General features: G+C 35.8%; 2 protein-coding genes and 1 long non-coding RNA gene across 4 annotated transcripts; 1 reads left to right on the top strand and 2 right to left on the bottom strand.

The window, feature by feature from the left end:
• Positions 1–707: 707 nt before the first annotated feature.
• LOC149065810 (NSFL1 cofactor p47-like) lies at positions 708–67,080 on the bottom strand. Its single transcript, XM_089254111.1, has 11 exons — positions 66,807–67,080; positions 60,105–60,187; positions 57,879–57,920; positions 50,886–50,933; positions 49,620–49,697; positions 43,803–43,877; positions 40,421–40,723; positions 33,057–33,176; positions 16,192–16,338; positions 14,589–14,648; positions 708–3,719 (listed from the first exon to the last, which is right to left on the bottom strand). Exons 1-11 carry the CDS (start codon positions 66,963–66,965, stop codon positions 3,578–3,580), a joined length of 1,257 nt encoding a protein of 418 aa, XP_089110237.1. The 5' UTR covers positions 66,966–67,080; the 3' UTR covers positions 708–3,577.
• A 3,466-nt stretch (positions 67,081–70,546) lies between these two features.
• LOC149065811 (uncharacterized) lies at positions 70,547–112,496 on the top strand. Of its 2 annotated transcripts, XR_016195629.1 has the most exons (6): positions 70,547–70,714; positions 75,573–75,627; positions 95,263–95,317; positions 96,871–96,938; positions 97,892–97,968; positions 109,141–109,153. XR_016195629.1 is itself a non-coding variant. In XM_089253926.1 (5 exons), exons 1-5 carry the CDS (start codon positions 97,692–97,694, stop codon positions 112,417–112,419), a joined length of 567 nt encoding a protein of 188 aa, XP_089110052.1. In that variant the 5' UTR covers positions 97,631–97,691; the 3' UTR covers positions 112,420–112,496. The 2 variants fall into 2 exon arrangements, 1 of the variants encoding a protein (XP_089110052.1); XM_089253926.1 differs by lacking the exons at positions 70,547–70,714; positions 75,573–75,627; positions 95,263–95,317; positions 96,871–96,938 and adding exons at positions 97,631–97,781; positions 110,440–110,499; positions 112,293–112,496 and having other exon boundaries at positions 109,141–109,353.
• Positions 112,497–124,292: 11,796 nt separating this feature from the next.
• LOC149065812 (uncharacterized) lies at positions 124,293–127,112 on the bottom strand. The gene is made up of 3 exons (XR_016195638.1): positions 127,026–127,112; positions 126,507–126,554; positions 124,293–124,344 (listed from the first exon to the last, which is right to left on the bottom strand). It is a non-coding gene; the product is annotated as an uncharacterized LOC149065812 (long non-coding RNA).
• Between the last annotated feature and the right edge of the window lie 17,067 nt (positions 127,113–144,179).

Below are 144,179 nucleotides of genomic sequence, written 5' to 3' on the forward strand. Positions count from 1 at the left end.
AAAATTTGTCATTTTGGCCCAATATTAATATTTTTTACGAACAGTCAGGGGTATACGCAGGATTGATTTTTGAAGGGCACACTGGATTCAGGGAGGGGGGGGGGGTCACAAGTAATCTCTTTCAAAGAATTTGGGTTTATAATCTTTAAAAAGCATGGTATTAAATCGACAAAAATTGGTTAAGGTGGGGGAGAGGGGTTGAATGATATTCTATGCCCCCCTCCCTGTATACGCCTCTGACTAGAGTTGATTCATCTTTCATTGCCCTTTTTTTCCCAAGTGGCACACCAGTGAAAATTTCTTATAAAATGGCCTGCATCAGAATGTAGCCAAGGGTTAGAAAATGTGGTAAGAATGAGAAATTTTAGCTTCTGTATACAACTTTAAATAACTAAGATACTTCATATGAAAAAACATATTCAGGCCACTCTTACGAGACTTAAAAAAACCACTTATACCATTTAAAGATATTCCATTAACATCAGAATGTACACCAAGAATATAAAATGTGGTAAAAATAAAAATTTTTGGCTAATAATGAACCAATATGATATTTTTCAAGGGAAAAATTATATTTAGGCCACTTTTATTTGATTTTTGAAAAAACCATTTGGTTAAAACAACCCAACCCTGATATATATTTTTTGAAATTTTACTCTGAAATACAATTTAGAGACACAAAGAAACCAACTAAGGCACTACACACATATTGAGCAGGAATGTTTTTAATGAATTTACCACAATAAAAAAGGGGGGGGGGGAAATTTAGATTAAACTAAGCAGATGGGGGAAAAAGTCAAAATTCAATTACATTAGAGTCTCAAAAGTTTGAGGGAATGACCGGTCACAAAAATATTGTGAGCATGGGTGGAAATACAACCCTCTCCCAGCGTCAATGGCAGAGTTGACTGATCTAACGTATATGTCTATATATCCATTGACATAATCATTGTGCCCACAGACTTTCAAGTCTGCCTGCATCTGATTCCGAAGGGCTGGAATTCTTGAAATTCTTTCTCAAAACCTCTTTCTGCCAAGAGCATATTTGCTTGTTTTTTTTCTGCGGAGAAGAGTGATTTCACCCTTACCCATAGAAAAAAATGTAAGCAGGTGGTTTCACTATGGAGGATACTCCACCGGAAAGGGTTAAAGGGGTCGTGATCACCAGGCTGAACTTTAATTAGAATGTCTCCAGCACAGTAATAAGCTGTGTATTTTCTCAATTTCTTTACTATACAATACTGCACATATTTACTGTCAAAATCAATAAAGGGAGACCTCTCCCCTTCCAAAGTATTTTTTTGAAACTGTTTTTGATAATATAATCAGAATTTTCAGTAATTGAAAGTGGTTTCAGTCCCATTCACCTCAGATTATCGAGACTCTACTGTATTACACAGATGGGGGAAAATTACACTATCACATCTTAGCTTGATTTCACTATACAAGACATCCCAACAAGTAAAAGTTGCTACTTTTATATAAATTTCTAACATTTATGCTATAAACATTCCAAACAGACAACTCAGAATGAATCAAACGTCTAAATATTCAATTTTATTTATATTCCTCAAAGATGAAGAAATTCTTAACTGAAATTATGGGTCTTAAAACCATATATAAAAATAACTCTCATTTTATACACAAAAAATTTACAATTTTATCACAGTTGGCATGTGTACTATTCTAAACTTGAAAACTTCATAGCAAATTCCAAATTTATTTATATATTTATCAATGATTTTTATCACAGGTTATATGTACTGTATACTAATGTGAAAATGCTTTATAGAACGTTTTGAATTGAATTAAATTTTCTCTTGAGGAGACATTAAAATTTTTAAAAAATTGAAAATGAAACTAAAATCAGTCATGTTGAAAATTTTCAGAAAAAATAAAATATGCTATATTTTTATTTTGTTGTCAACTAGCAAAATCTGTTCAAAATCAGATTTTTATTTGATACATTGGATCAAGATCCATGTATGAGAACTGATTTAACTGTAGTTCATTTATAAAGTTAACAGGCAAATACAAAGGGTGATTCAAAACTTGTGGGCAAAACTTCAAAGAGTGATAGAACATATCTAAACAAGCAATTTTTGTCATGTTGTAATGCAAGTAGTGAATTGTTAGACAGCGCTATCATGATCACCGAAAGCTGCGGTTTTGGCACTTACTGGATTGCAGAAGGGATGGATAATTCCACAAATCAGAGAAAAGCAGACATGCATTTCATGTATAGTGCTGTGGACGGGAATGTTCTTGAAATCCAAAGACTGTACTTGGAGTGTTTTCAAACAAGATAAGTGCTAGTTTGAGAACCATTTGGACGAGTGCCCCAGTGTCTTTGCGAAACAGGCTCCTCTGTCAGTGACATGCAAGGAGTGTGAGAACACCATAAGAAGCCTGTTTTGCACAGCCATTAGCGTGATTCTTTCAAGTTTATCAATTTGGCATGCTTCTTGCCAGAAAACACTCTCTGGACTATTAGAGCATTCCCACCATAACCCTTTCAGACCCTGCACACATAAATATAGGGGGTTGCATTTGCTTGCTTTATTCTTTTTTAACCACAGAGAATTCAGCTCTGACTTCTAGGAGTGTGTGTGTATTATTGTCGAAGTCAAGGCTGAACTCCCTGAGGTTAGAAAAGAATGGCTACAGTGAGAAAATTCCCCCCAAGGGTGTGAAAGGGATACATGAATTGTATATCTGATTTTCCCATCCCTTCTGTAACCCATGATAGAAATGTGCCAAACCCAGTACTTTATGGATTCAACAACAGAGCTGTCTGGGCGCTCATTGCTTGCGTATATAGTAACCATATATTTTGACAAAAATTAATTTTTCAGATGTCTTCTATCACTTTAAGTTTGCTTGAGTTATGAATCTCTCAATATTTAACATATTCTTCAATATTTTTCCATATGAGCAAGTGAATATTTTTAGCAGTTAAAAGAAGTTATGAGATGAAGAAAAATTTTGTCATTGACAATTTTAGACATCCGTTTTTAACTTGGAAAAACATTGATTGCATACAATTCTAATTAAATGTAATAAATTCAGAAAATTTTGTTTTGTTTACAGCTTTAGTAATTTAAATAGCTTTACTTTGGGATGACCAGTATTATTGAACCTCGTTTGTGGGGGAAGGAAAGAACAGATGATTATGTTACATGAAAATGTTGATAATTTTTTAATTAAAAATGCTGCATGTTCTTTCGTTTACATTTGGAAACTAGAAACCCTAATAAAGAATTTCCGACAGCTGCCAACAATGGAAAGTACATAACATTATAAAACTCAGATGATAACTCCACCATCAAATGAAAAACATGTATAAAAAACACTAATGAAAAGTACAAACAGTATGTTTACAACTAGAAAAACATTGCCAATGAATATATACTGGACTAGCTCATACTGTTTATATAACAAAAAAAACTGTTTCCACAGACACAACACTAAAACAAAACAAACATCTGATGGAATCACATCACCACATACATCAGCTTTGGCACAAATAGAATATAGACCATCTCTCCCCCCAAAAAAAAAAGAACAATGATACAAGTTACTTCAGTGACTTCCTCTTCATGATCAAAACTGATTGATTCAACTTCTCCTCTTCAATGGTGCTGCAGAGATTAACCAATGAACGAGGTGGAAATCCAGTCAAGAGATCAAATGGTATATGAGCATATTCTGGGTTCATCCTATCACAGGTTAAGCAAAATTTGAAAAACCACTTGAAAACTAAATCTAGAATAAGAGAACTATTATTTTACAAACATGCCAAAAATAATTTTTAAAATGTGCAATATACACATTGATTCATGAATAACTAAAAAAAAAATTTTTTTTTTGTTCGTTTTAATCCTCTACTAATAAGAATGAGCAGTCAATATACTGAAAAATTAAGCATGTTTATTTACTAGCGATAACTACACACTAACCTACCTAACCTAACTTGGCATTTAATATTGTATATCTGCCTAATTCACATGCCAAAGAGCAGATATACACAAACGAGCTGATATTTATCTGACTATTTTTGATTGCAATTAGCAACTTGAAGGTTGAATGGACCAAAGCCTACAGTTTACAGCCAAATTTGTTTAATAAGAGACATTTGAGTGTTTTAGCAAGTACAGTTGAACCTTGCTATGGCACCAACCCCGCTTTGGGCCACAAATTTTCAGTGAACAAATCTTCCATGTAGGGATTATAATGTAAAAACCTGTTTTTAGTGCCAACTAGTTAAAACATCAACTATTGTTTGGGTGTAGGCTATACAAAATCTATGAGTTATTTTCCAAGAATTTCACATTTCTTCTCCCATTATAATTTTGAAAAGAGTAGAGAATTTATTCTTTTCATCCCGCTGTTATTATCAGTCAACATAACAGTTTAGCGCAAATGACTTAAAGAATAAAGAATGGTTATAGTCAGGGGTCTTTTAAACACATTCTGGAAGCTAAATAACCACCCTATTTAAGGAAACAGATTTATTGATATAAGGGAAAATCTACACAAGCGTACTGCACCAATTTTTTCATGAGTATCATGGGACTCCGGGCAAAGTGGTTTTTCTGAGGCCCTACATGGCAAATTTTGAAATTTTCAACCAGATCTCATTTTTGTGAGGCCCCTCCTCTTCTCTTGAGGTGCCTGGATGGGCCCATGCGCAAAGACCGCACTGTTACCTCAAGATGCCACCAAGTTTTTCAATAGAGCATGTTTTTACTCGTTGGCACATTAATTTTGAGTGGTATGGGTTATCATTAAGAAATCGATCTTGAGAAAATTATTATGGCAAGTAAAAAAATTCAATAAGCATTACAAAATATTTTTCAAAAACCAATTATGGACTAAAAACAATGCCACTATTTTTTTTGCACTTATAAAATGTGTCACTGAATTTATGTAGAACTAAAATAATTTCAGATATATCCAGAGGCGCTGACATGAAGAAATCATTGAGATGGGCCGAAAGTTGTTGGTCATCCCGTATATACAGGACTTAGGCACGTGCACAGAAGAGGGTTCATTGCATTGTTTTTTTCCTAAATTATTGGGGGGGGGGGCGCTAAAATGGCCTCGGTCCCTAGGTTCCAGCACCTATGGATATATTATATATATCAATGTAAAAGTATATATATGTTTGTTTTTTATACACATCCACACTGTTGATCATATCACTCCAAATTTTTTTAGGATTCTTTGCTAATGATTGGAAAGATCTAAGCATACTCCCACCAAAAAAAAAAAAAATTAAATTTTTTTAATTGCAGAAATTTCTCAAAAAAGTCCCTTTTTTCTTACCCCATTTTCCATGTTTTGAATCAGATGCAACAATTTTTTCTTCACAAAAGACTCACATTTTAATGGGTCTTCCATTGCAATTTGAATTTTAAAAACAGTTGACAAATAACAGAGCCAAATAGATTTTTGTTCCACACCAAATCTTAATTTATGAGTACAAACGTTGCTTTGATCAATGTATTTTTTTTCTGTGTGTGTGCGTGCGCAAGTGATGCTCCGATCAGTGTATTTTTTTTAACAAATGTAATTGGATTTAGAAAATAATTAATAAAACATCAGTTTTTGAACTTGCATATTATTAAATCTTATTGTCTCAATTTTAACATTAATGAATCACTTTCTTTCAAGATGAGCCTGGAAAATACTGGTTAATTGAGATATACATACATAAATTTTTCATGGGGTGGGCAACATCGCCGGGTATCAGTTAGCATATATATGTGTGTGTTTTTAAGTTTTATATTAAGAAATATTCGTTAGAATTGTAAAGTAGAATTTTACAAATTTTCTCAACTTAAAATTGAATGTGTATAAAACGGGATCCAGAAATTTCACCTTCAACATTTTGCCTGCCCTGAAAAAATGAGTGACTATATGTGAGTGTGCACTTGACTGTATGAGTGTGATCCTATGAATGCTTAAGTGAGTGACCATCATTCACTCATACAGTTGCTCATATGGTCAGGCCAGGCAAAATATCACAGGGTAAATGTCCAACTCACACTTCTTCACTCATATAGTCACTTATTACGTCAGGGCAGGTGAAATGTCCAGTTCACTTGATCACTCATACGAGTGAGTATGGTCAATCATTCATATGGTCTGGGCAGGCAAAATGCCAGGGGGGGGGGGGGGGTTAATGTCCAACTAACTTGATTATTCATACAGTTACAGGTGAAATGTTAGGGGTGAATGTCCAACTCACTTGATCACTCATTGGGCTGCTCATGTGGTCTGGGCAGGTGAAATTGGGGGCCAAATGTGTCTGGGATGAAACGTACTGGGGCTTTATTAGAATCAAAATGGGACCAGACCCTATCAGGATAATTGAATATTTGAATAATTCATTGAAAAAGGTTATTTCTTCATAAAAAAACAAATTCTGCATTAGTATGTAATGTACAGTCGGCTCCCTGTATTTGTGGTTTCTATATATATATATATATATATATATATAGAAACCGCAAATTACATACTAATGCAGAATTTGTTTTTTATGAAGAAATAACCTTTTTCAATGAATTATTCAAATATATATGAGTTTTTTTTTCTTTATTGGAAATTTTTTTTTGACAACACTCAGCAATCGTTGTTAACATGTTTTGTTTACAAAATTTGAGTTATGTTTATTTAGGATGGCTCATTCTTCTACATGCTACTGATAATGCTTTAAAAAGGTAAATAAAAGTGAAACTTGACAAGAAAAATTGGATATATTGACTATGCTTGGCGAAGTCTATCTACTGTGGTCCGCCATTACGGAATAAACAAATCTACGATGATATATATCAGGAAAAAGGAATCTGAAATTCATTCAGCGGTAGCCGTAGCTGCACCCGTTGCAGTCAAAACTTTGCAGCGCCTATGGGATACATGTGCTTCACGTACAGAATTTTTTTTTTGGGGTACAAGACCGACACAAAAATGTATTCCAATTGATTGTAATATTATAACAGAAAAAGGGAAAAAAATTTTATTCTTCCATAAGGAAAGGGCTGGTGAAACATCTATTTCATCAGAATTTTATGCAAGTAAAGGTTGTTTCCCCCAAAGCAGAATGTTTTGTGGTGTTCTGCAACGAGCCCTCAGCTGACTTGAAATTTTCTGCGGTAAAAATTCGCATATACATAATAGCGTTTTTCTACACTTTTCTTAAAATTCTTCCAGATTGTTCTGTGACGTACGTCTCAGATTTCGGCATGTTCTGCTTTGGGGGTTGTTTCATAGGTTTAAGAAATGATACGGATTGCGCAATGTAAAAAGCACTGGCAATCAAGCCTCTGCCGATCAGGAGGCAGCTAGAAAATTTCCAAAGACTTAGTAGAAAATTATTGAAGAGAAGGGTTATGTACATCAGCAGGTGTTTAACGCTGACGAAACTACACTATTTTGGAAAAAAATGCTGTAAAGAAGTTAAGCATGAGAAAAAAAGCGAGCTCATGGTGACTCATCGTTTGTGTATCCACTCTATCACTATACTAGCAGAGTGTTTTTAATCAATCACAGAAAAGAAACATTGAAAATGTGGATTTTGTGGATTTTTCCCCTCCAAAATGATTTAGATAATTGAAATACTGTATTTTATTCATGAAGCAACATTGATGAGTTTGCACTAAACATGTGAATTTATGTAATGGAGCTTGTCTGAAAAGATATTCGCATAGCCCGACATACGTGCTAATGCAAGATTCCCCCCAAAAAACAGATTTACGAACATAAATAAATGTTTGCCATGCTACTGCTTTTACATTGTGTTGCACTAGCACATAAGGTGCGGGTACCAAGATTGAATCTTAATCATGACATTGCATGCTGTATCTTTCTTACAGATAAGATTTTCTTATCTTCAGTGACATTCCATTTTGTCTGAAACTGGACTAGCATAGCAAACATCAAAATTCATGAAAAGCTGTTCTGAGAAAAGTGAAGGAAGGAATAATGGAGAGGAAATTATGAAATTGCCTTCTCTATATACATTTTATTATTTGAAAAATATATATATACATATCACGATTACTACAGCTAGGAGTTTTGCTGACAAAAACTCTGGGACAGTGCCAAAAGTGGTAAAAATGGCAAAGAAAAGAAATTACATAATAAATATTAGGGGTCATTCCAGTATTACGTCAGCATCAAGGGGAGGGTGTTTTGGATTTGCTGACTTTTGATGACAAGGGGGAGGGGGGGTTTGAACGTTGTTTACGTCATCAACCACCCCCCTTTTTGAAGATATGAAATATTCTAAGCTGCTGATGAAATTTTGCTGACAGGGGGGTGGAAACAGTCAAAAAGGGCTAAATCTGCTTACGTAATACTTGAATGGTCCCTTATCTAAACCACCAATAATTACATTTATTGGTTAGCATCAAACATTTTTATTGGTTATATATAGTTTTCATAATTTCTTTTGATATCTTACTATAATATTGTTCATGTGGTCTCTTGCAAGTGCTGTTTTGAACAGGTAGTTTTCATCGTGAACATATAGCAGCGTTCCACAGTATTTTTAAAAAGCTTATTTTCTGGGACAGAAAAGAGAATTTCACATTCAAACAGAACATTTGAAAAAAAAATTCTATGGTGCAATCATATTCTCATTTGTCTTTTGTACATGTTCTATCCAAAGGTTGTTAAACTACTTTACACCTCTTAATCCAGCAGAGCTCATATGCCCTTCAAACAAAAAATAGAACAACACGATAGACATAAAACTAGAGTTTTTATAGGCAATGTCATTTTACACATTGCTAGAAAACTCCATATGTAACAATTATTGTGGAGTTTATGAAGATGCAATGAGAGCAATATAAGGTTCAAAGAGACATGTATTCCTAATAAAAATGGCATCTCTTACACAGAAAGTAGAGAACTTTTAATGTAACTTTCTTCCATGTGAATGAACACTATAGGAAGGTTACAAAATAGTTTTTTTTTAACTTTTGGACATCATGTTTTAATTCTAGGGGGGGGGTCTATTACGCTGATATCGTTAAGCCAGCGTTTAAAATGTGCTTGCGGTGCATTGTGCGATAGATTTACGTCACCATCGTTAAAGGTTGATTTTTCTCACAGCGTTACTAGTGATTTTAATTATCGTCATCGCCATGCAAAGCGGTAGATAACGCAAAAGGAAAGCACTCGTTAAGCTCGCGTTACAGAAATAAACATGGCCGCTCGCGCGTACATTTTTCGAGGAAGGCGAGAGCAACCGGAGACAAATTAGTAGAATTGGAAATTATTCATTCATTATTAATATAATGAAGTTCATTATAATGAATAATAATTCTTTGTATTACGTTACTTAATTAATTTAGTAACATGATTCAGAGACAGCATTATTGTTTAAAATGTTATCTAATTACATATACTGATTGGAAAAATTATTCATAGTAATAAATCGTTATAAATTATTATACTCGGTACTAAGATAAATCTCTACAGCGATATTTTTTTTTTCAAATCTTGCATGGAAATGCCTTTATTCTTAAGTTAAACTCATCCCAATATAAGAATATTATTTAACTGGTAAATCTCTCTATCTCACAATATGTTTTCAAGACATTTTGAAATTTGCTACAATATTTTTTTTATATCTTGTTCAAAATCGAAGTCAATATATTTTTAAACTCGTCCCCAGATTTTTTATTAAACTCGGCGGTGGAGAAATAGCACAAACGGATGCACTTTGGCTTATTTCTGCGATTTTGTCAGCCAGTTCCGCGAGTTTATCTAGTCCATCACTAGATATTGAGAGGACAGTTTGGATTTGAGTGGGAAAACGTTGCAGCCACAATGTCTTTAAGAAATCATCGTTTAGTCGAGATCCCGAGAGTTGGCGCATTTTCCGTAGCAGCTGTGATGGTTTATCATCTCAGAGTTTAATTTCTGTGAGCAACTTCTTGATTTTGGCAGATTCAGTTTCGGCAAACTTCTGTATCAGCCGGTCCGAAAGAGCCTGGAATTTCCCGGTCGCAGGAGGATTGACGACAATATCGGCAACCGCATGTAGTGTTTCTGAGTCGATATTAGCGACGAGAGTGGCAAATTTGGTATCATCACTTGTAATGCGGCTGAGGAGGAAAGCTTGCTCGCATTGCCTCACCCAGAGAGAAACGTTTGTCTTCCACAATGGGGGAAGGCGGAGAGCGACACTGCAAACTTGGGGAACGGTCTTGACCCCTTCTGCTGCCATCATCCTGTTGCTTGAGAGAGAAGAGAGCCAAGAGGTCAAGCGGAAGTGACCTTATGAGGGAGGATGCTCTGTGGTCCACCGTTGCTAGGAGAAAAATCCTCTGCTGCTGGCGTCTTTTGAAGAATATTCAGAAGGTATCACTATTTGCGTTTAAACGTCTGCGGTCACCAATGCTGAATCTAATGCTAAGTGGTGACGATAGCGCAATTGACTCCGTATGAATGAGACGTAGTTGTAGATACATTATCTTTAATTATGATGCTATATAGAAGATATTATTTACATGGTACATATATTAAGAGAGATAAAGACTACGTTGGTGCATCTCGTGTGTGAGCTGGAGCTGAACTGATGTTCTCACACACATGGCCCTTCGGACCCTCCGAAGGGGCATCCGGTCACGTGATCATCTCGTGTTTCAGTACAGAATGTACCGAGATTCTTTCACGTGACCAGAGCGTGCTTGTTAAGAGAGAGCCAATGTACAAAGTAATAATAATAATAATACATATAAGAATATATATTGAGGCTCTACAAATTCATTTGATAACATCGATATTTTGTAATACGTTATTTTATCACTGATAATGTTAAAATAATTGTATTGCTAGTTTCCGTGCAGTGCACAGAAGTGTTATGCAGTAAACACCCTTACACACACACACACACACACACACACACACACACAGTATACTCTACGCACTAAGTACACTATAAAAAATCAAACAACTTTATTAATCAACAAATAAATTTTTTCTAATCTTTGAGTGCATTTTCTGATCAGAGTATAAAAGAGACGTCAACAACAGTGTAAATTTGGTAGCATTTCATTAGAATATGTAAACCAATTGTCTAATTAATGATGTATATAAAAGGTTACTTGTTCTTGATTTTGGCTTAATATCAAGACGGTAGATAAATATGTAAAAACATGGGAATATATGATGGTGATATATTTTTGCTAGTCGTTTTGAAAATTCATATAACATCCTTTAACTTTAATAGACCATTTTGTATAATAATAATTTAGAAAATTTCCCCGTGCCAGTTTCACGTGCGTGCATACCTACCTCTTTCTCAAATATTTGATGAAAATAAAAAGAATCCGGATGAATTAAAAAAAAATGTAGCTTACGAAAATTAGGGACAATCAACACACAAACGTGCACGAAATAAATAAAAATACAATAATAACGCACGTGCTGCAGCACTCGTTGACAGTGATGATGATTATCAGCAGCGGAGAAAATTATCTGATTGGTCCATCCCTTTCAGACCACACACTACTCTTGGCCCAGAAAGTTTTTCATAAAATAGATAACGACATACCGCGGGTTGCTGAGAAAAATCACGTTTTTGACGCTGTTCGTTGAGATTTGCGTCATGGGGCTCGTTGAGAATTTGCGTTAAGGGCGTGATGTCCATAACGACCTTGTTGTGTAACAATGTAAGCGTAATAGACCCTCTGAACTTGAAACAGAGCTTATTTTATAAACAGGAATAGAAAGTCTATAGCGACATTTTCCCTGTGCTCTCGCTCCTGTGGCATTGTGAGTTCGTGTTTAACTGAATTTGCAGTTCTCTGCAATTTCATAATTTTTTAACACTAGAAAGACAGATCGCGAGAGTATACCTAGAAAGATGGGATGGGGGTCAAAATGACCCCCCATAGTTTTTTTTGCAATTTTCGGATACCTTAATGTTTCAAATCACAGTATATCATTAATACATAGTTACAACACAAAAAAGAAACGGTGAAACCACTGATCTGTTAATATATTTTGTTTTTATCTAGCACTCAAAGCATTCTGTACAAATCGCCTCTCTCGATGCACATTTGCCACACACTGGTTTTTTGCATCGAGTACAAGATTGAAGTCCTTGCAGTTCCTTTTACTTAGCATTTCCGTCGTTTTTTGTCTCCATCAATAGGTGTTTTGCATATCACATTTTGAATTGTAGTTTTCAAGTTGAAATACTCAGCACAGAGTTCTTCACATAACTGCAATATGTAAGTTATCAGAGTGATTTTTTTTCCTGTCACTTGTTTGTACGAAATCCAAGCATTTATCGCTGACATATCCAAAATGTTAGAAAACACATGAATTGGCCTGCAACGACTTCCAGTCTTGGTCGTGTATAATCACACCATTTGATCCACGATGTCGACTCCATATTTAGTTTAGTTATTATAGCCAACTCTTTCTGGGGTCTTTTTTTCGACAAGGTATCATTTTTCACGATTTTACATTTCTTATTCCTCAATGGTGATCTATTTTGTACCAACTGATGCACCATTGAAGAAATAATTTTATTTTGATTTAAATCATCATCAGAGCCGCTAGTTGCTTCTCCACAGTTCGACATAGGATAGATCTCATGCTCTTCTGCACTTTCATCATCACTGCTTCCAGAGTTTCTCTCATCTAATCTTTGCAACTCCTGGAGTATTTCTCCTTCAGTAATGTATACGTTTTCTCACCATTTTTAAACTGTTTGAAATGATCACGCGCACTCAAATTTTCTACATCCCAGGACAAACAGTTTATCGAATAATATGGAAAGAATGCTTGACAAAAACCAAAAATTACATACCTACTGATGGACACTTACAGATAAGAATGGGGGGAAAAGAAAGGTCAAACGGACGGTCAAATGAAAAAAACTTTCAGAAGGATTGTAACCTACTTAGAAATCAATTGTGACGATGACAGTAGTATTTACCGCATCATGTGCTAGGATATAAGGAAGGGTAACTATGACCCCCTTCCGTCTTTCTAGGTATTATCTGCTCGTATCTTCATTGTTAAAAAGATAACGAAAAAACTTTGGTATACAAGAACATGCTAATTCAGGAAAAGTCGAGAAATTTCAGGTGGTTCGGTTTATTCTTAGCAGAGATATGGAAACTTAAACAGCGTACAGGGTCAGACCCCCGCCCGTCTTTCTAGTGTTAATTCTCAAAAACATCCCATGCGTTATCTGCTTTTTTCACTTATATTATTGTGATGTACACTTCTTAGTTTAAGATTCAAAATGAACAGTTAAAAACTATTAGTGTGTGAGAAAATTGTGAGCAGTCTGTAATAGAGACCAATACTTTAAAAGGAAAAAAACACATGAAAACTTGATTGATCCTTGCTTACACAAATAAAAGTATGGCTGCAATTTTCAATACCCCCCACTTTTGATACATAACTCCAAACAGTTCTGTTTCTGTCGTACCTACATATTCATTATACCCATGATTTATCATTCATGTTAGAGCATAGAGAAAAGACGTACTGATTAAAGGTTTTAACCCTTCATCAGTTTTGCCGAGTTCCGACATGGGAAAACTTTTGTTTCTTTCCACGAGCGATTAATTTTTTTTATTATGTCAAAATATAATTATGTAGTAGAAATATTAATTAATAAATGGTGAATAGTGTGTCTAATATATATATAATCACTTTTTTTCTTTTTACAAAATAACCCTTCTCAACCTTTCTTTCTATTGATATAATGAACATTAAACCAGAAAATAATTTTCATTTTTTGGGGCATTTTCTGAAAATAAATGCCACAGGCAAGAGGGCAAACTGTTTGGCCACAATGCTTTTTATTTACGTAGCTAAAACTATTTTGCATGCTTGAGAGAAATACTAGCTTACCTTAAAAATAAAAATTGCTTTAGTAATCTTTGTCTGAACCTTTCCCCTTAAAATGTTACAGCTGCAAATTTTATATTCTGGCAATAAATACACAAACAAGGCCACAACAGGCAAAATGCCCAATGAGGTGGCTGAGAAAAAGATGCCATAACAAATATGGATGTCATATATTTCTAAAATAATGTAATTATAAAAACTATATATAGATAAAATATAATACAATGCCCACAAAAATATTATGGTTGTCTTATCTACGTATGAATAGTTTCTCGATTTACATCAACATGTTTATCGTATTTCTTTTTAAATGCGTCAATTGTGTTAGAATTTACTATTCCTGGGATAAGCTGTTTATTAACAAAACTATTTTGGGCAAATATGGTAATAACTATTTTGGCTGGGATGATTTCCTCCACCATGATAAAAACTTGTTAACCCTTTGCAACTATTCAACTTGAAAAATAGATAAATTAACAAAAAAGTTGCCTTAGCATGTGCTTTAATATGCTGAAACTTGCAACTCTTTCCAAGCTGAGTTATTCTTGTGAATTTCAACGATGCAAAATATATACACTTTTTTACTGTTCAAACATATTTTTCTCAAAATATCTAAAATTAAGTTGTAGTATTATCCAACAAAATTATTAATCTCTCTCTCATGCATTATCAAAGTAAACAACATTAGTAAAGGATACCGAATAATTTGATCCAAAATATCCTGAATCGTATGACTCAGGTTGAGAGTCATGCTCATCCTGTAATCAACAAAAACATTTAGAGTACTGTAAAAATATGAGAAGAAAAAACAATATAAATTTTATACAAATATTGGGTTTAGTCCTAAAATATTTTTTGATTAAGAGAAAATAAAAAATATGAATTATTTAGGGATCTGTCCAGACTTTTTTGTAGTAGGGTCCCGTTTTTGTGAGAATGATCATTAATTTTATAAAAAAAGAAAAAAATCTAATTTATCACAAAAGGCAATGCCAACCTATGGCTTCCTTAATTTGCATTTTATGAAGGGTCCAGAAAACAGATCCAAATTTTGACTGGACAAACCCCTGATTATTAGGTTTCTTATTTAATAGGATCCCATTTCAGAGGTCCGTGATTTAATTAGTTTCCCGAGAAAAATGCTGACTAAACTGCAACTGAAAAGGGTGGGGGAAAGAGTATTTTATAAAGAGACAGTTTTAACAATATAAATAAATACTTCCCAGAGACAATTCTTAAAAAAGGGTTGAAGTTATAACTAATTTGTAAAATTGGAAAGATTCAAAGATGAGCACAGTCAAATCAGCAAAGCAATAAGTGTCATTCCAGTGTCTCACCTGTTAATTACACATATTATCTGGCTTCACCAGGTGTAGTCAATGTAAGGCATCTGGATAAATGATGTCAATGTTTTACATTCAAAGCTACATATTTCAGAGGTTTACCTCTATACGAATATGATGATTATATGATCTTATTTTTAAGGGGCCAAAAACTTTCTTCTTGTTATATGATAAATTTTATAATCACATTTACTCCTCTCTACTGTTTATTAAGTGTTTTAAAAATACAAGGTGGTTATAGTTAAACTAACACTACTCAGACCTACGTAACGCACCTGTTCTGGTGGACATTTAATTGAAACTTGGTATATACGTTATATGGACTGTCGGGGAAAAGAAAACTGCAATTAAAAAAATAGTTCAATTTTCAATCACCAGGTGAAAAAGTGGCACTTAAAGAACAAGGAACAAATGCAAACAAAGCTTCATTTAACCCTAGAATGATAACTATACGTCTAAGAGATGCAGTTTCATATAGGTATTAAGCAGCATAATGTTTTTGTACAATTCTAGGGTAAATAACAGCATTTGTTCAATATGCATTCATATGTGTCAATCACATGCTCAAATGAGAATCTTGAGGAGTAACTCCTCAAAAGGTCCTAAAAGGTGTTCTGTCACAAACGTCACCTTACTGAGAACTTCTGCAGCAGCAAATCATTCCTGCCTTAAAGAATGTTAGAGACTACTCTCCTCATGCAAGAAGGTACAACACCCCATATTGGCTGACAAGTGAAGGAATTGTTTTGTGCAGACATCATTACATATCAGATATCATTAAGAAACTTTGTCGTCTATTATCAATAAGAAACTTTTGTGATTTGGCTTCTAACAATCTATGGAATTTTAAAAAAAGGTTTCCAATTATTTTAGGCTTTATCTATATCTACTGAAAATTATTAGAATTAAATCATACTTTAAATATTAATAAATTTTCTAAGAGAAAATATAATTTTACCTTGAGCCATCAGTCAACCTTATTTGAATGACAGTAGATGGTAAATTTTCATCAACAACAAGCTGTTCCTCTTCGCCAGACTTCTCTCTTTCATTAAGAGGATTTTCAACTTCACGATCTAACGTGCCACTAGGATTAGGTGTGGGACTGTACAAAAAAAAAATCATGAAGACAGAACGATTTTCTAAAATATTATGCAAGAAACACATTCACGATTAAGACAATAAAAAAGCTGTGTGTCACTTGGATCCCACTGTATGTGATCTTGAAATTTGATTATGGCAAGTGCAACAATATTAAAATTGCCATGTGAATCACAAATTCAAACTTTACAATAAAATTTTAAACAACTTTGGAGCATAAACAAGTTGTTAAAATGCTATCAAAATTATGATCAAGAAATCAACAAAAAAGGATTCTACCATTCAACATGGTAAAAAGAGCTAGATTACAGAACAAGGATTAGAGAGAGGATGGAGTAGAACGATGAATACTTTTGAAAAATTAGATTGATTTCCTTATAAATAAGCAGATAACATGAGTTACTTATTCCCAATCAACATAAATTGCTCAGGCAAAGCCAATGATTCTCAAAGTATGTGTTATGGCTCCCAGGGGTACTGCCAAACTTCGGCAGTGATATCGCAACAAGAGGAGGATATTTATGTGCACCGGCATACAGATCAGAAGAAATTAGAGTTTACTTTACTATTTGCACATGTATTACTGCTTTGAGAGCATCACTGATATATGACCAATAAAGCATGGGTCCACCAGTGAGTGAAGGCTGGAGAAAAGAACCAGTGGGAAAGTCAGGGTGAGGGAACTACAGGTAAATGATGGTAAAAGTAAATAGACTCAAGATTATATGAATATTAGGACAAAGTACAGAATTATGATAAATGAGGGATAAGATAAAAAACCTGTGGGTATACGATTATTGGGGCAAGAAATTCACTAGTATATGAATATCAGAGCATAGGAGCCTTGGGTAAATGATCACTATGATAGAGCAGTGAGTGAATGGTTTTCAGCATGACCCTCCCCATCCTGGGCAGGCCTCCCACTCCAGACTTTTCATGGGCCCTTCTATAGTGAATTTATATAGTATGAGAAAAATATAGTATTTGTGCCATAATAAACCAATTACAAAATAAAAATACTAATATGGCCAAAAATGTTGTGACACAAACCACTGAATCTTATCTGAAATCCCTAGTAGAAATTTAAGCACACTATGGTGGATTTTTCATCAATACTTGCTGAAATACTGAAGCAGAATAATACTAACGTGGTAAGTATAATAATAAAAGATCAAAAAGAAATTTCATGGGAAATTTCACCCCTCCATATGAAAGCATTTATACATAAAGACGTCAAATTTTGAATTTTCTGGGTAAGAAAAAGGAAAACATTCGTCTACTACATTCTATAGGCCTATGTATTGCACATTCAATGCATTGAAATATATATTCTCAAAGTAAAAAAAAATTATGAAACCATCCAGTTTTACAATGAAGTATAATGCTGATCAGATGGCTCAAAAGCATTCCGTGAGCACATCATTCATTTGCCCACGTGCGTTTTCCAAAACATTCAATATAGCCTCTCAAGATATACTTGGTCAATTTGTAGGAAAAAATAAAATAAAACTGGGAAAGTCAATTTCCTTCTTGTTGAAATTAGATAAAAAGATTTGAGATCTTTTTCAGGAATAAGAATTTTGCTAACTACAACAATAAACGCTACTGTGCCAGGAGAAAGTGATGTGAGGTCCTGCTATGCAATAACAAAACAAGTGATAAATTTTCAATGCATAAAAAAATCTATGTGGAAAAAAATATTTTTCCAATGTAATGAAGGTATTGAAAAATGAAAAGTATAGAAAGTGTAATATGCAAATACAATTGAAATAGTAACGTTTAGAACAATGTTTCCCAAACTTATTCAGCCCATCGCCCCCTTTTCAAAAACAAAATTTCTCATCGCCCCCCTGGAAGAGATGTTAAAAACCCACATATTAAAAAGTTGAAAGATGCAGTGGCGAATTTTCGATTGTTTTGCATAAACGTTTTCCTGAAACATTTCTAGTATAAAAAGGGTTAGAAATTCTAAAATAATTACAATTAAGAAAATTACAGTAAACTTCATTGCAAAACAAAAAAAATTAAATTTGTGAATTATAAAATTATAAACATATGCATATAACACAAAACATATGCATTTAGTTGCATTTATTGTGGTCAAAGTAATATTCACATCACACAAAAAATATCCATTAATGCGCAAAACTACAATTGTTACTTAGTTTTAATAAAATAATTTTATTAATAGATGTTTTCTAAGTGTGATGATTGTCGCTTGGTTTTACTAAGCAGTGTTCTCAAATCCTCACAATTGAATATCTGTAGGTGATTTCGATTTTTTTCGAAAGATTTGTGACTGCATTGAAACGTCTCGCACATGAAAAATGTTCAGCTACATTAGAACCTCTCAATAACGGACAGTCACGGTAGGGCCATCTTAAGAGCATCATGGACCCCCCCCCGTCAAGTGATTTTTCTGAGGCCCTACCTGGGAACTTCTCAAAAAATTCAACTACTTCTTGTTTTTCTGAGCCCCCTCTTTTCTTCAGGAGCCCATGCATTAAGACGGCACTGACTCACGGGACCGAAAATTTTCGCCGCTAACGAGGAGTGTCCGTTAATGGATAGTAAAATAACCAGTCTCAACGGGAGTCCGGAGTCCCGTTGACATAATTCAAAAAGTGTTTGATAACTGGAGGTGTCCGCTAAAAACAGGGAGTGTCCGTTACAGAAGATTCCTCTGTATATCCCCATAAATTCCAGGCACGGTATTTGCTTTTACAGAAAGAAAAATTAATAGCCATCTTAAAATTTGAACGTCACACCATCTTTTAATGTTATTTCTGCCAATTTTTCTTGTAAATGTGATAATTGATATTGTTGGAGATTGAAAAGAAAAGTATCGAAAATTGTTATTTTTTTTCATTCAGTACAGATTATTTATTTCATAGCAGATTGTAAGAATCTCTTGGGAATACACGATGATCAGAGAGGTTACATAAAAAAAAAATATTATTTTAATCTCCCTCTCCCCATTGTCAACTGCACCTTACACATTCCTGAAACAATTTAAACTACATTTAACATGTGTTACGTACTCCTATGAAATCGCGTATCCAGAAATTTTATTTTATACAAAATTATTCGCACCAACGCATGTTGGAGTTGAGTGTTCTACTTTGACATGGAACACAAAATAAGGTTTTGATGATAAGTTCCAGTGAATGCATAAAACTTCATTAATGATAAAATTCAGCCAATCCTTATTATTCAAGTTCGAACAAAGCCACTTGCAACATGGCTTAATTAGAAATTACATATTTATTTAATATGGAATTGATGCAAACTACTCGGCGGTTTCGATTTTATAGTGACTGTCTTAGAAATATGCGCACATGGCTATCCAATTAGAATTAGTGTTGTTGTAACGCACTAAATACGCAATCGAGTTCACACTCTCTGAAGCATGGGTAGGCAACCAAATTTACCTGGCAATCTACTGCTTTGACTTTTCCCCTTCGAAGTTTTAAAATTTGATCATTTTTGTCGCACCACGGTCATTTTCTGCACACGAGGGCTAATTAGACCGGGACCTATAATTTATCGCCGGTTCCGAACGGCAGGCTTATTTTTTATACTCATCGAGAGGTTGGTGCGCTAACCCCTCGATGGGGGACTCCCTGCGGTAGTAATTTTTTGCCGCGGTCAAGTTGCTGTTTTTTGTTGTCCCCCTGTGTCACGGAAGTTTTTCTGACAAGGACGAACCGGGTATCGAACTCGCAACACCTCTAAACATCCTTTTGGTACTTTAGGTGAGTATCTTATCGACCTGGGCTACCACGCCCGTTTCAAAATTTAATCGTTAAAATAAATTCATTTTTGAAATTACCGATCTTGGGAGCTCGTGAGACATTAGTTGATGTTTTTGGTTTGTTAACCAAGTAAATTCTGAAACGAACTCGAACGTGAGTATTTTTTGTTATATTACCTTATTTTTTCTGTCATGTTATTTCAGGTGTGAACGGTTCCTTAGGAGAAAATGAAGTTTCTCACCAAGGAAGATAATGAACAAATAATAAAAAAGAGGACATCTGATATTTTATTTAGATAATTTCCTATACAAAACATTTTCCCGGCATTGTATTCGCTGGGTAAACAAAATATTTGGACTCAAGTCACAGAGGCCCTAATTCCTGCCTTGCCCAGGACCTCTTCGTGTCTAAGTCGGACTCCGGCTAGCTGCCATTTATTTTTCAAATCGCTAGAGTTACTGCAATATTATATAGGTCCATATTTTAAGAAAATGTAATTTTACATTATTTCAAATGCAGGTCTTTCACTTCTTTCTTGATTAAAACTGACAAGCATCGGGGAACTACAATTGACTCTCTCTTTCTTTGGTTTCTTCTACATATAATTCTGAATGACAATCATTCTAAATATTTACCATTGATTTATGAATATATCTGAAAGCTCGTTAGATTGCACTGAATTTCAACCCTTTCAGCTCAAACATATTAAAAGGAAAAAAATTCGGATGCAACCACGCTAATTAAATGTAAAAATACAATAAAAAATACTTTCAGAGATATGATTGATAATATAATTATATATCCTTAAGTAAAACTATCAATATAGAGCGCAAAAAACCAACGATGTTCACTAAAAATACCCGGAAATTCATTGGTGTTTATTTCCGTGCATTTTTAACGAATATCGATGGTGTTTTGCGTTCTACATTGCTAAAAAGGTAATTTCACCATACTATTAATATACTATGATACTTAAGAATGAGTCGATTTCGAATTGAGTAAAATCACTCTTGAAAGGTCGTATGACAATGCATCGTTTTCTTTCAAGGAAAAACACTACGTAAGTCACCGTAAAAAAAAAAATTCAAGTCAAAAAAAATAATTTTTAATAAATTTTCTACTAAACCGACACCATTGCGAGAAGAAATTTCTATCATCCGATGCTGAAGGAGCGTGTATCCCTCCACCCCATATTCGAACGAGAAACGATGCTTGTTTGCGGAGATAGTACCAAAATTTCCCTTTTATCCTTATTGTCATAATCAGTGCGGTTACGGATAGCGCTCTTGATAAGCATTAATAGATAGTACAGGCATCGAAACCTAGGAGCTGAGGCCCTTTGCGCTCCCACCCCCAATAAAATTTTTAAGGGGTACTGAGCCGCTTCCCCCCCCCGCAATTAATTTCTAAAAATAAAATGCAATGCACGTTCTCTCTGTCCTGCGTACACGCTTGGCTCGTGTATACGGGACGACAAGCAACTTTATGCCTTTCTCCCTCTCAGTGGCGTTGGAGCCAGGGGTGCTGTGGGTGCTCGAACACCCACGGAAATTTGTAGAATGGGTCCGAGCACCCACAGAATTGATTCAAAAAGCGAAATTTCCTACATGAATCTCAAGGCGGGCACCCACAGGTTCGAAACACTTCCGACGCCCTGCCCCTCTCCAATATATTTTTTATGTCTGTGCCTCTGATAGATAGTACTGCCCAAGTGTTTTACATAAGTCATGAAAATCGGTCAATATAAGAGGATTTAGTAACATCAAAATTTTGATGAAAAAAAATACATTACTGAACTTACGGTGTGGATTCAACAAACATCTCTTCCGCATAACATTCATTTCTTTTCGGACACCATCAAAATTACATATAGAAACACAAACGCCCCCAAGAGGCAAATTGTCCAACGAGGTGGCTGAAGCTGATATGCATGTTTGAACCATGAAATGGAGGTCCATCCTTCAGTGCCGTCTTAACGCATGGGCCTACCCGGGCCTCACAAAAGTGAGATTTGGTTGAAATTTTCTATAATTTACGTGGTAGGGCCTCAGAAAAACTACTTGGCCCAGGGGGGGGGGGGGCATGGTGCTATTAAGACGGCCCTGCCATCCGTTGTGTAACAAATACTTTAGGTATGTGACTTTTTTGCACGAAAATTCAAGACTGCTCATCTGTAATTCATAATTTGGTACTTCCAACGTTATCTTTGGGTTTAAGTAATTCAGGAACTTAAACGAATACATTACAAAAATTTTCTATTACAGCAGTTCCTCAAAGTGAGCGTCAGGGTTCCTAGTGGTGTCGTGAGGAGCTGTTGACCATTGATGTTTGTGTCTGTTCCCAAACGGTTCTTTTATAAAAAAAAAAAAAAAACCAGAATGCAAAAAAGCCATAGCCGTAGGTGAATGAACAGGGATGCTAAAATCATGCCCCCACCTTGCCGCAGGGTCCCGAGGCTAGGCTCTTTGGTGGGCCACAATCTGTATTGAATTTATAAGGTGAAAAAAAAATAATAACGAGAATCGTCTCGGGGCCCTGAAACCAGAACACCGATACCAGCTCCACTTTTTTGGGGGACGATAGCTCCAATAATGAATAGTCATTAGCAAAACCAGTCATTCCCAGATGGTGTTGAAATCTGCGACAGAAGGCTTTATTGATCAATTACAGCAGATGAAACAAGTACAACTACTGAGTGCAAATATTAGTTTTTTTTTCGCCCATAGGCACAGATATTTACGAAGGCTTTCTTCGGAAAAGGATCCCAGTTTTCGAAAACTTATTTTTTCCTCTCGTCATCCCATCGCCCCCTTATGCTCATTCGTAGCCCCCCTAATCGTGTCTGTAGCTAGTATCGCCCCCTTGAATAGTCCCATCGCCCCCTGGGGGGTGATATTGCCCACTTTGGGAAACACTGGTTTAGAATGTAAATATTTTTTTCATCAGTTACACAATGAAAAATTTTTGGGTAGGTATTATTCTCTCCAAATCTGATTAAAATTTATTTTTCAATTGATTTGTGTTTATTGTCAAAATGGCCTTTAAAAAGAAACTTAACTTTAAAAATTCCTAAAATTTAAATTTACCATGTTTTAATTAACCAAGTTTGCCTGTATATACCTCTATTAGAATGAATCACATCTAAAATGGGCATATTATTTAACACACTTTTCCTAATTGAAAGTATGTATAAACAATGGTTCACCAGTTACTTGTGCTGAAACACGTTTTCACTGTGCATAGGTACTCAGACTTGAAAAATCTCTAGTTTATTACATAGAATATTGTGCACTAAAGAAAACATGTCATACAAATAAAAGGAAAAACTTAAGATTATTTTACAATGCATAGGGTGGATCATATGACCTGTTTTCCCAGGATGTTTCCACCATTCCAATTAAAAAAAAAGGCACTTTTTTGCTTTATTCTCAATGAAGCCTACTGAATCTTTCAAGAATTAAAATTATTTTTCACCAAATTACAAATGAAAATTATGACTAAGTATGAATATATTGTATCTCACATAATTTTTTATATTAAATGTTTTTTGTAGAATTTAAATGCAAATTCACCGATTTGTATGAGCACTTCATTTTCAGTGATTAGTGATATTTGGCAATAACTGTCAACTTTGCTCACTTTTGATATCATATTTGGGGACGATTGCAGATTACCTGCACTTGAAATCCTATAATTTTCTATATTTTTCCTGAGAAAATGTGGTCAGCCAGGGATGCAGGGACAAAGAGTATTTTCTTCAGGGATTTTTCATTCATGTGAAGCACAATTTGAGGATTTTAAGAGAAATTTCTATAAAGATACGAAAAAAGCAGAAGAATCTGGTTTCCGATTGAAAGATTTTAGTGATGCGGAAAAATCCTGTCTTCCCTGTAAATCATGCATTGCTGCCTACAACAGTATACACATTGTGTATGCAAGGCACATAAGATATCAGCATGCACCACATTTTGCACCAACAGAGAAAATCTGGGGGGGAAAAGGTCAATATCCTACGTATGCTTAGATACAATGTATTGAACTATGAAGCGGGGCACAGTAGCCCAGGTTGATAAGATACTCGCCTAAAGTACCAAAGGATGTTTAGAGGTGTCGCGCGTTCGATACCCGGTTCGTTCTAGTCAGAAAACTTTCCCAGCACAGGGATACAACAGAAACAGCAACATGACTGCAGAAAAAATTGCTAAGGCAGGGAGTCCCCCCATCGAGGGGTTAGCGCACCAACCTCTCGATGAGTATAAAAACAAGCCTGCCGTTCGGAATCGGCAATAAATTGTAGGTTCTGGTCTAATTAGCCCTCGTGTGCAGAAAATTACCATGGTGCAACAAAAATGATCAATGATATATGAAGCGTATGACAAATTTTATTTCATTATGTGGTGTTTTAATTTTAAAAAATTAAGTTGAATTGAGGTCTGACCAATTATTTTATGCATTTTTTATATTGGATGAAGCAGAATGAAAATGGCATATTTTATGCATATACATGTATATGTTGAATTAAGTATGTAGCAAATTATTGGTTTATATTGGTTATATTAAAAATCTTTGCGTACTCATATTACAAATATGGGTGGATGTAATTTGTTTCAATGAGAAACTCATTGTTTTTACTTGACTAAAGCTTCAACGCCAGGTAAAATTTTTGTTGATGTGATTCGTAAAATATCCTCCAAATGCTGATCAGTCAGACGTGTCCTAGTTTTTTTTCGTGTTCACCTATGCTGGTACTGCCAAATATAGAAGACATGAACAATGAGTGTTTGCATATTTCTGGATACTTTTCTTCATATTCATAGAATAAAGAATCAATTAATGAAAGAATTTCAATAACTTGAATTTCACTACACTGTCACACACAAATTCTCATTGTAGCTCTGGCAGAACATTTTTATAGAAATTTCATTCTAACGGAAGTCATAAAATCTGCTTCTGAATTCGGTTTTCGGATTTGTAATGCATTGTACATAATTGTCTGGTTTCCAAGACGTAGATTTATCATACTACTATATTAAAAAGTTTTGACTTATTTTATTGCGAAAGTATAAAGACAGTCAGAACCTGTTTATTTGGTGTTTCCTACTAAGTAAATACACCCTGTGCAATTATGAACTTTTGTCATTGGTCATATAAAGATGTAAATGGTAAATGCAGATTGCAAGCCTATTTTTGTCACACCCTCCAATACCTTCATCGCTGCTCTTCTTCGAACCTCAGAATTAAAAAAATTCTTTATCCGAGGAAAAATAAAAAGTCATATGGGGAAAGATTAGGCATTAAAGAATAAGCTGGTTGTGAAAATATCAAGATGTGATGTTTTGACTTGTAAAATCTGACGACACCAAGAGGGACCTATGAATCCTAAAACATCCACATGATTCAGTGAGACGCAAGTGACCAGATCTTTGGAAGGCCAAGTCATGGGTGCTCTATCACGACAATGTGCCAGTTCACAAGTCTTTCCTGGTGGCAGATTATCTGTCAAACATCCCATTCCAATACTTCTACAACCTACTTATTACCCCTGATCTTGCCTCATATGTTTTCTTTTCCCTTGAATAAAAGATTTACTTAAGGGGTAATGATTCTCAGGTTCTGAAGCAGTGTAGTGAGCACTGAAGGATGTGGCAAAAAAGCTTGCAATCTGCATTCACATCTTTGAATGAACAATGGTAAAATTGCATAATTGCACCGCGTAGTTACTTAGAAAACACCAAATAAACAGGTTCTATCTGTATTCATTGTTCCATAACACAAGTCTTTGAACTTTTTGAGCATAGTACACCACTCAATAACTATAGTAATTTTAAAAAGTACAGCTTTCCTGGTCAACCAGTGTACTTCTGTATAATAAATAATGTTGCTATGCTCAGTTTTTAAATCCTCTAAGAAGTTATGAAACTGTCTACGGTTAAGTCCTTCAGATCGAATGAAATTAACTGCTTTCACTGCAACAGACATCACATATTTAAAATTGGAGAAAAACTTCTTGCACAAGTTTTCTTGGTGTATGATGCAGTGAAAAGCCATTCAACATATTCGTATTTCCACATTTGTCAGTATCTGACTTCACCAATGTGATAACCTGTCTTCTGAGCAGTCATAGAGGAAGTATCATCTGTAGCATGGTTCGTACTCTTCCAACGAAAAAAAATTCAAGGACTATTCAAGCACTTTTCAAGGTAAAACTTAAAAATTCAAGGACCTTTTTTACAAACGCATATTTTTCACATAAATAGGCGTATATTTAATTTTGATTAAAACTTTCAGAGATTACATTTCTACCTACTTCATTTCACATCATCAGTAATGAATAAAGGAGGCTACATACACATATATATCATACAAAACATATGACACATAGAATAACACAGTTCGTGCCTGTCAGTTTCCTCATTGAAACGTAGTTTAGTCTCTAAATATTGCAATTAATTTTCTTTTAAAGACTAAAAAAAAAACTCTTCTAAAGATAATGAAAGACATAATTTAATCTTTTTCTAATTATGAATTTATTTATTTCATCAATGCTGAAAAAATGTCTTTCGTTAATGCTGAAAAAATGTCTTTCGTTAATGCTGAAATAATTTCTTTCATTAATTCTGGAATTTTTTCATCAATTCTGGAATTATTTCTTTCATCAATTCTGGAATTATTTCTTTCATTACTTTTGGAATAATTGCTTTCATCAATTCTGGATTTGTTTCTTTCCCTAATGCTGAAATTCTTTCATTAATACTAAATTCTTTCTTTCATTAATGCTGAATTCTTTTATTGATTCTAAAATTATTTCATCAATTATGGAGTTATTGCTTTATTAATTTTGGAATTCTCTTTTATCAATGCTGAAATCGTCTTTCATTAATTTTGGAATTATCTCTCATTAATTTTGAAATCATATCATCGATACTGAAATTATTTCTTTCATTTATTGTTTTAAACTCCTTTAAACAACTATGGATGCCATTAGAAAATAACGGAGATGTGCCGACATTCAACGTGTCACGTGATCTTCCAAGGAATGATGTAGACCACTGACGTCATACCAGCGCCGGTAACAGAGGGCGTGGGGGGGGGGCAACTGCCCCGGGTGGCAATTTTTAGGTGAACACCGTTATAAAATTATCGAATTCCGAATTGGTGGGGGCGGCAAGACAATACAAAAATCCTAGTTATGGCCCTGCGTCATACTCCCTTCAGTAATATAAGCTCAATTTATTTGAGCGCCGATTCACCCATTGGAGCACAGCTTGCATTTGGCGGCATTTTTGTCTGGCACACTCAGCAATCAATCTTGATAGAAGGGATTTTTTAGAAACAAGTAATTAAAAGTACACACACTTGCTACTCATTTTTTGTTTTCTTTCTTTAAAGAACCTTGTACAAGCGCATAGATACGGGGGGGGGGGGGCAGTGTGAAAGGTGAAGTTGACTGATCTAATGTATATATGCATATATGAATTGGCATCATCGTGCCCCCCCCAGACTTCCAAGTCAATCTCCGCCTATGGTTGTCAGTAATCAGAGGAAGCTTCGCTCACTTACGGACCGAAAGGCTGAAATTATTTCGGCAAAAATTATGAAACTTTTTTTTTCTAAGATATTGATTTCTCAAGTCCTCCAGAAAAAATACCTAGTACAGAAGTTTAATGACTTCCAACGACTCCAAATACGTCTACATATGATCACAGGATACATGCTACCATAAAGCCGGGTTTTCCTAGAAGTGGGTTATTGTAATAGATTCTAGAGCAGAAGGACTTCTACTCTAGGAGGAGGTATTGGTTGTTGGGAGCCAGAGCGTGCCGACTGAGCTGAAGAAAAAAAAAACAATGATCGGAAGTTCATTTTGAACTCTAGCTTTTATTCCATAAAAATTTGCAAGGAAAAAAAAACAAGATCATTTACACGATCATAAAAAAAATAAATAAATAAAACGGCCAACAAATAACAACCGGCAATCTCAGGGAGAAAAAAAAACAATCCCGACATACACACACGCGGAAAAAAACCAGCCTACAGTATAAAGTCTAGCTCCCGTGAGGGTGCGTCGCCGGCGATTTACATATTGTGTCGGGCCGAGCGGTTCCACGTGCACAGAGAATAAAAAGGGAAAAAACATTACAACATAGGTTTTTGGCGCCGCATGAACCGAACCGGATCATTTCGCGTCGACAGAAACATGTTACATAATCACACTATGCATTTCTGTATTCCTACCGTGGCGCATCAGCTCTCTCACGGACCCTCAATTCTTACACTTTCTACAAACACTATTTAATTATTTACAATCTCATTGGTTAATTTATTCATAACATATTACTTGCAAGAGGAGTAAATGCATGTGCTCCAAGTGTCAAATTTTTTGTTTAGGAGCAAGGTTTTACAAAACTTATCAAGCTTTCAAAAATGTTATTCTTCTAAAAATAATTACCACCACTAGGTTTTGGAAGGTAAGCTTCATTTTTTCCTATTCTAATTTCATATCTAAATTAGTTATTTTCAAGTAGGTGGCCAAACTAGTGTTCAAAATGTACTACAGGGTGGGCAAAAAGTCAGTAGAAACTTTAAAAATGAATAAAAACCGGAAAAATAACTGAAATGAAAAACGATTTGCAGGGTTAGCATCGCTGGGTCACAGGAATTTTTTTTAAGAAAGGAAAAAAAAAAAAGAGCTGATAGGTGGCACTGATGTACACAAGTCAAAGAAAAGATACGCAAATAATGAACAGAATGCCTCCAAATCGTTTATTACAGCAGTATGTGTTCCACATGACCACCACCACCACAGGGGATAACACATTGCAGGCAAGTCACAAATCCAGCAACAGCAGAGTGCAGCAGCTACACATACATGGTTTACAATGGTGAAATGGTTGTGGATTAAAAGCACAAGTTCTTATAACCGTCTCATTTGCATATTTCCACTGAAGTCGCCTGTACCAGCGCCACCTACTAGCTGTTTTTCAAGTTATTTTTTCCTGTCTTAAAAAAAATTCCAGTGACCCAGAAATGCTAACCCTGTAAACCGTTTTTATTTTGATTATTTTTCTGATTTTTATTCATTTTTGAAGTCTCTACAGACTTTTGCCCATCCTGTATATGTACCATTTTCAGCTATGCAAGTGACCAAAATTGGTATACTATATGTTCCACTTTTGGCCACATGCTTAATTATGGGTTTTTTATCAATTAAATTTATTTAAGAGCATCTGGATAATATCAAAGCAGCTAAGATATTTTGTAACAATTGCAGCCGAGGCCATTCAAAAAGGAATGACTGCACTAAAGGCTAATAAAGTTTTTAGAATGTCTCTTTTTACTTTGTGCCAGAAGATTTCAGGGCAGGCACCAATCTTCCCCTGGCCATGTTGCTCCTTGAGTTGTATTAGGACTTATAGTCATTAGTCATTAGAAAGATTTAGAAAATCAATCGGAAGCGTGGATTTTGGAAATTGCAAGAATGGGATTTCCTATCAACAAAGAACAACTTTTTGTTTGTCCAGAAAATTGTTGAGACCAGCAAAAGAAACTTCCTTCCAAGATGGAATGACCAGGCAGAAATTGGTATAATTTTTTTATGAAATGCATCCCAGAATCAGTTGTAAGAAAGTTGAGTACTAAAGCATGGGCAAATATTAGAGAGGACGAAATCAGAAATTGGTTTAATGAAGTGAAAGGGACCCTTGGTGAAGAAGCAAGTGTTTTAGAAAATCCCCACTATGTGTTACATTGATGAGACTTCATTTTTTTTAAATTTCCCAAAGACTTGTCCCAGCTCCAAAAAGGGGAAAAGAGGAAAAACACTTCAATTAGACAAACCTGACTCAGGTGACGAGTATTCTTTTATGTGCACAGACTGCACTAATTTCAAGGATGATTCTGATGAATTTAGCTATGAATTTGATTAATGTTGATATTTAATATCACTATGTATTTTATCAACAAATTAAATATTTTTTTCTCTTCATTCTAACTCAAATTTAAAGTTTAAAAAAATGAGTGCTTGATTTTCTGCTTAATACCCATTAAAATGTTTATTAAATATATTGGAGTGGCCAAAACTGGTGTAGAAATGGCCAAAAGTAGCACAAACTCAGATAAATTGATGAACTGAGAAATGATTTATAACTCATAATCTATAATATTATGCAACCAGATTTTATAATTAACAGGAAGCCAATTAAATTTACTATATAACAGTGTTGGTATGATTTAATAAGCTTCAACGAGTCTCTACTGCAAATTTTTAATTTTCTTCAAGTGTGACCAAAGTGGATTATTTATCCTAAAATCTCTCTTTACCTTAAAATCAGAACTTTATGGTGTACCTTCAAGTGCAACAACACTGGCCAACGTCTCTATAATTCCGAAGCTTTTGTGACTACCATGAATGAAAATGGCTGCTTGTGTGGTTTTTGTTACTACTAAATAAAACAAATTCCTTGCATTTGGATTTGAATGTCTTGAATATATCTGCTGCCAGATCCTCCACGCGTCTTGCTACTATCACACCAGATAAACTAATATTCGAAACAGCTTGAGTCTGTGATGGGCAAAGCCCATCTCAATTGCCCACTGAAGAGATTTGACTAATTATCCATCAACGAAGAGGTGATTTTCCACGTTTCACAATTTTTTCTATTATATATCTAACATGAACAGTTTTCAGATTTTTTATTTCTTCCGAAGAATAATAACTGTTGACAGTTTGGTTTGGATTTTAGTCTATTTTTTCAGTTCAAAAATGACCCTCATCCCGTTTTTTTCCCGTTTAACCACTGAAAATAATTATATACAGTATTAGACGTTTCATTTACGTTTTGGCCAACAGATGTCGTTAGTTGTCCACTAAATTGCGGCATTTGCAGGTATTACCGCTCAAACTTCACTTTTTGAGTGAAAAAAATTACGCAATTTTTGAAGCAATTTCGGTCCACAAATTGAGCAGTCAGAGGATTAATATTGTACTCTTTCATTAGCACTATGCTGTCATTGCAAATGAGGCGAATTGCTTTGTTCTTGTGTTAAATGAAAAAATAAAGAGATGACTACTCTTTTTGAAAAAATGTATTTTTTCTTCAACTTTCTTCTTTTTACCATCAAGGTGCGGTATCATGCACTTATTTAAACTAAAAGGCAACTGACAAAAGCCTTCGAAGACCAAAAACCCAAATAAATTATCTATACCAACTGTACAACCCTTCTTCCAATAAAGCATCCAAGAAATACAATGTCATGGAAATTCTGTTCATTTCTGCTTCCTCCCACTTAAGACTGGAGGATGGGATGTGCGCAAAGTTATTTATGGTGAAGATTTATTTGGTTTTATGACCAGAGAATAAATTTGAATTTGAAAAAAATGTGAACTTTTTTAAATGAAGTAAGCTTTCTTTCGATTTTCAGCAGGTGCAACCAATGGGTATAGGGAAAAGTGCTTCATTGAGAAATCAACTTCACAAACTATCTGGGCTTGTCGACGCTAAAACAAGAGGCTTTTAAGGAGGCGAGATATCTCATCATTGCTGCTTAAAGGGTTAAGAAGCTGAATATTGTACACTGATCAGCCTGTCCTTATTTATCAGTCTATATGAACCTGGGTGACTTTTTTTTTTTGCAGAAACCGTTGCTTTACCTAATTTTTGAATGAAATTATGTCAATCTATCGAAATGTTATGGTGGGCCACTGAAATATCAACAGTGGGGAATGGGCTGAAGACCCCTAATTTAGTCTATGCTCACGGGTATATTTCCTCCCCACAAACTTGAGAAAAGGGAAAAATTTTCAAACTTCTTTTCTCTGTTTTGAAATGAGACAAAATCACTTTCAAACACACTTGACTATTAATGAGCTGTCTTGCACGACGAGCAAAAACCATAGAATTTTTCCAACAGACTTTGATCTGATAAATAAGATATTTATTACAATACCAGTAACACATAATAAAGACTCGTAGATGAGCATTAGTCTACGTGAGACTTGGGGTATTCGCATTGTCTGTCGAGTGTTACACTAAAAAGCTGACAGTTAATTTATTCTCATTGTGGGCAAAGCTATCTCAACGAGTTCAGAGGCCAGGATCAAGCGTCTTTGGGGCTTCTTTTTATCATTATCATGAAAAAATATATTGTATGCATATGTATATCAACCCTTTTATTTACAAGCTATTGGGAGTATCTCTATTTGACAAATCTGCAATAAATATGGTAACCTTGTCCTAACCTAACCGCTTGTAAGAAAAAGGAAATGGGGAAAAAACAACAAATGGAAAGAAAACAGTATAATAAATAAGTAGATACGAGAGTAGGTATAAAGTAGAGATTTCTCTTTTCACCCACATTCTACCTGTACTCTTTTGCTCTTACATGCATATAGTAGAAGTATGCATCACACATGTAAGGAAAAAAATCACTAATAGGAGTATAGAAATAAAATGGAGTTAAAAAGAGACTTTGTTTCATATGGTTACAACAGAGCTTCACGAGAGGGGAAAGAAAATAGAGAGAACTTTTTATTTATTCCACTGGTGTTTGGATGTAATATTACATCCTTGATCGTAACGTGGTTAATGAGTAGTAGTTTAAGGACCTTTTTGTTAAGACAACACTGACCACAGGAGTGGCATTCATAACACAAGCCATGAAAGATTGCTCTTGTGGAGTGTTAATTCAAGCAAGGTTTTTGAAGTGAAGCCCCCCACTCTTCTTTATCATTCTAGAAATACTTGAGCCTACAATATAAAAAAATAAAAATAAATGAATCTGCACTTTTTTTAAAGGATCATGGTTGGCATGATAAAGACAGTTGTGGTAAAAATCATTTGAGTTTATACTATTTCCCATGAGGAAGTTTAATTTGACGTGTATTTTGGAGTAAGAGCACATTCACAGAACGTGTCATGCTTGCAAGCTGAAGTTCCACTGTACTGAGGAAAGATATGAGTAAACTCACCTTCCTAATCGGTATCCAACACCAGAAAAAGGGACCACTTGAGGAATTCCATAGTATTCTTCAGAATGGTCTTCAATTAGAACATCCATTTCAGTCATGTGTCCTGAGCCAGGAATTTGACTATGAAATACAAGAAAATTAGAAACACTATTTGAAATTTAAAAATTTTTTTTACTAAAGTTTATTTTTATATTTTATATCTACTCGGAAACTAACGACTTGGTTATTACTGAGCAATACTGAATGAGAAAAGCAAATGAAATTAAAATAGTAAACCTCAATAACTATAATAAGAAAATAAAGTACTTCATACATACACTATCAGTGACACACTGAACGTGTTGTGATGCCTGTATGAAACTTTTACCACGGAAAGCGCATATGCAAGTGTTCACAAAATCAAAAGGAAACAAATTATTTGGTGTTTTACAAAAAAAAGTAATGCGGCCAATGATCATTATAATGACCAGCACGACAGATCCAAATATTTTCCCAGATCCACCGTGTTATTTTTATTCAATACAATGATGGGTAAATATCATTAAAAAAATTAATATGGTAGATTGGTAAATATCATTCATTCTAAATTTCATTACAAAAACCAAACTCGGCTCCCCCTTGTTTTGCCAAGAAATAGACAAAATCTGTCACAGAGTTTGCTTGACTTTAATGTTTGGTGGGTATGAAACAGATATTTTAAAGATTAAAGGTCCTAGGGAAAACCAGGTGGTTAACTAGCACCATCATTGAAACAGCAAACCATAGCAAAGCACACTTACACGAGTCGACTGAATGGCATTGGTGTTTCCCCCACGCACTTTGCTTACCATTCTGTTTTGTCTTCTCACATGGCAGCTCACTCCTACGCATGCTTGATTTTATATATTTTTAAAAATTTCATTGTAAAATTTTACTTAATGTTTTGTAAAAATTCTTCCGATGCCTCTACTGTGATCAAGTTCTGCTACGTAACTACCTATTCTCTTCTTCTTCCGAACTGATTATGGATTGACTCAACCGTGTTCTCTGATGTTTCTTGCGGTGTCCATAGAAAGGAGATGTGGATCTGCATGTACTTTCTAGCTGATTAACATCATTGTGGTGCAGCGGAAAGGTGACTCCTGTGCGAAGACTTCCAGAAAAATATTCTAGTTGGACAGATGTCGATCGTGTGAGATCAACCCAATTTACTAATTGTGATAGACTTGATATTTTTAATGCTAAACTCTAAAACATTACTGTATTATGTTACTTGAAGAATCTAAATTGTTTTATTTGTAACTTAAAATTTAACATTAATAAATGTTTCAAGTATAAAATTGTGTTATTATTTATTGCCGTCTGCCAACGATCTAAGTTTCGGAAAACAAAAATAAACTGGGAATGCAATTGGTTTACGTTGCATAATATGATTGAAGAATATTCCAGAAGATGGAAAAATAAAAAATAAATGTAGGTTTTGGCTATATACAGTATTTTCATAACTACAATGTACATACAGTCCCAATGTACAGCAGAATATGCCGAAATCTGCACTGTACGTTGCAGAACAATCTGGAAGAATTTTAAGAAAAATGTAGAAAACTTGATTATGGGAATTTTTATTGCAGAACATTTCCAGTCAGCCAAGGGCTCATTGCAGGACAATGTAAAACATTCTGCTTTGGGGCATACAGTGTTACATATTTTTTTTTCAGCCAAATACATTTATTTCTATTGCAAAATTATAACAAAATGAATGAATTTTTTAAAGAATATATAATTTTCTGGAGAAGCTAAACTTTGATTTTTTTCAAAATGTTCAATAGCCTCATAGGCAGATACAAGGGTAGGGCAAAGGGAGCGATTCCCACTTCAGTGAAAAAATGTTTTATTGCCATAGGTGGGAGGGTCGAGTAGACATCCCCCTCCTGTTGACTATTCACACCCTCATTAATATCCCCCCCCCCTCATTCAAGGAGCCTGTATCCATGTATAACTTATACAGGGTGTCTACCAGGGCTGGACAAGTACCAGGTGACCATGGTGACTAAAAAATTGGTATTGGTGGCTTTCTTTAGCACTATAATCATTTTATGCATAGCCACCTAAATTGACATTTACTGTTTACAGCTGCTTTTGGACAGATTTTTAACCATAGTTGGCAGGTAGGTGCTCAAACCACTCAAAGGGAGACACGATTGCTGGCAGTTACCATGTGTTAGTGCGGTTGTCATGGCACTGTCTCTTTCAGAAGAAGTGGTACCTATAGTCAGAAAGATTCTGACAAGGACTGAGCCAGTTTGAACCCACAAAATCACTGTTATCTATGTTCCAAATCAGAAGCAAGAAAGCGGGGATGAGTATGTCCCCTCCAATTTTGTAGGTGGGATTCCTGCTAGCCACGTCCGTATCAGTATAGAAATGGGACAAATTCACAAGCTATTTGGCATCATTGGCAAGTTAACTTTGGTAGAATAAATAGAAGCCCTGACTGTGGCAGTTACTCATACTGGTTAGACCTTTTTTTCAGCCAAAAATCACTGTAAAATCACTGGGATTCAACTTAGGCTTTCTGGAAGGAATAGAAGCAATTACTATGTATAATCTTAGAACATTTATAACAAACCTCAAGTGACCATAAATTTAGTTCGCTACATGTGATATAATAAATGAACATCCTATGGGACGGGACCAAAAAAATTATGTTCACTATGGGAGGGTTAGGTTGTATTCCATACAACCATACAAAGTCTGTTGCTAGAGTGTTGCAAGATCTGGCAGGATGTGGGATATTTCTAATGCAGCACACAAATATACCGCAAACATGAAGTTTTGATTCTGAACTCAGAGGTCCTAATTTTTTTTACATACATGCACAAATCTGTTTTCTTTTTGCCAGAGATGACAATATGCCATATACAGCAATTCTGCATGGGCTGAACCTGCCTTTACACGTGCAGTATCAAGGGTAGCACAATATTTACAGTCTTGGTAAAAACATATTTTTCCCATGGCTTTTACCACCTTCAGGGAAACAAATTAGTTTCTGCCATTATTGAAAAAAAAATTATCTTTTTTTCTTTAAAATATGCATTATTGATACAATGTTGTGCGAATAAAGAACACTAAACTTATATTCTTACTAGCATGCATATTGAAGTACATGTGCATTTGATCCTGTTATAAATTTTCTTGCCATAAAACAGGGCTTAACAAATCCTAGGTGCCAGGTCACCATGATTACTAGAAAATCTGCACTGAAACCTAAAAATTTTCTTGATGCAATTATTGAATTGAAGCACTTATTTCAGAAACCCTATAACTGAAAAAAAATTCTAAATTGAGTTAATACTGGTTTCTTGTAATTGATTGGTAGAATTCTACATGATTTTGAGTTGGAAGACATCTCAAGTTAAATTACGAGAAGATTCCGACTATACAGAGTAATGAATATTATATATGTGATTATTTCATTTCTACAAAAATATCTGTAATCCAACAAAATAAAATTCAATGTTATTGAAAAGTCAACTTTGTTGATTTTTACCCCTAACTGAACATATTATCATAAAAATGGTAAAACCGTGTTGCAAATTCATTTTATTGCAGAAACCCTGTAGAGGTATTTTTTTTTTACCCTTCTCCCCTGAACCTTAATGAATATATCAAGTTTCCATTTTATGTAGAGAACCGTCCTTCATATTCAGGAATTATTTTGTAACAAAATATCTGCTTTTAGTCAAGTTAGTTTTTTTTATTATCTCAAAATGAGAAGATCTGCACTCATGGCGTTTCTGAAATAAGCAATTCAAGTCTATGAATGACACAAAATTTTTTTGATTTCACGAGTGTGCTTTTTAGCAAAGGAATATCCCTATACTATAAATACTAGTCGAAATATCTGTTTATAAATAGCAGAGGCAGATTTATGACTTTGTTGCTTGTTGGCTATTAGATTTTGCCGTCCTTTTCCTGTTTCAATTTGATGTTTTTGCCCACAAATTACTTAAATTCACTGCCCTGCACTACAGACCACTTAGGACCCTTCCTCCATAAATAACGCCTCGGATAGTTATTTAAAAAATAATTGTATGAGCTCTAAATGATAATAAAAAGTGGAAAAAGAACTGAAATATTGATATCATTTATCATGATTAAAAATTTTGTAAAAAAAAACCATTATTAATCAAGTGAAACCAGTATTAATCAATAAGTTTCTATAGTACAGAAATAATAGGCAATAGCGCCTGTATCTCCATACTAAAAGTAATATACAGTGAAACCTCAATATAGCAATAATCTGTGCACCAAGAAAAAACATCGTTGCGGAGGAATTTTTGATTATATATTGAGTATTGTAGCAAGGCTTCACTGCACAATAATCTTATGTAATGATCTCGTCTATATCAATATTTCTCTCTGGTCCTGATTCATAGTGATTATATAATCCATTTATAATGATAACTTTCTTATAACAATGTTTCTTTGGTCCCTTTGATTATCATTATATAGGCTCTTCACTGTAGTATGTTTAAGTCAGCGGTTCTCAACCGGTGCTCCTTGTGCACTCTCCAGGGGCTCCGCGGTCGCTCGAGGAAAATAATAAACAAACAGTAAAATTTAAAAAAATGATAAATATTTTTAAATAGTAAAAATAAATCAGTAACTTTGATCAGTAATTAAAAGATTTTCCCAAGGGGCTCTGCCATACAATTTTTTTACGAGTGCTCTGCGAGTGAAAAAGGTTGAGAACCACTGGTTTAAGTTATAAATTTTACAAAATGCAAGTTATTAGAATGTGCACATACAAAGAGGGGGAAAGAAAAAAAGGTTTTTACATCAACCTAATTTAAAATGTGCTGCTGATGAAGACCCAAACATTGGTCATGTTAAACAGTTTCCGCTTCTCCACAGTTTTTTTCTTTTTTAATTACGTCTCAAGTTTATCTGAATTTTTTAAAATAATTATTTAAACTATTAATCATTAGTTAACAAAAAATGTTACTCTGCATATTACTTATCAATTCTAAAAACCTAATTGTATGTACAAGGTTTTTACCATTTTTACCATGGTGTTTACCGGTAAATGCCTAGTTTTTACTATGTCCTGGTAAAAACCCAACCCTGTGCAGTATAGAGGGAACACACATTGATAAAATCATTTTCTTTTCACTATACACCAACTCCAATCATAATGCAACAATAGAGTATTCTACTACTGATAGAATTAGATAGGAAATCTATTTGGACAAAGTTATATTCTACTTCCATTCTCTTCTTGAGCACAGGAGAGACTTTCAGCGAGGGCATATTAAGGTATCATTTATCTGTGGTCATAGCCTCAGGGCCGATAGGAAAAGAACTTTTCTTTGTTAATTGCTGGGATTGAACCAGCGAACCTGATGCTAGCAACTAGGCTTCATGGTGATAAACAAGCACCTTCCCACTGGCACCTATTGGCAAGGTTCAGAAAAGTTTTTCTTAAAATCCCAAAGAGAAAAATATGATTTTTACATAATACTTGACACAGAGGGATAAGCTAAACATAAAGCCTTCACCAAAACTGGCAAAATTGTGAACTTTGTGCTGCTTTCAAGGTTACAAAGTTTCAATATGTCTGCCCAATATATATCTATTCTCTGAACTGATTTCAAATTTTCAAAAAATTCCAGGTTTTTTTAAAATCAAAAAATTGATATAAATTAATAAAAATTTAGAAAAAATTAATTATATTATAAAATTAATAATTTTAATTACAATATCAATGACATCATAATCGTAGATTTTTTTTTACACACATTTATGCTTTTCAAATACACCTGATGGAGAAGAAAAATGGAACACAATTAAGGAACGAAAGATTACCCTTTTCGGCAATTTCAATGCCCACAAGATTTAAGCCTTTACAGTTGTTTCCTTTGTGACACAATTAGTCAAAGATGTAGTTGGTTTCACTGCATCAAAATTCTTTACAGTTGGCTTGCACTCGCGTAAGCGCTAGAACCGAGAAGCTACGCAATCGTGGGTTGTTCCCTGAACTCTGATTTCACGTGCTTGGCATAGTTCTGGATAACTTATCTGCCCATGTTGCGAGTTTTACCGCAAAGCTGCCACCATGCTTTATACGGGTCATTTTTGACTGCCTCGATCCAATCAGCCTACTGACGATCCGCTCAGACAAGTTTTCTTACAATGTATTGTTTTCAAATAAAAATACCCACGTGGAAAATCAAAACATACCCGTGCGTCATCTGTCGTTCCTAACTGAAGTCAACTTACGAAATTATCGCAACTGTGCTTTGTACCCATGGCTTTCTACGATGCGTAGTTATGTTTCTGGAAGCACTAGAAAAAGTTACGATAAAGTCGTAGCAATACACTTTTCCAAGCGGACTTATGAAATCCTCATTCCTCCTTATCAGTATCTAACGTTTTTTGCGATATATTGCAATATTTTACGGATTATCAATATTTACGATGTTATCAGAATTCCTTTTTTCATCCAGACGGATTTTTTTTTTTCATTATTTTTGATTAATCTTTTTTCCCGATCAGACGACAATCGTGACGATTTTCCAGGTCGTTGTCTGAAATTTTGCCATTTTCCCTGACTTTTTTTAGAAAATTTTTTTTTTCCCTGACTTTTCCCGGTTTTCCCTGACCCGTATGAACCCTGTTCTTAGTTTTAATTATTGTAATTTTTAAAAAATAAAACATTGTGATATGCAAAAAAAGCAAGTTTTGCATCATGTTATATACCTATTGTGTTCAAAACATTATCCAAAAGCATTTATTTAAGTTTTTGACGTCAAAAACCCAACTCTGCTTAAAATCAAAATGTGTTCGATCAAAAATAATAAATTTTTTCCATAGGATGTAAAAGCAAGTGTAATACTAGAAAAATTTTCCCTTCTAATATTTTATTAATTGTCTATTCAAGTGATTAATAATTTATTAGTAAATTTTGTACTATTGCAGTGAATGTTTCCAATAAAACCGCCATCAAATGCTAAGGAATATCAATGTTTCAACAAATTTGGATACAGTGAACTCTTTATTGGGTCCGCAGATGGTTCCACTATAACAGGGTTTGACTGCATTCATCAAGGTCATGAGATAGAGTTATCATGGTAGGTAGAAGGAAGAAAAAAGAATGAAAGAAAAACGGCTCTTAGAAAGAATGCATCCTGTGGGATCATGAAAAATTTTTATGTGCCTTTCCAAAATTCCAGGTATTTGATGCACTGAGTATGTCAGTGACATTTCTGATAACAGAAGTAATATACAAAAAAACATTACCAATTTTATATAAATTTGCATGCTAGATGTTCTACCCACATTTCAAATTCAAAAATAAACATTAAAAATATACAAAATAGTACCCCATAGCTATGGCTGCAACAAATGCTGTCGTGTTATGATCCTCAAAGCTGTGGAATTGTCCATTGATAACTAAACCATTGTTGAAAACTTTGACCAGAGACGATGGACACCTATCTGATTCTGGGCTGGAACTCTTTTCAGATTCTTCCTTTTCAACATCCATTGATACATCAAGAAAATTCTCATCATCTGTATCTTCTATATCATTGCCAGAGCCATAGCCAAGAATATAACCTGGGCCTTGGAAAGGCACTGTGTTCGATGTTTTTTCTTTTTTACCCTGTACAACGATGGCTCCATGGCTAAATATAAGAAAAAATAAATCATCAAAAATTTCACTAGCTTCAAACATACTCGGTTACGAATAACCTAAATAAAACCAAGCCTGTAAAAACTGTTCAGAAAGACATTAATCTAAGTCAACTTCAACTGGTTTTGTTTCTTTAATTTTTGTAAATATCCTTTTTTGTTTGAATGAGAACAATTTGCTGTTTTGGAAGGCAACTTTTTAGTCAAACTCATTTCAATGCATGTTCCGTCCCACCATGTGTCATCAATGTTTCCTAGATTTTATAATATACAGTTTTCTAAAAAAAAAGTCTTATTTTTATCAATATTTGGAAAGTTCTGGAAGAATTCCCTCTAATTGAGAGCATACCATCATAGCTCCTGAGATTTTGCTAGATTGTTAATTTAAGGGGAAAAAAGACAAACTACATTGATCATCAGTAGGGCTCAGATTTTTTATACCCTAAAGATGAAACATCGTTGCTGATAGGTTAAAAAACCTGAATTTATCAATCAGCAACAACATTTCATCTTTAGGGGCATAAAAATGAGTCCTAATTATGAGTTTGACAGATTCTAATATTATAAATCATTTCACAATAGGACTAATCAAATCATGAATTTTTCAGACATGCAGCCAAAATATATCTTAATTTGGAATGCAATAATTTATTATTATTCATACTATTGTGAACAATTAAAATCTGAGTGTCCATTGAGAAAAGTTGTGTTCTTTGAAATTGGAGGTGTTATACTTTTGTACAGTTACTTTTCCTCGCAGAAAAATTAACAAGACACAGTGAAACCCAGATATAATGATACTCTGTGGACCAAGAAAAATATTGTTGTAGAGGGAATACCGTTATATTGAGAGGCAACAGTCATCATGTGCCACCAAATTTATAATGTTGACATTTTTTTCCTAACTTTGCATTGTCAGTACAGTAAGACCTCCCAAATCCAGATGGATCTGTGGACACACAAACATCAAACAACAGAAGATCCATATAATCCAGACTCTTTGGTCAAAAGAAATTTTCTCCTCACTCATGTACTAATGGTTTTATTCACTGAAATTTCGTTTCAGTCTTTTCTATTACATTGGGCATTTTCTTTTGTTTTAGTACCACTTATTGTTGATATCCACTGTTGTTTTCAGGATTCTGTGAAAGTGGAAGCAATGATGACACCTGCATGTCTTAATGAATGTGATCAGTCAGAAATGGCATCTTTGATCTAAAGAAATTTTTTCCTTCATTTCATTCCTCTGCATTGTAGTTAACCTTAGTGTTTTAGAACTCATCTAGTGAAAGATTATTTTCTGTGATTATCCAAGTGAATATCAAAACATGCCAAAATGTCAAGTGATGTGTCAGGTATTAGCTGCCAAAAGTAAACATAACACTTTTAGTATATATGAGAAAGGTGAAGCTTTAAAAAAGCTAGAATGCAGAACACTAATATGTGTTGTGTGAAGAATATGAAATAAGAAAATATACCATTAGCGATTTTCAGAAAAAAATGTTTTTCCCCAGGTTTTTTTTGGATCTGAGCAATGCCTATACAAAATATGTTCAGAGAATAAAGTGGGGGTGGGGGGGGGGGATTTTTTTGTAATGTTATGTAATTTAGAAATTGTGGTTAAAAATTAAATCAATTATTAATTATACACACATATACATATATATGCACAAGGTGCATAGGTAACAGGGCGCATGGCATTTTATTGGCGAACCATTGTTCCTAGAGGTATACTTCCAATTAAAAAAGTATCAAAATAACATGTAGTACTCACACGTTTCAAGGAGTTGTATAGTTATTAAAATAAAAAAAATACAACTTTTTATACAGTTCCCGTGTGCCCTAAAATCAAATTAGAAAGTTGTTGGCCTGTCTTTCCTGATGATAACAAAAAATAAATGCTATCTTTCCAAGTGCAATATGCGAGATAGTTATTTCAGATTCAAAAAACGAAGGAAAGTTGAGGAAAAAATCACATTAGATATGCAGGTAAAACAGTTTAATGTTTACCACCCACCATTTCTTTTTCAAACTATAGAGGAGACAATAAAAGTGATAATAATCAACAACATATTTCAATAAGGGAAGCACCTTTTTTGCATGAATTGCAACTGTGTAAAGGTGCATAGCAACTACATCTGTTGGTTTCTGCAGGAACTTACTTTGGAAACATGTAACAGAAGCTATACAGAACATTATTCAGTCATAAAACCGATCTTGCAGAAATGTAACAGACCATCATTCCGCTGAATGCTTCAATTAATAACCCATGAACTAAAAATGTAATGAAACTGAATAAAATCATGTACTGCTGAAAAACATGTGTCAGAAGAGCAATCTTAAAGAAACTGGTGCAATATATTATCCATTATCAATAAATCCAACACCATCCTTTATTCTATGAATGCCAGATGTTTTAAGCTTATTTCGACAGATAACAAATAAATTGAAAGGATAAATACTCAGCTCCTTTTGAAAAGAATGCAAATTGATAAAATATTGAGCATATTCTCATTGAATGCCACATAAACTTTGCAAATATTCAAACAATAATTGATGGTATTACCAGTTGGAACTATAACAGTTTTTTTAGACGCTCATTATAGTGACCTCCCATTCCGCGGAAAACAGACATTATATTGCGAGTTTGTTATATCGGAAGGAAAACATAACACAGTTCATTGTATGAAAATATTTGGGACTTTTCCTACCGCTAGTTGTAATGGAATGGTCACAATAATGGAGGGGTGTCAGTATAACAAGCGTCGTTCTGATTTGCAGAAAAAAAGGCTGTAGGTTATAGAGAGAATGTCATATTTTATTCAGTTGTAGTTTCTAGAACAGATGGGTCTTTGGTGAGAATTACTTCAGAGTACATAAGAAAATGTGATGATTCTAATTCTTAAAATTTTCAATTTTTTTTGTTACTAAATATTCTGAAGCCTTTTATTTAATTTCAGCCTGCTAATCAGTTACCAAATCCCTTAACTGGCCTGCATTTTTCAAAATGTTGCCTGACACCCATGCACTAGAGTAATCAACAGATGCAGCATTTTGAAGCAAAATATTTACCTCTTGGCTGACATCATCATCTCCTGAACGAGTTCTCGCAAACCCCTTGTAGAAGGGCCTATAACTTGCTGGCCACTAAATATAAAAACAATTTTTTAAATTAAAGAAAAAATAGAAATACATGTATAATATTTTGCCGTTTTTTTATGCATATTTATCAATTGAATTTTCAACCTTTTCACTGCTAATCTCAGTAGGTATACAAGGATCATATTGTTTAGGTGAAATGATTGCTCACTGCAGAAAGACAATTTCACACCAGTTTTTATCAGAGAAAGTAATAACATTTATTCAAAAATAAAGTAGACGAAATCTGAATACAATATGACTTATATTCCCCAGTGTAATTGAAACCAGTATTTTCCATACAGATAACAGAACCCTGGATAACAAAAATGGAAAAGACCACATTTTTTTTACTTGAATTGCTAGGCATTTAAAAAGCCCTGTACTAGAAGCCAACTTAAGAATTTTACTTCAAGAAGAAATTTAACCTTACACTGGGTGCCATACAAATCCTGACACGTTTGGGCACAACTCATCTGTGAGATTAGAAATTAAATATTTGTTTAGGCATGAAGGGAAAACTTATCGAACTGCATGCACTCTTTACTCAAACCTTTCAGTCTTGTAATTTTTCTCTTGAAAAAATTACAAGAGAAACAAACACAACACAAACATGTATTGATCACGTTTTTTTATGGATCAAAACAAAACTTTGCACAGGAATTTACAGTCTTCAAAACGAAGATTACTGATCACTATCTGGTATTAGGATTTATAGCATTTTTGCAAAAACAAATCAACAGTATTGGTGAAGAAAATAAAGATATAAAAATTATCAACTATAAAAAAATTCGAAACTTTTATCTCGACATTGAATCTTGAGAATATTGTAAAAGATAATTGTGACCAAAACATATATAAAAATTTAATGGATATTGTAACACTGAACTAAAACTTATGGACTGACACTGGGAAACAAAACCCAAAAACTTGATTAATGGCAACATATTAAAAAGAATAAATTATAAAGACAAAACTATAAAAAATCCTCTTATAATCTCATACAAATCAGAATACAAAGAATACAAATTTCAAAAAATAAATAAAAAAAATTTAACAGGAGTATATTAAAAATAACTTAAAAAAACTGGGAAAAATAAACGACTGCAATGGAAATACATTAATAAAAATATATTAAATAACAACATTGTACATCAGGCACTGCCAGAACCCTATGAACTTGGCTGATGACTTCATTAACAGGAATTTAGACACATGGAAAAAAAAAAAGTTTTTGCATGCACTGTATGGAACAAAATAATATATCAAACAGTTCGACCAACACTATGTATTGTGCTGAGATCGGTCGATCAAGAAAAATTGAAACAAGTAATAAGGGACCTAAAGGAAGCGGTTATGATGAATTAACCCCTAAAATGATGAAAATAATTTCAAAATACCGCCTAAATACAATAAAAAATTTAATTGATCATTCCATTTTGAATGGTCTTTTATCATGAATTAAAATACTCGCTCGTCCATCCTATATATAAAGCAGGAGATAGAAATGATTTGACTTGAATGAAATGATAGAAATGACTGACCGATAAGTACACTTCCAGTTTTTTCAAAAATAATTGAAAAATGTGTTAAAAATGACTTCTAAATTTTCCAAATAGACAAAATTTCTTCTCTTCTAATCAATATGGATTCTAAAAAAAAAACAAAATTAAAAAAACAAACAAACAAATGGCACTAAGTAACTATCTAAACAACGGGTTCAATAATAATAAATATTACATAACTGTTCCTAGACTTAAAAAGAGCATTTGACTTAGTTGATCTGGAAATATTAACAAGCAAGCTATTCTCAACAGGAGTCAGAGGAAACACGCTTAAATGGTTTGAGTCATACTATAATAAAATACAACAAGCAGTAGTGATTCAGAAATTATTCTTTTCGAGACGTGAAGAAAAGAGTACCTCAAGGATCTGTACTAGTCCCAATACTATTTTTAATACATAAATGATTTATGAAATCTGAAATTAAATGAAAAGTTGATAACCTTTGCTGATGACACAGTGCTTTACATAGAAGATACAAATACAATAGATTTAATTTAAGAAGTAGAAAAAAAAAGATCTAAAAAAAAAAACATATGGCTAATAAAACAAACTAAAACTTCACACAAAAAACAAGAAACATGAATCTCAATGGAAACATACATCTAAAAATACATAATCACTGTCAAGATAATGGTGCTTGCTACCGCCAAGAAATAGAAAAAGTTCATCAGTATAATTATCTGGGTATAATAATACAACATGACCTTAAATGGAACTCACACTGTGATATTTTAATAAAAAAAATCAGAAAATGTGCAATAATCATATAAAATGAAATCGAAAATTTTTGAAAGACTTATTTTATGCGTGGATTTATTCAATCATTAATTATGCAATTTGTGTCTGGGGTGGAGCATGACAATATCCAGAAATTAGATAGCATGTATAATAGAATAAGATCTCAAATAATAACAGACAGTACGAAAATACAGTGCCACATTATATTTTTGAGACAAAACTACTTATATAGAATGATAAAATATTCACAAATGAAAAATACTTAACAAAAAATCAAAACAGAACCAGAGGTAGATACAACAGAGTATACCAGGTAACAAAGTCTGATCTGATAAAACACTGTATAAAAAGAACTTTTCCTACATAGTCCCTAAAGTTTTAAACCTATTTTATATTGAAAATCAAATTGACAATAGAAAAAACATAAATCATATAGTATTTGTCTTTGTTAAAAATATTGATTATGAAATGATTTTAACAAATACCTAGTAATCAGATATAAAAATAGTTTTGCACTATTGTACAAAAAGGGGGAAAAAAATTGTAAAATCATAAAGGAATATATATGGTTTTTATACAAGGATGACGTCACTCTCCACTACCATACGAAGGTTTTAACAACTGGCTGTTGCGAAGATATATTTTGGAAAGATGGAAAATTCATCTGTACCCCTGCGGGGAATCGAACCCACGTCCTTTCACTTTCCGGGTGACACTCTAGACCACTAGACTACAGAGGCACTGAATCTCTCAATCTTTCCTTGGAGCTTGTGCACACTGAAAGGGACCGTACATGGATGGCCAGACCAGACTCAGGCCAAGCTCACAACTGCTGATGCAGCCACCAGATGGCGACTTATACAAGGATGACGTCACTCTCCGCTACCATACGAAGGTTTTAACAACTGGCCGTTGTGAGCTTGGCCTGAGTCTGGTCCGGCCGTCCATGTACGGTCCCTTTCAGTGTACACGAGCTCCAAGAAAAGATTGAGAGATTCGGTGCCTCTGTAGTCTAGTGCGTTCACCCGGAAAGTAAAAGGATGTGGGTTCGATTCCCCGCAGGGGCGCACACCCACACACACACAGTTGAATTTTCTCTTTCCAAAACATATCTTCGCAACAGCCAGTTGTTAAAACCTTCGTATATATGGTTTTGATTATAATATAAGTGGCATAAGTGTAGATAGGTACATGTATTGGTTTTGTAATGTACTAACTGATATACAATAAGTAATCCACTTATATAACCATGATTGACTCTCAAAATGAGTAACATTTTAACATATATCGTAATCATAAATGTATAAATAAAAATACAATATAACATGTCTAATCATTATAATATGCTGTTGTCTGAACCATGTGTTTATATAACTTCCTTTAGATCTGCTGGAAGGACTTTCTAAGTCCCTTGGGATCACAAAGTGTATGTATTTATGTATGTGTCTGAGTTTTTAGGATTTGTTTATTAAAAAAAAGGTCATATTTGCACTTTTAGTAACTTTTTTGAAGTGAAACTTCTTTAGACAGGGTAGTGAATTTTCAGGTTTATGTCAGAAAAAGTGAAACAGAACAGATATGATGTAACCTTTCCTTTCCCTCAATGACAAAAGTGAAATGGAGGAACAGAAATAATTTAAGCTTTCGCTTCCCTTAAAAATGGTTGCCTGAACCATTTTGTGGTTTGTGTCGGACAAAAAAGACAGTTTATCACCTTTCCCGGAGATGCCGCTGGAATCATAGAATGTCCTCTTTTAGAGAAGGTAGAAGTTTAGGGACACAGTTTGGTAAAAAAGGAAATTAGGTTAGGGTAGAAAGGGAAGGAGTGTGTGTTCCCACGCTTCGGTATCTTGCAACCAGTAAAAGATGGATACGAGTTGAGTGAGTTGAGGTGAATATGATCATGTCAAATCAAACAACCTAGAAAAGTTTCACTCAGATTTTTTTTTTTAATATTTCCTAGCAATTTCCAATAGCAAAACTTAAAAAAACAAAGTTGTCTCAATTTTTCTTTCAAAGACACGATCAAGAGCAATTCATCTCATGTTATTTAGGAAATAACAATCAATATCATTGAATTAGTAGCTGAAAGGGATACAAACTATTGCAGGTACATAAAAATAAATATTGAAATTTTTTGAAAACTCAGAAATAAAAAATACTTACGTAATCACGTGGCCCTCACAGAGACCAACAGTGCACTCAAGAAGAAACAATACTGTTGTGCGAGTGGTGGGGTGTCAGGGAGCTACTAGATGCCCCACCCCTTTCTTGGTAAATCCCACTATACTCTCAGTATACCAAAGAGATAATCACTCTTTGGCACAAAAACAAAATGGGTGCTTCATCTCACAGATTAGATACATTTGACGAAGGGTTAAAAAAAATTAAATGTTTCACAATATCGGACTAGAAAGAAAACCTAATACAGTGCAGCACAAAAGTTCAAGCACAATATTAGTTTTGAGTCTTAAGTGATTTAATGTGAATTGTACATGGTTCATACTATTTGAGAGTAAAAAAATTCAAGGACTTTTCCAGGCAAAATTTTAAAATTCAAGGATATTCATGTTGTGGTTGATGAAAATCAAGATTTTTTAAAAAAATTAATAAATTTATGTTCAACATTTACTCACTTTTAATTTTGAGTTGGAAATGTTAATTTACTAAAGATATATAACTTTTTAAAGCAATTATAATTTCTCATTTCAACTTGCAGACAATGTCAAGTTCTAAAGAGGTCTTTGCTTTTAAAAAACAAAGCCACTGTAGTTTAGAATGCAAGTAATCATATATATCTAAGGTGACTATATGACCTGTATTTCCTGGGACATTCCAATATTTTCATGTAATTTTAGTCATCCCAACTTTTCATGAAAATGTTCCATTATTCTCAACAAAGCCTATTGAAATTTTCATGCTTTACTCTGAAATCAAATATTAAAATCATTTTCCCAACCCTATGAGTCATTATGATAATTACGGGGGGGGGGGGGGGGGGGGCAAGTGCCACTCATCTATTTTGGAGCAGAAATTTCGAAAACGGAGCAGAACTAAAAACTAAATATATCTGCTATATAAGGAGTAATTTTTCTGTGAAATGCCAAAAGTTTTGCTAAAAATGGTTGGAATGAATAATTCCAAATAAATTTCCTTCACAAATTAAAGTCCATTTAAATTTTTTCTGAAGTATCTTATGTCACTACTAAAACATGCATTACTGAAATGACGAATAAAAATTATTACTTTTTTCAAATTAAACACCATGCATACTGAAAACTTAGGCTGCTCGAATACCAAAATCTTATTCATCCCGATATAGCAAAAAGAAGTGCATGCAGAATATAATAAGGGTTTCCATGAAAAAAGTTCTCACTTTAAATTCTCAGAGAATAACTCCATAATGAGACGCATGATTTAGTGCAATGATAACTATCACAAATGTACCTGTGCACAGATCCACCAGCATAGAAAGCTTGCCCTGTGTTATCCTCTTCCTCTGATAAAGTTGAAAAAGTAACAATTCTAAAAATAAAAAAAAATTTAATTATCACCTGACAAGTAACAAGCCCATGTGTCATTTGACAACTTAGGGTCATATATTAATTTTTGGCACATAAATCTAATGACTACTTTACCGCACACCAACTCCAGTCATATATCGCCATACAGCAATTTCTAACCTGTGGAGTTGGGTGGGAAATGAAGGAGCAATCTATCAGTCGTTGCCCCAGGCTCAGTAGATAAAGAACTTGTTTCTGATGTTCTTCCTCAGATTCCAACCTGTGGACCTTGATGGTAACCTTCATGGTGAAAGCATCTTACAATTGCATCACGTGGGTGCTTAAATCTAATGACTAGTGCTGTGACATTGAAATTTATAGAATTCCTAGAAATACTGAAAAGTGCAATTATTAAAAATCCTCATTAGCTATATTGTTGTAACACGGAAGTGTAGGTTGTGTATAATAACTATATTGTTTTGTATATTCAGAGCACAAAATCATAGTATTCCCTGTATTATCTGAAATGGAGGACATTTTTTTGAGGGCCATTTTTTTTTTTTAAATGTTGAAGATTGTCCATGCAAAGTGGAAAGAAATCAGTTTAAAAAAACCGCCAGAAGAATTCAATATGAATTCTTTGTATAGATTTGAATTAATAAAAAAATAATTCTTTTATAATCAACATTTCACTCTAGGCATAAGTGAAAAGTAAATATCATTTGACAGAACTATGCTTTGTTTGCAACTCCTTTATATAGTTGATAGTTTAATTTCAAGCATCTTTGTTTCCTGCACGGTTCACAAGTTTTTGCCATGGTGGAAAAAACGATCACACGAAAAAATTCACATTATTTTTCTTTGTTCCAGAAGAGACCAAACCCCCTGCCTCATGTCCACTGGATAACAAGAAGGCAGAGAGAAAGTTTGTTGCCATTACACAAGACTTTTGAACTGCTCTTAGTGAAATCATTGATTTAATTTTCTTTCATATTTCAAAACAAAAAAAGTGTTAAATTTGTTTTTTGAAAACCTAAACTGCATGGAAATCTTGCATAGTACCTAATTTTTGAAAGTAGAGAGAGAGATACAGATTCTACACACTGAAAAATATTGTTTTCAGATACCGGATGCTTTTTTGTAGTAAAATTATATAACTCTTGAAACTAAATCATTGCAAATTACCTAAAGCTACATTATGTTGACTTACCTGTTACTGCTTCCTTCATTCAACTCTTGCCTTTTTGCAGTCCCATTCCTAGAACGTACAAAATCTGATCATTTGACTGAAATCATTTATACATACAATTTACCTCTAAATAATTTTTATAGCATAAATAAAAAAATGGGAGGGGACAAATTGCAACCTCAAGCAATAATACCATTCTTTTCCTCCATTAGTTACTGAAGACTTTTAAATTTCATTCATCACTTTTTTTAATAAAATAATTGAAACTGAAGACTTTTAAATTTCATTCATCACTTTTTTTAATAAAACAATTGAAAAACTGCTCATAACCGAGAAAAAGAGATTGATACTAAACAAAGACAACCCCATGAAATAATAATAATCTTAAATAAATACAGCAGATCCTGCTTATGTTTACACTTATTTATTATTTCTTTTATTGATTATTTTTTCTTTCATTAATGCTGGAATTACCTTTCATTAATTACAGAATTATCTTTAACTAATGTTGGAATTACAACTTTCATTTATTTTGGAACTGAAATTCTCTTTCATTAAAACTAGAATTTTTCTTTCATTAATTCCAAAATTCTTTCATTAATGCTGTAATTATCATTCATTAAAACTAGAATTTTCCTTTCATTAATTCTGGAATTCTCTTTCGTCAATGCTAATTATCTCTTTCATTAATTCCGGAATTATCTTTTATTAATTTTGGAATTATCACTTTTATCAATGCCGAAATTATCTTTCATTAATGCTGAAATTATCTTTCATCAATGCTGTAATTATCACTTTCATTTATTTTGGAACTGAAATTATCTATTTCATTAATTCTAGAAATTTTCTTTCATTAATTTTGGAATTATCTCATTGATGCTGAAATTATTTCTTTCATATATTGTTTTAAACTCCTATTTATGCCATAAGAAAATAACAGGGATTGTGAGTGTTTTCACATGATCTTCCGATGAATGATGTTGCGGACGACGTTCTCAGCACTGCCAAGGCGAAGACCGCTGACGTCATACTCTCTCGAGCCAATACCTCCTAGATACTAGGATACTAAGCTATCTAGGAGGTATTGCTCAAGCTCAATGGTGCAAACATAATGCGTCTGCATTCCAGATTCCAAAAACCAGCGGCGTCTCCGATTGGTTAAAAACCCCATACTTTTTTTAGCTCGAAATTCGATTTTTTAATCAATCGGAGACGACGCGGGTTTTCGGAATCTGAAATACGGATGCACTATTTTTACACCCAAATGCAGGAAACCTTGGCAGAACCGGTTATCTTGATGAATTCTACAAAAAACCGGAACATACAGTTTTCTATAAGTTACAGTAGCAACACCGAGGTTGAAGTCACAGAATGATTCAAATGACGTTATCGAAAGCGAAAGTTGAAGAGGAAAATTTCAGACAACCCTGATTGGCGCAGAAGCGCCAAACCTTCTCGGAAAAATCAACATTATGGTGCAGTATGTAACAGGAAACTGCTAATGGTGCAGCTTGGCACAGCAATCCCATCCCTGTATTTATTTCTTTAGCTCAGAGTGGCCAACTCGTGACATATAAAATTCTCTCATTAAAAGTGTGTGGAGTGATGAATAATCACAACACGCCCACTGTCTGCAATTGTGAGCCAAGAAAAAAATTGAGTATTCTGCAGAAGGAATTATGGACAAAGTAAAAAAAAAAAAAAACACTCCCAGAAACTGTCTTACATATAATATTTGAAATGTTCTGTATTTCATGGCCATGAATGCTTAGATTTTATTTAATGCACGCTATCTTTTTACAAATTTCAAGACTACTAACTACGCTCTCGATTTAAAAAAACATTTAACTGAGAATGAAACAAATCACAAGAGCATTGAAAAATTAAAATCAATACTCTTATTCCAAATTGTGTGAAGAATGCCAAAAAAATTGAAAAGATTCATCACAAAAAATATGAATAAATGTTTTTTGGTACAATGTACAACAGCTACAAAAAAATTTTTCTCGTGGTGATCAAATTGACAATTGTACTATTGTATGTACAATAATTACCCACACATAATTTGTGGATTATACATTAAAAAAGACATCAAAATTTTTTAGTGTGGATCAGCTGCAGTTTTTTCCTGAGGTTGGAATAAGGACAAGCTAAATTCTAAACCAGCAAAAAAAAAATTCTTCAAAGATAACAGATGGCATATGCATACCAGCTATGATGGTGGTACATATTACTACTGGAATGTAGTGTTGGTAGAGCTAACATTACCAACTTTTTTTTCACTAATGTGCCACTTGTAATAGACTGGCCTGCTACATCACAGAACAATCAGTGCTACTGCAGAGCAATCTGCAAGCATTTTAATAAAATGTAGTAAAATGGGAATTTTTACTGCAGAACATTTCTAGTCAGCCGAGGATTCGTGTAACAATGCAAAACATTCTGCTTTCAGGCTGGCCTGATAGTTATAAAAATTACCAAAATGAAAGTATATCAGCTATACCCCAGAATTTCAACTTAAAGTTGTGACAAAAGCAGAAAAGAAAATCAAATATCAGGCTTTGGTAGAAAAATGAAACTCAACTTGAGACATCTGACAGAAAAAGTAGGCCCTCCTCACACGGGGAAACTAAAATTGAGCTCGAGTTGCCCGTTCTCTCTCACACGGCACTACTAAAAAAATATTCAAAGCCCGGGAAACCAAGTAAAAACAGTACAGTCTATAATTCTTATCTTCCGGTACTGTCTTGTTAACCAGGATAGGAAAAATCAAAATTTATCGAAATTTATTTATTTATATTTAAATAAAAATTGTTACAAAGAAATAAGTAAAATAGTTTCTATTATAAAAGTGAAATTACTACAGAATTTCAGCTAACAGGTAAATAATACACAATTTCATTATTTAAATTGATATCATTTTAAAATGACAATATACCGTATATACTCGTGTATAAGCCGACCCCCGCACTTCAGGACCACCAAAACTGCAATAAATTGAAAACCCGTGTATAAGCCGACCCCAAAAAATCCGTGCATTTTAGAGAAAAAAAATTCTTATATTTTCATGGAAAATGAATAGATTGCGGAAATTTACAATAGAAAATGATTCAAACTTTTTAATCTGTTTCTTCTGAGTCTCCAAACTCATCGTAATTCACCAGATCCCCACAGGGTGCAGCATTTTCATTTTTATCCTCATCTGGGCTGTCATTGCTATTGTCATTTTCAAACAGGATAACATCTTCAGTTCCGTCCATCGCATTGCTGATGCAACACTTGTTGAAGGATCAGCGGAAACAGAATTCCATGTCTCATGTACCCATTGGCACACTAGGCCAATGTCAGGTTTCTTCAAGGCATCACTGTTTGTAGTTTCTTGATCATCGGAACTCATCCATTCGATCCACAAATTCCTCAAATAGTCTTTGAGAGGCTTGTTAATGCTCACATCTAAAGGCTGTGTAAACGACGTTAGCCCACCTGAAATCAAAGCCAATGATGTTTTCGATTTCTTTGCCCTAGCTTTGACATTATCGGTTCTGTGGGGTTTGAACATATCCCATACCAATAATGCGGGGGTCGATATTTTCTCATCAAAAACTGACCCGAGTATAAGCCGACATCCCAACTTGAGGAACAAATTTTTCCACGAAAAAACTCGGCTTATACACGAGTATATACGGTATATAACATGGTAAAATTATATAATTTTTTAGTATAAAAAGCTATGGTTCCAAGAGGCAAAAAATAAACTGTAGGCAAAACTATAGACAAACATGAATTGTTGTTTATGTTTCAGGGAATGATTTTCCCCAAATACTCCCCCACACAGATGTGCATGTACGTGACCTAGATTAAAAATATTCCAAACAAGGGGTAAAATCAGGGACCCCCCCCCCCTATGGAACACGTGCTTGTTTAGGTACATGTGAAAGTAGACAGTATTTTGCAATTTTCTGGAGGTGTACAGGGTCATTGGCGTACGCAGGGGGGGGGGGGGGTTCTAAACACCCTTGAGCCAAGATTATAGTGTTAGTTTGCAGGAAAAAAAAGTAAACCCCGCTCAGAAGGAAAAAAAACTTAAAACCCCAGAAAATTCTGCGTACGCCTATGTCCAGCGCCTCCACCCCCAGCCATGTATTTTTTTCTGAGGCCAGGCCTGTCATTTGGGGGGGGGGGGGCAGGGGCCCTGGCTTTTGAAAATACACTAAAAATGGTACATATATATATATATACATACATTGAGTACATGTGCTTTGCCCCCCCACCGGTAAAAGTTGAAATGACGGCCCTGTCTGAGGCTCTACTTGGCAAATTCATTTGGTTACTCCTGAAATTTTTTACCAGATCTAATTTTCGTGGCGCCCCATGTTCTTTTGAAATTCCAGGGAGGGTGCCCGGGTGGGTCCATGTGTTTACCACAGACCCGTCATCTGGGGGAATCAGGCGTCAGAGCCAGGGATGCTTGAGCACCCACAGTAATTTGTGGCATGGATCCGAGCACACCAGAATTGATTCACAAATTAAACTTAGATATAAAACTAAAGACGATCACCCACAGTTTCGATAAAATTCCGACGCCCCTGATTTCATTATAATTTCAAAATATAAATTTAAATAAAGAAATCGTGTATTTACCTGTGAAATGAGATTGTCGAAATTTCATTATATCCTTTCAACTGATAATTTATATATATATACTCTGGATTGCTTTTCAATATGAGTCCAAACTCGCATGACGAAAATATGAAGGAATGCTAAAGGCAGTTTCTAGTTTCTTCAACAAAAGTTGGCGGCGACTAGTATGCCAGTCGCCAAGTGAGAGTCACGTTCAATATTTCGTCACCAAGACGCTAATTTCCTCTGAGGGTGTCTAGAGCGATATACGTACTGGTCTTCAGGAAACGGTTTCTCTTATCAGTCGCTGAACTTCAGTTTCCCCATTTGAGGAGGGCCGTAGAGTCAACTATCATCGAGTGGTTGCACAGTCAGTTTTGGAAGAACTCTGTGTCCAAAGGTTCATTTGATTTCAAGGATTTAAAAAAAAAAGTGAAATGAACCTTTATTTTATGTCTTGTGTACTCTCAAATCATATGGTTAGTACCAGTTAATTATGTTCATGAACTGAGCCATTCACTTTGCAATATTTCGTTCATAGATCTTGTAGTACTAAGGACTATAGAAGAACAATTTCTCAAAATAACAAAATTATCATCTGTGGACTATATGCTGTTGCATATTATGAGGCGGTTTTTTTATCAACCATCAAAATTGACATATGCTGATTATATGTCGCCACCGATTATATGCAAGAAATTACAGTAGTTCAAAATTAGTCACTTAGTCATTTTCATGCTTAAGAAAAAAAACAAGTCTGTTCATAGTTCAAGCCCCACATAACAACACACTGCTCCACCAATAGCTCTACTCAGGGGTGGGAAGAAATTAAGTCTATTTTATGAGCAATTTTTGAAGCAGCAAAATTCAAGTTTTGGGACATGTATAAATTGGAGCAGATAAATTGATATATAAAACAACGAATTAAAGCAACAATATATAGAACTGATAACAAAGACAGGGCTATAACTAGAGGGAGGCAAGGGGGCAACTGCCCCAGGTAGCAAAATTTAGAGGGGGCGGTACTTTTAGATGGGAACAAAGAACACCATTACAAAATTACAGAATTTTAAAGTTTTGGGAGTGGCAAAAACCCTAGTTACAGCCCTGACAAAGAAAACAAGCAAAATTCTAAACAATAATACAAATTTTTTATTTATTAATTTGTGTTCAGCAGGTGCTGCCATATTTATGTCAAATTTCCAAAGAGTGGATATGTAATTGAATGCATCTTTGTGTTGTAGACCCGCTGATCACCACTTTTGTTTCCCTCTACGAGATAGCCAACTTGAAGTTGGAAAACCACAGAAAGTCATATCAAACCATTTACATTTACCACTGTGTAGTGGTCCATACAACTTTTCGCAAAAGCGCATGTGCAATCAAGTCAAAGAAAATTTACGCCACAGATAAAGGCTTTGAATACAGCTAGGGAAACAAAAAAAAAACCAAGAAAAACATTTTCTTTGATAGCCTGTGGGTTACATCAATGAGGTGCAGTAACTCTTTGATACTTCCAAGTTTTTGGCTTTCCAAGCTCAAGAGATAGATAGTATGATGATGGTCGATGGTGTAAAGAGGGAGAAGAAATTTTAAAGAGTCATACAGAAAGGGGGGAAATGTTTTTTGGAAAGAAATGCATCCAATGCCATATGTGAACGCAATTTTTACATATTGTTTTCCCAGCAACAATTCTAGATATTTTACTTGTCAGGTCAGCAGCAACACTAATACATACAAGGCACGTGTAAAAGGTATTTCACAAGGTAAATATTAAAAAAATACAATCTTTAGAATAGCGCCATATGTGAGGATATTAAAATTCTGCGCTGAAATTCTGCAGTGATGATTCCAAAACAGTGGAATAATGTAGCAACCAAGATGAATTATTGTAATTATAAATCATTAAAATTTTCAAAACAGTTTAGCAACTGATTAAATTTTAATAATTGATAATTATTATCCTATGTGAAGGTTGATGATTAAGTTACAATTTGTAGTTATCTTACGGATCCAGGGCAGATTAATTGGATAATTCAAACATTTTTCCAGTGACTTTGGACTTAACCAAGTTAATTAACCAAGTTAAACGGTATATAATTTTACTGAAAAAAATCTAAGTAGGTTTCTGCTAAAATGCTAAATTATTTTGCTAGATCCTATATAGGTTGCACATTTGTGGACTAATAAATAATTAGTAAATACCCAAATTTAAGAAAAAACCCAGGAGGGTTTTTCTGGTTTGGACCTAGTTTGCCAACCCTACTCATTAGGAAAGGTCCATTAAAACAATAATTCCCTTAGTACTGTAAGTCCTCAATAAAAAACTTTTAATGCATATATTGTTATAATACATATAAACAAGAAAATTTACGGAAAAATAAGATTGCTCACATAGGAGGGCTTTCTGTGCGGTCCTTTCTTTTACTCCCCAGTCTGAAAAAAAGTAAATTAAGTGAAACATTATTTTGCAACAAGCATTAGAAAGAAAATCATCACTCCAGACATACATAAACAAACAAGTAAGAATTGACCATCATAGCAATCAAAATTGTATTGTTCAACATAAAAGATGGGCTTAAAAAATCCCAGGTGCTAATGCTATGGCGACTAATACATTAAAACTGGAACATATATATATATGTTACTGCCAAAGCCCGAAGTGCGGCAAATTCGCCAGGAGACCAAAGTTCAAAGATGATTCAGACTTTGGCTGGCCATTTCGCGAAGTGGCCGGAGATCCCCGGCCAAAGCTTGATGTGTTAATGTAAGACGGCCTGGTAGGAGCCAAATCCATTTTTTTTTAATCTCCAACGTGTGATACATGTCGAAAAAAAGTGAAATTTGAGAGAAAAAACTAAAAAAAATAATTATATAAACTTTTAGTTTTTTCTGCTAAATTTTTGAGAGAGAAAAATATTACAGCATCGTGACTGCGGTTTGAGTGGTTGCCATAACTAACGTGGACAAAATTATTACAGAAAAATATGCCAACTTGACGATGAATTAAAATCATGTCTTTTGTTATCAGACTGGTCAGGCATCACCGGCCATTTTGCGAACGGCCGGGTAAATACGTGACAAAATCTGCCAATTCGCAAAGTGGCTGGTCCTGTTGAGAATTGGCCTATTTCGGGCTTTGGCAGTACATATATATATACAGTCTAATCCCAATTTAACAAACTCAAATTCAACAGATTCCTTGATTTAACAAATTTTTTCTGAAACTATGGCAAAAATGGAGGTCAAATTCCTATTTAATGAATAAAAAACCTCGCTATAACAAATATTTTTTGAACTATTCAATTTTTTTCCCATATTTCTCGTCACTCAGAACTACAATCTAAAGGTTTGACTCCCTAGAAATTTACCTTTAGCTCTTCTTAAAAGACCAAAAAAAAGAAGAATAGGAATCTGTTCTTTTTTGAGTAAAGGAGACAGCCATTGAGAATACACGTGGGGAAGTTTCAGCAATTGATTTAACACTAGTACCATTAAACATTGTGCTGTTCAGATTTCAGTAAAAAAAAAAGTTACTCCAAGTTTGTGCTTTGTTGAGACATAGAATAATGGGCCACCTGAAGAGGAAATGTTTTTCGGCTAACAAAAAAAATGACCATTTTGACAGAATTTTATAATATTGAACATATCAACAAACGTCTATCAAGCAATTTTTTCATGCATCCTGACTTTATTCTTAAAAAAGTTTTTTTTTTCCTAATTGTCAGAAATAAGTTGCAACAGCAACCTCCAAAATAAATAGCTTTTAAAATTTTCCATCAATAGTGTGTTTATGCTCCTGATCAATGATCTTGATTTAATGATTTTCTTGATTTAACGAATAAAAATTTGTAGATTTCCTTTGATTCGTTAAATCAGGGTTCGACTGTAAATGTTTTTTGTTTGATTTGCGTGATTAGCAAATTTGAGTCAGAGGACAGCACAAAATTTTCCGAAGTTATAATATCCAATTCCTACATGGAAAAAGGTATAAAATATGCTCAAATCCCAGGAAATATAGCTAGTGACTAAACTTTTTTTTTATTTGTGTCAAGCCATGCATGAAAGCTTTGTAACAAAAAAATATGAAAGAATGAGATTCAAAACTTAGATGCCAATTAATGCTCACAAATGTTTAGTTAGTTGTAAGGAAAACAAACTTTGTAACATTCTGTGAAAGAATGGGATAGGTATAGGAACTACAACAGGGCTTGACAAATTCCAGGCGCCAGTTCATCATGCAACTAAGATATTGGGATTGGCACTTAAAATTTTCTATATGTACAAATACAACGCCACAAAAATTTTTTCGGAAGTTTGAACTTTGTGAAGTTTCATGGCAGAACAATGCAAAACATTCTGCTTTTGGGTCTAAGCTATTCTGGGGAGCCACAGATGAACCATCAGTTGGGAAAGAGAGCATAGCAGATGAAAAAAATTTGAGAACCACAGTAGTAGAATATATTGTATGAAGAAGAGTTTAATATTAGACTATATGCATAACATTCGATCAGTCGGCCCTACCATTTATACTGCCTCCCGTATCTGCCCGTACTCATATTTCACACACACACATTATAGGGCTTGTAACACATTCAAATAAAGTAAATTCATTTTTACCTTCTTGAAATAGCACTACTCCCCTCAGCAATTGGCACTTCATACAACTCCGGCTCTTCCCCATAATGATTTGTGATAGCCAACTGGAATGAAAATATCAGATTTCAGAGCATTTGACATTAAATTAGCTACAAAATCGATATGATTTAATGCCCTCATTTTCTTCAAATTCGCTCTACATTCTAATGCTGATATCCTAAGGTGATATAAAATTAAAAAATATTCGCAAAAAGTATTAATGAAAATACATAGGTCACACACATATTTGTTAGAGTTACCAGCACAATGATAACACTAGAAAAATTTCAAAAACACACCCAAGAGGATGAAAGGAGACATAGCATTGTTTTGGCGTAGTTCAGAGGATCTACTATATATCCAAAGGAAAATTCAGCAGCTTTTCCTTGAATTTTTTTGGCGACATCTGCGATTTAACTCACGTTACTTGGCAACAGGGTTGTTTGGTTTTAACCAAGTGGTATTTTTTTCAAAAAATCAAATAAAAATGGCCTAAACATAATTTCTTTTACTTGAAAAATATATTGGTTCATTATTAGCCAAAATTTTTCATTTTTACCACATTTTATATCCTTGGGGTACATTCTGATGGTTTATCTTTAAATGACATAAGATTTTATAAGTGGTTATTTTTCAAAAAGTCTCATAAAAAAAATGGTCTGAATATATATATTTTTTTATTTTTTTCATATGAAGTTTCTTAGTTATTTAAAGTTATATACAAAAGCGAAAATTTCTCATTTTTACAACATTTTCTAACCTTTTACTACATTTTGATGCTCTATATACATCTTTAGCAAATTCATGAATAAGGATTACATTACACATCTAAATGTAGTGGTGTATTATCTCACAGGTTTCTTTTTCTCTTCACAAAGCAGCAGCAACAGTAGTGACACCATCATGCTAGGGGCAGGTGGTCCTATAATCCAATCATGTGCGGAGATACGGGGGGGGGGGGACAATGCCCCCCCCCACCGTCAAGGGTGGAGTCGACTGATCTTATGTATGTATATATGAATTGACATCATCATCATCGTGCTCCCCCAGCAATAATGACGTTGCCCCCCCCGCAGGGTTTAAGCTGGATAAAAAATTCCTTTCGCAGAAAAGCGAAAATGGGGGGGGGGGAAAGCTTTACCTAAATGCTGCAAATGCCCAATGCTAATGTAATGTGATTGATGGTTGGACGTCTACTTGTTGCGTACTTCCTGTACGCATTTTTGCAAAAGTGGTTGTTACTTTTTTCGCATTCTACGATTTTCTTTCGCATTTTGCGAAAAATGCGACGGTAGCTTAAACCCGGCCCCCCCCCCCAGACTTCAGTCAATCTGCACCTATGAATCCAATAGACACCAGCTGTCCTTAAAGGACAAAGACTAGTGTACTAGTAGTTACATTACCTCAAATACATTTTCATTCCCATAAGAAGTAGCACATCTCCTAATGTATAGGGCACGGTAGCCCAGGTCGATAAGATGCTCGCCTAAAGTACCAAAGGATTTTTAGAGGTGTCGCGAGTTTGATACCCGGTTCGTCCTTGTCAGAAAACTTTCCTGACACGGGTACAACAAAAACAGCGACAAGACCACAGGGAAAAATTGCTACCGCAAGAAGTCCCCCATCGAGGGGCTAGCGCACCAACCCCCTCGACGAGCATAAAAAACAAGCCTGCCGTTCGGAATCGGCAATAAATTGTAGGTCCCGGTCTAATTAGCCCTCGTGTGCAGAAAATGACTGTGGTGCGACAAAAATGATCAATGATCCTACTGTATATCTCCCAGTCTTAATATATTCAATAGTTGTTTTTTTTATACATTCATGGTAAGCCCAGTTAATCAAGGTTTTTACTGTATAACAGGGTTTAAGCTGGATATAAAAATTCCTTTTGCAAAAAAGCGAAAATGGGGGGAAAAGCTTCAGCAAAATGCTGCAATGCTAATGTAATGATTGATGGTTGGACGTCTTGTTGCGTACCTCCTTTACGCATTTTTGCAAAAAGTGGCTACTACTTTTTTCGCATTCTATAATTTTCTTTCACATTTTGCAAAAATGCAACTGTAGCTTAAACCCTGCTGTATAATAATAACAGATTTATGAAAAATAATCAGCTATATACAGGGTGATTATAATTTGAAGTTTTGGTTCCAAAACTATTCAATAAGAACTACTGGTCAGAATGACTTGAAAATTTGCATAGATACTCCTGAAGCAATGGAAGTTTCTTTTGCAAAAGGAAAAAAAAAGTGCAAGTAGATGATGCTGTACTTGGCCAGCAGTATAATCTATATTGTGTGCAACCTATTCTAATAATATTCTAATAATTCTAATAATTATTCTAATAATATTTTGTGCAACCACATCATTCCGACACTTCCACAACATCAGTGTGTGGATAGAACTTCTATCAAGATGCACATTACAATACCAGCAAAGCATCTGCTGAAGACCCATTTTGACAGGATGCATCTTAACCCTTGCAACTTCTGGCTGTGGGGGGGGGGGGGGTACCTCAAAATGTCATAAACAGTGGTCGGATTGCAAACTTTGGTGAATTGCAATCTCCAGCACATCCCCTATATGTTAGAAGTTCCTCAGGAATATTAATGTGGGGGCGCATTTGATTTAATAAAGCTGAATTGCAAGCACATCCACATCATGACCATGGCATACTCTGATCTGTTGTTGAACAAGAATTTTTGTGCTTTCACCTGATAACCAGAACATGGTGGACAACATATTTAACATTTCTTGAGTAAGTTGTAGTTATTTGTTCAATTACTTTGTTTTTTGTGATGTTTCCATGAATTATGAAACCGTGCAATGCTATAATTAAGTTATCATTTTGCCATGGCTGGCTATCGTTTCCATCCTGCGAGCAAATTCCCCATATGCTGGATGATGTCATTAATTCTACATTCAAGTATATTTTCCCCTTTAGGGACCATTCAAGTATTACGTCATCATTGATGGGGGGGGGGGTGGGATAATGCTTACGTCATCAACCACCCTTTATGAAAATATGAGTTAGGATTCAGAGGGGCAGAGCTGATGACGAAATTTTGCTGACAAGGGGGGGAGGGGGTCAAAAATGGCTAAAAAATTTGCTTACGTAATACTTGAACGGTCCCTTCCCAAATAAAATTCTATTTGTTTCAGGAATATTCATGTCAATTTTCAAGTCATTCTGACAATCGTTCTGTTTTACAGTGTTTTGAAATCAGAACCTTAGTTATAATCACCCTGTATATCATAAACCATTGCTAATTAATCTGCACTATTTATGCTTCATTAAATACATTATATTCACCTAATTTTTATTATAGTTTTTGCAAAATAGCTTCCTAATTAAGCATACTGAAAGTAACTGGAGAAAACATCTTTATATATACGAATAATAATAGCATTAAAAGAATTTTCAAACACACAGTAATCCATTGAGTTAAGCAAAAAATAATTAAATTGCAAAAGTTGGTTTTTGTTAAAATGCAAGAAATATTTATTAATATGGGAATAGTGTTAATTACCATTAATAAACATTTTATTTTAATTAATGATTAGAAGTTTCAATGATTTTTCAGAAATTTTATTGCTTTTAATGTTAATACTATTTAACACAAAAAAACAGTTTAAACCAAAAGAGTTAAACACTTGTTATGTGATGACGTTGGTGTGTCTGTCTGTGTACGCACGCACACACACACGCCCTCACCTATTATTTTACAACTTCGGTGATAACACTTGCGAGTTAGCAACATTAGTGTATGAACACTCATTATTTGGCAAAATATAGTCCTATAGCTCACAAAATAAAATATCTCTGCAAGATTTGGCACAATGGTGATTAACAATAGAAACCACTGTTGTATCTGCTTAAAAATTAAATTTTAATCATTTTATAAATTTTCAATAATTTTAATTTCAATAAAAAAGCTATTAATATTTGTGAAGAATTTCTAGAAAAAGTTTATATTAGACTGCTGTATATTCTGTATTTGGCCAAATCACTATTCGTCCCATCTTTGGTAGTAATATGTTTTTGTATAGGGATCATTCCAAAAAAAGTGTATAAACCGTTTCTCCAAGACTATTTTTTTTCACAACATTTCAGAGCACTCTGGTAGTAACTTTTATTTTTTTCTAGTTCTTCATTTGATTCTGTCATATGGTACACTTCTTAATTTGTTTCAGATGGTATCTAATTTTTTTTTTTTAAATTATTCTTTGTAGCAAAACCTCAAAATCTGGCTGTCCCAGCTTGAGACACGTGTTACAGTCTTAGTGCTAACCTCTCTAGAATTTTTTTTTAAAAACTTTGAATCATGTTTTATATGTATGCCATAGATCAGTGTTTTTCAATCGCCCGGCCCTGACATCAGTCAAATCAGGTAGTGTGTGGTTTACAGTTTAATTTTTACCCATTCATTTCCCATTAGGGACCGTTCAAGTATTACGTCATCATCGATGGGGGGGGGGGGTTTCCGATTTGCTGACTTTTGATGACAAGGGGGGACAAGGGGGTTTGGATTTTGCTTACGTCATCAACCACCCTTTATGAAAATATGAAATATTTTTAACAGCATCTTACTCGGTGCGCCAAAAACGCGAAAAACCTTTCGATAGTTTGTAGGCACTTGAAGTGTCATCCCCCTATTAATAAGTGCCATACAGAAGCCACTTTGGTGATCTCTAAATTTTTCGCAGATCCAAGTGATCTGGAAATGTGTCTGGGCCGCTTAAGTGATCTAGAACTGTGCTACGCATCAATCAAGTGATCCATAATTATATGCCACGGATCACTTAAATAATCTGAGAATGTGCCGCTGGTAACATGAGTGATGTAGAACCGCAAGTGCTCTAAAACTACATCACATGTCACTCAAGGGATAAATGGGATAACTCAAGGGATTTCCAAGTTTTTATATTTAAAGCAATGATATATCTGTTTGAGCACTTTGATTCATAATTAACTTTACAAAAAAAATTATAGCAATATGTAACTACTCCATAATATAAAATCACTAACTCGAAAAGTGCAATGTTTTGTGGCCATTTCTATGAAATGGAAATTGGGGACGATTTTGTTACAGAAATTAGTACAGAAAACCAGTTGGGGCACTGGATTTCATTCATTGGATAAATGAATACAAATTAGAAGATGGGACTAATATTCTATTACTTCACCAAACACCAACTATGGCCATATCACAATTTACTGCCATTAATGAGATGGGTTGGAAATGAAGGTGCTGTCTATTAGTGGTCACCTCAAGTTTCTTAGGGAAAATATCTACATGCTCTCTCAGGTTTGAACCCAGGACCGTGACAGCAACCTTCATGGTGGTAGACAAGCATCTTACCACCACACCACTTGGGTAATGGGACTAACATTCAGCCCTTTTCCCAAATATTTGGTTCAGCCGAATAATGCTTAGGCAGAGCGTTAACTAGGATTTTTGCCACCAGGGGCAAACATTTTACTGCTCCCACAACTTAAAAATTTAATAATTTTGTCATAGTGTTGTTCTTTGTTCCCACCTAAAACTGCCGCCCCTAAATTTTGCGACCCAAGGCAGTTGTCTCAGTAAATTTCAAACTTGAAGTAGTAATAACTTGAGAATAATGGTTGACATTTTCTTAATTAGATAAATTGTAACAATTGTTTTTAAAAAAAATTGATTCTTTAAATACAGTGATACCTAACGAATGCCTCAGCTTACGAATTTTTTAGCTAACAACAATTTTTCATTGTTTTTCTGCCTCCTCTAACGAATACAGATTCGGCTACCAAACATTTTCTATGACATGAATGCACACATTATCATAAAATAGCTTTGTCATGAGCTGAACCAATCGGAATTACTGTCACTAGAGCCTGATTAACTCCTGTCCATCTAGGAATCTTTTTTCAGATGTACCTACATTTCTATTTCTGAAATTCTTTGAACCATTTCATATAAAATGAAAGATTCAGCCAAAATAGAAAATGTATTGAAAAAAAAAGGGAGTCTATGTTTTCAGTGCAAAATGTTTAGCACCAAGCTAAGCATTCCAGATTATCATGTCAATCTGCTGCATTTGGCGATTACTGAATGGGGACCGAACATTGCATTTCAACCAAGCCCTGCTCCTTGGGCAAAAAAAATTTGGTATAAGGATTTTTTGCGATTTGTTCAGCCCTGTATGACATTACTCGCCATCATAACAAATTTACTCTCGTTTAGATTTGGTCATCAGTCAATTCTTACACAACTTTTTCATACAAAAACATTTTTTCCTTGGAACAGCATTTTTTTTAATTTTGGAAATTCGATATTAGGCAGAAAAATTAATGGGATAACGGAAACTTTATCCATAGGCGGAGATAGACTTGAACATCTGGGGGGGGGGGCATGATGTCAATTCATATACATACACATATACATTGGATCAGACGACTCCACCTTTGACGCTGGGCGGGGGGGTATCCCCGTATCTCCGCCCACGCCTTTTCCATCGGTGATTCTCGGAGATATCGCTTACAAATCACGAGATGTCACAACAGGCGGTTGCGTTGCACAATACAAACCACTTGCGAAACAACATTTGAAAGTTATTTAAAATAAGCTATTTCCCAAAAATAATGAGGTTACGTGAAATGCTAACATATTTAATAGTATTACAGAGTATAAAAAACTGTATCACCTCATATTTCCACTCAGCAATTTCCAGCTTCAATCTTGCTTCATCCTCTGAAACTCCAGTAGCACTTTGGAAAATACTGACCAGCTTCTCTCGCTCATCAACGTTACCTTCACAAACTGGATCCTTTTCAGGAGAATCAATTTTGTTTTCTTCTTCCATTGTTTATCAATAACTGAAGAAATCGAGGAATTTAGCTGTAAGTGACAGGAAAAAATGTACAGCGGCGTCCGGGCAAAAAAAACGTGCTACAAACGAGATTTCTCCCTCCGCATTGGACACTATTATACAGTGATTTATGCTTCAAAGCCCATTTTCTATACTAGTGATGTTCTATCAATAGGATGACCATACGTCCCAGAAACATTCTCGTATCGTGAGCACTGAGCTGTAAGTAAACTAGAATGAAGATTTCCTATACAATATCACAGACGTGCGCGAACCGACGCGGAGGAATACAAAAGTGGGCGTGACGAAGCGAAATAGGCAAAACATTGCTTATTTCAGCATGTAAACAATAGGGAAAACTTCCATCTTCAGTATTTTTTTCGGTTGTTTTCATATTATTTCATTAGTATAGTTATCCATCTGCACGTACACAAATGGTGACATCGTGTTCTGCCTATAATTGCACCAACCGATGGGGAAAATTCAAGGAAGATGGAAATAAACTTCAGTTTCATAGGTGAGTGCACGTGGTTTTATGTTGAAAGTTGCATTGATTTTTATACTAAAATTGTAAAATTAAATTCATGTAGTTTCCCATTTCACATTTAATTTCTGTTTGATGAGCATTAATTCGAAATAACAAATTAATTTCACATGAATTTTAAACCTCATAAATATTTTTTTTTAAATCGTGTAGAAATTGCTTATTACTATTTGGGTTAGAATTTTTATGACAGAAAAACAGACGAGAAATATATATGCTTCATTAAAAATTGCATTCCATAATCCATTGTAAATTAAAGGAACGAAGGACCTAAACTTTTCTATTTCTGGTAAAAATAATGTGAGAATGAGGAATGGTAAAATGCAATTAATATTATTTACATAATCATTTTTTGCTTAAATATTAAAAGCGAAATGTGCAAAATCATAAATGTATCATAATCATCAAAGTGTTATAATTATGTTTATAATATATAATTACATTATCAATGTATTATAATTATCAAACAATTATCATTGTTAAACTACTATTACGAACAATGATTGATTGCTTCTATTGCTTTCTTGAAGCCTGGTTAATGAATATACTTTTTTTTAAAATAAAGGTCTCTTCGAAACCTAGAAGTTCTTAAACAATTCATGGAAGCTGTGAAAAGAAAGCCTTGGCATCCAACTAAAGCATCTGTTCTTTGTGCTGAGCATTTCCCAGCTGACATCTACAAGTCCTCAACGCTATTTGAAAGATGATGCTGTTCCGATTTTGCATTGTAAATTATTTCACACCAAACATATAAGTGCTTTTGTGAATTGTGATTTTAATATTCCAAATTATGCTCTGTGGACCTGTTTGTAAATTGTTTATTTAAAAACTTGTATGCGTACATTGTTGTATGTATAACGTTTGAAAAAAAATATTAAAAACTTTTTTTTCTATCTGATTTTCATTTCATTTCTTGCGTTGAAAGTTGTTTTTTCAGCAGTTAATTCGCGGAAATATTCACTGCTACGAATTTACGAAGTGGAAGGTTTCAATAAAATGCTAAACATAATGTTATAAATGTATGTTGTTTTTTTTTTATAAAAAAAAATAGTTCTTTGAAAAAAGGTATTTTTCTTGAACGAAAGTGAGTATTCATTTTTATAAAAAATTTTAAGATAAAAAATGCATAATTATTGGCCGAAAAGTGAAAAAAAAAAACCCGGAATTTACAGGTCTCGTATTTGGAATTGTCCCATTGCATTAACACGGTCAGGAAATGTTTTTCCTATCTCGCTCCAAAAGGGTGTGATGCGGTTGCATAGGCGACGGCTCGCGCAGTCCTCGCTCCACTTTCTTTATAGCTCAGTCGTCGTGAGTGACGAGCCGTTAATTCTCATAAGGCATAGTGATACGATTGGCTGGTGATGATGCAACGAAATTGAATGGGTTGCCGGCTTGGTGCTTAGCATTGGCGAAGAGTGAGAGATATTCTGTTTGGGCGACTATTGGTTGGCGCCAACATATTACCTGGCTACGTTTAACAATATATTTACTTAATTTTACATAGAACTCGCAACCACAGTTGGTATAGTGATTAATGTAGGAGGCACTAGCATCGAAGGTTGTGGGTTGGAATCCCATTCAGATTAAAAAAGTTGCTTTTTTTTCCCTCCCTTCCATCGTCATTTCTTGATCTCAAATTTTAACTGTCCTGGTTCTGATCTTTCTAGTAAAAATTGAAACTTCGGAACATTTCCAGCAGTGATATAGTATTGCCCTGGCCGGTTTTTGGAACATTCTGTTTGAACTTATCAGTTTTGCTATGTTTCTGGTCGTGGTGAAAATAGAGTTGATATATTCAGTCCGGAGGCAGGGACCCTCCTTTAACGGCCGGAGGAGCGAAGCGACATCCGAGCTCGCCCGAAGCTGGTGGCAGAGCCGTTTGCGGGCCGCAGGACCGCGCCGAAAGGAGTTCGCACTATAGGTGTATTTACTAATAAAGTAGTCCGAAACGTTAATGATGAAAAAGTATGATTTCTTGCCAAATATGATAAACTGATGTCATTTAATGCTTACGTCACTCCCTCATCAGCCAATCATATCACTGTGCCTTATGAGAATTGACGGCTCGTGTTTGATCAGCACCTCTTAGAGATAGAAGGCCTCTGTACTGTTTGATATAAACGTCATTCATCTACCTAGCAAGTTTGCCATATTTTTAAACACAGCATCCTATTTCGTTTCTTCTTATTTTGGCGTACAATCTTCCTGATTGGCTCAGAAATACCGCATAGTGATTGGATGTGGGGCATAGGAATCGCCAATTCTGAGCCCGATCATTTCTTTTCCTCACAGCGATGATACTGGCACGAGCAGAGAATTTTTTCTCCTGAATATTCTGAGGGAAAATAGACTACTTACTGACGTCACAAGTAGACTGCGGTGGCCTATCTCTCGGAGGTGCTGGTTTGAGTGAGCTGTGACTCTTTTCATGGTGATTCGGGGTCCACCGTAGTGCCACGAGATCATTGAAATTCGATAGGGGCCGTGAATGTGAAAAATTTGGGAAAAACTAAAATTTTCCCTTTTATACTGTATTAGTGAGGTGACCATATGTGCCGTATTTCATGGGACAGTCCTGGTTTTATCGACCGTTTTTATTTTTTATTGAAATTAAAGATTAAACTTACTTTTTCCAAATCTCATAAATTATATTTTTTATTACAAATATAAATATTGACCTCACATATTTATTATGGTGAACGTTTTGTTTCTTGGAATTCATTTTAATGCACTGAAATTTGCAGTTGTGCTTCATTTTCTACCATTAGCGATCTTTCCGGGATTTGAACAACATTTGCAACCTTTTTACTTTTGGTATCATTTTTGGCGATAATGGCAATAAACCTTAGAGGAGAAATATATTTATATTTCTTCTCGATGCAATAAACTGTATTTAGAGTCCCGTATTTCTCTCGAAGATATATGGTCAGTTTAGTATTAGCCTCTAATTAGGAAGGAAGAGGAAAGAATCCGTTTGGTGTCGCTAACTTCGACGACCTTGAAACTCGTGCACTTTTTCAACTTGCTGTGTATGTTGCCTAGCACGGCACGTGCTCCTGTTGAGCGGACGTTTGAACTTCAATAATCATCTTTGTTGTCATCATTCCTACAACCTGACCGAAACTACTGAGTTCTGGTCAAAAATGGATGGAATTGTTTTGTTTTTCCAAGAAAATAGTCTGGAATTTCAATGAAGGTAAGCCCGATTTCACAACTGGGTGCCAAATTCAAGGCCGACAACAATTTACCTTAGATATGAATTTAATGCCTCTCCTCCCCGAGCTAGGATTTATTTCGGGCCCTTCATCCTCATTCTTCGTAGCAGCATTTTGCACCCTTTGGTTCGCTGGCAGTGCCCAGGGCATAGGCGGTGATAGACTTGGAAGTCTGGGGGGGGGGCACGATGATGTCAATTCATCTATACATTAGATCAGTCGACTTCACCTTTGGTGCTGGGTGGGGGGGGGGGGCCTTAAGAGCATCGTGGGCCCCCCGGCCAAGTGGTTCTTCTGTGGCCCTACGTCGTAAATTCTAGAAAATAACAGCTGGCTCTCATTTTTGGGAGGCCCCCGGACTGTGGCCGGGTGGGCCCATCCGTTAAGGCGGCACTGCGTGGCTCCCCCGGGCCAAGTGATTTTTCAGAGGCCCTACCTGGGAAATTTCAACTCCCTAGTAGCACAACGATATAGTACAACAAGTAGTAGCGGTTCTCAACCGGGGCTCTGCGGAAGCTCGAGGATAATAAAAACAATAGTAAAATTAAAAAAAAAAAACAATTATAAATATTTTTAAATAGTAAAAATAAATCACTAACTTCGATGAATAATTAAAAATCTGGCCTACGGGGCTCCGCCATAGAATTTTTTGACTTGTAAGGGCTCCGCGAGTCAAAAAAGGTTGAGAACCACTGTAGTACAATATCTGGACCATATTGTTATATATCGAAATGTCAGAGGAATATCAGATGTCACATATATAACTATGATATGGAACGATCTTGTCCTATATGGTGCAAATTATTTATGATATTAATTAATCAAGTCTTTAATTTTTCAGTCGAATATGTATTTGATTCCATGTGAATAATCTCTACTTTGAAGGACAACAACTTGGGACAATAAATTATTTTAATATAGTTTGAAAAACATAGATCTATCAGAAGACATAAGGGGCGTTCAAGTATTACGTAAGCAAATTTTTAGCCCCTTGTCAGCAAAATGCTGACCCCCCTCCCCCCCCCTTTGTCAGCAAAATTTCGTCATCAGCTCTGCCCCTCTGAATCCTAACTCATATTTTCATAAAGGGTGGTTGATGACGTAAGCATTATCCGAATCCCCCTCCCCACCCCTTGTCAGCAAATCGGAACCCCCCCCCATCGATGATACGTAATACTTCAACGGCCCCTAACTCTATATCCTGAACATGACATACATCTATATCGTGAACCTGACAAAGATATATATCAGATACACAATATGCTGATATATCAACATATTGTGTGCATTTAAATAAAAATATTGCCTTGAAATAAAAATTTGGAGAAAATTTAAAGTCGGTACAATTTTTTGTTTGAATGGGAATTAAAAAACGTTTGAATGAATAATTTTTCATATGAAATTTTGATTTTAATAGGATTAATTATGTTGACATATCAAAATCATTTCATCAGTTATAATTGAATGCTTACTGTGTAAGATTTATATACACTGCTGAAAACAATTAGGGGAGCACATGGTTTTAACAAAATTACGCAAAGATGTATACCGATGAGTAATATAAAATGAATCATCCATAATTTAAAGCCTAGCAGGAAACGGAAGAAGAGAACTTCATATGCAAATCAAAGTTCATGACGTCAAAAACCAGAAAAAGGAGATAAGGGCAGAAATCGGGATGTTGCAGAAACGTCTGTTTTACTGCCGTAACTGTGAAATTCGATTGTGCAGTATTTTTTTTTTTGAGACAAGGTGACTTGAGGATGTCTGAACAACGTGATTTACCGGAATCCATGGCATGGCGTGTTATAGGCAGACTGGAATCCGGACAAACACAACGTAGTGTCACGGACGCTGTTGGAGTCGCCAGAAGTGTTGTTGCAAGGCTGTGGAATCGATTCCAAGAAACGGGAAATGTTAGACATCGACCAGGGCAAGGTCGGCCACGCGCCACTACAGCAACTGATGACTGGTATATACGGTTAACAGCCCGTCGAAACAGAACAGAGAATGCTACGCAGCTGCAAAGACGGTTGCTCTTGACAACAGGACGAAGGGTGTCCAGCCAAACAGTACGTAATCGGCTTCATGAGGGAGGGCTCTATGCACGTAGGCCAATGGTCTGCATTCCGTTGACCCCACGCCACCGTGCGGCCCGAAGAAGATGGGCTGCTGAACATCGAGATTGGGAGCAACATGATTGGAGCCAAGTGCTGTTTACAGACGAGTCCCGATTCAGTCTGGAGTGTGACACCCGACGTGTTCTGGTATGGAGAGACAGGGGCACTCGAAATAACCCCGCATTCGTTCGTGAAAGGTCACAATACAGACGAGCTGGTTGGATGGTATGGGGTGGAATCAGCATAGGCGGACGTACAGACCTGCATATCATTTGGAATGGCACTTTGACGGCCCGAAGGTATGCAGACGAGATACTGCGACCACATGTCATCCCTTACGCTGGAGCCATTGGAGATTCCTTTGTTTTCCAGGATGATAATGCCCGACCGCATAGAGCTCGTCTGGTGGAGAACATGCTTGAAGCTGAAACAATACAGCGTATGGAATGGCCAGCGTGCTCTCCTGACCTGAATCCAATCGAGCATGTTTGGGAAATGCTCGGACGACGCATTGCTGCGCGACCAAGGCCGCGTGTTACTGTCCGAGACTTGCAGATTGCACTTCTTGAGGAGTGGAACAGTATTCCCCAAAGTCTGATCGATAACCTCATCGCATCCATAGCAAACAGGTGTGCAGCAGTCTTAGCTGTTCAAGGAGACCACACGCCCTATTAAAACTCATGCATCATGTCTAAACAGTACTTTTTTTTATCGTTTACATGTAACCAAGTTGTTGCCCTAAATCATCTTTTCATGTTTTTTCCATATTTTCAAAGAATTAAAGCTTAATTCCAAATTTTTTTTACGTCTTTTTTCTGTATTGCGCATTGATACGTGTGTACTATCCATTGTATGCCAATACGTGGCTGTCTCGCACGGTTTTCTTCACTTTTTTGCTTGCTCCCCTAATTGTTTTGAGCAGTGTAGTAGATGTTGGTATTTTAGGAGGAGCAAGAACTTATCCGCCATAACTTTAATTGCCACTTTATAATTGCACATATTTTTTTTTTTTAATTTAGAAGAATTTGCTCTTGTTTTTGTTGTATATGTGTGTTTTTCTTTAAATTATTTATTTTTTCTTTGATGTTTTCATTTTCTACCATACTTTGAGAATTTTAACTTTTTTTTGTTGCATATTTTTTATTCTGTATTTTTTGTTTTATTAGCATAAATTAATAATTTTAAATAAATAATTAATATACTACACAATACATTAATTTGTTTCTTGTGTTTTTTGTATTATATATAATTTCCTTAATTATAATATAATTTTTCAATTATCTGCCTCAAAATTATAAATATGTCTAACAATTTCTATTTAGTAATTTTTGTGCATACATGAAAATGAATAAATTTGATTGAAAATACAAGTAAAAAAACCATTTACTTGTAAACTAATGTTATAATAACAACCAATAACCAGTGCTGTCGTGGTGGGTTGGTAGGATACGGAGTTAAAGATGGGAAGAGTACATGAGTTCAAACCTACCCACCTCCAGAAAATTACTTTTTTTTAAATTTTTTATTTCTTCTGAAAAGGCGCCATCTATCGTCACATTCACGATATAGATCTATTTACCTCAGACTATGCTTTTTTTAGCCAGAACGATATCGTAGCCTTATATAGATCTATATTGGAAACTGAAATTTTACGATATAGATCTATATCTTTGTGCTACTTGGGCTGCTGCTTGTTTTTTTGAGTCTCCTCTTCTCTTGAAGTCAACCCGGGCACCTCAGGACAAGAAGGGCCTCAGAAAAACAAGTCATTCAATTTTTTGAGAATTTGCCAGGTAGGACCTCGGAAAAATCACTTCGCCCAAGGACCCATGATGCTCTTAAGACGGCCCTGGTAGTGGGCCAGGGATGTCTTAACAGTTTCAGATGGTGGATAAGGAAAGGTATCTAAAAACCCATATAGTATTACAGGCCATACGCTGGGGGAAGGGGAACCTGGGGGTCTGGTCCCCTGCCTGAAATGTGAGAAAATGACTAAAAAAGGGGGAAATGATGGCCAAATTTATTGTTCCATGACTTTGGTTTCCCTCCCAAACGAAATTTTTGGCCATGGGCCTGTTACAGAAATATATCCATAAATAAAAAATATACAAACAAAATTTAAACAAATTAACAAAGTAATTAATAGAATTTTCGAATTCAGGAAAATTTTAAACTGATGAAAGAAATAATTCCCAAACTAAATGAAATATTGGACTTAGAAGAAATAATGTGAAGATTAATGAAAATTAAGAAAAATAATTGAAAAAATATTAGTACCTATGAAAATTCAGAATTAATGAAAGAAAGAATTACAAAATTTATGAAAATTCAGGATCAATAAAAGAAATATTCGGGGCCCTCTGTTTGATTCATCAGTGTCGTCTTAAGAGCACCATGGGCCCCTGGGTGAAGTGATTTTTCCGAGGTCCTACCTGGCAAATTCTCGAAAAATGAAACTATGTTTTATTTTTCTGAGGCCCCTCTTCTCTTGAGGCCCCCGGGCCGACCCATGCGTTAAGACGGTACTGTGATTCATGGCTATGGAACCCTTTGACCAACAATGCGAAACAAATGTATTTATTCACCCTGGGTGACGGAGTCCCTTTTGCCAGACGAATAAGATTTCTTAATATAGTTTTTCTATTTTCTTAGCTGAAGTTTGGACACCTTGTTTGTAAAAAATTTTTAATTGATATATATTTTTTCACTTCTATTGCAGTGAGTGCAGGACCCTGTGTGACCACACCTATTGCACGCCTCTAAGGGGGCTGTCTGTGAGTACTTTGTAACGTGTTCACAGGATTATTTTCATTTACTTCCATTGCATATATTACACATTATATTAGCACTGCACAATTGTAGTTCATTACTTTAATTTTTATGATATGCATATGAAAAAAAATCATTTTGGATTTTGTGGGAGGGGGTCCACGACATCAAAAAGGTTGGGAAACACTGCTTTAGAGTGTGAAAATTAGGCTTGTCTCTATTGAGCTAATTTTTCAAAACAGTGGTATCTGTTTTGTATGACAAATTTCTCAGTCTATGTTCAGTGGCTAAAATTTTTCTATTTGACTGTTGTGTGGTTTTGGAGGTTAATGTAATTTTGGTTAAGGCATTTAAATTTTAATATAGAGTTGAAATTAAGTTTACCTCAATGCATTGTGGTTCCTACTATTCACGATACTATTTTGACAAGCACCTACATGGCAATTAGTAGAAATCTGACTTTACCTATGGCCTCCACATCCTGTAGTTGGGTCCCTAGACTTTTTTCATCTTTGATGTACCTCCCTCAAGTTCTTCACGGGTTCTCTCTAGAGTGAATTTATGTGTGAAAAAGCAAAAGTGATAAATATCGTCCTGGGCTCCCAGGCTAATGCCTTGTCAGCCCCACTCTTGAGGAGGGCTCCATGACTATACCTCATGACCGTTAGGGCAAGGGAACCACAGGTAGTTTTAAGGAAAGTTTCTTGTAGCATAGGTTTTTAACTAAGAATTCTATGGGGGTGGGGCTGATTTTCACCCCAACAAGTGGGGTACTGTCGATCCATAGGTGGAGATACAGGGTGGCAGCATCAGTGACAGAGCAGACTTTTTTAACTGGATTCAAAATATTCCACTTTTTAAAAAAAGAATTTATTAAAGAAATCCTAAAATTATGAAACAAAATTTTATATATATATAATATATATAAAACTATTGGACAAATAATTATGTACAGCAAAATCTTGATATGATGATATTCTACGGACCAAGAAAAAAATTGTTGCTGTAGAGGTGTTATCGTTTTATTGAGAGGCGGTACTTTCACATTTAGACTACAGACATTTCTAAACAAGTCTTGAAAAAATATTGTAAATGCACATATAGGAATTGACATCGCAATCGTGATGATGCCCCGCCCCACTGACCTTTTCAAATTTATTTCTGCCTGTGAGTTGATCCTGCTTATAACATTCCCACTTAGAACATTTTCCAGCTTAGTATGACTTATTTTCAGGATCGTATCTTTCACTAATACTCATCGAGATTTCCCACTTACAACGTTTGTTCATGCGTTTTTTTAAAAACCGTTATAAGTGGGATCCACTGTTAAAGAATAGGTGAATGTATAATGAAACAAGTGTGTAAAAATGTACAATTCAAAATAAAATTAATACATGCATTTTAAGAAATGTCAAATTAAAGAAAGATTTGACATTAATATTAGTAATTAATTTATAAAAATTTAAAATCTGGATTTAAATTTTTAAATTGAAAAAATTGTATCAATATTAAAATTTTAGAAATGTGAAATCAATATTCAAAACCTTATTTTTAACATGAAAATGTTTTTTAACTGGATTCAAAATATTCCACTTTTTAAAAAAAGAATTTATTAAAGAAATCCTAAAATTATGAAACAAAATTTTATATATATATAATATATATAAAACTATTGGACAAATAATTATGTACAGCAAAATCTTGATATGATGATATTCTACGGACCAAGAAAAAAATGTTGCTGTAGAGGTGTTATCGTTTTATTGAGAGGCGGTACTTTCACATTTAGACTACAGACATTTCTAAACAAGTCTTGAAAAAATATTATTGAAGGAATTAACTTTATATTGATTATTGGGCTAGTGAAGTTTCACTGTAATTGAGAAAATAAATTCAATGTACAACATTTAAAATAGACATCACAACTTTTAATGTAGTGACATAGGTGGTTTTATGGTTCTGCTGCCTGTAGGCCAGGGTTGGTAAAAAAACCCCAAAAAACTGGGTTTTTTTTTGTTTTAAATAGTATTAACATTAAAAACAATAAAATTTCTGAAAAATCATTCAGAACTTCTAATAATTAATTAAAATAAAATGTTTATTAATATAATTAACACTATTCCCATATTTAATTAATCAATATTTCTTATATTTTAACAAAAACCAACTTTTGCAATTTAATTATTTTTTACTTAACTCAATGGATTACTTCGTGTTTGAAAATGCTTTTAATGTTATTATTAAGCATATATAATATAAAGATGTTTTCTCCAGTTACTTTCAGTATGCTTAATTAGGAAGCTATTTTGCAAAAACTATAATAAAAATTAGGTGAATATAATGTATTTAATGAAGCATAAATAATGCAGATGAATTAACAATGATTTAGGATATACAGGGTGATTATAATTAAGGTTCTGATTTCAAAACACTGTAAAAAAAACGATTGTGAGAATGACTTGAAAATTGACATGAATATTCCTGAAGAAATATAATTTTATTAAGTAAATGGGGAAAAATACTTTAAAATTGAAAATAAATGACAGTATCGAACACGTGGAAAATTTGCTTGCACAATGGAAATGATAGCCAGTCATGGAAAAATGATAACTTAATTATAGCATTGCACGGTTTCATAATTCATGGAAACATCACAAAAAACAAAGTAATTGAACAAATAACTACAACTTAAGAAATGTTAAATATGTTGTCCACCATGTTCTGGTTATCAGGTGAAAGCACAAAAATTCTTGTTCAACAACAGATCAGAGTATGCCATGGTCATGATGTGGATGTGTTTGCAATTAATCTTTATTAAACCAAACGTGCCCCCACGTTAATATTCCTGAGGAACTTCTAAAATATAGGGCATGCGCTGAAGTTTGCAATCCGACCACTGTTCATAACATTTTGAGGTACCCCCCAGTGGCGGATTACCGCACAGGCGCATGAGGCGCGCGCCTGGGGCCTCGGCAGAGCGGGGGGCCTCCAAATAGTTGTGTGCTTCATCCTACATATGAATTTACATGCGCATCAACAAATCTCTTGAACTAAGTACAGTATCTGCTCTACCTTTTTTTTTTTTTAACCGCAATTTTTTTTTTTTTTAATGTATACTGTACCTATAAGAGTTATGGAAGAAAAACGGGAACTGAAAGAAAAGAACAATTTACAAGACGCAGCTCTCAAGGGCCAGTTCTTCCCCGACAAAGAAAGAAGAGACATTGTAAAGCGATCATTCAGGGAGGGTCATTTTCAAACAGTATTTCCCTAAGGGCACAAGCAGGAGGAGGGATGAGAACAGCAGGTCCTAATGTCTGTCCGAAATGAAAATTGTAGTGAAGGCATAAACAGATGTCTCATTCCACAGTATTAAATGCTTTCATGGGCGCCGATAATACGACAGCTTTGGTGTAAGCTTTTGTATACAGTATAATGGATGGCAAGATGGCTATCGGCAAGCGGCGACATCGACAGGAAGAGACAGTCGTACTAATTAAAATGAATGTAGTAGAGCTCTTATTGTGATTTTGTCTCCCACTTGTTTGAATGAAATACTATAAGCTGGTTCAAACAACATATACATTTGCAATCTATGACTGGAACCATACGACCATATGACAAAAAAAAAGTGGGGTTTGAAATGAATGCTGAATGACATGCATTCTGAATCACGTGATTTTTCTGTTTCTCTTTTAACACTCCCTCCCCGGCTGAAAAAAATCAAGGGGGTTTCTTTTCCTTCTTTCTAAAAAAAAAGAGCTACATTTTTGGATTGATCAAGGAGGCTTGGGTAGACAACATCTTTGTGTCAGACCGAAAAGTGTTTATTGTTAATGTAATTGTAATGTGTGTTATTGTAATGAAAAAAAATTTCATGCCGAACCTCAAGATTTCCTTTAGGATTTAGATGGCAGAGTCTTCAAAAATAACGGTAAGCAAAACTAAAAATATATAAATTATCTGATAAATTTTTATTTGAGCATTTCAACTACAGTAGTCTCTCGAGAATTCGATCGTGCACGTCCAGTAGTCCAGGATATTTAGGTGGTGTGGTGTCACTTTTCTCCTGATGCCCTAACCCCTTAACACGTTCTAATATTTCTTAATTGCTGATCAAGTCCTGACTATGTCTTTGCACGAAATTTCATATATTATTTCAATGGGTTTCTTCAAAGTTAATCCAGCAATTTCGGTAAAATCTGGCACACCGTGGTCTAATACGTACCGGATTAGCGAGAGGCTACTGCAGTGGTCTTCAACCTTTGAGGCATAGCAGGCCATATTGAAACATTTTATAAAGTACGCGGGCCACAATGTTATACTGTGGCATTTTTCGTTATTAAACGAAACGGGGGGGGGCATAATATAGAAGATTTTTATTCACTCTGAATACAAATAATACAAAGGCAAAGGCCACAACAGGCAGAGTGCCCAACGAGGTGGCTGAAAGAGAAAATAATAATAATTAATATAATAATAGTAAAAATAAAATAGAATAAACAAATAAAAAATAATAATTTCTAAAAAATTTTTTTTAAATAATTTCTTTCATTGACAATAATTTTAATTCATTATGAAATAATTTCTTTCATTAAATTTTATTCATTCTGACCTAATTTCTTCCATTAAAAATATAATTCTTATATTTACTCTGATATAATTTCTTCCCTCTATTGAAGAAATGTTTTTCTATTAAATATTATCAGTATCTTTATATCAAATCAAATATATTATATTTGAGATATTATCAAATCTTTATTAATCAGTAATATTAAATTACTAAAACTATGACGGATCTCCATTTTTGCCGTGTGGCTGGCTGAAGGCACCAGGACGGACATCTTAGATTACTAAAAATATGATGCAGAATTTTACTGTGATTTTTTTTTTTTTTTTTAATGGGAGTGTGATTATTTTTGATCTAGTACCAGAGAATATCATATTTCCTTATCTTATTTTTGTGTTTATGGTTTTGGTGATGCAAAAATAAAAAAAAAGTTATGATTTTCATAATACTGTTCATTTTAGTGAACCATCTCGTTCTTATTAGGGCCAAAAGGGTGCAGTGGTGGATAAACGCAAATTTGTGGGTGGGGGCGGTGGTTGTGACAATGTGTTCAATTTTTCAGGACGGTTCTGATTTTTTTTGGAAAAAATTCTGAATTTTCCCCCTTTTTTAAGCAAATTTATTTTCTTGGTTTGTTATTCAGTCAAAAACGTAGAAAATATTTTTTTTTCATTTAATTTTTCTGCTCTCGGGGGGGGGGGGGGTGACAGCCCCTACCTTTAATCCGCCCCTGATGGGGGGGCCTCCAGATCAGGTTGCGCCTGGGGCCTCCCAAAATCATGATCCGCCACTGGTACCCCCCACAGCCAGAAGTTGCAAGGGTTAAGGTCAAATGAACTGATGGCCAGCCAGGTGTCATGCAATCCTGTTGTCAAAATGGGTCTTCAGCAGCTGCTTTGCTGGTATTGCAATGTGCATCGTGATAGAAGTTGTTCTATCCACACGCTGATGCTGTGGAAGTGCCGAAATGATGTGGCTGCACACAATAGATTATTACTGCTGGCCAAGTACAGCATCATCTACTTGCACATTTTGCACTACTCTCACTTTTTTTCTTTCACCAAAGAAAATTCCATTGCTTCAGGAGTATCCATGCAAATTTCCAAGTCATTCTGACCAGTACTTATTGTATAGTTTTGGAATCAAAACTCTTTAATTATAATCACCCTGCATATAGCTGATTATTTTTTATAAATCTGTTACTACTACTATACAGTAGAACCCTGATTAACTGGGGCTAACAGTGAAAGTATAAAAAAAAACTATTGAATATTAAAACAGATATACAGTAGGAGATGTGCTACTTCTTATGGGAAAGAAAATGAAAATGTCTGTGAGGTAATGTAACTACTAGTACACTAGTCTTTGTCCTTTAAGGACAGCTGGTGTCTTTATTGGATTATAGGACCACCTGCCCCTAGCATGATGGTATCACTACTGTTGCTACTGCTTTGTGAAGCGAAAAAGAAACCCAGTGAGATAATACACCACTGCATTTAGATGTGTAATGCAATCCTTATTCATGAATTTGCTATAGATAGAGCATCAGAATATAGCCAAAGGTTAGAAAATGTGGTAAGAATGAGAAATTTTAACTTCTGTACATAACTTTAAATAACTAAGAAACTTCATATGAAAAAAATATATATATATTCAGGCCACTTTTATGAGACTGAAAAAACACCACTTACACCATCTTATGCCATTTAAAGATATACCATGAAAATATGCCCCAAGAATATAAAATGTGATGAAAATGAAAAATTTTGGCTAATAATGAACCAATATGATATTTTTCAAGTAAAAAATAATATTTAGGCCACTTTTATTTGACTTTTTGAAAAAAAAACATTTGGTTAAAACCAAGGTTTAAACAATCCTCCTGTAGGCTACACAAATTTTGCTGCCCTTATCTTATTCTACCCTAATTTTTTTCAAACTTGCCGCCCTGGTCTATAGCCCGTATACTTCTTTCCGTTATTATGCTTCTGTGTCTAATTCTAAGTCATTCTTTTGATCACTAATGTGCTTTCACTTTTCATCCTTTGCTCACTGTTTTCTTTCTCTCTAGATCACTCGTTCGGTTACTCGCTGATGTGTTCTTGCTCTCTGTGATTTCTTACTCTAGGTTCCTTTCTGGGTTACCGTTTATAGTACTCACTAATCTGGTTCCTCACTCTCTAGTTTTTTCTTTCAAACAGAGCACAAGTCTGGTCATAGGCGGAGATTGAGTTGGAAGGGGGGGGGGCAATGCCCCCCCCCCGTATCTCCGCCCATGAGTCTGGTCTATCGCCATGGGCAATTTAATACCGGCTGAGTTGGGCCGGGAGTGTGTGTGTGTGTGTGTACCTAACTCAGTGCATATCTAGTATTGTCTCATTTTCAGTGCTGCCATCTATATTTCAGAGGTGAAGTGTAATGATTGAATAATTGTATTGTTGTAGGTCTTGCTCTCGGTGGCGGGACTTTTTAATGGGGAGATTGGCGAATGGAAATTCGCACCTTGAAGTTGGGACCCACAAAAAACCAATTTCAGCCAACTCCTGTCTAGGTCACCCCCATGCTCACTCTTTCTAGGTAACCCTTTTAGTCAATCATTGACCTGGCACCTTGCTTACATATTTGTCCATTCTCTAGTTAACTTTTGGTTTCTCATTGATATTTCCCTCTGTAGGCAGAGGCAGATTTATGATTTTGCTGTCCTTTTCCCCCCTCCTACTTTAATTTTCTTGACCTCAATTCCTCAAATTTTCCACCCTGTGTTAGGGCCCACTTAGCCCCTTCCCTCACTCAATAAATACGCCTCTGATCTGAATTGGAGTAGTTTTTTTTATTCTGCAATTCTGTTATTTTATTCGTTGTGTGTTCGAGACACATTTTCAGCTGCTTTTATCATCCATTCCTTAACCGTGAAACTACCATTGAATGGCTTGGAATGTTTCGGGAAAATGTATCTAATTTCATAACTGCCGGTTTCTGACTGCCGATGCATTGGAGAATTTACCTCAAAAAATCATGAGACACTTTCAATAACAAAATTACAGTATTTGTTTTTATTTAACAGAAGTGGCTCGTAATGAAGGCACGAAGACAGCCCCCCCCCCCAAGAGAATTTTTGACATCAAACTGATGCCTGTGGCCCCCTTTGGACCATATTTTCTTCTCATGGCTCCCCAGTCTTATTGAGGGCCCCTACCCCTCCTCTGTGCCCTTTTCTACTTAGGGGCCGTTCAAATATTACATCATCGTCGATGGGGGAGGCAGGGGGTTTCCGATTTGCTGACTTTTGATGACGGGGAGGGGGGTTTGGATAATGCTTACGTCATCAACCCCCGCTTTATGAAAATATGAGTTGGGATTCAGAGGGGCAGAGCTGATGACAAAATTTTGCTGACAAGGGGGTGGGGTCAAAAATGGCTAAAAATTTGCTTACGTAATACTTGAACAGCCCCTTATTGAATCAAATTCAGTCAGAACTAAATTTATAGCGAACAAAATTTTATCAATATGATTGATCTCTGGAACCCTGGTCCAAGCACAGATGCACATTGAGGGATTCGTTTCACCCAATAGTCGAATTATATAGGAGATATAGGTCTCTGTAAATGTGGGTTGTATGCATGGCAGTCAACATCATGGGTTCTCTGGCATAGTGATGTTCTGGGGGCCCATAATTAGCTGGTAGTATAACAAAAAGCTTGCATATTTGCTACTTACACTCGAAAATCATAGCACCAGATCTATTTCTTTAGGCCTTATGGAGATGAAGCCCCTGGCTGTAAACATATGGGTTAAGGTTGCGCTAGTACCATGGACAGCAATGCTAGATTCTGAAAGTAGTGACATTCTTTCCCGCATTTTTTCACTTGAAAGCTTTATTTCTTTACAGTTCTCTGTGGCCCACTTCACTTGTCGTTGCTGTACTTTCGTCTGCTTTTCACCCATGGCCCCCCCAAAGACCGCAAGGGGGTTAAGAAACACTGCTCTAAGTCAGGCTCCCAAACTTTTCCCATCGCTGCCCAACCCAAGTAAACCCATAAGATCCTATGTTAAATTAGTAGGTTCTATGGCCCCCCCTGGACTGTTCCATCGCCCACGAGGGGACGATATTGCCCACTTTGTGAAACACTACCCTAAAAGAATGTTAATTTAATGTCTGAAAACTAATATGTATATATCGTAGATTTTATGGTTTCGATTTGCAGGAGAATTATTTAAAACCTGTAGCAAGAGATTCAAGTAAACGACAAGTTCAGTTTATATTTCCGGTACTCGAGGAGTAGTGCCCTGGTCCATATAGTTCTGTACGTAAGGATGTAGAAGTGAAGAGAGAAAGAAAAATCCCACAGTTTGTCTTTTCTGCGTTCTAGGAACCCCGTCCCTTTTATGGTAAGGAGTAATAAATTTCCCATAACCTTGGGAAAAATTTATTTTTCATGACATTTGTGGAAGTTTTGAGTTCATCAAACAAAAAAAATGCAATTAAAATTTTTTCCAAGAGTACTTGACCATATTTTCACTGGTAGATGGCAGCATATTTTTCCAAATGGTGTGACAAATTTACTCAAAAGGGGTCATTGAAGTATAACGTCAGCGTCGATTGGGGAAGGGGTTTCGGGTTTTCTGACTTTTGATGACAAGGGAGAGGGATTTAATGATGCTTACGTCATCAACTACCCTTTATAAAAATATAAAATATCCTTAATAACATCTTTACTGAGTATACCAAAAACGAGGAAAAAGTTTCGCTAGTTTGTGGGCACCTGAACTGACATTCTCCCTATTGATAAGTCCTCTATAGAGCCACTTTGGCGATCTCTAAATATTCCGTGGATCTATAAAGTATCTCGGCCGCTCAAGTGCTATAGAAATGTATCGCGGTCCTCTTAAGTGCTCTGAAACTGCCGCGTGTCACTCAAGTGATTCATAATTATGCCGCAGGTCACTTAAGTAATCTGGAAATGTGCCGCGGGTAGCTTGAGTGATTTGGAACTGCAGTGCGGGCCGCTTAAGTGCTCTACAACTGCGCCACGGACCGTTTAAGTGTTGTGGGTCACGAGTGATCTGTTAATGTGCCACGGGCCTACTTGAGTGATGTGAAAAAAGGCTTCTGGCCGTTTAAATGCTCTGGAATTGTGGCACAGGCCAGTTGAGCAAACTGTAAATGTGCCGCTTAGTTCATTTTTACAAAATTAGGTTTGAGGTGATGGGCCACATCAGATAACTCCGTTTAGCACAGAGTTCCTCAGACTTTGTTCCATCGCCCCCATCTGTAATTTTTTTTCTCATCGCCCACAACTCAAGCCAACCCATGGGATCCTATGTTACATACATAGCTTCTACTGCCCCCTTGGACCCTTCCATCGCTCTCAGTGGGCAATATTGCTCACTTTGGGAAACACTAGTTTAGCTTATATGGCTTAGAGGAGGGGTCTTCAACCTTTCTCAAATCGTGAACGCTGCATATGCCATCATCAAACGAAGAGAGCACCTCTCACTTTGATATAGGTATGCCTGGAATCTGCAAAATTGTAATCTTTGAATGACATTTTTGCAGGGTGTTTAATCGAAGCGTTGGTCAAGTTCTCACGAGCACGAAATCGGACATGAGCACTGAGCACTCTTGGTGCCCACGAGCAATAGGTTGAAGATGCTATCTTGGAGGGTGGGTCTCAATGAATTTCTTATAGAGCAGTGGTTCTCAACCTTGTTTGACTCGCGGAGCCCTTTTTGGTGTATAATTTCTATTGCGAAGTCTATTTTTTATTAATTTATCAGTTGCTGATTTATTTTTATTATATAAAAATAATTTTTTTTTCCAAATTCACTTTTATTTTTCTCGAGTAGGCGCAAAGTCCCTGAGAGTGTACACAGACCCCTGTTTGAGAACTAGTCTTAAAGAAATTTTAACTTCTTAGCCTTTTCAAATAGCATTCAAATTAACAAAAATTGATTATAATGATGCATAAAAGTATTTCTTCTGAAATTTTAATTTTTTTTTTTGCATCAACAAAAATAAATTTTTGATCGTATGGGGGGGGGGGAGACAGTGAGGCTTGTGTCTTCCCCCCCCCCCCCCAGCATACACCTTTGATCCCAATATGCGTTAGTAGGTAGGAGAGCAGAGCTGACGAAATTTTGCTGAGAAAGGGGCAGTTTTGCTGACGGGGGGGGGGGTGTCAAAATGGCTGAAATCTGCTGAAATTATATATACTAGTGTTATTAATTCTTCATAATCTAGAATGTAGGCATTTCCTCCGTATATTCACGTATTCTCATTATTTTGTGTTAATTTTTAAAAATATATATATTTTGAAATCAATTCTTTGACTAAGGGGCGGAAATCTGATTGCATTGATTTTGCGATAATTAAAAAAAATTAATTTCATTTTTTATGTAATTGCTTTACTTAATCACAGTAAAAAGAAATAAAAATAACACATTGAATATATTTTTTTTTGAAGCTGAAACACCCTGCTGGTGTGTAGCAGAATTTGATTTTGATGGACTTCTGGTTTCAGATCTTTTATTTTCTGCTCCACCCAAAACACTTTTGACTTGTAAAAACAATGCTACTCCTAAATATCAGGCCAAAGACTTGGCCTTCATTACCAGTGTTGTAAGAATCATTTGAAGTACAAGGTGCGTTCCATAAGTAATGGGACCAATTTTTTCCAGACGCGACTATACACCACAGCGCCCTCTAACCTGCTGGTCTAGGTGGAGGGGGGTGTTAGCTTCATAACGCACCCATTCTCAGTCGGCTCCAAGCTGCCGGAAAGTCAGGACGTGCGTTCTTTGAAGCCCGTTTTGAGCTTAATGTAACACGGCGCGATGGGTCGTTCTATGGAGCAGCGTTTTTTTTTTTAAACGAACAAACAGCAAATTACAATATACAAATATATAATACAATATACAAATACAAACATATGTTACACGACACAAAAAACACACACATATAATACATACACTATGTAGCCCCAAGGGACTATGAAGTCCTTCCAGCAGGCCTATATGATTTTAATTACATGATTTTGTCTCTCAGCAACAGCTCTTTCCTTAATTAGATGTATTTTAATATATAATTAATATGCATTGGTACAATAATTTATTTCAAAGTACTGCATTAATATCTGTGTTTTTGATCATAATAAAGACATTGTAATCTGTATTTTTATTACTATTTGTGTAATTACTAGAGTAGATGAAGTTCATTATTTTCGGTGAGGTGTAACAAAAACTTTTTTGAAATGATGTTTTGTTACTTTTAGGCACTTGATAGATATTTTTATATCTATTCGAGGTTCTATTTTCATTTTTTACTAACCATTCTTTGTTTTTGGTGATAAATTTATAAATTCTGTACATATAGTTCTGTCTCAGTGTCAATATGTGGCACTGTATGTTTTTGTTTTCTATTGGAACATTTATTAATTCTCTTAATTTATTGTAATGATTGTCTAGATTGTGTATGTTTTCATAATATGCTCCTCCCCAGACACATATTCTGTAATTTATATTTGAATAAACCCACGCATAGAAGATATCTCAAGAAGTTATTATCAACTATGTATTTAAGTTTATAAATGACTCCTGAATACATTCCGAGTTTTTTTTATAATTTTTTCACTATGTATGTTCCATTTCAGGTTATCTTGTATAATTATTCCTAAGTATTCATAATTGAACACTCTACCTATTTCTTCACAATTGCATACTGATATAGTTTGAGATTGGCAGTGAGTGTGTAATTTTACGTGAATTTCTGTACTGTCATTTATATTTCTTGTTTTCGTGCACATAAATTTAGTTTTTTGTGTATTTATTTTTAATTTGTGTTTAATTAGCCAGTGATTTATTTTTGTTGGGTCCTTCTCTGTTCTTTTAACCAAACTATCTGTTTCTGTATCCTCAACATATAAAACTATCTCATCTGCAAAAGATATAATGTTACCATTTAGATTTAGTTTAAATGTTTAGGTTCACATAATCAAATGCTCGTTTTAGGTCCAAAAAAACTATTATTGAATATTTATTTTTATTTATTCCATTGTTTATCAAGCCCGTTAATTTTAGAATTGCCATTTCTGTATTTTTGTTTTTTTGGAATCCATATTGATTGGCTGAAAAGAATTTTTGATGATTCAGGAAATTGAGCAGTTGGTATTTCATACACTTTTCTAGAATTTTTGAAAAAATCGGGAGAATTGAGATAGGTCTATAGTTGTTAGTGTCATTGCAATCTCCAGTTTTAAATATAGGATGCACGAGAGAATTTTTTAGTTCAGAATAAAATACTCCATTTGTTATTGAGGAATCCACTAAATCCTTTAATACATCTATATGGTAGTGAGAAATAATTTTCATCATTTTAGGTGTAATTCGATCGTAGCCACTTGCTTTATTTTCTTTAATTTCTGCCACAATTTGTCTCAGTATATGACTTTCAGTTTCGAGGTAGAACATGGAATTTATTGATTATAAACGTTAAGCCGGGTTTTCCTAGGTGTAGAACTTTTGCGCCGTGTGCAGCGTGAAAACGCTCGATTGGTTAAAAACTTGAAATTTGGTTTTTTTGACCAATCAGCGTTTTATACGCTGCGCGCGCTGTAGAAACCTGCTTCTAGGAAAACCTGGCTTTACGCTATCAAATTTTGCGTTAAACTTGGGAAGTCCGCCATCGAAACGTTTCTATTAATTTAGCAGGCCTTTGGTAGTGATAGCTTGTCCAAATCACAATTTCTCTCTCTCATCGATGGCACAAGTCGTTCAAGGAGGGCCGAGAGGATGTCGCCGACGAACCCCGCAGTGGACGTCCATCAACCTCCCGAATCGAAGTAAATGTGACGCGTCCAGGATCAAAACCATGCTCATTGTCTTTGTATGTCAGAGGCATTGTCCACCATGAATTCGTACCTACCGAGACCACTGTGAACGCAGCTTTTTACTTGGAAGTGCTCAAAAGGCTGAAAAGGAGGGTCGCGCGCTGACGAAGTGACATCAAGGACGCATGGAAACTTCATCACGATAACGCGCCGAGCCACAGCGCCTTCGTTGTCAACGATTTCCTGGCCAGGACCCATACCCCACGGGTTCCCCAGCCTCCCTACAGTCCTGACCTGGTTCCCCCAGACTTTTTTTTGTTTCCTCGCTTAAAAAGAGCTCTGAAGGGGAAACATTGGGAAACGATTGAAAACATACAGGCTCATGTTACATCGGCTCTAAAGAACCTCCCGGAGAAGGCCTTCTAGGCCTGGAAACACCGCCTCCATAAATGTATCGATGCAGGAGGGTGCTATTTTGAAGATTTTTAACTAATTGTACGAATATGTCCAATATATGATTTTTTATGAATTTGGTCTCATTACTTACGGAACGCATTCTGTACATCTAGTTTTTGTATCGCCCCAAACCACCAGCACCAGTAGGTGAGAATGATCTCACTGACAGCAATACCGGTGATAAATAAGGATTAGTGCATGCAAAAGGGGAAATGATGTTCCTGTTGTATCTGTCATCCCTTTTGGGTTATAATGCCATTTTCTCAGGAGTATTCCCTTTTCCCCCCAAGTTTGTAGGTTTTCTCAGTTGTGTTGGATCAATGGTCTGGGAGAGACAATCCTTGTATTGGTGCTGCCGGATTCCTATTGTATGAATTATGTGGGCAAAAGGGAGTTTTCAAAAATGCTCAAAACTTTTTTTTTCACCCTTATAATCAGTAGATTAAAAAAAAATGGATTATATGAATGCCTTATTTCACTCAAGCTCTCTGGATAGGAAAGGCAAATAAGGCCCCTTACACACGGAGCGGATGCGGGTCCGGATCCGCATGCCTTTTCACACGAGCATATATTTGCGGGCATTTCGCCCGCATTTTTAGACTCGTTTTGTTTTCACCCAGTGCAGTGAACGTTGTACGTGGGTAGTGCGTTGTTTTTTTATAGTATTTAATTTTTCTAAGTTTTATTTTTTATTATTTAAGAATAAAATTGATAAGTATGGACAAACGGAAGGTTCTAGCTGTACAAAAATATTCTTAAAATATTTTAATATAAATTGCTAGCGGGCATTACACATGCTAATGTTTTTCACTAAAAGGCTTTTTTCTCAAAACACACCAAGTTTTTTGGTAGATAAGGAACATTTTTTTCAAACATCACTCATTCAAATGCCTTGAAACTCTGTCTCAACACTATGGTGCTACATACCGTAAACTGGGGTGACTTTGTGCCAAGGTTCCGACTATGCGCCATTCACGAATTTTAGGATGCAAGCTCTTCCTGGGGGCGTATGGATAGACAATCGGTTTCAAAAATTTTCATGCCGATTCAGGAGCTGTAGGTGACTCACCGACAGCATTTATTGCATCATCTGCTGTCAGCTGTTGTCTAGAGAATTTTTTAAGTTATATTGTGATTTACACGAAATTTTTCAAGTGCGTGTAAACCTCTCCTGGTGTAGACAGTGTGTGGTCCGTGGAAACTAGGGAGTTTTAATATTTCTATGTAGAAGTTACTTATACGATAAGAAATACTTATTTGAATTGTAAAAGTATTGAATTTTGGCAGAAATATGACGCATAAACAAAAAATGGGGATTCAGGTCGTGACTTTGTGCCACCTGTTTTTTCAGAGTTTTCGCCTTTTTTTTCACTAGTTTGTTATTGTCCCAGCAATGGTTCTCAAGTATGTGTGGAAGCTGGGTAGTCGACCCTACCTCAATTACTCAAATGAAACACTTGAAGAGGCTTAGCGTGATAAGAAACAGATGCTCACCATTTTTTATCTTATTGGAGAGGCGTTAAGGGTCATGAAGGAAGTTGACAAATTTTACTCGGCCTGACCCAGCTGACGGAATTTGGTATCCGAGGTGCCGAATCATAATGAAAATCAAGAAACCTTGACCAATTGGCAGGGACAACAAGTTTGTAGTGGATTGAAAGAAATGAATGCTATATTTATAGTGTTATTTTTTAAGAAGAGCCTTATATTTTCAAGTTTTAAATCTTTATTTTTGTTAATGTTTCAGCGAATCAATTTTCTAAAAAAAGTAAAAACAAATGCTTTCTTTACTTTAAAATGTCAATAAACTTTTTAGGTTTCGGAGATTATTTAAAAATTCAAAAATGACCTAATTTTAGGCAGAAATAATTTTTTCAAAGGGTTCCAAGTAAAGTTACAACCGGAATTCAATAAAAATGGGTGTGACAGGCGAGAAAAAGTTATGGCATATGGTCGCCAACCTCCAAGGGGGTGACTGACACATGAAAAAAATTCGCTGTCCTTTCCTTGTCATAATTTTTTTTTTGAACCAGAAATCGAAAGCTGAGATGGGCTACCTTTAGTAAAATCCCCAGCAGCCTAGGCATAAGGGAAGATATCAAGGAAAAACCTCAAAAGTGTGGCAGTCACCCTAGCTTACGGTACTTTAACACGAGCTTTTAGGATTTTAATTGATGGTTATTTTTTATTGAATTTAACACAACATGCAACTTTTTCAAAATCACCAAAATTTACCCATATTTTGTGCTATAAAAGTTTTTGAATAATTTTAATAAAAAATCCTGTTTAAGTATGTAACACGTAGGCAGTTAAAGTTGCTGTATCTCGTTTATCTCAGAAGGAAACGGATGGATAGACGTATGTGAGTGCATTCTTTCGATGAACAGGGACCTTCATATGGTGTTTTCAAGGGTATTTATGGCAAATAATTAAAATATTCCATGCAAAATCACCTTTAAAAGTAACCAAAGATGCGGGCGAGTTCCACCCGGACCCGCGTCTTGTGAATAGCTCCATATAACCTAATTTACAAAACCTGTATGTGCGGATGCGGAGCCCGCACTTAGGTTTTGACACATGCGGCCATCCGGACCCGCACGAACACTCAAGTTTTCGGGCGCATTCCTCATCGTCTGAAAGGCTCCTTATGTACTAATAGTTAAAGCTTCCCCGGACCCGCAGCCGTTCCACGTGAGCCCGAGCGTGAACTACTGGAATTCTTCAATTTTGATTGTAGTAGGCCTATGTTACTCATTGTATGGGCGTATATTTCAAATTCAATGCTTAGTAGGGCAAACTTTTTCTTCAAGGGTATCATGAGAGGATTTATGTAATTTAGAGGTAAATGTAATTTTATATAAATATATATATAAACTTTTTTGGTAAATTTAAGGACGTATATAGTATTTTAACCCTTTATCTACCAGATTATGAAAAGAATGAGAAGAAAATTATAATAAATGATTATGTAAATTTAGTCATTTCAGTTCTAATTAAAGATTTAAAAAATGAAACTAGTACTGTTTTCCATATAATTAATTGGTACATAATAAATAATCTTACCTGGTAGACTAGGTCTACTTCCTACCGTCAGTAGATGATGGGCTAATTATGAAGTCCCGTGTTTGATCAGATAGTCTATTCTCTGGTTCAAGATGTAATTGATGGTATTTGCTGAATCTCAGTGTTTTCGAATACTTAAAAAGTACAATCACAAACATATATAAATTTAGGACAGCACATAGTTTTGAGCAATATTTTTTCCATTGATATAATAACATCAAAATTATGAAAAACACATTTTCTGTGGCTATCAATTAAAATTCTAGAATTTTTTGATAGGAAACATTCTGTATTGCCAAATGCTTTTTATTCTGTAAAAAATGGAGTTATATGTCTATCTATTCTTATTTTCAGGTGAAATAAACTATTGCCTATTTTTATAATTCATGAAAATTCTCTTGGATTGTCATCATGGGCTAATTTGTATCAGTTGTGACGTTACTGTTTTGTAAACTTCATTGTACATACGAGTTCAGCAATAGTGATTATGCTGCTGAGAGAGGTGGTTACAAAATTCTAAAGAATATACTTGCTCTTCAACCCTTACAGTGGCAATCCAAAAATATCTCGTCGAACTTGATCTGCTTTATTTCGGTCAAAATATCTCGGGCTCTTAACACGCTTTTATTTCCAATGTGGCACTTATAAAATGCGGATCAGGAAAATTTAAAAAACTGCTTAAAGGGTTAATACTTGGTTTGTGGATTTTGGATAAGATTGAATTTTCCATATTTTAAAATCATTAATGCTCAAGTTCTCGTCATCACTACATTCATTACCAATAAAATATTCCGTTAACTACTGTATTATCTTATAGCAAAAGGTCAATAGGTCCCATGAACACAATAATAGAAACGCTGTTAAAGGTCCAGTAAGTTTATCAATGAAATTTTATGGGTTTTATCCTACTTTATAGCAATTAGTGGAATCCACATACATATATACATCAACAAAGTTGCCTTCTCCAATATTTTAAAAAAGGACGTATAAAAATCATTTTACAGTGAAACCATTGAGCTCCAGTGGTTCTTAAATACTTGGACTCTGGATTTTATGAAAACATTAAATGGGTGAGGAATATTTGATTCTTAATTTTTCAAATTTAGCCCCATGTAAGGGGCATGGCTCAACTAGCTTTTCACGAAGCTTATGTTATGAAGAAAGTTATTTAAGTCGGTTTTTTTAATGAAAAAATTATAATGTATTTCTATTGAACTACTAAAAGGATGCTAGTCCCTTGAAGTTTGAAAGTGTGTATTTCAATGTTCTTGTTTATGTATTAAACAAAAGTTTTGAATTAACCAAATTTTAAATCGCAAGTAAAAAAAATTTACAAACTGTCTTATTTGAAACATTTTAAAAAATGTCTTTTAATAAAACTGAATAGACAAAATATTAAACACAATAAAACCGTGAAACCAATACGGGATAGTTTTTGGCCAATTTTTAAATCTATAAAATATCTAGTGGAATTTTAGTGTTATTGTGCCAATGTCCGAAGTCTAGCCAGTTTGCGAAATGTCTGGTCATGTGGCTTAGGTCTAAAGTAAGACGATACAAGCTAGAGGCCTACCAAAAATCTTTTTTTAGATGATACATATACATTAATATTTCAATCAACATTTTTACCAGGTTTTGATGGCATTTTCCTCTATTTTTTATTTTAAATACAGCAGGGTTTGTTTTTCATGTTAATATACAAAAATTGAATCCATATAAAGTGCACATGTAGGCCTACCATGTAATAAAATTTAGCAAATGAAGTACCTACTTACACAGTCAATAAGATAGTCTTCTCTTATGTTTATATTATAAGGCGTTATTTTGAGCCGTTCTGGAGTATTATTTATCTTTCGAATCACTCATGTCACATTAAAGAAAATTTATGGTTTCCGCTAGCTACGATCTCGTGTAAAGAAATAAACACTCGCGTTTGGGTAAACAACATTTAATGTGCATCTGTGTGATTCTAAATGGCTTCGCGTTATTGCCTTTTCTGAAGAAAGATGTCATATACAGACGTGATATATATCCCGCCTATAATGTTTCCATTTAGCACGTTTTCCCGTTCGACTTATTTTTGTTGTCGCAACTCTTTTACTCATCGGGATTTCACGTTTAAAGCTTTTTCCCGCTTACATTGCATCACATCTTAGGATTACATATAGGCTACTTTTCTTGCAAGATATAGGCGGAAAAATTGGCTATATAAAATGGCTGATTTTTTGGAAAGAAATTCCTCTGCCTTCACAGACTTCAAAAAAAAATCAACATCTCTATATGTATATATAGCCAGTTTTCCGCACATCTCGTATTAACAAGTGGAGACGACATCTTTCTGCACAAATACCTACTTTTTGCATTACTCTACTTCCATATTTTTTTCTAGGCTTAGAGTGGTGAATAACTTCTGTTTAGCTTGAATTTGGATCAGATGCACCTAAACTTTAAATTTGTTTTAAATTTTTGGATGCATGTCGTAAATATTGAGATATAGTTTCATTTTTAGTAGTTGTTAGATTATAGAAATATTGCTTTTCATGCATTTGAAAAAAATGCACCCGTAAAATACCTGGTACAATAATAGCCCAAAATAGATCAGTTGCATCAATTAAGTAGATCAATGACTTTTAATCAATGACCTAGGTAACTGTATCTCGATCATGATAAAAGTGTTAATATATTAATTAAAAATGGCTTTAATATCAGTTAAATTTATTTTTCAGGTGATTGCTTTATGAAAAGATCTTTAGGACAGCACATTCCAGCTTATAAGTATATGTACGAACTCTGATACAATTATCTTCGGTTATTTCGACACCTATTCGATAACGTCAGTAATTGTCAGTCCTCAGATTTTCAGGCTAATTGATAAACCTCACTCAAAACGTTGGGGGAAAATGCAATGACTTAATATTTCCTTTTTTCAGCACTTGTTTCAATGGTGTTTCTCTAAACGGTCGCCTCTATTATGGCCAAATAATAATTACGCTTTTAAAAAATCCTTCTATAACAATCTTTCCAGTCGAATTTTTTTGTCCTGCCGGTCTCCGTAAAAGAGGGGTTTACTGTAATTAGAGCTCGACACATCGATGAAATTCGCCTGTCTCTTATATTGATAGGTATGCCGATTAAAACGGGATCCGTTGCATGATACTACGTAGAGCTACCACGCGAAATTTTACATTTCGCCCATTGTAGCCATGGATATCAATAATTTTGTTAGATCCAAACATTCTTTAAGGTTTGTCTTTGTTATAAAAGTTTTCATAAATTATATTAAAATTTAACTAAACCAGAAAAAGCAATTGAGAAGAGGAATACATGCGTGTTCACGAAACCGAAAATAATCGCGTTAAAAAAAACATTTAAATTCTCAAAATGCTGATAAGAATTTTCTTACAAATGCAATTTGCATCCATATTAATGGCGAAACTTTTACGCGACAAACATTTATCGGAACTGGCGGAAAATTCATTATACTGCAATTGATTTTTTCTGGATTAATATGGTTTCAAGATGGAGTTTTCGCGCAATGGCATTGGAGCTTGAATGCTCGAGCTCCGCCTCTTGCTCATTAAATGCTACAACTGGCAACCCTTCTCTGGGGCCTCCCTTAACTAAAATTCACCGCCTAGTGATAGTTTGCGATTATCTTTGTACTTTAAATTATGTACAGGGACCTTTTCGAAAAGAAAGTATCGGTTTGGAAGTGTTATATACGAATATATTTTAATTGAGAAATCCCTATTGTTTCAGAAAAATTTGTCCAATACGTGGGGAAGATTATAAGAATGTGCTTTTTCTACCAGGGTTGCTACGATCGTTATAAAGGTGGGGCTAAGAAACCCATCCTTCAAAAAAGGCCAGATTACATTAACATTCATGGGAAAAAGAATTGAAGCAAATAATTTCGATTCCCAGAAAGGCCGTCGTCATTTTAACTTTTCCGGAGGAGGGGGCAAACTTTTTTCAGGGGGGCAAAGAACATGTACTCAATGTATTTATGTATATATACCATTTTTATAGTGCATTTTCAAAATCCCTGACCCTCCCCCCCCCCCCCCCATAATGACGGGCCTGATTCCCAGCAAACAAGTATCAAATAAAAGGTTTTTTTCCCCCACCACTAATTTTCTATTATACCGAAACCTTCATATTGTTGCCGATTTCTTATAGCTAAACAGACCGTTTTTCGGCCGCTACTATACAATCAAATCCGATTCCCAACAAAAGCCAATTTCATATCATTGAATTGTTAACCGAAATAATGAACGATATGTTTTTTTAGTGACATTTTACTTGATTTAAATTGTTCTATTTGACTGTTACAGCTTATCATAACATGCTCCTGATTGGTTCCACGCCAGCAATAACTGCTTTGTGATTTGTTCAATTCAGAGTAAGTAAACTGCATAATTCAGTTGGAGGAGGGACAAAAAAAATCAGTTTCAGGGCGGGATTTAGCTACTGTATACTGATAAGAATTTCTATGGATGATTTTTGGGAAATGAATGGGAATGTTGTCTCGCGAGATCCATGTTCTTGTTTGTTCAAAAAAGTTTCCTAACAATTTTAATTTTTTGAAAATTGAAACTTTATAGAAAATTCTTTATTTTCGTTTAAGGTAGTTACGATTATTGTATTCAAGGCCGATTCACTGACTCGCCGCCCCCCCCCCCCCACCCATGGGAGCAAGTACATTATAAAGTACACTTTTATGCTCATTTTATATTAGTTTCTAGTCTCAAAACAGCTTTACAAATCCTAGTTTTTGAAAGTTTCCCCCCGGTTTGTTGCATCTTTCGACCGACTACCCACAAAACTGCATTAATCCGTCACTGGGCCGATTCCTCACATAAGTTCATAATTTATTTTGTTCATTTACGAATTTTGTATCGTTATCAATTTACCAGTTGATTATTTAAAAATAAATTCGCCCGACATTCCCTCCCGATAACTGCGAAGGGAGATGAACGCGAGACGTGATTGGTTGATTAGGCTCACGTGATCACTGCCATCGCATAACTTCCAGGCAGCTAATTCTTTTTCTTTTTTTTGTGTGCGCGCTCGTCTGCCTTGATAAGCTAACCGTCATTTTCGATTCTTCTTTTGGAGAGGGAACACGCGTGATTTTTTTCCTTGCAGCGTAAAAATGTCGATTTCGAAACCCAGGGGATCGGATTCCAGTGACGATGAACGATTCATTCAAGCATTTTTGGATTCTGAAATGGCTGACTTGCTCGTAATTTCTTTTTTTAAATTAGATAATTTTAATCTAAATATTAATTTCGTGATAATCTGTTAAATTTCTTTTACATATTCTAAAATATCCCCCCCCCCCCCACTGTTTAGGAGGAAAGCAGTACAACAGATGAAGACAAAATTTTCGAGGATCAGCCAAAGAGCCCTGCTGCTGAAAAAGAGGAAGTGTGAGTTGAGAATTTCTGAAACTTTAATTTTTTTTTCTTCAAATTATTGGGGGAGTTGAAGCTCAGCGTGGCTTTTACAAGGGTGGGGCTACCAGGGCTCCATCTCTGTGGCCTGGGATGGTTCCCATAATTTTTTGTTTCATCACATGATAAATTCACTACAGAGGGGTTGCGAAGATCCCAGCCTAAGGACAGAAGCGTACACAGTGGGTCCATCCCCCCAAGCCGACCAAAAATTAGAAAATATTTTGATGAAAATATTGTTAATCTTAAGATTGTTGATATATGCTATATTAACCAATTTCTGCTAATTTAAATGCTTTTTTGAAGAGCTGTAACTCAAAATGTTTTGGGCCCCTCTAAAGGTCGATCCTGCGTACGCCCCTGCCTAGTGGCCCAGCTGCATGATGTGGGGAAGCCCATGCTCTTTCAGTAAAACTATGTTTCTGTGCTCAGGTGGCAAAATGTTTATTTATCCGAAAAATGTGGTTTTTCGCATTCCATAGTCTCATTCATTAAAATTTTGGAAGCTAGCAAAATTTTGTCTTTCTCTTTCAGTTTGTGAGGAAACAACGGAGGAATATCGTAATAAGTCAAGCCCCAGTATGTTAGCTAAATATTATTTACAAATTTGCCATCGTGAAATTAAAAAAAAAAGACATTTTGCTGTGTGGCACAGATTTATTGGCTCTGTAATACGATCCTCAGTGAAAATATCATTGATCTCGTTCAACCTCTTCATAATTTGATTGTATGCATACAGATTTATTTATCTGCAGTAAATCAACTTAGTGGAATCGGCAGACAAAATGGTCAAGAAATACAATAAATAGGCCTGTCTGTGTTTGTGACGGAAAAAGTTTTGATAATTGCAATTGAAATTCTAGAATATTTCTCAGAACTGAAATATCCAATATAATTAGTGACAATATTTTTTTTCTATTTCACGTTCAAACTTATTTGCTTGTGGGTTATATTTCACACAGGATCATTTAAACATGTCATATAATAAGGACTTAAAGGGCCAAATATGGATGAAAAGACAAATTAAATTTCATGCATATTGTACAGTCAAGCCCAGATATAACGAAGTCGCATGAGAATATGAAAAACATTCACAATATCCAAATGGTAAACACTTGAATTTAATTAGAGGAATCTGTTTGAAACAGCTTTTCTCAAAGATGGTCCCCAAAAATGTGACAAGTGGTACTTACAGACTTAAATTTATTACTGAAAATTATCCACGTATGTCACACACAATATAATGATACAGTAACTCGACACCCCAAAAGTATTGACAAATATATCAACTTAAGTGGATGTCAAGTTAGCAGGGTTTCGCTGTAAATTTTTGTCGGATCGTTTTTGTGTATGTAATTATATACATTAGAACAATTCCATTAAATAAAATGCTAATTCTCTCATTAATTTTAATTCGGGGTTGTTTCATAATAGAATCAAAACATATAAAAAAATTTACTTCATGAAAAATAATCAAGTATACTTTCCGCAGAGAAAACATTCTTCTACACTGTTCAGTTTATCCCGCGATTGTTAGGCTTTTTCCTGAGTGTGTAGGAATCAATGTATCACATCTACAGCTTTTAATGCATCATGGCAAGATGGTGCAAATACTTCTTCATCTGAACTTCCTGAGATTCTATTTATTCGGAACATGAAGCACTTGCTTTTTGATTGATTTATTCTAGAATATCATTGTCTTCTAAAAGTCCTGAAGTTACAAGATCAGAGTCAATGTTCACAAACTCATCCTTGATGGAATCACCCGTAGCATTATTCATGCTTTCTCCACATGTAATTTGAGAGGTATCTTTGGATAAATTATCGTTTTCCAGAGACTCGGAACAAAAACCAACATGACGAAAGAAGTTCCGAATCGTGGAACTCGTGACTGACTTCCACTCAGAATCAATCATTTCAACAGCATCTAAAACAAATTTTTGCGTCCGTTCCAACATCCACAAATTCACATTTTTTTTGGTCTGTAATTTTCTGTAAAACATTTTAATACTTAGGATAATTCCTTGATCCAGTGGTTGTGAAGTTGCTGTTGGATTAGGTGGTAAAAACATAATTTGATTGCATAAAGGTCTGTTATTTCCCCCCCCCCCCAACGCAAAAAAGGGACCCATCATAGAAAACAAAGGATTGTCCAGATACCCATAAACAATGTCAAAAAATTCTTAGAAGTGGTAACACAAGGCCAATTGTAAAAACCAGTCAGGCTAAAGGGACAAAAATCGTAGTCTACTTAAGTCAACACACACATGTCGCCATAAGCCAAACACATGTCGAGTTAGAGACTTTTCCCTACATTGAAATTAGTATTGTGCCAACCAAGGGAATAATAGATGCAGAGTTATTCACGTGCCAAGTTATCAAGATTGTAGGGGTTTAAATAAAATATTAGACCCATGTACTGAGTCAGTGGCTCTCAATGTGTGCGTTGCAGCTTCTAGGGGGCATCCTCAACCTATGTCAGAAGCAAGTTGTCATTATTGCTATGCCTCTGTGTAGTGCTTTTGAAGTGGGTCTTTATTTAAGTAGACCTATTCTTCAAGGTACCACAGGTGGCAAAAGTTCAAGAACCACTGTTGTAAGTGGTCTATCAAACTGTTACAAACATTTCAATGGTTCTGATGTTTACAAAGACAGAAACTTTGACATAAACTAAACTGTGGTTATACGCCGATCCCTCTTTATTAGAATGGTTCTAAGAATGAACAGAACTAGGGGTATCTATAGTGCTATGGTGGTGGAGTGGTAAGTGCCGAGAGGCGATGACATGAAGAAAACATTGAGGGGGCTGAAAATCACCATTCATTCTGCATATAAGGGACTCAAACTCGAACACATTGCATTGTATATTCATTAATTATTGGGGGGAGCCCCACAAAATTTATTGGGGTGACTCAAATAGCCTCACTCCCAGGTTCTGACACCTATGATAGTGACAGACTTGCATAGTAAGGACTTGGGTGCAAACCTTACTGTTGCCGCAGTGGTCAGCTGAAGTTGGTTTTCTGTGGTTCTCCCAACTTTGAGGTTTCAATACGAGCCAATCTCCCCTCTCCCCATCAAAGTCTTGCTACAGAAAGCAATGGCCAGGCCTACAACAGTACAAATATTTGATCATTACACTTCACTCACAATTTGAAATATAAATGGCAGCACTGAAAAATCATACACAACACTAGGTACGCACTCAGACTGTTAGGTATACACACTTTGTTCCAGACTCTGCCATGAAGCTGGGCTGGAAGCTATCTTGGCAGTTGGATAAGCCTGGTGGGAGAGTCCTGGCGTTTATTCATTCAGAGCTATCTATAGCTGTAGTTGGCGCTGATAGAAAATAGCCATAGCCTCTCTCAAAATAGTGGCTCTATTGCACATTCAGACATTTCTGATAGAGTATTTTCGATTTTATAAAAGTTAATCTAATGATTAAAATTCTATTCTTACGAAAAACTTTTTCTTCCGATATTCAGTAAAGCAATATTTTAAACATTATTTTGGCATCGCAGGTTCGCTTGGACAAGTATTATCAAATACTTCATAATATATTATTTTATTACCAGTGAGCTGGACTCTTAAAATATAATAAATTGCATGAATTTACACATTCGCATCAAATGAGAGTTCTCGTTCTTAAAAAATGAGTTGTCATCAGGAAATGAGAATTATCATTTTGCAGATTCTGTGAAGTAGGCTACTGTTACATGAAGAAGAATGTTTCATCAGTTATTATACTGAAAAAAATCATAGTTGAAATATTTTTATATCATTAAAATATCCTGTTATATAGTAAAATTTTGGTGAAAATTACTAATGTAAATGTATTATATTATATTTTTGTTTTGTAATTATATTTATTGTTTTGCAAGTTCAAATAAGATTAGCCCACTGGGGGAAGCAGGGTGTATACTCATTGCATAGAATGGAAGGTTTCTAGTTGGTTAGTGTGCACTCTAATATTATTCTTAATTATTTGCTGTAATTCCAAGACATTTTCCTGTGGTGCCTGTTAAATATATGTATTTGCTTAGATATAAAGAAATCTTCAGCAGAGTGTGGTTGGGTTATTTTATTCTTCAACTGCTAACATTGCCTATCAGTGATTAGCTATCAGATTGCTTGAATCCTCCATTTACAATTTAAAGAATGGGGTCTTTTTTTTTGTATATAAAGAAGCGGCAGAAGGTTGTGAACAGCAGCGGCAGCTCGAGGGGAAAAAAATCTCTACCTGTGCGAGACCTAATTTGGCACCCCCCTGCTCACGTTTCTGTGATCAGCAAAGCATTTTTCTCCTTTCAACTCTGATTTGGTGCCCATGCAGCCACCTTGGTTATGAACACTTGGTGTCAGAAAAGTATTGTATAGTGCTTCCATGATTTCCATTCTTGGGTAATTTCATTTTTTTACAGTGTCATTGTATCAATTTGTCATTATTAAACAAAAATTTAGCAGTCCTGCAATTTGATGCCGAAGTTTCTCTAGACAGCATATGCATAAATGTCTTTATGGTAGTCTTGTGTATCACATTGTGCCGCAGTTCACCGAAGCAGAAATTTGACATTGGATAAGTATCAAATTTCTAGGTGCCACACTAAATATATTTTTTATGAACCTGTGGTGATCATGATGATCATCATCTAAGCCTCGTCCTGGCCCATTGGGCTATACGACAAGATCTGTTAATTGGACGCTGAGTGAGCAATCCTGCTCAAGATGTTTTCTTTAAAAATTAAATGTCCCTATGTCAGTGGTGCGAAATGGATGCATATAGAGCTGTGCCACACATCGTCATCATTGTGTCTGCTCTCCCGGGGGCCCTAGCTTATCCCTAACCTAAACCACAAAAATATACCAGGGGTTCCTACTGGATGCCCATAAACTATATTATCTACTAATTCAATGGCATTAATTCGCCTAGTGTGAAAAAATATGCACTCAATATGGTATTCAATATCTTACGCATGAAACATACATGACTGAACACACTGAACATACATTGAAACACTTATAACCATATTACCATGGGGCCATATCACCAGGGCCGTCTTAAGAGCAACATGGGCCCCCGGGCCAAGTGATTTTTCTGAGGCCCTATCAGGCAAATTCTCCAAAATTTGAACTAATTCTCATTTTTGTGAGGCCCCTCTTCTCCTGAGGCCCCCGGGCCGTGCCCGGGTGGGCCCATGCGTTAAGACGGCACTGCATATCACAATGGCGCAATTATGCCAAGTTTGACATACAATATACGCGATATACATTATCTCGTATTCAGCTCTATCACATAACCCAGTCAAACTTTATTTAGATTATTCAATTTAATGTATGAGATTTACAATCGCAATTAACTCTTATAGGTAAAATACCAGTCATAGATATATCCATCAGCAAAAATCAGTAAATTCAGAAGAAAAAAACAAGTTAAATAATAATATTCTCGTAGCCTGTCATAGACACAAGTTATTTAAAATTTCAAGGTACCATTTGAAATCCTCCACATAAAAAAAGAAACATACATACATACTTAGTAAACATTTACGACTATATCGCCGCAGTGCAATTACGCCAAACTCAACACACAATGTACAAGATATGCATTATTACGTATTCAGCTATGTCCCACGACACAGTTGAGCTTTACATAAATATTTGATTTGATGTATAAGATTCACAATCTCAATTATCTCTTGTAGCAGAAAATACAAGATCACATATATATCCATCAGTGTTGTTGTTGTATACACAGGTGAGCTTAGTTCAAACGGATCACCAAGAAAAATATTCTGTTCATTACGGGTTGTACTCTAAATACCTTTCCAGTGACAACTCCATTATTTCCGTGATAAAGTTCTGTGCTCTTCAATAGGGTCGCTATTGGAAGTTGTTGTTGATCTCGAGTGAATACATTGTTTCTTCTTTCTCTCCAATACACACATTGATAAATATAGTGGTATCTACGCACTTGTGCTGCTTCTCAGAAGGTGCAGTTACCACTCTTTTTATGTCTCCATTCTTGATAGTATCTCATGGGTCCGTGTTCTGTAATTATTTGATTTAAGAAAAAGTTCTCTCTTACGTATTTTTCATTAACTAGGATTATTAAAAGGAATTTTGAATAATCCTAGCATCTCAGATTTTCTAGACTCCAATTATTGAGACTACTATACAAGTCTACGAAAGACTCACCCATAAGTGGATACAGACTCCTCAAATCGGGGGGGGGGGCACCGGGAGCGTGTGTATAGTGAACGGCATATTCACTTATGGTCTCATCTTTTTTCTGTGTGTGTTAATAATGCAAGCAGGTATTCCAAAGTGAAACCTTTTGCTCTTCTGTATCTCCTGAAAATACTCTGCTAAATTTAGGATTTGGATTTTTTGCTTGATTTGCCTTGACATTCATAAATTTGTATAATATTTGCATTAGATTTAAACAGAAAATACATTTTACCCACAATTCGCTTTTACCTTCTCATTACCAAGATGGTTCAAATTTGGCAACACAGTATAATTTTTGTATTTTGTTTAACCAGGGTCATAACTAGGATTTTTGCCATCTGGGGCAAACATTATTTTGCTGTCCCCACAACTTCAAAACTCAATAATTTTGTGTGTTCTTTGTTCCCACATGAAACCACCGCCCCTAAATTTTGCCGTTCAGGGCAGTTCCCCCTCCGCCTAGTTCCAGCACTGGTTTTAACTTAAATTGTTTTTAGCAAAATAAGATTTAAGATATTTTTGGGATGCTTTTTTCATAATTTTGAAAATTTCACTTGGCTTTTTTTTTTTTTTCATTTCTGAAATTTGCAATTAAACATAACACACAGGAAAGTTACCAAAATTATATCGTTGCATTTTCATCATTCACAGGCAATCTTTTGATAGATATTGTAACCTATCATTTAGAAATACAGAAACATAGCCTATATTGGTTTGAAAAACAGAGATTCAAATTACAGTCAAATCCCAATAGGTCGACACATTGACAAAAAAGTAATTGTTAGTTTAACTTATTGGAAATTCCGATTTCAAAGTGATTAAAATAACAGTACAATTTATGAATATTGTTTTAGTTAATACAATATTTGCATACATGTCAAATTACTGGAAATTCGCAAAGATGAATCTAATGCAATCATAAATAATTATTGAATGAGTATTTTGAAATAGACTATATATAGATGTACATACACTGGTGAAATAAATTAAGAGAATTTGCATATTTTATCGAATTTCATGAAAAGAACTGAACTGAATGTAAAACCACTGCTTCTAGACAAAAATGCAAATCTTGTACGTCAAATACGTAAGCATACACGTGTGTGTAAGCGGAGCCAGTAGAGAAACAGGTGCCCTAGTGGCATGGTGGTAAGATGCTCGTCTACCATCGTGAAGGTTGTTGTCAGGGTTTGAACCCAAGGGAGGAAATAGACAAGTTATTTTCCCTAACGAACTCGAGGCGACCACCAATAGGCAGCGCCTTCACTTCCAACCCATCTCACTAATGGCAGTAAATTGCAATATAGCGATATGGCCAGAGTTGGTGTTTGGTGAAGTAGTAGAGAAACAGGCTTTATAAGCGCGCGTAAGTTAAGATGCATTTCGTTCGCTAGCACACTTTGACGAATTTCTTGGTGTTATTTTGCAGCAATCGGTTAATTTCAAATTGTAACAGTAAAAATGAGTAACCACCAATGTTTAGATGATGGAATGAGGTGGCGAATTGTGGGGAGGCTAGAAGCAGGCCAATCTCAAGTCCAGATTTGTAGAGAGTTCAATATAACGCTCAGCGTCGTGTGTAACTTATGGAAACCGTTCCAGGATACCAGATCCATCGAGAGAAAGCCTGTGCAAGGTCATCCAAGAGCCACGATGGCCAGAGAAGATCGCCATTTGTCGATTATAGTGAGGCGTGTGTCAAGGGTGACTGTTTCCAAAAGACTTCATGAGAGAGGGTTGTTTGCAAGAAGACCTGCTGTTTGCATCCCGCTCACTTCTACGGACAGGAGAATCCATTTATCATGGTGCAGAGAGCATAGAGATTGGATCAATGGGCGACCGTTCTCTTCACTGAGTCCGGTTCAGCCTAAGCACCGATTCTCGCCGTACGTTCATATGGAGAGAACCAGGGACCCGCTACCTACCCTCCAATGTCCGCGAAATCGACCATTATGGCAGAGGAGGTTTAATGGACTGGGCAGGCATCATGTTGGATGGCAGCACACCTCTCCATGTCTTTGAAAGAGGCACTGTGACTGGTGTGAGGTATAGGGATGAGGTCTTGGAACCCTATGTTCGCCTTTTCAGGGGTGCAGTTAGCCCCGAGTTCATTTTAATGGACGATAACGTGAGGCCACATAGAGCTCTTCTGCTCGACGATTTTCTAGAGAGTGAGGATATTCGCCGGATGGATGGGCCAGCCAGATCTCCAGACCTTAACCCTATGGAGCATGTCTGGGATGCTCTGGGGAGGGCAATTGTAACTCGCAACCCCCCTCCGGGAACCATCCAGGGAATGAAAACAGCGTTGCTGAACGAGTGGGACCAATTGCCACAGGAAATGATAAACTGCCTTATTTCAAGTATGAAATCACGCTGCGAGACCTTTGTATATCTGTAAGAGGGGACCATACCCCCTATTAACCCATTTCTTTTATTTATTCTGCAACCGTTTTTTCATACCTTCCGACTCCAACGAGTGTTACGCACGATCATACGTGTGTATTACAATTATTGAATGGTTATTTGTTTTGTATTGTATCAATGTATGTACATATCAAATTTCATTAAAATCGGTACAGTAGTTCTAGAGATAATCGACCAAGTCTGCAAATTCTCTTAATTTCTTATACCAGTGTACTATATCATTGGAAACAGATTTTTTTTCATGACACTAATCATAAAGTATATACAAGATTATTTTCTACAATTCTTAAAATTCGTGGCAATTTGGGAAGGTTTCACAATTTCAAATGTGGCAGTTATAATGTGGATAAGGAAATTTTTAAAAATTGCTTAAAGTGTTAAATTTCTCTCATTCCTAAAAACTTAAGATATCCAAATACATTTCTTGTCACATTTATTTAAAATGATACTGGAGTGAACTGTAATAATATTTTTTGATACAGTCAACCATTCCATTACATGTCCCAAATGTGTTTTCATAGAACAACTATCATATATGTTTTACTTTCAATATAACGACCGTCCCAATACAACGTCCGTTTTTGATGGAACAGGGGTCTTTATATTGGGTGTCAAATTGTAGAAAGTGTCCCAAAATGGTGAAAACAATGATAAATTTTGGACTACCTATGTCATTTTTATGTCATTTTAAACAAAATTCATGTTATATTTGAAACTTGATTGCAAAAATTCTATGAATAGAACGTTTTTTTTATTTTCATAGTACATTTAGCATGTGATGGTACAGGTTATGAACCAAAAGTTGAAGGATTGCTGATCAGGCGATCACGTGCATTAACAGATTGATTGACTCGAATCTGTTAATGCACATGTGAATTTTTTCAAATATCACTCTAAATATTGTTTATAAAGTACTGTAATTAGACAAATATATGTGATAGACTTTAGATTTTGGTTCATAACATTAACAATATATAGCAGGATATTGTATTAAAATTTTGGTAATGATACAATTAATAGATTTTTATAAATCATGTTTCAAACTCAAGTAAAATGTGAAAAATAACATTCTTTTTAAAACACATTTAAAGGTTTTATTCAAAAATTACTTGTATGTAAAAATGCAACACTAAAGGGGATGTGATTTCGATCCTAAGCGTCATATTAACAAAACAAAACCTGTTTTTGAATCGCAACAAACAGGGCATAAAAAAAATCTATTTTCTTCAGAAGTGACATTTTCAATGTAGTCGGATACCTTAAAGAAAGAAAACTTTGAGTTAATATAAAATTTTAACACAAATACAATAATTCTGGAGCAGAGTGAAAACTTCGACTTAAACTGATATTTGATGCATTAGAGTTTAAAGTTATCATGAATTGACTGTACTTTTTATACCATTTTTTTCTTTTTAGTGAACATTGATATTTTTTTTATTTTAATTAATATATGTTCAAAAAATTTTATTGAAAAATTTCTAAAATAAGTTCAGATTATTTATAGTATTAGCTCTTCATTTTATCACTAGTAAATTTTTAGCCTGCAAATTACAGCAAAGCTGTAGCCAAAAGTTTCTTTGGAGAAGAGACCGTGTTATTCCATATACATCAACCACTTTCTCACATTTCAGGGGTGGAGGGCAGATTCCCCCACTCAGGGCCGTCTTAATGCACCATGGGCCCCCGTGCTGCATACAGACAAACAAGACTCTAAGACCCTACCAGGCAAATTAGCATGTATTTTTTTTGAAAATTTCAACTCTACCTCATTTTTGTGAGGCCTCTTTTCTCTTGGGGGCCCATGCATTAAAACAGCACTGCCCCCCACTACGGCTGTGAAATATGAAAATCCACAGGGTTTTTTTTTTACTTTTTCATTTTGATTCATTTTTTTTTAATTTTTTAGGGATAGTATGTACAATATATTACTTATTTATGTGCCTGCCTTTGAAATATTAAATTTTTCATCTTATTTTTTGCGAATTTCAATGAGTTCTATAGTTTAATATCTGTATGACTTCCATTAATTTTCAAATATGACTCACCTGGTATCGGGGTAAGGATGTAAAGGGGAGCTGGGACCACCTCCCCGAGCCCCCTTCCCAAAATGTTATAAAAAATGGATGATATATAAATAATAACATGCTTAAGTCTGTTGTTCAATAACATTGGTCCCCCACCTCCAAAATAAATTTTTGGCTATGGTCCTGTATCCATAAAAAAGGGGGCATCAAAAGTGTTTTAAACATGTGAGTGCTTCACTTGAGCCTTATTTATATAATTTTTATTTCTAAATTTATTTTCTGGGCACTTGACACCATGCGTACATAAAAATAGAGGTGCTACACCTCTGGTTCCAAGGCCACTGTCCGTTAAATTTTTATAGTTTTCTTAAAGTGTGTGTGTATATGAATAAAATTTGTTTGTGGTTATATAGAGCCTTTTTAAAAAGGTTTATTTCATACTTAGCTGAATTAATGTTGGTTTTAGTGACAAAGCTACTGCTGGAGAAGATAGTTTGAATGTGGAACTGGCCAAGCAAAGTGAGCAGGGTGCCAAAGGTGGTGATGGCTCTTTGGCAAAGCTGTCAAAAGAGCATGAGGAAGCTGCTTCAGGATTTGAGAATGTGAAGCAAAAGGAACTAGAGCTTGATCAATCATTTCCCATAAGGGAAATACGCATCCTTTTTGATAATGGGAACATGTAAGTCTTCATTTCATGTCTATTTTCTGCCTTTTTTTTCTTTTTCGAACTGAGCATAACTCTGGTCTATTGCAACACCAAGGTAGTTGTGTTGGAAGTATGTGTGTAACTACGTATAACAGTCTGAGTTCATGTCTTTTGTTGTGGGAGTTTTCAGTTCTGCCATCTATATTCCAAATTGTGAATTAAATGTACTGATTGAATATTTATACCATTGTGGGCTTGTTGCTCTTTGGCAAGATTTTAATGGCAGATCGAATCACACATTCACACACACAGAAAACCAACTTCAGCCGACCATCAATTTGCTGCTGTTGGGTTTCAAACCCTGGTCCTCGGGATGAGAGTCCATCACTAACTACAGGACTGCACAATTCTATTTTCTGCTGCTAAACATCAACTTTGGGTTATACAACTTTGATGAAGGGCTTTTTTTTACTAAAGGACCATTATAGGTTTTTACACACCCCTGGCATTTTACTAACCCTAGTGAGTGATGTCAAGAAATAAGTCATAAGGGGGTTCAAAGGTTATACAGAGAAATCATGCCTTGTGTGAAAACCGCTAAAACTAAATTTGAAATTTGGTCAGTATGTTCATTTTATGATGCAAAGACTCGCTAAGACGGGATTTCTCAAAATTCACTTCCTAAGGGGTCTCAAGGAAGAATTTTCAGATTGCCAAATTCACGCGAGCAAAGCCGCAGGTAACAGCTAGTCGTAATATAGTATTGGAAATTGAATAGCTTGGCTAGTATTTCACTTGGAAATATTGTATGAAACTTTTTTTTATTTTTTAAGCAATTGGTTTTGTTGAACTCATGATTAAAATTTGCCAATTTTTAATTAGAAGTTTCAAGGTAGGGGTACCATATAAAATAAGCTCAATTTCATATTTTAATGCCTATGCAGCCCCTTGAAAAATTAATCGCATATATTTTAAACCTGCACGTCATTTGAATCCTTTTTCTGATTGAAAGTGTCTCTGAAATCATCAGTTCAAAAATTAAAGGAGTGTTTAAGGACTTCACTATGCACCCTGTATAAGAGCATTGCATTGTATTAACATGATTGTTTTCTGTTTTAGAGTTTGCAGGAAGTTTAACTGTTCCCACACCATTGGACAGATCAGGGAACTTATTCCTACGTATCCTTAACTGAAAGTTTTTATTCGATTTCTTTTTACATCATTGATACAGTATTTATTTAGTGATCATTATCATGGAGGAAAGAATAACAGGAGGTGACATCAGGCACGAAAATTGAAGCCGTTGTGGCAACCCTATGGGCTGACAAGTAAGCCCAAACAAACCGCTCTTTTCCCTATACTTAACATGTGTTTTGCCGGATCGAATTCTCTTAAAATATTAATATCTAAATAAATTTAAGCACCATGACTGTTTAATGCGTCTTCAGGTAATCTACATGATCCAATAAAGGGGAAAGATAAAAGTTTATCCTTGTATAAGGGGTTTTTATATTTTTAATTTATTTTTGAAAGGGGAAGATCATTTTTCACTCTCAACTCATAAGTTTTTAGTTCAGTGCCTTCAATTTATTTTAAAAATTTGATGTATCACATTAATGTCTATGGAAATATGATTAATTAAAATTATATGAAGCTCCAATAAAATGAAATTTTCATAGTTTTTTCTTTTAACTGTTTATTTTGCCTTTTTGTTTCGTTCATCATTATCATAGATCTGGGTTTAAAAGTTTGGAAAGTGTTTGAGGCCTGTGGGCGCTCGTCCTAAGCTTTACATGAGGAATTTTGATTTCTGAATCAATTCTGAGGTGCTCGAGCACCTTCTGACAGGGACGTAGCTAGGATTTTTGCCATCCGGGGCAAAGAGCATTTTGCCGCCCCCATGCCTCAAAGTACTGGAAATGCTCGAGCGTCCTTCGCCACTGTGTATTTATGGTTTTGCTGCCTGTAGGCTGTACAAATTTCGCCACCCTTCTTCCGTATATTCTTGAATACGTATGATTGAAATATATGCCGCCCATCCGACCCTTCCGCTATGTAGATGTAGTATTGAGCAAAAAAATATTAAAAATAAAAGACTTTTTTTTACGAGCCGCGATAAATCATCTCTCTGGCCTATAGCCTATAGTATTTAGGAAAATAATCACTAGGGCTGTTTTTTTCCTCTTCATTTTGTACCTATTACTTTGCTTTTAAAGTGGTATGTGTACGAAAATTTGAAAAAAAAACAGTTTCGAATTGAATTTGAAATCTAGAATTGTCTGTGCTCGAGTTTTTGTTGTTCTACCTGGACTGGAAGTATTTCTACAATATTTTAATATAAACAGCTGAAAGGCGATATGTATGCTAATGTTTTGCATATATAATGTTTTTCGCAAAAAAAAAAAGAAAAAAAGTGTCAGATTTTTTCAAAAACCGCTTGTTCAAGTGTCTTTAAACATTGTGTGTCTCTCTCAGCACCGAGGTATTACATGCTTTGGCATAATTTTTTTTAAAATTAAAATACAGAGAAGGAATTTTGGGGCACAAGATATGGGTAAATGTTGGTTATTTTTGCAAAAGGTTCCATGTTGTTGAAGTTGATATTCGAAAACAAATAACAACTACAATTGTAAAAGCTCTCGTTCAATTGTATAAATATATCCACAGAATTTGAGGGAAAAAAATAGAGTTCTTAAAGTGAATAGTAAATTTTTAAATGATTTTTAAAAACGGGGATGTTTCTCATAGGAAAGCATGGAAAGCCACGGTTTGTTTGGGCTTACTTGGTCCCTTTAATAGAGCGATCACTGGCTTCATCTGGCAACCCAGATTCCCCAAGCTTTCTCAACGGACGCGCTGGTCGCGTCACCTCCTGTTATTCTTTCCATTATATATATGAATTGAAATTTGTTTCTCATCACGCTAATTTAATTGAAATAGTTTTGCTTATTTTATTTCTTAACTGCTGATAGCATGATGCCGGAATATGCTAATGTTCCGTTCAATATCCGTGCTGGTACTCCCCCACAAATTCTGGATGATGAAACTGCTATTGAGAATGCTGGAATCAAGTTCTTTTTATCTGTTGTGAAGAAATAAGATTTCTTCTGTAGAATATCTAAAGAAATATTCTATATCTAGAACATTCATGTAGAATATCTGAAATAAAAAAAAGAAAGGAGTTTACCTGGTTTTGAATTGTTTTTATTAGTGATGTATGAGAGAGAATGGGCAACTCGATTCGTCCAGTTTACTGGCTACTGGGGATCGTTTTGAATAATAATCTGTCTGAAGAGAATTACAAGAAGCTATTGGTGGGTGATCTTTAAGTCCAGTTCTGGCAATAGAGAAATTTCATATTTGTGATTTTGATAATTATATTTGACCAAAAAAAAGTTTTGTTTTCCCTGAAGCCCTAATTGAGTTTATATTTTATATAGATATAATACACAACAAAGATTTTCAAATAAATTATACTGTCAAGGGGTTAAAGCAGCTCACATTCACGTCTTTTAGCTAAAGATTGTAAAATTTAGTAGGGGTAAAACATACTATCAGTATAAAGCCCAATAAAATTTCAGGCATAGTTGGGTCACCTGATTTTTTAATATAACCCTTTCAGACCCTGGTGCCACAAATGTGTGGGTTGCTTTTTCTCCCTGTATAATTTTTCCTTTTGTGACCTCAGGGAATTAAACCTTGACTTAGAGGATTACATAAGTGTTGAATTAGAAGTATGGTGAATATATGTGTACTTTGGGGGCACCCATGAGAAGGCAGCGCTTAAAGTTGAACTTTCAGGGATCTTTAACCCCATTAACGCTGGTTGGTAAGAAAATTTGCCATTCTAAATTTCAAGTTTTTTCCTTTGCCAATAAAATGGTGGAAGTGGTTCCACTCATTTTTGTTTTTAAAAGAATCAGTTGCCAATGGGTTAAGATGGTTTCCAGAGGAGAAAGTGCCTCCGGGAAATGTGTAATTTATCACATAAAATTTATCAATAGAATTCTGGAAAAAAACGTATAGGAAGATGAAAATATATACACTGGTGTAAGAAATTAAGAGAATTTGCAGACTTGGTCGATTATCTCTAGAACTACTGTACCGATTTTAATGAAATTTGATATGTACATACATTGATACAATACAAAACAAATAACCATTCAATAATTGTAATACACACGTATGATCGTGCGTAACACTCGTTGGAGTCGGAAGGTATGAAACAGCGGTTGCAGAATAAATAAAAGAAATGGGTTAATAGGGGGTATGGTCCCCTCTTACAGATATACAAAGGTCTCGCAGCGTGATTTCATACTTGAAATAAGGCAGTTTATCATTTCCTGTGGCAATTGGTCCCACTCGTTCAGCAACGCTGTTTTCATTCCCTGGATGGTTCCCGGAGGGGGGTTGCGAGTTACAATTGCCCTCCCCAGAGCGTCCCAGACATGCTCTATAGGGTTAAGGTCTGGAGATCTGGCTGGCCAATCCATCCGGCGAATATCCTCAATCTCTAGAAAATCGTCGAGCAGAAGAGCTCTATGTGGCCTCGCGTTATCGTCCATTAAAATGAACTCGGCTAACTGCACCCCTGAAAAGGCGAACATAGGGGGTAAATAATAAGACCTCATCGCTATACCTCACACCAGTCACAGTGCCTTTGATCAGGTCACCCAACATGATGCCTGCCCAGACCATTAAGCCTCCTCCGCCATAATGGCCGATTTCGCGGACATTGGAGGGTAGGTAGCGGATCCCTGGTTCTCTCCATATTAAACGTACGGCGAGAATCGGTGCTTAGGCTGAACCGGGACTCAGTGAAGAGAACGGTCGCCATTGAATGTGTAAAGAGCACCACTAAAATTATCTATAAAAAAGCAGCGGGCCGCTTAAGTAAACTGTAAATGTATCGCTGACCATTTAGATGATCAGTAAGTGTGCCGCCAGCCACTTAAAGTAAACAGCAACTGAACTACATGCCTCTTAAGTGAGCTAGGGGTTTGTCGTAGGTCGCCCCAAGTGATTTAGAAATGTGCTTGAGATCACTTAGGTCAGCGGTTCTCAACCCCCTTTTTTTACTCGCGGAGCTCCGTTTGACTATTGGAGCCCTTTTTGTATATAATTTTTATTTCGGACCCCTTTATATAGACCTCTTTTTTTTATTTATCTATCCGATTTATTTTTATTTTCCTCGAGTCGCCGCGGAGAACCGCTGACTTGGGTGATCTGGATATGTTCCGTTGGCAGGTTAAATGATCTGGAAATGTGTTGCGGGCCACTTCCAATAACTCCACGTAGCCCGCTGGTCATGGTTGGGCATGTGTGTTTCAAGGCATATTAGGCTCGTTTTTATGCTATTGATGACTACCGTCATCTTTGGAAAAAACACATCTATGAACTGCAGGTCTTTTCTAATCGTTGTACCATTCAAGTGTAATGTAACTCCAGGAGGTGCCACACCAAGGGTGTTCAGCCTTCAGTAGAATGCTATTTCATTGATTTTGAAATGTGTCACGGGCCACTTGATTGAGTGATCTGGAACAGTGCTGCGAATCACTTAAGATGATCTATAACTGTTCCATGGGTGTCGAAAGAGTGCTCTGGAACTGTGCCGCGGTGATTTGTAAATATGCCGCAGGTCATTTAAGTGATCTAGGAATGTGACGCGAGCCACATGAATGATCTGAAACTGTGCCGCGGGTTTCTTTGAACGATCTGTAAATGTGCCGCTTAGTTCATTTTTACAAAATTAGGTTTGAAGTAGTGGGCCACATTCGGCCCTTGAGCAATGGGTTGAGCATGTATGTGAAGCATTTCTATATCGTAGACGGGTTTTTTTTTCGTAAAGCACGGGGGGAAGAAATGGATCATGATCATTAATTAGACTTTTCAAGTATCAATAGAAATTTGATTTTCTTTTTAGTTTTGCTTTTATACATTGTTTCTGATACGACATTCTGTGGGAATGAAAGATTTTTAATATATATATATATATAGAACTTGAGAGAGAGAGATTCTCTTGAAATATTAACAGATAAAACACACACGCTAATTAAAATACTCGAGGCATGATTCTGAACTACAGAACATTTTTAAATACAGTAAAATTTCGATTAACCGTCACTCGTTCAACTGCCATTTTTTGTTATCCATCATCGTCTAAAAAAATGCGGAGAAAAAAAACGGCCCCAGGTTTTAAGGTCCAAAAAGATCGGATCATTGCTATGGTCTGTGCAAATGCCACTGGCAATCATAGATTACTCCTGCTTGTAATTGGTAAATCCAAAAAAAAAACCACGTGCTTTTCACAAATTTAAATATGAACGCATTGCCTGTGAGCTATTGCCCCAAAAAAGAGCTTGGATGGGCCAAACAATTTTTTCAGAATGGTTCCACAACGTTTTCGTGCCTCAAGTTAGAGCTTATGGCCGAAAAGCAGTTGCCGCCGGAAGCACTGCTGTTAATGAACAATGCTCGGACACACTCCTCTTGTGAACTCAAAAGTGATTGATAGCAAAATAACATGCCTCTTTCTTCCAGTAAATACAACTCCACTTATCCAGCCTATGGACCAGAGCATAATTGGAAATATGAAGCGACGCTACAGAAAAGCTTTTATCGAAGGCTTGTTTTCATCTGATGATGCCATGACTGTCAAAGAAATTTGGATGAGATACAACCATGGGCGGAGATACGGGGTGTCATGGGGGAGCATTGCCCCCAGCGTCAAAGGTGGAGTCGATTGATCTAATGCAGCGTTTCTCAACCGGTGCTCCGTGGAGCCCTTGAGGCTCCGTGTGCACTTCCCAGGAGCTCCGCGGCCACTCCAGGGAAATAAAATAGCAAATTTGATAAGTAAATAAAAAAAAGAGGCTTACAGGGTTCCACCATAAAAACTATTTACAAAAAGGGCTGCTCGAGTCAAGCAGGGCTCCGCGAGTCAAAAAAGGTTGAGAACCACTGATCTAATGTATATGTATATATGAATTGACATCAAACATTATCGTGCCCCCCCCCCCCCAGACTTCCAAGTCTATCTCCACCTATGGATACAATATAAAGGACGCTATTTTCAATGTCGGCACTGCCTGGGGCTGACCTTTTATTGAAGTTTATATTGATCGTTTTTTGTGTGTGCAAAATTAAATACAATATATACTCATGTCCATAAATTAAGGATAATTCAGAATCACACGGAAATCGAAATCTAAAGTAAAAATTTCACCTGTAGAATTATCACACACATCTGCAAGAATGATATGCAAATTTCAGGAAGCCACCAGATGATGCCGATAGTACGTCACAACGACGAGAGTGTAAGAGGGGGGGGGGTATATAAGGAATGGTGGCAAAGAAGTGAAATTGTTCACAAGAGGCGTTCAGTGCCATAAGCGAATAGTTATGACACAGAGGACGCATGTGGATGATTTTTTACGTGGTAGAATTATCGGCCGCCTGGAATGTGGGCGTACTCAGATGGAAGTATCCGAGGGACTTGGAATTGCCCAAAGTGTCAACTCTAGGCTTTGGCAACGATTCCAAGATAACGGAAATGTCAGTAGACGTTACAGAACAGGTCGCCCCCGAGTTACAACGCCGAATGAAGACCGGTATTTGGCAGTAACTGCCAAAAGAAGCAGACGGAGCACAGCATCCGACCTGTCTCGTCAGCTATCTGCAGCCACGGGTACCACAGTTTCAAGGCAAACCGTGTACAGACGTTTGGGAGATATTGGTCTATATGCTCGCAGGCCTGTCAGATGTGTTCCGCTCACGGCAACTCACTGTCGGCAGCGATTAGCCTGGAGTAGAGAACATGCAATGTGGACATCGTCACAGTGGGCTTGTGTGATGTTTTCCGACGAGTCCAGGTTTAGCTTGCAGTCTGATTCACGTCGGACTTTCATATGGAGAACGCCAGGTACCCGTTACCACCAAGACAACATCATTGAACGACATCGTTACGGTGGTGCAGCATTGCTCGTTTGGGGTGGAATTATACTGGGTTTCAGAACAGATCTGCATGTTCAAACCGGAACCCTGAAAGCCCAAATTTATCGGGACATCATTCTGGAACAACATGTACGTTTGTTTAGGGGTGCCATGGGCGCAGAATTTGTGTTTATGGATGACAACGCCCGTTCTCACCGAGCAAACATCGTAAACGAATGCCTTGAATCTGAGGATATAACCCGTATGGAATGGCCAGCATTCTCACCTGACTTGAATCCGATAGAGCATGTGTGGGACATGCTTGGCCGACGAGTTGCAGCCCGTCAACCACCTCCTACATGTGTACCGGAACTTCGGAGGGCATTGCTTGCTGAGTGGAGTGATCTTCCCCAAGATCAGATCGATAATTTGATACTCAGCATGCCTAGGCGTTGTACGGACTGTATTTCATCGCATGGGAGACATACAATGTATTAACCATCATACCAACCATGTAATAGTAAGTTTTTGTAAAGGAGATATTTTTACAATTGCTCCAGGGAGCAAAAATCGTAGTTTTTATGAATGGTATCATACATACACCATCGTTTTTGTTCTTTATCTTTTGTTTAATAAATGGGCTTTATGAATAAGTAACGTTTGTTTTGTTTCTGAACCTTTATTTGCCGAAGCTGGCATTATCCTCAATTTATGGACATGAATGTATATCATAGGTGCACGCAGAATTTTCTTGAGGGGGGAGGTTTAAAATTTTTTTCCCTTCTGTGCGGGGGGGGGGGGGGTTAAGTTTTTTCCTGCAAAATAACACTACAATCTTGGCTCAAGGGGAGAGTTAGAACCCCAAACCCCCTTGCTTACGCCAATGGTATATATACAGTAAAATCTCGTCACCTCATGTCATCGAAAAATTATGACAGCTTAAGCGGAATGACGACTTAAGCGAAGTGCCGCCAATTTCAATGCGCAAATATTGTAAAAATCGTGTAAATTTAAAATATTATGACATTTATTAAAATATGAATAAAAATTACAATATTAATAAACTTAATAAATTTCAAAAGAAAAAATAATTATTTTTTTTACTTTTTTATCTCTTATTGCTTGACTTATTGTTTTAAAATGTACTCTGGTACAGTTTGATTTAATACTATGATTAATATACTGTAATTTTTAATTTAGACTAATCAGAGCAACTGTTAGAATAGTCTTTTCTTCACAACATACCTATTACACATTAATTTTACATACACATGAAATCATGGAATTTGATTTTAGTGTTTCAATTCTTCATCAGTAGTTCATGATACAAGGTAATCTCGAACACAAGACCCACTTTTGACTTGAAGGGAGCCCTGGGCAGAGGGAAAGTAAACATTAGGAGACCTCAACTTTGGAAATAATGTTCAACAAAGATATTTGGTTTAAATTTGAAGCCCTAAATTAGTAGGGCCCATGGAGAAATCAGGTCTAGCTCGAATAGTCCCTAAGGTTTCAAAAACCTTAGTCGGCTTCCCCAGCGTAACTTAAACTGTTCCGTTTTGGTGCATAGGCTTTTATGGTGACTTTTAAGCATATAACAATGCTGCTAACCTGTTAACAAGCTTTTTTTTTTTAATGGGAGCCATAAAAATAATCTGTTCCTCTCTCTCAAACTTTTTCATAGTGACGAGTTAACCGAAATTAGTGACGAATAAACGAAGGTTTAATAACATTGTTGTCTATGAAAGCTGGAAGGGCCTGAAGAAAAACAACGACTTAACCGGAGTGACGACTTAACGAGGTTTTACTGCATATGTAATGTTTACACTTTTAAGGGATTTTATTTTCATTTTTGTCCTAAGCCCGCAGTGAAATCACGTTACGGTACATGTGTATTAATAGATTTCTGTTATTCGGCTATCAGTCACGGCCCTGGTTCATATGGTGACGGTTAATCGAAGTTTTACTGTGTGTGTACTACGATAATTTTTGAATTCTATTTTTTCCTCCTATTTTTTCTTTTTTTCGTCAATGGTGTTCTACCTTTCCTACTTTTTTTCCTCAAATTTTCACTTCTATGCCTGAATACAGATAGTCCCTAAATTCCAACGATATACACAGTCGATCCCGCTCATAGCGTTCACTTAGTATGACTTATTTTCATAGTCCCAACTCCAATTCTCATTAAGATTTTTTCCCGTTCAAACGTTTTTTCGCTTAAAACGTTATTTATTTTCTGGTAGTTTTTTGAATAACGTTATAATCGGGATCCATTGTATTGACTGGGGAACAAAACATTTCCTACTCTAGTCAATGGGGGGGGGGGGGGGATAGATATGATACCACACTATACTAAAAATGTTCTTGGGTAGTTTTTGAAATTGCTTTTTTTTGTCCTTTGTGTGTGTGTGCTTCTGAACACCAAACGAGCCATATCCTTATTGTATTATTCTGTATTTCATCGGAATTGGTGCAGTAGACTATCTCTCAATAGAGAAACAGTAGTGAGGGGATACCATGTCTCGCGATGCGAGTCCGTCAGTATGACCACTCGACCACCACAGCAGCGAATGCTCGGGTCTGAAAGGAATAAATAAAAATTTAAGAATTGTGTCGGTGCCCCCCAGTTTCACTCTATCCCGGAGTTCCGTTGGCCCAGCCATAAACACGCCACTTAGCACAACGTTTGGGTTTCGCTCGCATCGAGTGTTTCTCGTGCCCCCCCCCTCCCCTTTGGACCACATCTTCTTGTGTCCCTACTGTCTTATCCGGTGTCCCGTGGATCGGAAAGGGGATGGGATGATCATCTCTTCCAAAAGCCGAATTATATAGGAATTGTAGAAAAATCTCTGTAAAATACGAGACGAATCCAAGGAATCTCGGGATCAACGATAAATGCTGCTCCTGACACATCACACGTTGTACGTGCCTACCCTGGGATAGAGTTCATTGAACTTTCCCTTCTTGTGTGTGTTCTATGCATGGCCATCTCAACATTATTTTCTAATTTTTGGTCGGCTTTGTGTCCGAAGGGCTGTGTCCGCTGATGCCTGAGATATGTTATATTGCGGTATTTGAATGGCAGTCATATCGGCAGCTTAAATGCTGATCAGCCATGATCATCGTTTACGATGACATTCATTAATACTATTAAAAAAAACTGCTTCATTATTTTAAAATACGATGTAGAACTTTGAGTTAAATCTAATTTGCATATCGATTTATGATAACTATGACACCAATCCATTTGTGTAGGCCTACTCAGGATTTTTTCGGGGATGGGGGTTAGGGTTTCTGCAATACCACTGTAATAGTAGTACAGTATATACCTGTCACTTTGAACATCTCTTTATCCTGGACACCTCCCTATATAGCAGGGATTCTCAAACTAAGTACCCTGGTGCACCTCCACCCTTTGAGGACGACACCTTGGGTCATTTACTTGTTAGACAAGTTTTATTGTAGTTTCTGCAACCATCCCTTGCATACTCCAGTGCACCAATCAAAACCACCTAAGGTCGGTCGTCCACTGGAAACAACAACATGCGGGAAGCGAAGCAAGCGACAACAGCCGATGTTGAGTCAGACGACTGGAGGCGTTTGACGTCGTCCACTGAAAGCGACCTTTACCACTACCTCCTATATACATGTATATAGGAGGTAGTGCCTTTACACGCTACTGAATTCGCGACTGGAATCCGTGCAGATGAGTGTGTTCGTTAATGATCTTGCGGAAATAATGAAAAACCAATTTTTTTTTAGAAATAGGCCCAGAAGGGGCCGGAACTAGAATTTTTGCCGCACCTGTATTTATTAAGTCCATACTTAATGAGACATCCGACACAAACTCAGAGGTGTTCGTGTTGTGGATGAATAAATAGCATTATTTTATCGAATAACTAGACCTACTTATCACCACAACACTTGAACGACAATTATCAAATTTCAGCTTTCGTGTTCACGCGGAAAAGGGGATAAAAAAAAAGTGAGTGGAGCGAAAAGAGGAAACAACCGTACTGCACCTGCGCAGATAAGGCAAGACACACATGATCCCATTGTATTCGGATTTGGTCGGTCATCTGCTGCTGTCGCCGGCAGAGCCGCAATTAGATACTTTGTAAGCTGGGGCAAGCGCGCATTTTGGCGCCTCCTTGCAATGTTGAAGGAGAGACTAAAGGGTAAAATTCGCGCCCCTTCGATCCGGCGCCCGGGGCACCAGACCCGCCTGCTTCCCCCCCTAGTTGCGGCCCTGGTCGTCGGAAAAGATAATTTCTGGTGTACGACATCTTCCTTTCTGTACTATGGGATCAGTCTTGCGAATACAGACAACTGCGCGCGACTTGTTTATCGCTTCTAGTAGCTACCAATGAACGACCGGCGTACTCCGGCAAAATTGCCGTACTTTTCCTTCAGAGAGGAAATTCCTACTCAAATTATTCGGTAGTAAATTGTCCTAATTTTCTCTATCAGGCGGCGTATCAAAAAATATAAATAAAGACATTATTTATACGGTTAAAATCAAAGATATCTTTTCAGGTTTCTTTTTTAATTTTAAAAAGTTAAAAAATAAATTACACGAAAATTTTTTTTAGAAGATATAGATTCTGTAAAATTATTGACACAGAGACAATTGCATTTGAATCGTTTTATTAATCCATAATAAATTGTTAAAGTTGAAAATATGTAATAAATGCTAAGTTATCATTAACATAACTTTACGAGACAATAGCCTAATAACATTCCTTTTTATTATCTGGATCTTCTTCAAAAGCCACCAACTTCATTCTTCTTCCGACTCTTTCTTACGCTTCAAGTCGGTCTCTAAATAAAGAAATACGTGTGACTGAGCTTTTTTAAAAATTAAAATGTCTCGCCATTACATCACAGATAAATACAGTCGGACCCCGTTACAGCATATATTTAGCGCCAGCCCCGCTTAACCCCAGGAATTTTCAGTTAACAAATCTGCCTTGTTAAGAAATTACACGTGTTCAACCAAGATCCAATATAACGCCAAACTCGTTATAGTGGCAGAATTATGCGAGACAAATGGTGGTGTTATATTGGGGTTCGACTGTATTAATATACCTGTTATAAAGGTGGCCGGGCTGAAGGTAGGCTATCTAAAGGGTAATACTGCTTATAGCAGTATTTCGTAACCTTTTTGATGTCGCGGACCCCCTGTAGCGTCAGAAGATCAATTTCGACACTACCCTCCCATAAAATGCAAAATGTACTGGGTTTTTTTTTCATAATTTAATATCATAAAAAAATTGAATGAATTACAATTTAACGGTAGCCTACAAAATGTGTCATTCATTACAATGGCAATAAATGAAAATCATTCCGCGGACCCCTCACAAGGTATTCACGGACCCCCGATGGTCCGAGAACCACAGGTTAAAAAACACTGGCTTACATTGTAAGAACCACACATGATTACTTATAAACTTGAGTTACACTGAAGAGGGCAACACCCCTGGTTTGTTTGTCGGTTAATAAAGCTCAATGAGACCCACCATCAGACAGAGGCACCGAAATAAAGAAAACATTGAGGGGGGGGGCTGAAAGTTGTACCATATATGCAGGACTCCTGCCCTTATGCAGGAGAGGGAGTGGTGAGTTGCAAAATGTATATCCATTAATTATTGGGGGGGGGGCTCAGTCCCCTCGCAAAATTTATTGGGGGGGGGCCTCAAACAGTCTCGGGTCCGTCGCCTATGTCATAAGTGGCCGTGTAGATGCAGGGCCGCAACTAGGGGAAGGCAGAGGGATCTAGTGCGGCAGGTGCTGGACCAGGAAGGACTCAAAGTTTGCCTTTGCTTGTTCAAATGTACGAAAGGGGGGAGGTGCCAAAATGGATATTTGCTCCGGGCGACGGAATAAATTTTTGTATCTAGTTGCGGTCCTGTGAAGATGTCCAAACGTTAGTCTATCTCTTGCCAATTGTTTGATAGCATTTGAGGTGCTATAAATCAACTGCTGTAGAGATACACTATTTCAAAACATGGAGGCTTCACATTTCACTCAGTTCGTACCCAGCGTTTAACAAGCGTCACCAATTCAGATAGGTTAAGCACGTACTATTGTGACGTGTCCACCTACTACTATTAACCCACACATGTACGTTGTAAACGATCCTCAGAGAAACTTCTAACGAATTGGTGCGTGTCGGAATGTGCCGTATATATGTCGTGTACCATCGTTATATTTATTCCTGAGGAATGCCTGTCATGTACTCCAGAAGTCTGCCACCTGTCTTCAAATTCGGAAGCAAAACACTCGGCAGTATATTTTGCCTATATCACGTACGCCTACTATGAGTGAATTTTGAATGTTGTAGGCCTGATCGTGTGTGTGCGCGTGCTCTCAGTGGAGAGACCCTTTTTTAAATAGGCGATCCACTCGCATTTGCACCTTGAAGTTGGAAAAGCGCAGAAAACTAACTTCAACTAACCACAGCGTCTCCATGATAGCAGTCAGCGCAATTGCCCAACCGTCGACAATGATTCCTTGGTAGAAAACTTGGAGCAATCCCCCATCACAACCGTGCAGCACTCTCATAACTAAGCATGTATGGTTGTCTCAGAAAAAGCCATTACTTTTGTACAAATTTAGCCCGGATACCCTATATAGCCTGGAAAATGTAAATACTGTACATATATATATGTAACCTACTGACAGTAATTTTAAAAATACATGCAAGCTAATAAATAAAATGAAACAAAAAAGTCACACCAACCCATCATCCTGCTCGGCTCATCAACTGATGAAGAGTCTTGCAATTCATCAGAGGCCAACGAATCAACATCTGAAGGCCCAGCATTCGAAACAGGCTGCTCAAATGTTGCATCAGAGGTGGATGCACCAGCATTTGGACCAGCAGTTGATGTAGATGCTAGAGCTACATTAGAAGTGGACGAACCAACACCAGGAGGTGCAGTACGGCGACTAACTCGGGAAGCATTGAAAATTGGAAATTGCTCCTCGTACTGCATAAGTACACTAATGACGTTGTTGTCGAATAAGGAAATCATACCGTCTCCTATGTCGGCCAAGTATTCACGATAATGGAGAGTGTCTATGATTGTCCTGTAAATATTAAAATATCGAAAAAGAGTATTGTTACAAGGAAATAGACAGTTTCTAGATATATTGAGAAAAATGCCGTCTCTCTCTACTGTCCCACCTGGGGCCATTTTTTGAAAGTTAAGAGAGGCTACTAATGCCTCTACTTCAGTGCCTCACGCCACAGTGCGTGAAATAAGGAAGGCTGAGTCGTGTCTCCAGTGGTGTCGAGGACCTGGATTCGAGTCCCGGTGAAGACTCGATGATTTTCCTTTCCGAGACTTTACCTCGGCTAATGTCCAGAAAATATCTATTTCCTTGATATACTGGGCTGAGAAAAAAGCCATCCAGAGTGGGCCTATACAATCGATCCAGCTTATAACGTTCCCACTTAGAACGTTTTCCCGTTTAGTGCGACTAATTTTCGTGTTACCGACTCTAACTAATTCTCATTAAGATTTCCCGTTTCAAACGTTTTCCCGCTTACAATGTTTCTGTATGACGGTTTTTTGAAAAACGTTATAAGCGGGATCCACTGTATTACACTTCAATTTTTTTTAACCGGTTAATTTATTACTTTCTTCTACTTACAGTCGGACTCGCTTATAACGAACACGGATATTATGAATTCATACATATAATGAAGTTTTTTCCGTGTGTGTCCCGGGAATTTCCTATTGCTTATCTATGCTACTGTATTTTGATTGCTTATAACGAACACCCATTTCAACAAAGTATCAGTGCCGTCTTAACGTAAGAGCCTACCCAAGCACGGCCCGGGGACCTCAAGTGCGTAAAAGGCCTCATGATAATGAGACTTATTAATGAGACTAATTTATTTTGAATTTTCATAATTTTCATTTATTCTGAATTTACGATTCCCCTCTCCCACAGAATATATTAAATCGGGGAGAAGGAGCCCCCGATACTGTAAGGGTGCCTCTGGTCCCGCTGTTATTTTCACATCGGGCCCGTGTCTGTTAAGGACGGCCCTGGTGCAGATTTTCCATTGTCAAGTGAGATTCGGACGTTGGTTGCGGTGGTTTCATCGTGTGCAAATTGATTTCGAGAATGTCCTAGCACAAAACGCTACTCATTGCTTCAAAAATTGTAGCTATGCCGTTGGTTGAAAGCCAGAAATGGATAAAGAAAATGAGGTATCAAATAATAATAATAATAATTAGGCCTACCCGAAGTTTGTTATTCTATCTTTAAATTATTCGAAAGAAATTTTCGCTGTCTCTTACTAAAAGAAAAGGCATTATACATTTGGCATGTTTATTTGTCAAAAATGATTCAAACACAAAATGTTTGAAGTCCACAAAAATTATCAATAAAAAGCAACATATTTTTGTTTATATACTTGAATTACGTGAGATTTTAATTGAATTTTTACTTTTTATTAAAATATATTATTTTCATCTATTCATTTTAAGAATGCTCAGATTAGGCCTACTGAAAAATGTGTATCGCGCGTGCATGTAAACTGTTGTATTTTGTTCAAACGCATTATTTTTCAAGCCGGTACGGATAAAACGAAGTTCGCGTATAACAAATAGTTTCGCTCTTGCTTACGATTTCGTTATAAGTGGGTCTGACTAGGGCCAGAACCAGAGGGGGGGGGGCAACTGTCCCGTTATGGCCTTGGGTCTGACTGTAATACGTTTACAAGTAAGTCTATTAAAAAAACAGTCGTGCTCACATCGAACTTTAAGAAAATTTTTATGCTCAAGGTATTGATAAATGTAGAGAATTTGCTCTTATGACTCATGAACTAATAATAAGTTTAAAAGAATTAATATCTCATAACGAAACCTGAACCTCCCGTTAGAGTTTGCGAAAGGGCGGCCACATCGGGCCCCGCTCTAACGATATTATAAATGAAGAAAAAAAAATATGCATGATCACTTGATTTAAAAATTTTTTAATAATAATAAAACAATTTCACTTCGACTAGGATAATCTAAATAATTTGGGGAATTAACAAATATTAAAAGAATGAATCCATAATTGAATTTTGGCCTATTATTCCAAAGGATGGGGGGTGTCCTCGATCAGTTTCACAACGGGCCTCGTGTCAAATGTAAAGGCGGCGATGGACAAAACTTATATATTAAAAATATATTTTTTAATATGTTTATATACTACAAACTTTGTATCATAAGCAAATACATATTTCAACTTACCTTATTGCTAATGCCTTCAGAGTTGGTACTTTTCGTTGGAGAAATGTGCTAAAATTGAATATTGAACAAGTTCACATTAAAAATCAGCATTCTCAAAGAAATTTCCTTTTTTTACAATAATTTTTATATAATTTTTCTCGTTTATAATTGAAAAAAAAAGGAAATGATCTTATAAATTTACGAAATTTAAATTACTTTATTATTATATTAATTTAATGAAGATCTTCAAGCGAAAATTATAAACAATAATTCATTAGAAAGATGTATCTAATGTCAATGATGCTGATTTTAATTTTTCCTTCGGTAATTAATTTACGTTTAACAAAATCCTTATTTTTTGTGATGATTGATAATATATAGCCTCATTCACAATTCTCTAACTTTTTTTTAATTTTTTTGCAAAATTTCTTTGAAAATAATTTCCGAGAAATACGTGAGAAGAGTTAAGGTATTATTGGACATAAAACTAATTAATGAACATGAAAAAAAAAAGCATGATTTTATGGAAAAAGGACTTACGCAGAGTTGAACACTCGAATCAGACTACATCTGATTGTATCATCAAAATGAGAAGACATGCCTACTAGATCTGTCAATTGAGAAAACATTACCAGAAAAGTTGAAGCAAATTGGCAGAGTGAATAAGCATTAAATATTTATACAAAATAATCAATTAAAACCTCATGATTTTCATTATATACACTGCTCAAAACAATTAGGGGAGCACATGGTTTTGACAAAATTACGCAAAGATGTATACCGATAAGTAACATAAAATGAATCATCCATAATTTAAAGCCTAGCAGGAAACGGAAGAAGAAAACTTCATATGCAAATCAAAGTTCATGACGTCAAAAACCAGAAAAAGGAGATAAGGCAGAAATCGGGATGTTGCAGAAACGTCTGTTTTACTGCCGTAACTGTGAAATTCGAATGTGAAATTCGAATGCGCAGTATTTTTTTTTTTTGAGACAAGGTGACTTGAGGATGTCTCAACAACGTAATTTACCGGAATCCATGGCATGGCGTGTTATAGGCAGACTGGAATCCGGGCAAACACAACGTAGTGTCACGGACGCTGTTGGAGTCGCCGGAAGTGTTGTTGCAAGGCTGTGGAATCGATTCCAAGAAACAGGAAATGTTAGACGTCGACCAGGGTTAGGTCGGCCACGCGCCACTACAGCAACTGATGACCGGTATATACGGTTAACAGCCCGTCGAAACAGAACAGAGAATGCTACGCAGCTGCAAAGACGGTTGCTCTTGCCAACAGGACGAAGGGTGTCCAGCCAAACAGTACGTAATCGGCTTCATGAGGGAGGGCTCTATGCACGTAGGCCAATGGTCTGCATTCCGTTGACCCCACGCCACCGTGCGGCCCGAAGAAGATGGGTTGCTGAACATCGAGATTGGGAGCAACATGATTGGAGCCAAGTGCTGTTTACAGACGAGTCCCGATTCAGTCTGGAGTGTGACACCCGACGTGTTCTGGTATGGAGGGACAGGGGCACTCGAAATAACCCCGCATTCGTTCGTGAAAGGTCACAATACAGACGAGCTGGTTGGATGGTATGGGGTGGAATCAGCATAGGCGGACGTACGGACCTGCATATCATTCGGAATGGCACTTTGACGGCCCGAAGGTATGCAAACGAGATACTGCGACCTCATGTCATCCCTTACGCTGGAGCCATTGGAGATTCCTTTGTTTTCCAGGATGATAATGCCCGACCGCATAGAGCTCGTCTGGTGGAGAACATGCTTGAAGCTGAAACAATACAGCGTATGGAATGGCCAGCGTGCTCTCCTGACCTGAATCCAATCGAGCATGTTTGGGAAATGCTCGGACGACGCATTGCTGCGCGACCAAGGCCGCCTGTTACTGTCCGAGACTTGCAGATTGCACTTCTTGAGGAGTGGAACAGTATTCCCCAAAGTCTGATCGATAACCTCATCGCATCCATTTCAAACAGGTGTGCAGCAGTCTTAGCTGTTCGAGGAGACCACACGCCCTATTAAAACTCATGCATCATGTCTAAACAGTACTTTTTTTTATCGTTTACATGTAACCAAATTGTTGCCCTAAATCAACTTTTCATGTTTTTCCCATATTTTCAAAGAATTAAAGCTTAATTCCAAATTTTTTTACGTCTTTTTTCTGTATTGCGCATTGATACGCGTGTACTATCCATTGTATGCCAATACGTGGCTGTCTCGCACGGTTTTCTTCACTTTTTTGCTTGCTCCCCTAATTGTTTTGAGCAGTGTATATATATTATAATCATTATTAAAATCCTTCATCTCAGAATCCATCACTTTGATTCAACGACTTCAAACGCATAATGAAGTATATATAGGCCTATTTACGTAGAGAAAGAAGTCCTCTCCGCTTGCTAATTGGATAAAGGTGGTCGAAGAAGACCTGTCCCATGCATGTATGTGTCGTGAACAACCTAACGTGAAGTCTATTTCTGTGTAATGCTTGCTATGTGTAGTGATGCCACCTGTCGTCAATTTTTCAAACTATGAGTGAAGTGTAATGCTTGAATAATTGTACTTTTCAACGGGGAGATCGACTCGCATTCACGCTTCGAAGTTGGGAACCACAGAAAATGAGAGTTCGTCACTATGACCACTCGAGCACCAGAGCGGCTAAAAGGAAGTTGTGAAGGTCAAAAACTAGTCTCTAACATGTCGCCATCTGGTATTCTTGATGTCATTTACGAGCTATCAGTTGATTGCCATCGTCCATTGCACGAAGCCATTCAGCATATATTGTATACATGCTCCAAGCAGGAATTAGGAATTGTTCATCTTTTTCCATAGCTTAGAGCAGCGGTACTCAGCCTTTTTTGACTCGCGGAGCCCTTTGCAGTATATAATTTTTATGGTGGAGCCGTTTGACTCGAGGAGCCCTTTTTGTATATAATTTTTATTCCGGAACCCTGTAGGCCTCTTTTTTTTATTTATCTATCAAATTTACTGATTTATTTTATTTTCCTCGAGTCGCGGCGGAGCCCCTGGGAAGTTCACACAGAGCCCAAGGGCTCCGCGAAACACCGGTTGAGAACCGCTGGCTTAGAGGTAAAAGCACTCGTCTCCGTTTTACGCGAGATCGGGTTTCGAGTCTTCGTGGAGGCAGAGATGAATTTTATTTCCTAAATCATCATCTCCAGATGCAGTCTTCCGGAAACCTTATATTCTACTGATTGTATCTGTATCACCTGGGAACAATGATATGTTGGTTTCGTCATTGTTTAATCCAGTTTATAATCCGTAAAAAACACAACAAACTAAAAATTTTAACTTTTTTTCAAACTCTCTAGAAATCCAGTAGAATTTGTAAAGCGTGGAAGAATATGGTTTGGGGCCATTCAAGTATTACGTAAGCAGATTTTCAGCCATTTTGACCCCCTGTCCCCCTTGTCAGCAAAAGTCAGCAAAACACTGACCCCCCCCCCCCCCCAGCAAAATTTCGTCAGCAGCTTAGAATATTTCATATCTTCAAAAAGGGGTGGTTGATGACGTAAGCAACCTTCAACCCCCCCCCCCGATGCTGACGTAATACTTGAATGACCCCTTTAGAAAATTATAAATTAAAATTTTAACTTCCTGAAAAAAAAAAAAAAATCAATTCTATGAATTGTGTTAGTTTTGAAAATTGGTTTTGCAGCTTTAGTTGGATAATTTATCGTGCTCAAGGGGGTACGTGACGTGTTTGGTTATCATCGAACAAAGACGCCTATAGCTCGAAGAAAATAGGAAAAAAGACGTTGAAAGCCTTTATTGTACTTAAGGAGGGGGCTGGACTTGACAAATAAAATGGCAACGCTCAGCCATTGGATACTCAAAACCCTCCTATCCTGTCCTAAGTTAACCAATCCTTTGGATGTATGTTTCCAGCTTTTGCAACGTTAACCCTTAACCATTAAATGCTGAATTTTTTTTCGAGCTGAAAGTTTTTTTTATAGTTTATGATACGTATAGAAAGCCGAAAAAATGATTTAAAAATGTATTTCGAATTGTACTGCTTATGCTGGGTCTTATTGAAGACGCGCAAAGCCTCAAAAATTGCACTTAAAATAAATGCATTAAAGTAATATATTACTTTCCAAATATACGTAACTACCTTTTTTTCTGATTCGAACTATAATAAGGAAAAGAAAATCGGATTGCGAACTTCAAATTGGGGTAAAACGAGAAGCTATCAATACTTAGAATAAGACAACCATAATATTATTTGTGGGCATTGTATCATGCGTAGATATTGTTTATAATTTTTGTGATTGTGTTTTTAATTGGGTTCTGTATCTTTGAATTATATGACATCCATATTTTTGTTATGGGCATCTTTTTCTCAGCCACCTCGTTGGGTATTTTGCCTGTTGTGGCGTTGTATTTGTATTTTAATATGTAATGATTTTTTAATCAATGACAATTTTTTAATGATGACTTTTAATTTAATTTTTTTGTATATATTTTTAATTTATATACATTGAATTTTATTTGTGTGTACATGTTTATTTTAATATTTGTGTGTGTGTGTGTTTTTTTTTACGTATTTATTAGCGTCATTCTTTATGCATTTGCCCCTTGCATATGTTCGTGTTCAAGAATATGTTATTGCTTTTTACTGATATTCCCCGCTATTTCCTTCCAATTTTATTGATTGTTTGAATTGTGCACCTGGGAAGTTAGAGCCTACTGGCCTTGCACAGGTTTGCGTATTAAATAAATAAAATAATAAATACTGCGACTAGTTTTTCAACATAAAATAACTATCCAAATATTTTTTTCGCAAAAAATAATTCTCGTGATTTTTAAAAGAAAATGTTTTGTGATAAAGACAGACATAAATAAATGTAATGGAATTTGTTTGTAGCTGTTTGAGAGGGCATCATCCCGAGTCCATGAATTGTCTATGAGTGCGACATTTGGAAGCCTTGTGTTGAATGGCCGTGCGCTCAAATCAATCGAAAAGGGGGCTGGCTATTTGTGCGGTGATACACATCACGCCTTTTAGGAGGAGCTACGGAACAATAGGTTTTTGTTGAACTGCGTTCATCGCCATGAAATAGAGCCAATATTATCGCAGCTGTTAACAGTGGCATATTTACAGGGAGGGGGGGGGGTGCTTTTAGCGGGCTATAGTCCAGGGCGGAAAATACAGAGGGGGCAGTAAATTTGAGAAATCAGTGGCCAGAAAAAATTAGTAGAACGGGGAAAGGGCTGTTTATACGAATTTTTTTTCCCCTCAATAAATCCGCCTCCGCTCAAACAGCAAGGGACTAGGTCAGTGAGAGACCAAAACAGTAACCTAGAGTGTTTGCAAGCACGTGAGTGAGCAAAAGAGTGACTTATAGCGTGAGCAAGCATGTGAATGATCAAATGAGTTGCCTACAGAGCGAGGGACTAGGTCAGTGAGTGACGTGGAGCGTGTGCAAGTATGTGAGTGACCAAAATAGTGTACAAGCATGTGAGTAACTAAAACAGAGTGCGAGCACGTGAGTGACCAAAACAGTGTGTTAACATGCGAGTGCAAGCATGTGAGTGACCAAAACAGTGTGTTAACATGCGAGTGCAAGCATGTGAGTGACCAAGAAAATTAGTAGAATCGGGGAAAGGGTAGAGAAATTTGTATAACCAAAACAGAGAGGAAGTGTACAAGTATGTAAGTGACCAAAACAGTGTACAAGTATGTGAATAACTAAAAAAGTAACACTAGAGACACAGGGTGTAATTGCAGGAGGGGGGGGGGGGGGGAGGCAAGCGGGATATAGCATAGGGTGGCAAATTCGAGGAATCAGTTGTCCAGAAAATTAGACTAGAATGGGAGAAGTGCAGCAAAATTCGTGTAGCCCACGGGCAGCAAAACCGTCTTTGGCTGTTAAAAAGAAACCAAAACTCTAAAGCTTCGTTTTCCTGACAGTCGAATAAAGCGCCGCTGTGGTGGTCGAGTGGTCATAGTGACGGATTCGCATCGCGAGGTCACGGTTCGAATGCCACCGTCGCCGCAGTGGTGGTCGGCTGAAGTTGGTTTTCTGCGGTTCCCAACTTCGAGGTGCGAATACAAGCCGATCTCCCCATTTAAAAGTTTCGCCGCAGAGAGCAACAGGCCTACAACGGTAAAATCTTCAAACATTACACTTCACTCATAGTTAGAGAAAACTGGTGGCAGATGGCAGCACATAACAAGCATTACACAGAAACAAACTTCACGTCAGGTTTCACTACATGTACATGCACATTCCAATATGTACCAATTCGTTAGAGGATCCGCAAAGGAATATGGACGATGGGTGTAGTAGTAGTCGAATAAAGCTGGTTTGTAAAATGCCAGCTTTATTGATTAGCAGAATTGCTTTTTAAAATTGCGATCATAAAAATGTCGTATGCGATTATCGTACTTATCGATCACGATAAAATTCAATTACAATTTTTATGCAGATCAGTAATTATAAGTAAAGTACTCAGTCAAAACAGTACTCTACTTATAATATTTATACAAAACAGATATGAAAGAAGTGGTTCTCAACTGCGCTCCCTTGCGGCCGTAGGATATTCTGATGGAGCCCGTATAAATATCAAGTAGTCCCGGCAGTTTAAGGGAGAATCAGAGATCATTGAAGAAAACACTGATGTGAAGCCTTTAAGTGAAATATAGAAAAAAAAAGTATCATTATATATAATTTTTTTAGAATCCAGTAGAACTGCCCATAAAACCCCCACAAGAGGGAGGCTGACAGCAGACCCGTAACTAGGCTGGAGCAACCGGGAACTGCCTCGGGGCCCGAGCCGAATAAGGTCCCACAAAATTTTTTTCTTCGTTTGGAATTATAAAATCTTTCAATGGACCCCCCCCCCCAAGGAAAAGTCTGCCCCAGGGCTCCGAGAAAGCACGCTACAGTCCTCTCTGACAGGTATCTATTCCGGGAGTACGAAGATACAAAGATCCACCTTATATTAAAAAATTTGGTGTATGGACAGTTCCGCACTTAGGTAATTTGAGGACAAATCCGCACAGTCCGTTTCCGCACTTGTGAAAACAAAAGCCCTTCTTGTCTTTCTTTTTCTGTTTTTCTTCTCTCTCTCTCCTTGTCTCTTCCTTCTTTCTTCTCTCTATAAACGGACTGGAGTTATAAGGGGACTGTATCCACATGACACAGAGGCCGTGCCCCTGAAATCATCTTTCATGGCACGTATGTACGTGATATGTGCCGTGCCATGTCACATACATGGCATGGCATGTATGTGATTAAAATATTAAGTTTATTGTCATTTTTTCCCATTCCAATTCAACCCATATCTCAACTTTAGTTTGATTTAATTTACTCAGTAAATGTATAATAAGGGCTCCCTCACATTAAAGTCAGGCCCTGGATACGCAGCAACATGCGTATGTGTGTGCGTGACCCTCATCCACACACAAAAGTAATCAGCCGGAAAACGCCGGATTATGCAGTCTACTGCGGTGTTTCCCTACTTTTTACAGCCTATAGCTCCCCTTTGGACAATATTTTCTTACCGTAGCCCTTATGCGTTATCCAGGGACCCATACCCTCATCCCAGATCGAAACCCTTCCTACTTACCGAATTGACTTTAATCAAAATGAAATTTATAATGAACAATGAAATGAACATGAAAATTTTTATAAATAAGATCGATCTTCGAAACCCTACGCCAGGCACCGATTCAGAAAGTGGATGACCCTCTCTCAAGATCCGAAATAAATGTAAAAAGTAACTTTGTGTAAATATGGGACGATCCATTGAACCTACAAGCGACCCTCCCGACATATCACCCTGGGTCCGCACCTACCCTGGCCTAGAGTTCAGTGAGCTTCCTCCTTGTGAGGTTTTTATGCATGGCCGTCTCAACATTATGGGTCAACGGGCCAAGTGATGTTGCGGCCCTTGCCTAATTCATGATTCATCTGCAGCTCGCCAGAAAATATTTTAGTTGATATTTTCAGTTATAAAGGGGCCGTTCAAGTATTACGTAAGCAAATTTTCAGCCATTTTTGATCCCCCCCCCCCTTGTCAGCAAAATTTCGTCATCATAGGCAATTTACTACCTAGCGAGTTGTGCCGGAAGTGTAAGTGTGTGTACCTAACAGTCTGAGTGCGTATCTAGTGTTGCGTATGATTTTTCAGTGCTGCCATCTATATCTCAGAAGTGAAGTGAGTGATGTGTAGTGACTGAATATTTGTACTGTTTGTAGGCCTGTTGCTCTCTGTGGAGAGACTTTTTAACGGGGAGATCGGCTCGCATTTGCGCCTTGAAGTTGGGAATCACAGAAAACCAACTTCAGCCGACCACCACTGTGGAGCTCGAACCCGAGGTCCCCGCGATGCGAGTCCGTCACTATGACCACTCGACCACCACAGCGGCTATTTGAAGGCTGTGAACTCAAAAAATTTATCTTTAATAAATTCATTGCGACCCACCCTCTTAGCCATATAATCATAAATCACATGAAGTTCCTTGGCCCGCGGACCAAATATGGCCCTGGGGGTTACTTGATGCGGCCTGCCCTCTTCAAACCTAATTTTGTAAAAATGAACTAAGCGGCATATTTTCAGATCACTTAAATGACCCGAGACACAGTTCCAGAACACTTAAGCGATCCGTGACACATTTAGAGATCCCTTGAGTGACATGTGACGTAGTTTTAGAGCACTTAAGTGGCCCCCAGTGCGGTTCTACGTCACTCAAATTACCCGCGGCGCATTCTCAGATTATTTCAGTGATGCGTGGCACAGTTCCAGGGCACTTAAGCGACCCGAACACATTTCCAGAGCACTTAAGCGGCCCGGACACATTTCCATATCACTTGGATCCGCGAAACATTAAGATCACCAAAGTGGCTCTGTAGTGCACTTATCAATAGGGGATGTTACTTCAATTGTGTGCCCACAAATTATCGAAAGGTTTTTCTCGTTTTTGGCGCACCGAGTAAGATGCCATTAAAAATATTTCATATTTTCATAAAAGGTGGTTGATGACGTAAGCATTATCCAAACCCCCCCCCCTTCCCACCTTGTCATCAAAAGTCAGCAAATCGGAAACCCCTTCCCCTCCCCATCGATGATGACGTAATACTTGAACGGCCCCAAAAGAACCACTTCGAAGCATAAATAGGCACACAAATCAATACCCCGAGCTCGCCGCGATGCCCCTAGGAGTCGCGACGCATACTTTGAGAAACTCTGGTTTATGCTGTTCTCTCTCAACTTTTCTCCGATTTGTGAATTCGAATATCTCTGCGAATATTGCACTTTGATGAAACATGGATATATTTTTGTTGGACTCAGGAGAGACGGGGCAGCAATTTTCTAATTGGAAGTTAGAGGACGGGGGGGGGGGGGGGAGTCATTATAAACATTTAGATTTTTTATTTTACAACATATTTCAACTCTCGAAATTGGCACAGAGTGATTCCTGAACACATTTTGAACATTTTCAAAATTAGAACCATACCTTTACGATGAACGGTTGATGAGATAAAAGCCGAATCAGGACACCCTGTATAATGAATACACTATACACACTGTAGCACTAAATAAACTCATTTCTATTTAATACATAATTATATCAATGAGTTTTTTTTCAAATTGATCAATATTCTTCTCATAAAAAAATCGAAGTTTATCTTTAAGATAATTTTCCCCTGTAAGCGCATAAATGATCGTTAAATGAAAAATTATATTTAAAAAATGTCATTATACAATAAATTGTTGTAAGTATGAATATCATAATTTTGTCGAAGTATAAGAAACAATTAATTCTTTTCATTTAATTTATACTGTAATTCATCCATCTTTAAATTTAAATACTTGCGTCACGAATTTCATTGTTAAAATAAATAAACTCAAAATCTGAAATATTTTCATCTTGAAATCTAATTACAGGTATGTTTAAGAATTAAATGTTATAAATTTTAGTTGTTTTTTTATTAAATCACGTTTATTCTAAAACGTAATAAAAAGCATAAAGAAAAACCAAGAAAATTGTTCCAAATATACTGCTCAAAACAATTAGGGGAAATTTAATTGTGATTTCTAAACACTTTAATTTATAAAATATTGACAAAGAACTTTGTTAGGGGTATTGACAAGGAATTGCGTCCCAAGAGTTAAAACATCACTAAATTTTAGTAGATTTAAATAAATAATACTTATCCCCTAATCGTTTTGAGCAGTGTAAGAATATAATTATAACATTTATAAATTAATTTTCACTAATGAATGTGTCATTAAATATAAACTAAACTTACCGTCAATAATCCTTTGCCGATAAAATTACAGGAACGGTAAAAAATCCTACTGTAATAACCAGCGGTCCTGTCTGTCTGACGTTTGTTTAATCTAAAAAGAGCAGTGTTTGGCCGTCATAAAGAAAACACTAGTGTAGAATGTTCTAGAACTAAATTCAGTCTAGACTGGATTCTAGACTCTAGAATGTTCTACGTTCTGGATAATTCGAGGCGCTGTGATGTTTCGAGTTTTTTTTCTTTCAAAAATCTCATTTTTTTCTCTTCTTTCGTAGAAATTGGTGGGGGGGGGGGGAAACTATCCCCCTCGAACAGATGCGTAAGCAGAATGGGGGGGGGCATAGGGGGTTCCTGCGCCCCCCCAAAAATTAGAAAAATAATCCGATATTTCTGTGAAAAAACTAAAATATCGAAAGAAAATACCTTTTATGCGTTGTTTTAACCAATGTCTGTTAATTTAAATGTTTTTTGAATGGTGGTAACTCTAAATTTCTCGGGAAGAAAATTTTTGTGCTTACCCAGGCCTTATGTGCACCCTCCAAGGGTTGATCCTGCTTACGCCCTGTATACGAATATGCTATTTTCGAGTCAGAGGCATTTGAACGGATGGGGGTGATGAGGGCTCGAGTCGAACATGGGCCCCTCTAAATTATTGAAGATAATTAATCCCAAATTATTTTTATTCTGAAATAATTTCTTTTTATAATTCTCAATTTAATTATTTCTTAACTTTGATTGATTCTGAAATTAGTTTTCTCTTGAATTCTGAGTTTCATTAGTTCTCAAATTATTCTTTCTTTATTTCTGAAATTATTCTTTCTTTATTTCTGAAATTATTCTTTCTTTATTTCTGAAATTATTTCTCTCTTTATTTCTGAAATTATTTCTCTCTTGAATTCTAAAATTATTTCTCTCTTGAATTCTAAAATTATTTCTCTCTTGAATTCTAAAATTATTTCTCTCTTGAATTCTAAAATTATTTCTCTCTTGAATTCTAAAATTATTTCTAAAATTATTTCTCTCTTGAATTCCGAGTTTCATTAGTTCACAAATTATTCTTTCTTCTTTCTTTATTTCTGAAATTATTTCTCTCTTGAATTCTAAAATTATTTCTGTCTTGAATTCTAAAATTATTTCTGTCTTGAATTCTAAAATTATTTCTGTCTTGAATTCTAAAATTATTTCTCTCTTGAATTCTAAAATTATTTCTCTCTTGAATTCTAAAATTATTTCTCTCTTGAATTCTAAAATTATTTCTCTCTTGAATTCTAAAATTATTTCTCTCTTGAATTCTAAAATTATTTCTCTCTTGAATTCTAAAATTATTTCTCTTGAACTCTAAAATTATTTCTAAAATTATTTCTCTCTTGAATTCTAAAATTATTTCTCTCTTGAATTCTAAAATTATTTCTCTCTTGAATTCTAAAATTATTTCTCTCTTGAATTCTAAAATTATTTCTCTCTTGAATTCTAAAATTATTTCTCTCTTGAATTCTAAAATTATTTCTAAAATTATTTCTCTCTTGAATTCTAAAATTGTTTTTCTCTTGAATTCTGAAATTATTTTTCTCTTGAATTCTGAAATTATTTTTCTCTTGAATTCTGAAATTATTTTTCTCCAAAATTAAATTGCTTTCTCTTAAAATTATTTTCTTCCTTAATTCTTAATTTCAATATTTCTGAAATTTTTTTCTCATCAATATTCTGTGAATTTCATTATTTCTGAAATTTTCTCTCTCATCAATTCTGATTTCCATTATTTCTGTAATTACTTCTCATCAATTCTGAATTTTATTATTTCTGAAATTAATTGCCAGCATTAAAAAATGTATCGGGAACGCGATCGGCGATGTCGGCCGCTTTGTCCAACGTAAGTGGTGTGACAGCAGCCAGGATGGATTGCACTGATGTCGGCAAATGCTGAAGAAACAGTTCCAACATGAGCTCGTCCGGCACGCTGTGTGATTCTGCGCGACGCCGCATGACGCGCAAAAGTTCACTTGGTCGACGATCACCGAGTTGCTCCCCAGTGAGAAGTTTCCGTATCTCTTGCTGTGACGATTCACCACTGCGCTTGATTAATTCCGATTTCACGTGTGCGTAGGGATCTGTTGCCGTTGATTCGTGATGAGATCGCGGATGATGGAAGCGCTGCTTCCAGTGGTAGATGGGCCACTATGTAGTTGAATTTTGTGCGACTGTCCGTTACTGGTTTCGGAATCCCCAGTTCGAAAGCTGATTCGCACATCAGGAACCATAGTGTAGGATCGGCGAAATTGTACGGTGGTATCTTTACCGCTGCAACGTCCGTCATGATTTCGCTTTTGCGTGGGCGAGGATGTTCAACTGCACGTGTTGTTTCCGTTGAGATGCGCCCGCTGTTTCTTTTTTAGATATAATGTCTCAACTGATGATCAGATTTTCCAAGGTTGTATTATTAGACGGTTGCGTGTGTAGTTTCAAGACAGAGACATACATTTTTATCTTACACGAAAGGACGGACTTTATTTACACAACAATACTCTATATACAGGACGAGAAACGAACTGAGTGATAACTCGAATAATCACATGATGGCGCTTTGAGCGCGTACATCAATCATCACTCTGAGGAAGTGGCTTTCTTTTCCCATTCGTGTCGGCGGTGACGCCACAAATGCACGAAAGATTTCTAAAAGTTAAGGAAAATTCAGACTGTATAAAAATTAAGGAAAATTAAGAATTATTAAAAATTAATAAAAATAATGAAAATACAGGATTGAGACAAATATTAATGAAAATTCAGAATGGATAAGAATTATAAATTAATGAAAATTCAGAATGGATAAGAATTATAAATTAATGAACATTCAGGATGGATAAAAGTCAAAAATTAATAAAATTTCTCTATCATTAAAAACTGATGAACATTCAGGATGGATAAAAGTCAAAAATTAATAAAATTTCTCTATCATTAAAAACTGATGAAAATTCAAGATTATTAAAAAATGGTGACAATTCAGAATTATTAAAAATTAATAAAAGTTATGGAATACTAAAAATTGATGAAAATTCAGGATTATTCAAAAAATGGTGAAAATTCAGGATTATTCAAAAAATTGGGACAATTCGGGATTGTTAAAAATTGATGAAAATTCATGATTATTAAAAAAATGGTGAAAATTTAGAAATGATACAATTGAAAATTTAAAACAATCGCAGAATTAATAAAAATTCGGAATCAATGAATATTCCAAAATTAATGAAAAATAATCCCACAATGAATAAAAATTTAGAACTGATGAAAACTCAAAACTAATGAGAGAGCAATTCCAGTAGTCTATTAATAAAAATTCAGAATTAATGAAAATAATTCGGAAATTAAATGAAATAAATAATTGATAATATTGTACTGATGTAAAGTAATGTTGATATTGAACAATATTTTAAACGAGAATACGAGAAAACGCGAACTCCATATCACACAACTATTTTTGAAATTGCTCAAAAACAGCCGCCAAATACTAAAACTCGCGCACGTGGGACACGAGAAACTGCGGCTGAACGCGTCACGCATCTCCGCGATCATCGAAGCGTCTCAGTTCGCGCTGTCCTTCTGATTTCTATTGGCTGCAAAAAAGCGCGTGCTGTGCTGTGTCGCGTCACCGCGGCGACTCGATTCGACACAGCATGAGGCGCGCCGTACGCGTCTCAATTTGCACCTGGTTGTTACAAAAAGTTTAAAAAAGGCCGAGAAAAAACTGTTTGAGCCGAATGCGTAAAAACGGTGCTGCTTCAAGGAGGGGGGGGGGGGGGTCTTTTCGTGCTCGCGAACACTTGATCAATGCTTCATTTCAGCGTTTCTTAACCTCTCTGGACCCAAGGACCAGTATAATGTCGGAAACAATTTGACGGACACCACTTGTGTCCCAGTATTACGGAACATTCTTTTATTTTTAGTTGTTTTGAATTTTTTTTGAGCATTTGTACTGCTTTTTCAACAATGCTTATTTGAATTTTTAATGTTTTCTAAAATCGTAAATAAACGGCTTTTTCATGACTCATTACGATTTAATTTTGGATATAATGCACATATGAGTCACTCAGAATACAAGTCCATAAAAACCGTTTTTAAGATATTTAGTCTTAAAGTACATAACAAAATCTCAATACATATTTTTTTCGAATTCAATCAAGTTTTATTTCAAACAGTTAAACTGTGGGCTTATTTCATTTGCTCAGAATAAACCACATACTGTAGAATGTGCTAAAATTAAATTTTTTTTAATTTTTGGACTTGCATCCAAGGCCGTAGCGAGGGGGAGGGATTTGGGGGGGGGGGAAGTCTGGTCCCACCTGAAATGTGAGAAAATGCCTAAAAAGAGGGGAAAAGATGGCGAAATCTATTGTTCTATCACTTTGGTCCCCCCCCCCCCCGAAATGCGAGTGGCTCCCTCCGAACGAAATTTCTGGTTACGGGCTTACGAAATTACTGGTTTTTGATGACAATTGGTGGCCCCTAAGCTCCATCTTAAGGTGATAAGGCCCCTAAGGTGATACCCCTAAGATGCGGTCACCCATCTTTTACGGCCAAATTATTATTTCCCCCTGTATAATAAAAGTAGGCATTTCAAACCCTTGATTGACCATAAAGAGGTCATCCCTCTTTTATGGACGAATTTTTTTGTCCCGCCGGTGACCGCAAAAGAGAGGTTTCAGTTGACCTAATGGTTATAGATTTTATGTATTTGTTTTTTAAAAAATCTTTAATCAATATTTCTCTGAAAAAATGTGCAATATCAATTCGGCTCAATTTTACATAATAGCGGTTTTTTTAAATATTTTTAACGGTGTACGCCTACTGTAGGGCTCTCCATATTTTTAAATGCAAAATGAATATAAACGCCCGTATTCTTTTTTTTATCAAAACTAATCGATTATCAAACACATTTGACAAAAGACGACAAAATTTGTAATGCTTTCCACGTGCTTTCTATAGTTGCTGTTGTTACAAAACTTTAGAAGCTCCTCCTTTTTCCTCTTCGTTTGGCAACCCTTATTTTATGTTAAGTGGTCCTTGTACCTAAATCAACCGAAATAAGAGCATTTTGCGTGACTAATAATCTGGTAAAAAATGCTCTTAAAATAGAAAATATTGTTTTAGCCTCTTGGTGATGCGTATGATTTAGAAAACATGCATATGCAGATGGATGTTTTACTTAAATTTCTAAAATAAAAACTTGTGTGCAGGGTTACCATAAAACACATCACGCCTTATGGGAGGAGCTAACCAATACAGGTATCCCTCGCTCAAAGCGGCTTCCCTTTACCGCGCTTTCGCTATAACGCGATTTTGAAAAGTTGATTTTAGAAATTGCAAACTTCAAAATTTGGTCTGTAGTTTGATTTCAATCCTGAAAATGGGCTTACGAATTAGGGGTAGGAAGAAGTTAGAATGACAAAATCCCTTACATTTGCTGATGTGGGACAAGTATGGAAAAAACACCTGACATGATCTCACTAATGAACATCTTTTGGAAAAACATCGACAATGCCAACAAAATTTTTATTCATGAAAATGATCTTAATGAATCTTGAATTGCCATATTGAGGGATATTGAGGATTCTCTAGCTTTGCCAAATTTTCAGCTGCTTGTCAGCTAAATACCGACTTTTTCATTTAAAAAAGTTATTAGTCTATCAAAGCAGGCTCATCAGAAAAACAAACACTCACTAGAATAAATTCTAAGTATTGAAGACAAAAGTGAAAAGTATTCACACACGCACACACACACACACACACACACACACACATACAGCTTAAATCCACGAGATTTATTTATAAGTATGAATAATGAATTCATTGAAAAAAAATTATTTCGCAGCTGTTCATTTTTTATTATCCTTCTTGAAGGAAACTCCCTATCAACCCCATGTTCAACTCACGTTCAACCATGTTACCCAAGTTCAACTCACTTTACGCGATTATTTTGTGGAACCAATTAATCGCGTAAGGCGAGAGATGCCTGTTTTTCTCATTTCATTAGTCAGAGCCTGTGAACTTATATAAAAACACAGCTTATTCTAAGAAATTATGTGAGTGATATTCAAACCTTTTTCATGCTTTGAACCCTTCAATGCTTCGTGCAACTGATAAGAAATCTACGCACAATCAATCGATAACCAATTATTCCACATATTTGTCATAAGAAAACAGAAATTCAGTTAATTGTTCGTGTTCTAGTCCAGTGAAAACTAATGGCAATGTTTAAATTAGAAACATGAATAAATTATCATGTTGAAAACATGTTATTTTTTTTAACATTAAAATGAAAATTCATGTATTGAAGAGTTGTGGCAAAACAAGAAAATTTTATGTAAAAAGGATTTTCTATTGTTCTGTCCGACTAAGAAAATATCGATTTTTTTTTACTTTCATTTGTTATAAAAGCCTCATTTTTTTGTGATTCCAAAATAGGTGCTTTTTTTGTTTATATGATGCTTAGAACCGGAGTTACACACACTTCAGTGTAACGTTTTTACATCAAGTAATCTATGAATAAAAACTTTAAATGCATTTTACGAAGAATGCTATTTTTGGACATGTTACATGAATTTGAAACATGATTTTTAAAAATCTATTCGTTTTCATTACAAAATTTTAGTATGATATTTTTCCATATGAATTAAAATCTAAGGTCTATCACATGTATTTGTCTAATTACAGTGATTTATACACGATAATGGTAAATGAAATTTCAAAAATACACACGTACATCACCAGATTTGTAACTTATGAGCATATCATACAATCCTTTACATTTTGATTCATAACCTGCATCATCACTAGCTTAAAGTAGCGTACAGTGAAAGTAACAAGACATTCAATTCATCGATTTTTTTTGCAATCGTGTTTCGAACATTACATGAATTTTGCTCAAAATTTTACATAAAAATGACTTTTTCATAGAAAATGGCGTAAGTAATCCAAAATTCATTACTGTTTTCCCCATTTTGAGACAATTTCTATCAAAAAACGTTATCAAAGTTTACCCCAGTATAATTTTATAGAAAAGTACTAAGAAAGATAGTTGGATATCTTGAAAAAAAAAAAAAATCCGAAGAATATTATTTTCTAGGACACAGCACTAATGGTTGGTCTCGAGCCAACTAGGATTGGTTGTAATTCAGCTTTATTTTAGCAAAGTTTAATTGTCCAACGCAATAAAATAACTTCTTATCAACAGTGACATGGCCAATCAGGTTTCATATATCTACTGTTGATTTCTTTTGGGCGGAGTTTGAAAAATTCTAGACGCCAATTATAAAAAAAGAATTTCATACGAAAATGGCCAATTATGAGGGTAAAATGTACAGTGCTCCTTTATTTGACTATTATTTATAAACTGATAAATTTTGCT

This window comes from Pholcus phalangioides, unplaced genomic scaffold (genome assembly GCF_987345545.1).
Source record: "Pholcus phalangioides strain wild (caught in Gottingen) unplaced genomic scaffold, Ppha-v1.0 ptg000039l_1, whole genome shotgun sequence".
Lineage (NCBI taxonomy): Eukaryota > Metazoa > Arthropoda > Arachnida > Araneae > Pholcidae > Pholcus > Pholcus phalangioides.

Coding starts and splice junctions, on each gene's coding strand:
- LOC149065810 (XM_089254111.1), bottom strand. CDS start 66,965: ATGGAAGAAGAAAACAAAATTGATTCTCCTGAAAAGGATCCAGTTTGT. Junction 49,698..50,885: donor AATGAAGGAAGCAGTAACAG/GTAAGTCAACAT, acceptor TTTTATTTTTAG/AATTGTTACTTTTTCAACTT. Junction 3,720..14,588: donor ATTTTGGATCAAATTATTCG/GTATCCTTTACT, acceptor AACCTGTGATAG/GATGAACCCAGAATATGCTC.
- LOC149065811 (XM_089253926.1), top strand. CDS start 97,692: ATGTCGATTTCGAAACCCAGGGGATCGGATTCCAGTGACGATGAACGA. Junction 109,354..110,439: donor CTTTTTGATAATGGGAACAT/GTAAGTCTTCAT, acceptor TTTCTGTTTTAG/AGTTTGCAGGAAGTTTAACT. Junction 110,500..112,292: donor ATCAGGGAACTTATTCCTAC/GTATCCTTAACT, acceptor AACTGCTGATAG/CATGATGCCGGAATATGCTA.